The sequence below is a fragment of the Bubalus kerabau genome, chromosome 13 (assembly GCF_029407905.1).
Source record: "Bubalus kerabau isolate K-KA32 ecotype Philippines breed swamp buffalo chromosome 13, PCC_UOA_SB_1v2, whole genome shotgun sequence".
Classification (NCBI taxonomy): Eukaryota; Metazoa; Chordata; class Mammalia; order Artiodactyla; family Bovidae; genus Bubalus; species Bubalus kerabau.
The window spans coordinates 82,462,938-82,607,116 of record NC_073636.1 but is presented as its reverse complement, the minus strand read 5'-3'; the positions used below and the strand labels follow the sequence as shown (position 1 = coordinate 82,607,116).

At 45.1% G+C, this 144,179-nt stretch overlaps 2 long non-coding RNA genes across 3 annotated transcripts; one reads left to right on the top strand and one right to left on the bottom strand.

Moving 5' to 3' along the window:
- Nucleotides 1–5,450: 5,450 nt before the first annotated feature.
- LOC129626133 (uncharacterized) lies at nt 5,451–6,565 on the top strand. The gene is made up of 3 exons (XR_008701782.1): nt 5,451–5,567; nt 5,681–5,801; nt 6,359–6,565. It is a non-coding gene; the product is annotated as an uncharacterized LOC129626133 (long non-coding RNA).
- A 17,486-nt stretch (nt 6,566–24,051) lies between these two features.
- LOC129626132 (uncharacterized) lies at nt 24,052–91,497 on the bottom strand. Of its 2 annotated transcripts, XR_008701781.1 has the most exons (6): nt 90,663–91,497; nt 73,722–73,821; nt 64,344–64,462; nt 55,930–56,038; nt 26,685–26,798; nt 24,052–25,037 (listed from the first exon to the last, which is right to left on the bottom strand). It is a non-coding gene; the product is annotated as an uncharacterized LOC129626132 (long non-coding RNA). The 2 variants fall into 2 exon arrangements; XR_008701780.1 differs by lacking the exons at nt 24,052–25,037; nt 26,685–26,798; nt 55,930–56,038 and adding an exon at nt 60,839–60,990 and having other exon boundaries at nt 90,663–91,280.
- Between the last annotated feature and the right edge of the window lie 52,682 nt (nt 91,498–144,179).

Genomic DNA, 144,179 nt, shown 5'->3' with positions numbered 1-144,179 from the left:
ACAGGGAAGCCTGGCGTGCTGCGGTCCATGGGGTCGCAAAGAGTTGGATACGACTAATTGACTGAAGAACAACTCCAGTGCCTGGTTCCTGACACTTAACACTCAGCCTCCGTAATAGTTTTTGACAAAATGCTAACCAGTGAATGCCATCATCCTGGGATTGGCCAAATCTGGGTTTCTAGCTAATACAGCTCAGAGGGTAAGTATGCATATTTTTTACCTTTTGAATGGTTGGAGAAAAAAAATCAAAAGAAAAACGTGACACATGTAAATTATATAAAACTGAAATTTCAGTAACTGTCAATAAAGCTTTATTGGAACGCATGCCCATTCATTTACTCATTGTCCATCGCTGCTTTTGCAAGGCCGCCACAGACTGCAGAACTTTTGACAGAGAGCATCTGGCCAGCGACGCGTCAGATATTTACTCTCTGGCTCTTACAAAGTGTGCCGACTCCTGCTCTCATCCGAGCTGTGGGGGACAGTAAGCCTCCGTGGACTGCTTATAACAAACAGAACGTTGTGAAATAAAATGTCAGAAATGATGAAAAAACAACACGGGTTGGGGGGTGGGGGAGGAGAGAGCGGGACAAACGGGAAGAGGAGCACTGCGGTAAAGACGCCGCCGTGTGCGAAACAGGGAGCCCGTGGGGAGCTGCTGAGTGACAGGAGCTCAGCTCCTGCTCCGGGATGACCTGGAGGGGTGGGAGGGGAGGGCGGGAGAGGCTCGAGCGGAGGCGTCCGTGTGTACACAGCGGACTCACACTGTTGTACAGCGGAGGCGCACACGGCATCGTAACGCAGTAACAGTTCAATACATGACTAATAAATACAAATAAAAGACCCCATGTTTTCTCCTTTTTAGACTCAAACATCGTAACAGCTTTTGATGCCTTTGGTTTGAGGCAGAGCTGGGGTTGTCATTTTCTCACTTTTGGTTTAAAAATAGCCCTCGCTTCTGTTCAGAGCCAAGACAAACAGCAAGGCTGCTCTTCCCGGCTCCTCCTCTCCGAGGTCTGCCGGCGAGGAGACGCTGTGTTCACGTATCGCTACTGAATCTCAGTCCAGCCAAGCGATTAGGAAGGGAAAACTTAATGAGCAGATACGGTCATGAGACACTGACTCATTCTAGCTACAGCAGCCGAAACGATGAATGCAGCTGCTGAGCGCGGTATTGATCATTTCCTATTTATGAGCATAAAAATAGATCTTAAAGACGGATCTTCAGTCCAGAATTGCAGTTTTCCTTTTTTTCATCTTGTGTTTCCACGGGAAAAATTGCTTAACAAATAATAAAGGCTTAATCTATTAAGACAGCTATCCCTTTGAGAGACTGAGATAAAAGTTAACACACTCCTCCCTACACTCTGTACTTCTGATCTTTTGTTAACATCATGCCTATTAACAAACTTGCCAGAGTGTGTCTCATTGCCCAGGACTTGGCCCAGTGAATTAACCACTGATAAGTCAAGCAGATTGGAGCTCGGGTACTAATGAATAGGAGTTGGTGGGTGATCTTTTCCAGGTAAGTATTCTTTATGCTGAATTTGCCTTACTTCAGTAACGATTACTCTCTTTTCTTCCTGTTTTATTTTAGGTCCCTCTGAAAAGTTTTGTTTTAAAAATGTTTGTTTTTTTTAAACCTGCATTTAAAAAAATGTATTCCCGCATGTGTATGTATAGCTGAGTCCCTTCACTGCTGACCAGAAACAATCATAACATTGTTTATTAATCGACTATAACCTAATACAAAATAAAAAGTTAAAAAAAATAAAATAAAACAAACAAAAAATGAATCATCAGGTGTATATATATATGTATATGTATATAAATTTATTGCTGTGAATGGAATCTTATGGCATCATATTTTCTAACTGATGATCTTTTTCTTAGCATGTGGAAAAGCAAAACAATATGTTAGCTTTGCTTAATAAAGTTATCAATATATTAGTTCTATAAAAAAAGATGTGACATTTATGGAAGATTAAAATGGTGCTATTGAGGTGACAACATTCAGAATACTAAGATCATGGCATCTGGTCCCATCACTTCATGGCAAATACATGAGGAAACAATGGAAACAGTGACAGACTTTATTTTCTTGGGCTCCAAAATCACTGCAGATGATGACTGCAGCCATGAAATTAAAAGACCCTTGCTCCTTGGAAGAAAAGCTATGACCAACCTAGACAGCATATTAAAAAGCAGAGACATTACTTTGCCAACAAAGGTCCATCTAGTCAAGGCTATGGTTTTCCCAGTAGTCATGTACGGATGTGAGAGTTGGACCATAAAGAAAGCTGAGCACCAAAGAATTGATGCTTTTGAACTGTAGTGTTGGAGAAGACTCTTGAGAGCCCCTTGGACTGCAAGGAGATCCAACCAGTCCATCCTAAAGGAGATCAGTCCTGGGTGTTCATTGGAAGGACTGATGTTGAAGCTGAAACTTCAATACTTTGGCCACCTCATGCCAAGAGTTAACTCATTGGAAAAGACCCTGATGCTGGGAAAGATTGAGGGCAGGAGGAGAAGGGGACGACAGAGGATGAGATGGTTGGATGGCATCACTGACTCAATGGACATGAGTTTGAGTAAACTCCGGGAGTCGGTGATGAACAAGGAGGCCTGGCGTGCTACAGTCCACGGGATCGCAAAGAGTCAGAAAGGACTGAGTAACTGAACTGAACTGAGGTGACATCATTTAAATGGTGACATAGGTCATTTCTGACTTCAGTCCCTCTCCTAAGAAGACCAACTAGAACGCTTCATAGACAGGACACCTTTGTGGAAATTCCAGATCCCCGGGAGGAGGTTTAGCTACCTGTTGGACCAAGAGACAGACAAGAGCCCAAACAGGGGCATTCACCCCATGTCCCCACCCCGGGCTGGCATAGTATCGCGCCCCCTAGAGGGCCCCCCGGAGCTACCCCCTCTCTGGTAGGAGGAGTGAGACCAACGTGGACTTCCGGCAACCCCGCGGCTGCAGGCCATCCCCGCGGGGGCCTCCTATGGCCTGCCCCTGCAGGGACCCTGCTTGATCCTGCAGCACAGCCGCAGCCCTATCCAACAAGGGAGCTGGGCCAGCCATGCCGCCTACTGGGGAAAGCCTCCTCGAGCCCCGCCCAATCGCAGTTCACAGCCGGAGCCCCTTTTCACTGAAAGCCCAGCAAACTTGCCCAGCAGATCACCGCCAGCCTCTCACTGAGCTGTGAAGCCCAGCTTGTAGTCTTCCTAAGTCTGCAGCCCAGCTGTGAGCCCCTGATCGCAGGCACGGCTGGGCCTGTGCAACCACGGACTCTCTTTCCTGCCTGAGCCTGGAGCCCAGTCCGCAGCACCGTCCAGGTGGGAATAGCCAGAGAGGCCATCCGACCAGCAGAAAACGTGGAGCTAGCTGCTTTGGCTTTTCCAAGTTCTTTGTATTTCCACATAAATTTCCTAATCAAACCATCAATTTCTACCAAAAAAAAAAAAAAAATCTGCTTGGATTTTGATTGGGATTGCATTTACTTCATACATAAATTTTGGAGAACGGTCCATGAATGTGGCATACCTAGTTCTTATTTAGATGCTCTTCAAGTTTCTCTCAGCACTGCTTTGTGTACAAGTCTTGCATACCTTCCAGACACGAAGGGTACCTAGTGTATGATTCTCAATATAAAGTTCTAGAACAAGCAAGACTCATCTATGGTGATGGGAGTCAGACAGTGGATGCTCTTGGCAGATAAAAGCGGAAGGGGGGTGACTGACTGGCAAGGGACACAGAGAAACTTTCGGGGGTGATAGAAATAGTCCATATTTTTATAAATTAATAGGTTTGTGGGTTATATGAATGTATGTATTGAACTTTACACTTAAAGATCTGTGCATTTTATAATATAGTCCATTAAAATATAACACATGTGGTTGCATCAACGTAACATATTACTTCCTAGGAGTTGGCTACTATTGTTAATTATGGTGCAGCAGCTTGCTAATAAACACATATATATTAATAGATACATGGGATATATATCATATGCATTATTTATAATATTCATATACTACATTGATAAACCTAACAGTGTATTAAAAAGAAGATACATCACTTTGCTGACAAAGGTCTATATAATCAAAGCTATGTTTTTCCCAGTAGTCATGTATGAACTTGAGAGCTGGACCCTTAAAGAAGGCTAAGCACCGAAAAATTGATGCTTTTGAATTGTGATGCTAGAGAAGACTCTTGAGAGTCCCTTGACAAAAAGGAGATCAGACTAGTCCATCTTAAAGAAAATCAACTCTGAATACCCATCGGGAGGACTGATGCTGAAGCTCCAATACTTTGGCCACCTGATGCAAAGAGCCAATTCATTGGAAAAGACCCTAATGCTGGGAAAGGTTGAAGACAAAAGGAGAAGGGAGCAACAGAGGATGAGATGGTTAGATAGCATCATTGACTCAATGGATATATGTGAATTTGAGCAAACTCCAGGAGATAGCAGAGGACAGAGGAGCCTAACGTGCTACAGTCTATGGGGTCTCAAAGAGTTGGACACAACTCAGCAACCGAACAATAAGAAATATACTATGTTAAGTTAATCTCATTTAGCCCTTTGAAATGGAGAAGGCAACGGCAACCCACCCAGTACTCTCACCTGGAAAATCCCATGGACGGAGGAGCCTGGTGGGCTGCAGTCCATGGGGTCACTGAGAGTCAGACATGACTGAGCGACTTCACTTTCACTTTTCACTTTCATGCATTGGAGAGGGAAATGGCAACCCACTCCAGTGTTCTTGCCTGGAGAATCCCAGGGACGGGGGAGCCTGGTAGGCTGCCATCTACGGAGTTGCACAGAGTCGGACACAACTGAAGCGACTTAGCAGCAGCAGCAGCAACAGCCCTTTAAAATACATGAATTGTTTCTTTATGTTACTAACATTGCCTAAGTTCACCTGCAGCCTGCATAGTTTTGATCAGTGTTATAAACACTGAGGAAGTAGCTAATATCATATAAAAGACATATCAATTGAAATGCAATCCATGCAATACAGTTTTGCATAAGATCAACAGAATTCTGTTTATCTAGCCCTGAACTGAATATTTTCTGTGAAATCTTATCGATTAATTTAATGGCAGAAACATGTTATTCGGTATTTTAGCATCAGTGTGGCCCAGGTTTTAGTAGTGGCTTGGATGCTGAAGTCAGATGGAAGCCCCAGAGGAAGGAGCCCCGTCATCAGTTAAAGATCTTCCACCAGCACCTGTTCAGGGCCGGGGCCTGCAGTGTGCCTGAAGGGACCAGTTGCCATCCTGCACTTCAATAGTTAAAACTGATGAACTAACTCAAATACACGTGCAAAATACTAAACATATATTACTCAGCAGAATGTAATCTATCTTTGATGATAGAAAAGAAATGTAAAAATGCTGTAAGACAACAGGCTCATCATTATGAAAATCTGCTGTTGATGCAGGGATAAGGCAGTTCTGACTCCATGTTGGAGCTGTTTCTTTGACTTGCTTTTCGTTGCTTCTGTTATTACAGCCATACATAGCGGCCTGTCTCAGAGGCCTGCCCCTCTGCCCGACGGTAAGTGCCTTCGCTTAGCTTACAGGGAGATAATCTGACCCTGCCCACGTGTGCTGTGCTTGTGTGCTGAGTTGCTCAGTTGTGTCTCTTTTGTGACCCCGTGGATTTACCAGGCTTGTCTGTCCATGGGATTCTCCAAGCAAGAATATTCGAGTGGGCTGCTATGCCTTCCTCCAGGGGATCTTCCCGACCCAAGGATTGAACCCGAGTTTCTTATGTCTCCTGCATTGGCAGGTGGGTTCTTTACTATTTGGGCCACTTGAGTAACAGGCTAACTAAAAATTTTTTATTTGGTTGAGTTCTGGGTAAACAAACATTTACTGTATATCAAATGGCTGTGTGTTTAAATAAAAGTACCTTTAATTGAGAACACATATACAGAGGGAAACATCACCCCTATTTTAGACAGCATCTCATGCTCTTTGATGAGATTTCAGTAGCATGAGGCAAGACTTTCACAAGACAATAGCTATTCTCACAGTCGAACTGAATCCCTGGATATCACTCTAAGCCTTAATGAGCATGACTTTATCTGCCGGGAACAGCAGGATAATAGCTTTCTTGCTCCCTGCATTTGCAGCAGTTTGAATTCCAGATGTTGGGGGCTGCTTAGCAGGATTTTGGCAGCTCCACACACTTTTTAACAGATAGTTTTGCTTTCACTGTCTGGGAAAAAAAAATGAGTTGGCAAATTTGCAATGCCATCTTTCCAAAAGCAATAAGAAAGAAAAAATGACCTGCATATTTACTAAGCTGTTGGTTACAATTTCCATCATCTTTGCTGTTTTCAGGACCATGCATCACTGGAGAGAGGAAGTAGGAGGGGGGCTGAGTCCACAAAGCCCCAATGAAAACCTTGCCTTTGGCTTCCTGACTTCAAGCCAGCAGATGCAGAACGGTACTGCTGTATGGCTCCTCAGAGAGGAATCGGGGCTCAGCTGTTTACCTGGAGGAGCCACACATCTACCATAATAAAGACACATGCCTGCTTTCTCAGAGCGCTATTTCCGTTTTCTTTTCAGAAATTCATCCCCATACAGACAGGGGCTTAGTGCATTCATAAGCCCCACCTCCTCACTCTCTGTTGCTACCTGGCTCACTATTTGGGAATAAAATTACAGATAGAAAATCTTCTTTTCTTTCTAGTGCAGCTTTGTGCAGCATTAAGAAGCTTCTGGGGGAAAAGTGATCAAATGTTGCTGTGCCTAACATCCCTGGATGTGAAGGAGCAAACAGTGGACCTTCTCCATGGGGCGATGGGGGAGGAAACACACAAACTGGCAAGACGAGCCAGCTGACCACAGACTTGGTTCTGACACCGATGCAATGAACAAAGATACTCACAGGTTCACATTCGGGCTCTGGGACCAAGAGACCTGGGGTAACAGCCCAGCTCTGTCACGCCAGCTGCGCGAGCAAATGCACAGTTTCTTCCTCCATGAATTAGGAATATGCTGTGTCTACTTCAAAGGATTTTTCACAAGGATTAAAGATCACGCCCAGGGAGTGCTCCCACAGTGCCTGGCCCAGAGTAAAGTGAGTAAATGTTATCCACTATTTCCAGAAATTAAGTGACTTCTCCTGTCAGGACTTCCGTGTGTGTGTGTGTGTGTGCACGCGCGCGTGTGTGTTCGCATGTGAATATACACAAACGTCAATATTCTTTTCCAAATGTGTCTTGAAGATGTCTAGGGACCTTGTTAAACTTCTTGATAACTAGCAAGGTTTAGGGTATGGTACATGGAGATGCGAAACTCCCAAGAGGAAGGGGTAATTCAGATCGAGAGAATTTGGGACAAATCCACAGTGGAGGTAATGCTACAACTGCCCGTTATTAATAATAATACACAAAACAGTCATGAAGGTTTACTGCTGTGGCAGACACTGAGCTCGGTGCTTTACAGGAATTATCTTGTTTGGTCTTCTGAGAATTTACCCATTAACCTCAATGGAAGGGTGAAGGAAAGGGAGCAGCATCACTCTAAGTGGTGGAGCCAAGGCTTAGCAGAGTCCCTGGCTCAGAGGCTGGATCATAGACACTCAGGTACACAGTCTCCCTTGGCCTCCCTGGTGGCTCAGCGGGTAAAGAATCTGCCTGCAATGCGGGAGACCTGGGTTTGATCCCTGGGTTGGGAAGATCCCCTGGAGAAGGGAGTGGCTACCTACTCCACTATTCTGGCCTGGAGAATTCCATAGACAGAGGAGCCTGGCAGACCACAGTCCATGGAGTTGCAGAGTCGGACACAACTGAGTGACTTTCACTTAAGGCAGCCTGACTTGGATGGGTAAAGACCGGATTTCATTGTTCCAAATGCGCATTCTCGTTCACATTTTCTGTCTCAGAAACTGGGATGCATCTTACACACAACAGCTTGCCTTGGACTTCTTGGCAGCGTTTTTTTCTTTCCTAATGGCACAAATAATGGTACATCATAGATATCAAAGGCATTTCAGATTTGATGAAATGGAAAGATATTTTGATAGGAAGCTAGGGAAGTGAAACACCCCAGACAGAGGGACTGGTACATATGGAGGTACAGAGGTGGCTTCCCTGGAGGTCCGGTGGTGAAGAGTCTGCCTGCCAGAGCAGGTCCAGTGGAACACAGGCCAGTCCCTTGTCTGGGGAGATTGCACATGCTGCAACTGCTGGGGCGTGCACGGCAGAGCCGGCGTCTGTGACAACGAGAAGCTGCGGCCCTCAACCAGAGAGGAGCCCCTGCCTGCCGCACCAGAGAAGGCCTGCAAGCAGCAGTGAAGGCCCCGCTCAGCCAGAAGCAATAATTAAAGCAAAGCAGCACAGAGGCGTGACTCGACATGCCACTCTCAAGGAGCAGGGATGGATTTAGGGAACTGGGGGACCATGGTAAGAGCTGAAGCTACAAACATGGACTTGCCCTACAGTGGGGCTTCCTGCCCAGAGCTGGTGCTTTCCCAGAGGAAACTGTGGAAATATATGAGGCAGGAGGCCATTCCTCAGAGGGCACAGCCTTCAGGTAATGCAGGCTCCATAAGCATTTAGTGAGGACAGGAGGCGGCTGGCAATGCACAGGACAGTCCTGCCCAAGGAGGAACTGTCTGACCTTCGGCCCTTTTTTTTTTTTGGCCTAACTTTCAAATACCATTTACAAGTGAACCTAAAATTAATCTGCATAGGAACACAATGTATTTTTGTAGAATTCCAATATTTAGTGACTTTCCCAAATATAAAACTACTGTGTCAATCAAGACAAGCCTGTACTCTGTTTTGTTGGAAATTTACTAAATTTTCCTCTTTTGCAAAATCCTATCTACCCCCAGTAATCATTCAGATCATGGTACCTGAGTTACTGTCCCCCCATCTGAGTCGGCCTGTACTGGAAGCTGCCAAGTCCACGCTGCTTCCATCTGCGACAAACGTCAGGAGATTTCACTGTGACCTCCAGGGTCATCAAGTTCAAGCGTTTATATTTTAAAAGGCATGTTATTTTCATCAAGATTTATTTTACTTTTATTTCTCTCTCATTATAGTTACAGCATTGTGTTTATCTTGCATGTACAGTTATGTTACTGACAAACTTCACTTCATGCTATGTAAGAGGATTTTACAAACATTTACTGTGAGAAGGTGGGAAGGAGTGTGGGTCTGCATGGTTGAGATCAAGGTCTGGACATCTGACAAAGATTCAGATCTGAGAGGTGATGAGAAGAAATCAAAGAAATTTCAACAGATTTTGGAAATCTTGAAAAAAAACACAATTTAGGAATAAAAATAGAATCACAATAAGTTAATCATCCTGAAATACATACTGCTAAAATCTTTGTCCCTCTTTTCCTACCTACATATGTTTTCTTTTTAAAAAAAAGCCGGGATTCTATGGTTTGGGGAATTATAAAGCCGGGATTCTATGGTTTGGGGAATTATTTTCCTGTATATGATTCATGTCATTCAGTTCAGTTCAGTTGCTCAGTCGTGTCCGACTCTTTGCAACCCTATAAACCACAGCAAGCCAGGCCTCCCTGTCCATCACCAACTCCCGGAGTCTACCCAAACCCATGTCCATTGTGTCAGTGATGCCATCCAACCATCTCATCCTCTGTCCTCCCCTTCTCCTCCTGCCCCCAATCTTTCCCAGCATCAGGGTCTTTTCCAGTGAGTCAGCTCTTTGCATCAGACGGCCAAAGTATTGGCGTTTCAGCTTCAACATCAGTCCTTCCAATGAACACCCAGGACTGATCTCCTTTAGGATGGGCTGGCTGGATCTCCTTGCAGTCCAAGGGATTCTCAAGAGTTCTCCACACCACAGTTCAAAAGCATCAATTCTTCAGCACTCAGCTTTCTTTATAGTCCAACTCTCACATCCATATATGACCACCGGAAAAACCATAGCCTTGACTAGACGAAGCTTTGTTGGCAAAGTAATGTTTCTGCTTTTTAATATGCTGTCTAGATTGGTCATAACTTTCCTTCCAAGGAGTAAGCGTCTTTTAATTTCACGGCTGCAAGCACCATCTGCAGTGATTTTGGAGCCCAGAAAAAATAAAGTCAGCCACTGTTTCCACTGTTTCCCCATCTATTTGCCATGAAGTGATGGGACCAGATGCCATGATCTTCCTTTTCTGAATGTTGAGCTTTATGCCAACTTTTTCACTCTCCTCTTTCACTTTCATCAAGAGGCTCTTTAGTTCTTCTTCACTTTCTGCCATAAGGGTGGCATCATCTGCATATCTGAGGTTTTTGATATTTCTCCCGGCAATCTTGATTCCAGCTTGTGCTTCTTCCAGCCCAGCGTTTCTCATGATGTACTCTGCATACAAGTTAAATAATCAGGGTGACAATATACAGCCTTGACATACTTCTTTTCCTATTTGGAACCAGTCTGTTGTTCCATGTCCAGTTCTAACTGTTGCTTCCTGACCTGCATACAGGTTTCTCAAGAGGCAGGTCAGGTGGTCTGATATTCCCATCTCTTTCAGAATTTTCCAGAGTTTGTTGTGATCCACACAGTCAAAGGCTTTGGCATAGTCAATAAAGCAGATATTCATGTTATTAGTTACTCTTTAAAAACCCCTATTTTAGTGACTGCATAACATCTCATCAAAAAGAATTCCATCTATTGACATTTATTTTTGAATGCATTCAGAAGAGCTGGTTAATCTCCCATACATTCTGTAAATTGTATATAAAAGGGCTTTAGAATTTGCCAGATTTATCTCCATATAAAACAGATGAGAAAATGGAGCAGAGAGAACAAGTCACAGAATGACCTGCTGCACAAAAAGAATGAGAATTCTGGTCCCTTTATTCTCAGACGAATACGTTCTTTGTAGTATCTCAAGCTGTCTTTCCACATGCCCCCGTTTAATGATCTGACCCTTGGCTGGCAGTGCCACGCTGTATTTAATCACTTGTTCTAACTATTGACTTGGCTTTCCACCCAAATAAAAGCTGGATGTTCTCAGGGTGTGCAGCTCAAATGCAAGGCTTGCCGCTCTGGGAGCAGAACACATAAACAAGTAACCCTCACCCTCTGCACCCAGCCGGCCACAGCAGGAATGCCTCATGGTAGACTGAAGTATTATATGATTCCAAGAAAGCTTTATTACCAGGCACATGGAAGGTGGATGAATTTAATGCCAGATCATTTTGAGCTATAATAAAGAAGATAACAGCTTGACTTCAGACATGATATGTAAACATATGGCTCTGCAAATTACCGTGGGCTTACATGTTCAGTGTAATGAATCCCAACGTGCGCATGCATTACGCAGGTTCAAAACCAGCAGTAGGCTGTGTGCTTACAGTCTACTTGACAGGAGCCAAAGAGGACCTGGTCTGGAAATGGTCGAAGGGGGCTCTCGGTGAGGGATAAATATACAACCCTAGTCAAATGTTTGTAATTGATTTGCAGGGGGAAAGAGGCAGGAAGTAAGGCCAAAGGAGAAGGGCAATCAGTGTTATCCCAGGCAGAGGTGAGAATGACGTTCCCAGGGCTTCCCAGGTAGTCCAGTGGTTAAGAATCCACCTTCCAACGCAGGAGGCTTGATCCCCAGTCAGGAAACTAGATCCCGCAGGCCACAACTAAGAGCTTGCATGCCACAGCTGAAAACCCCGCACACCACCGTGAAGGATTAGAGCGCCAAAGAACGGATGCTTCTGAACCCTGGTGCTGGAGAAGATGCCTGAGAGTCCCTTGGGCTGCAGGGAGATCCAACCAGTCCATCCTAAAGGAATTCAACACTGAACATTCACTGGAAGGACTGATGCTGAAGCTGAAGCTCCAACACTTTGGACACCTGATGGGAAGAGCTGACTCACTGGAAAAGACCCTGATGCTGGGAGAGATTGAAGGCAGGAGGAGAAGGGATGACAGAGGATGCGATGGTTGGATGGCATCACCGACACAACGGACATGAGTTTGAGGAAGCTCCAGGAGGTGGTGATGGACAAGGAGGCCTGGTGTGCTGCAGTCCATGGGGTCGCAAAGAGTCGGGCACAACTGAGCGACTGAACTGAGCTGAACTGAACTGAAGCCACAGCGAAGAGGCCATGTGCAACTGAGACCTGGTGCAGCGAAATAAATAAATGTTTTTTTAAAGATATAAATCAACTCTTATATAAAGTCATAGAAAGTCTTGATGAAAAAAATAGTCACATCTCAACAGAAAAGCTGAGTTTATTTTTCAATTTACATTTTGTTCTGTAAGAAGTTAAATGCATTATGTACAATCTGAGGAGCTGAATCCAGTTACTGCATCTCCCCAAACACATCATTCGCCTTGGTGATCTTGTATGTGCTCATTCAAAGTCTCTTTGAAATGCAACTTGAAGGATAAGTGACTTTTCTTTGACTGTTTCATTAAATGCCTTCCCCTCTAGGAATTCAAAAGCGAATCCAAAGATGCAGGTCTGTGAGATACTTTACTTAATTATTGATGGGTGCAGTTGAGGCCAGGATCTAACAAGTTAGCTCAGCTCTGCTGAGGGAGGAAATAGCTCACTGAAATGCAAAACAGAACCTTCTCTACATGTGGCTTGGCCTTCAGCATCCCTGGGGTGATCTCAACTATAGTGAAAAATGTTGTATTTAGAGATGCTCATGATTAGGGTACTTCCCCTCTGACTCAGCGGGTAAAGAATCCACCTGCCAAGGCAGGAGACACAGGAGAGGAGGGCCAATCCCTGGGTCAGGAAGATTCCCTAGAGGAGGAGATGGCAACCCACTCCAGTACTCTTGCCTGAAAAACCCTATGGACAGAGGAGCCTGTCAGGCTTCAGTCCAGAGGGTTGGAAAGAGTCAGACTCGACTGCCCACGAGCAGGAGCCTGTCAGAATAGGGTTAGGGTGGAGCTGCTGAGAAATGGGTCAGGCTGGCATCGGCCAGGACCAAACGGCAGAGTTAAAGATGATGACAGTTTCAGTTTAGGAAGAAGAGATTTAATAATCATGGAATCACACGAATGAGAGTTTGGCATCTAAGTAAGAGAAACGTCATGTTGAAAAGAAACAGTCTGTGAATATGGAATCTGATCCAGAACAGAAGTGGAGGGTACAGTGGTGTCAGCAAAGATTTCCTCAAGGAAGTGATGCTTGAGCTGAGATGCTGGAGCGATGCTGAAGGGTCAGGAGGGGAGAGCGTTCTGATGCGTGTTGCACAGCGTGTGCTTGTTGCATAGTTTCTACCTGACAGTTTGTGCCTCTTACTCCCCTACCCCTGTCTCGCTCTCCTCCCCTCCGTCTCCCTGCTGGTAACCGCTAATTCGTTCTCTATGAGTCTGCTTTTTTTTTTTTTTTTTTAATATTTACTAGTTTGTTGCATTTTTTTAGATTCCTCATATAAGTGATATCATACAGTATATCTTTCTCCATCTGACTTATTTCACCAAACACAATGCTCTCCAAGGCCATCCACGCTGTTGCAAATGACAAAATTTCTTTCTTTTTTGTTTTATGGCTGAGTAAGTAGTATTCCAGGTGCCTGGCAGGCTACAGTCCATGGGGTTGCAAAGAGTCGAACATGACTGAGCGACTAAGGACAGCACAGCACAAGTAGTAACCCGGTGTGTGTGCATGTGTGTACGTGTGCACGTGTGTGCATGCGTGCATGTGTGTGTGTGTGTGCATGTGTGTGCGTGTGCACGTGTGTGCACATGTGCATATGTGCGTGTGTGTGCATGTGCATGTGCGTGCGTGTGTGCGTGCACATGTGTGTGTGTGTGCCCATGTGCTGCTCAGTGTGTCCACCTCTTCGTGACCCCACGGACTGCAGCCCGCCAGGCTTCTCTGTCCATGGGATTTCCCAGGCAAGAATAGTGGAGTGGGTTGCCATTTCCTCCTCCAGGGGATCTTCCCGAACCAGGGATCGAACCCTCATCTGCTGTATCTCCTGCGCTGGCAGGCCACGGAGCTGCCTGGGGAGCCAGTAAAGAGTGTATACATGTGTGCGCCCTGGCTTCTGTGTCCCTTCATCAGCTGATGGACACTCAGGTTGTCTCTGTATCTTGGAAACTGTGACTGATGCTCTGTGGACACTGGGGTGCATGCAACTGTTTGAATTAGTGTTTGGGGATTTGGGGGGGATAGATACCCAGGAGTGCTGCTGGGTCATACAGTAGTTCTATTTTTAGGTTTTTGAAAAATTCCCATATTGTTCTCTATTGTGGCCATACCAATTTACATGCTTTTAAATTCATGCTTTTAAATGGGATGGTTTTTAAGGTCTTAGTGAGAAGGCATTATCTGAGTAAAGGCCTGAAGCAATTAAGGAGAAGAGCCATGTAGATATTTGGAGGGGGGAAAAAAGACATTTTTGAGGAGAAAATGGAAGACGGGAAGTCCTCGGATGGTATCTGTGGTGAAGATGAGTTCTGGACATCTTGGATGGCTGCTGGAGAGGCTGACAGGCAGAGAATTCACATCTGTGTGTGCTGGCCGTGGGATGTAGAGGTTACAGGGCTGGCCAGAGATGACGTGGCCTTAGGAGAGGCAGTATAGTCCAGGGGTTATTGGCAGGGGCTCAGGAAACAGACTCAAGTCTGAGTTGCGACTCTGCCACCCGTGTGCAGGTCACACCAACGCCCAGCCTTGGTTTGCTTGTCTGTAAAATGGAGGCAGTATGACGGACCTCACAGTCGTTGGCAAGATTAAGGAGATGATGTGGGGAAGGCCAGAGCAGATGCTGCCCAAAGCCCACTCACATCATCCCGGCTACTCTGCAGGCCAGCAAAGCCTGCGGCGTCCACACCTACAGCTGACTGCCTTTTCTTGGCCTGGTGGGCGTCTCCTGCCTGGGCACGTGCTTGGCACGCACCTGAGAAAGAGCCAGACTGGGGAAGATCTCCCCAGAAATGACCCTGAAACACAGCCACCGCTTCCTGGCCTCTTGGGGGACAGCCCTGGCTTGTTATGCATACTCCCCGCCCCCCGCCCCAGGTCCCAAAGGAATTGGGCCCCAGTGGCCCATAGGGCGGAGAAGGCAATGGCACCCCACTCCAGTGTTCTTGCCTGGAGAATCCCAGGGGCGGGGGAGCCTGGTGGGCTGCCATCTACGGGGTCGCACAGAGTCTGACACGACTGAAGCGACTTAGCAGCAGGCCCATAGGGGCACCTGCCCTTCAATGCACAGGTTACACCCCCTCCTGCCTTCCTGCTCCAGTCCCCGGTGCCTTGCAGAGCTTCCGGGGAGAGCATCACGCCCCTGCCTCCTGCAGGAGGGAACACGACTGTGCCTGTGCAGAGAGCCTGCTGCAGCGAGCACTCAAGAAAGGAGGGTGTTTACAGCTACAGTGATAGAGGGCTCGGAGTTGGGGGCGCCGCACTCAGAATCCTGAGGCCAGAGAAAGAGGAGCCCCATTCAGGGCAGGTTCTAGAATTTAGAGACCATCCAGGCTCTTTATCAGGGAACTCCGCCTACACCGGGCTTGAGCCAACAGAAATGATCTAACACTGGGGATGGAAACTGATCTGAGAAGGGGGACGGGAAGCCACCAGAAAGACAGAATCTATAAGGATCATTGGGAAGACAAATTCAGTACCAAAGACAGTCTTCATCATTTAACTCCTCTATGAAGAAAACCATCTACCAACCCTCTCACCTCCATATCCCCAGGGAACTGGCTCCAGGACCCACCACAGACCCTAAAACCTACAGGTGCTCACGTTCCTTATATAAAATAGCTTAGGAGAATTGCCCTCCAATTCAACCATACGGAACCTACAGCTCAACCAGCCAAGGATCAGAAACAGGTGAATGTGAATTCACCTGGGTGAATGTGCGTGCACAGCTCGTGGATGCAGTGAGCCGACCGTGAATTTCACAGCGTGGAGCAGCCTTATCAGCGAGAAAGGGAGCTTATCTCTTACTCTGCACGTGTCTTTTATTTCTCTCTTCAAAAGCAATGGCCTTTGGTTGTGTTTTTAATATCATCGTGTTTGCATTTAATTCCAAATCAAAGCTGACAGAAGGTTCCCGATTCGTTGAAACTGCATTCCTGCATTCACCTGGCTTTCTCCCGGCCCCTTCTTGATTCTGGACTTTGTATTGAAAATTGGGAGAACTGTTACAAACACGGATGATCTATAACTGAGTGACTGCAGTCTGAAAACCGAATTTACCGCAGAGCTATAAAAATGGTGCTATTAGGGCAGGCTGTCGAGAAATGATTAATAAGCGGAACCGGCCATCATTTCTTTCCATGTTCCTGCTGCGGTCGGCCATCAATCTGAAATTGCCACCTACCCCCACCACACGTCACCCCCGCACTTCTCCATAGGGAGCAAGATGTCTTCTTCACAAAGGAGAAAACGGATGAGATTAAGCTTTGCCTTCCTATACAGATGATTCTGTGTGTGTGTGTGTGTGTGACGGTCCTTGGATGAGCACGGGGCCATTTCTGGGCAATTCAGTGATGTAACATTTCATTAGTGCACTGATGTGGCAAATGATTCATATTTCTGTTCCACTGGACCGTGAATTGAAAAATGCCCATAAAAGCTGAGCCTGGGGTCACAAACATTATTTTAAAATTCACTGTGAGTTAAGGGGAAAAATCAGTTTATCTAGATATGTATGCTAACTTCCATTAAGAACTTTATTAGTAAGGACTTATATGAAAAACTTAACCCAAATACGAAAGTAAGGAAAGCAAGGACTGCTCTCTCATCCTCTCACATTCCTAAGTTTTGCAGTGTGACTGCTGCTCTTTCAGGGGTTATGGCTAAAGAACTATCACCAGCACACTATTTTGATGTCTCAGAAGCATAATCCCCACAGCAGGCACTGTACGGAGGAATAAATTGGCGAGGATGGGTATGCCCCAGAAGAAATGTCAAACTTACAATATTTCTAATCCAAAGTTAAGAAAATTCATAAAGAAAAAAATGTCTAAGGTGAATCCATTTCCTTATTAAAATATGTTAAAAATAATAGCAACAATTACTTAGGAGAATTAGGTTCCATGTTTGTTTCTACCACTGTGAAATTTGACTTTTAAAAATGTTGAGTATTTGAATGGCATTTCAGTCATGTAGAGAGGAGTGATTAGGTGACCCAGCACATTCACTGAAAAGAATCACATCTTAATCAACTCTGCCAACAGAGCGGGAAGAGTCGGCTGAGTCTCGGCTCTGGCCTGACAAGCACACGTTGGACTGAAGTTCAAGAAGGCAGGATGGGGACATCCCGGTAGTGCAGTGGTTGAGACTCCACACCCAGTGCAGGGGCCCAGGTTCCATCCCCGCCAGGGAACTAAGTCCCACCTGCCACACCGCCTGTCACACTAAGCCCTGGCACAGCCAAATCAATAAATATTTAAAAAAAAAAAAAAAGAGGCTGCAAAGAGCATGGTGATCTCACTGCGGTGAGAAGGTGAAGACTGAGGCTCAGGAAGGCAGAGCCTGCTGGAGGACACACAGTGGAGCTCCAGGAAAGAGGCAGCTACGGAGAAAGAGCGCCAGACGCGCACGGAGGGCCCCTGCATCTGCTCAGAATGATAAGCCACGTAGGCGTAGAGAAAAACTCCACAAGGCTGAGCCAAGAATGGCCAGGAACTGTAAGATGAACTGTGCTCAAAACCAATTAAGAGGCCCCAGCACCGCTGCTCTTTCCAGGGGTACTGCCTCCATGGGCTTCCCAGCTGGCGCAGCGGTAAACAGCCCACCTGCCAGTGAAGGAGATGCAAGAGACGCAGGTTCAGTGCCTAGGTCTGGAAGACCCCCTGGAGGAGGAAATGGCAACCCACTCCAGTATTCTTGTCTGGGAAATCCCATGGACAGAGGAGCCTGCTGGGCTACAGTCCTTGGGGTCGCAAAGATTCAGACACGACTGAGCAACTAAGTGCACACACACACACACACACACACACACACACACACTGCCTCCAGCATGGGAACAGGCCTGGGTCAGACCAACAGCAGATGAGAGATGACATTGAGGAGAGTCCAACTATTCTGGTCAATGCCATCTGGACCAGCCAACTAAGCCCTATACAACTGAGTCCTTCTAACCATCAGAGCCACTGACTTGTTCTGTAGATGACACAGCAATAAGTTCAGCTGAAATCAACCAAATTCTACAAGGATCAAAATTACCCATCTGATCCATAGCCTCATTCAGCTCAGTTCAGTTCATTCAGTTGTGTTCAACTCTTTGTGACCCCATGGACTGCAGCATGCCAGGCTTCCCACCAACTCCCGGAGTTTACTCAAACTTGTGTCCATTGAGTTGGTGATGCCATCCAACCTTCTCATCCTCTGTTGTCCCCTTCTCCTCTTGTCTTCAATCTTTCCCACCATCAGGGTCTTTTCCAATGAGTCAGCTCTTTGCATCAGTTGGCCAAAGTGTTGGAGTTTCAGCTTCAGCATCAGTCCTTCCAATGAATATTCAGGACTGATTTCCTTTAGGATGGACTGGTTGGATCTCCTTGCAGTCCAAGGGACTCTTAAGAGTCTTCTCCAACACCACAGTTCAAAGGCATCAATTCTTCGGCACTCAGCTTTCTTTATAGTCCAACTCTCACATCCATACATGACTACTGGAAAAACCATAGCTTTGACTAGACAGACCTTTTTTGGCAAAGTAATGTCTCTGCTTTTTAATATGCTGTCTAGGTTGGTCATAACTTTTCTTCCAAGGAGCAAGAGTCTTTTAATTTCATGGCTGCAGTCACCATCTGTAGTGATTTTAGAGCCCCCCAATATAAAGTCTCTCACTATTTCCATTGCTTCCCCATCTATTTGCCATGAAGTGATCAGACTGGATGCCATGATCTTAGTTTTCCAAATGTTGAGCTTTAAGCCAACTTTTTCATTCCCCTCTTTCACTTTCATCAAGAGGCTCTTTAGTTTTTCTTCAATTTCTGCCATAAGAGTGGTGTCATCTGCATATCTGAGGTTATTGATATTTCTCCCAGAAATCTTGATTCCAGCTTGTGCTTCCTCCAGCCCAGCGTTTCTCATGATGTACTCTGCATATAAGATAAATAAGCAGGGTGATGATATATAGCCTTGACGTACTCCTTTTCCTATTTGGAGCCAGTCTGTTGTTCCATGTCCAGTTCTAACTGTTGCTTCTTGACCTGCATACAGATTTCTCAGGAAGCAGGTAAGGTGGTCTAGTATTCCCATCTCGTGAAGAATTTTCCACAGTTTGTTGTGAGCCACACAGTCAAAGGCTTTGGCGTAGTTAATAAAGCAGAAGTAGATGTTTTTCTGAAACTCTCTTGCTTTTTTGATGATCCAGTGGATGTTGGCAATTTGATCTCTGGTTCCTCTAGCCTCATAATCAATAACAAACATTCACTGAGTCACTGTGTTTGGGGGAGGAGAGTTGTTACACAACAACAGCTAACTAAGAAGATCATATAACTGATATTTAACGAATTCTAATCACATGATTTTAATATGACATATTTACTTACATTTTAAAAAATTTCTTAATTACCCAAAAGTAATGAGGGGAGATATGACTGTTAGGGCAAATCTTTCCAATTATTTTCTTTGCTATGACCTTTAATAACATTAACAAATGATGCTGGAAAATTACCTTGTGTTTTTCTCCTTCCTGGCTATTTGCATAACATTATGAGCAATCTTCCCTCTCTGTGCCTGGGGAGTGGGATGACTGACATGGTATAAACGCTTCAAAATCTTCCAAGCTTGGGCCTGAAGACTTGGCATCTTGCATCACAAGCAACACTTTCTTAGACCAAGAGGTTTTCTTTCTGAATAGCAACTCTGAGAAATGCTTTCTTACTTGGGTGGCGTTACTACGACAGTCCCACATGGCTCTTTAGCTCAAGTTCCTTCTTTCAATTAGCAGGCTGAGATTCCTCCTCCTCCCCAACCTCTTCCCTGAAGAAACTTCCCAAACATCCCTGGCTCTTCTCCTTCCTTTGGGTGTCTGAATGATGCCACGAGGAATTTGCTAATTAGAATATCTTAGTGTTTGGTGATGGCTTTTGTAATGTTGAAAAAGCTTTTGTAGAGTAGGTTTTTCCTAAGAGATATTTTTCCCCCAAAGGGACAATCCTGTGGTGTATATCTGTACAACTCTCATTTCTTCAAAGAGGGAACTAGGAGTAGGTCTCTGACAGGGTTAGGGTTGCATGTCGGACGGGGTTAAGAACATAGAATAACACTGAATTGGAATGCTTCCTTAATTCTGCGTGACCTTTGGTAACTCATCTAACGCTTTTCTGAGAACGTTCAGGTACTAGCCTTATTGTTGTTAGCCGCTAAGTCATGTCCGACTCTTTGTGACCCCATGAACTGTATGTAGTCCGCCCGGCTCTGTCCATGGGATTTCCAGGAAAGAATATTGGAATGGGTTGCCACTTCCTCTTCCAGGGGATCTTCCTGACCCAGGGATCGAACCTGGATCTCCTGTATTGGCAGGTGGATTCTTTACCAATGAGCCATCTGAGAAGCCTATTCCAGTATGTCACCAGATAGAATGATGATGAATTATGAGGAGCTCTGACGAGACCAAGATGCACAAGGTCCCCTCTTCATGCAGCTTAAGCTGTAAAGTTAGATCGCGATACGGTCCAGGAAGATGGTATAGAGATTTCCTTTTTCTGGCCTCTGGCATGGCTGTAATCTCACTGTATCCGCCTGGATTGCTGACCCTGTCCACGACGCCAGTACTCTGCTGCCCACACTGTCCGCTGAACCCGCGGGAGGCAAGGCACGACCTAAGAGGCTAGAAGAAAACTCGAAGCGTCCTAGGACCTGCAGACACATTTATTCCCTCCTGCCTGGCAAGCAGCCATAGCAGCAGACACAACATAACACAGCTCCCTAGCGATTTTCCAGGCGAAGCTTATGTAACAAAAGCAGCCCGAGTCCGCGGTACCTGGGACGCGCATGCGCAGTGCTATAAGCGCGCTCAGCCGTTACGTAATCATTATTTACAAGATGCGGGGCGAGAGCGAGAGCGCCCTGGGGCGAAAGAGCCTGACCACGCCGTCTTGGCTAATTTGCTCCTTCCCTACACCATCGTTCTGCATTATGTGAGGTTTAGTGAGGAAATGCAGGTAAATGTCAGCTGGGATTGCCTTCAGCGATGAGTACAGAGAGCCTGACTTGAAGTCTAGGGTTCTTAGGTAACAAGAAGAATGGAACTAGACAGTTACTGGTCTTATTCCAGGGGCTCTACGTGGGACAGTCTCTTGGCTTTTCCCTCAGACTCAAAATGCAGCTGCTGCGGTTCAGCTATTAGCACTGTAGACTGAGCTACCAGTGTTCTTCATAAAGCAGCAGCAGTCCAGAACGCATCCAAATGACTTCAGGTATGACCGCCTGCATCACGGCCACGGCTGGGTGGAGGGGAAGCTGGAACGTGGTTACGCAGGCTCCCAAAGACGAGTGGGTGCAGATCGGTGCTGGATCCATCAGTCCTGAGTGCTGACCACAAACACCCAACTCGAGTATGGAGTCGAGTGAGGACTCAGCACCGAGTAGTTATCTGTCTGTTTGTGTTCTGAAGTTCTAGACACAAAAAGTTTCTCTAGATGAAGTGGGCTGATGTAGACAGCCAGGAAATTGAATTTGCTTTGATCCAATCAATTTAGAGTCAACCAGCATTTCCCTGGGACTGAGAATAACTGTTCAGAGAATTTTAAATAAAAAGGCAACTATATCCAAGTCTCATTGGAAAATGTAATTTATAAAAGAAGGAGCAGGACTTCCCTGGTTGCACAGTGGGTGAGAATCCGCCTGCCAATGGAGGGGACATGGATTCAGTCCTGGGCCCAGAAAGATTCCACATACTGAGGTGCAACCAAGCCCACACACCCCAACTACTCAGCCCCTCCTCTGGAGCCCAAGAGCCACACCTAATAAATCCTGTGAGCCCCCCAGAGCCCGTGCTCCACAACAAGGGAAACCACCACAATCAGAAGCCCATGCTCCACACCCAGAGGGTAGCCCCCGCTCTCCACAACTGGAGAAGGCAACCAGACCTGTGCAGCCAAAAATAAGTGTCACAAATAAATAAAAGAGCAGTACTCTATAGAAAGAATTGTTGTTCAGTCGCTAAGTCGTGTCCAACTCTTTGCAACCCCATGGACTGCAGCACACCGAGCTTCTCTGTCCTTCACTATCTCCCTGAGTTTGCTCAAACTCAAGTCCATTGAGTCGGTGATGCCATCCAACCATCTCATTCTCTGTGGCCCCCTTCTCCTCTTGCCCTCAGTCTTTCCCAGCATCAGGGCCTTTTCCAAAGATTGAGCTCTTTGCAAAGAGGCCAAAGTATTGGACCTTCAGTTTCAATATCAGTCCTTCCAATGAACATTCAGGACTGATTTCCTTTAAGATTGACTGGTTTGGTCTCTTTGTAGTCCAAGGGACTCCCAAGAGCTTTCTCCAGCACCTCAGCTCAAAAGAATAAATTCTTCAAGCCTTCTTTCTGGTCCAACTCTCACTTCCATACATGACTACTGGAAAAACCACAGCTTTGACTATACGGACCTTTGTTGGCAAAGAGATGCCTCTGCTTTTTAATATGCTATCTAGGTTGGTCATAGTTTTTCTTCCAAGGAGCAGGTGTCTTAATTTTGTGGCACAGTTGCCGTCCGTGTTGATTTTGGAACCCAAGAAAATGAAACCTGCCACTGTTTCCCCTTCTGTCTGCCATGAAGTAATGGGACCGGATCCCATGATCTTAGTTTTCTGAATGTGAAGTTTTCAGTCAGCTTTTTTTCACTCTCCTCTTTCACCTTCATTGAGAGGCTCTTCAGTTCCTGTTTACTTTCTGCTGTTAAAGTGGTGTCATCTACGTATCTGAGGTTGTTGATATTTCTCTCAGGAATCTTGATTCCAGTTTGTGATTCATTCAGTTTGGATAGAAGAAATAATAGTTTACAAACTGCAGACTGAGGAACTCTCAGGAAACCTTTAGAATACACTGGAATGCTGAGAATGATCCCACGAGATCTTTTAAATTTCATGCTTTCAGTTAAATAATAATAAAACTCCCTCCAAATTAACATCAGGGCATTCTGGATTACGTGGATGATTTCTGCATTAGTCAAGTGAGATTAAGTTATGTTGCTATAACAAAAACCTTCTAAACCTCAGTGATGAAGACAATCAGAGGCTACTTCTCACTGCAGGGCCATGGGTGAGCTGAGTGATGGAGGCTGCTTCAGATGGACGGAAATATCAAAACGTGTCCCCAGTGGCTGAGCTGGAACAAGCACACAGGATACTGTTCGTTGGTTCTTACTGCTTTTCCTTGACCAAGTCACGCCCATCCCTACACTTAGCTTCATGCAGAGGGGAACATGCAATCTTCCCGTATGTTTCAGAAAGGGGGCATAAACTCAGAGTGCAGCAGTAACATCTGTACTCAGCAGCATACATCTGAGGATTGCCAGTCCTTCTCAGTATAAAATTATGTGTGTATGATTGAGTTGAGGTTGTTTATACCACTATAATTTAATCTCTCCTTTTACAAAGAGAAGAATAGAAGCGAACTTGGCAGGTAAACAGTTCACTCATAACAATAGATGGAATAAAAAGCCATAGTCCATCAAACAAATGAGCCGCTCAAACAGATTAAAAATGGTGGGAGAATGGAGTAATCACCTGGCATGAACTATTATAAACACACTTGGCCTGGTTGTTGTTTCGTCGCTAAGTCATGCCCAACTCTTTGTGACCCCATGGATTGTAGCCAGTAAGACTCCATAAAATTTCCCAGGCAAGAACACTGGAAAGGGTTGCCATTTCCTTCTCCAGGGGATCTTCCCAGCCCAGGGATCGAATCGGAGTCTCCTGCCTTGGCAGGTGGGTCCTTTAGCATATTAAACTTAGGAAAACCTTGGTTCTAGCTGTTACAACATTTTCACTTTGCCAGCAGAAGTTTGGATTCGGCAAACATAACGACATCTATTATGTTGATATTTTCCAGTTCGGTTTTACTGGTTTTAGAGTTTCATTTGAAATTAATTTGTAAATCTGTTGTGGTTTTATAGTTGTATATGAGAAATAAAAGTAAGAAGACTGTCATAGTTTGGCTTGTTTATTAAATAACATTATAATAGAAGCAATTTAAGCCAACACAGGGGTTCTGCAAGAATGTTTTTCCTTCAAATGGTTCCTGAACTTTATAAAAGTTGGAGACATATGGTGCAAATTGTTTGAAAATTGCTCAAAATCACCCAACCAAAATCTCCTGGGTTATAGTGAAATCCCTAACTGGTTGTACAATATAAGGTCACAGGCGGTATAGTGTAGTGTGTACCAAGCTCTGAGGTTAAAACCTGTGTTTAAATGCTGGCAACACCATTTATGAACTATAGAAACTATGGAAAATTTTACACCTCGTCTGAGCACAAATTGTCTCACTCCTAAAAATGAAGTATCAGCATAGTAACTTCCTCAGGCTGGGGCAAAGTTTAAGAGAGATGACATACATAATCGCTGCCGTACTGTGAGTGTTGTGTCAGTGGCCACAGTTTTTATGATTATTGCTGTTGTTGCTTTTGTTACAAGTCTCAGGGAGAGATAAAGCCTCTCAATGAGCTTTTCCTCAAATGAACCGAAACAGCAGAATCCCAAACCCTCAGCCCCCAGAAACACATCACCTGGTTTTACCCAAGTAGATGAATTTGGCCTGAAGTGAATTGGGAATCTGGCGGTTTTTTGAGGCCCTTAATTAAAGGAGTGAATCATGTCAGATAATTAACATGCAACCTTCATAAGCAGTAATCATTACAGGAGTGGAAATATTAGCCCCGGGAGTTACATGGAAAGCATAACAGCCACTTGGATGTTTCTGAACGTTGGTTCTCAAGTCAGATCTTCACGACGCTGCGCACGATACATTACTGAGCAAAACTGTGGTCGCTGAGCTTCCCTGACGGTTCAGTGGTAAAGAATCCATCTGCAGCTCACGGGACTCCAGACCCCCGGAGGAGGGCGTGGCAGCCCACTCCAGCATTCTCGCCTGGGAAATCCCAAGGACAGAGAAGCCTGGCGGGCTATAGTCTCTGGGGTTGCAAAAGAGTCAGACACGAATTAGCAACTAAACAAAAGAAACAGCATCAGGAGTTGAAGACTCTCATTTCACTGCTACCTTCGCATTTACTTTGTCTACTTTCCCTTACGGGGTTTTCTGGAGCAAGGAAAATGCTACAAAGCAAAACCTGATTTCGAAGGACTGAATCACGAGCGTGGCTTTCTGGTTGTTGGTGGTGGTTTTGTCTTGAGTTTGCTGGAAACATTCTTCTTTTCTGTATATCTACCTTACAGAGCCACTAAAAGACATATTTCCACTTGGGTATATAAATATTTATAATCCAATATGCAGAACATGGCAACAATAAAATGTAAGCACATTTTTTAAAACATCGATGACTTTAATTTGGTGTTGGCAATTAGAATTTCCAAAACACAGAGGCTATGAATATATGAGTACCTAAATTGATCTCCAATGAACCATCTTTCATAAACATATGCATCTTTTATGCTCTGTAAACACCAAAGGCCTTGAAAAGCTATTGCTCAACAAATAATTTTTTAATGCCACTTTCTTATTACAACAGCCCAAAGTCATAAGGTAAATTGTCAACTAATGAATTTCTTCCGCAGGTTAGAATTTGAAATGAAACATCCCAGGAATTCTGCTCATGACATTGAAATTCAAAGGGTGTTATGCATAAGTACAGGCTTCAAAAAGTAATTGGTAATAAATGGAGCAAATGTCTCACATTATTCCCAACCTAATTTTCAAATTTGATCTTCTGAGTGTAAAACTCAAGGCAAAACAATAACCAATCATGCAGCTAATTGCTGTGAAATACAAAGGCATCTTCCCACCAATTTATTTTGTAATATAGTTTTGTTTTATTTACCTCTGATGCACTCAAAACATTACGATTTGTTTATCCTTATGAAAATTAACAGTAAACAGAGTCTTAATTTGGGAAATGGGAACTGGAGAGTAAGACTTCTTGGGATTATTTACAAAATGATTTGTCTTTCTGTCTTCCTTTTCCAAGCAGGAAATAAAATGCTTATTCACAGGCTGAAAAAAGGTAGTGACCTCTAAGGTAAGGAGATCTGTTCTTTCCAATGGAGACAGGTAGTCAAGTTTCAATCACAATTGATCTTTAAGAAAAAGGGCAAGATGGATTTGACTTAGGTTTCATATTTCCCTCAAAACTGATGAAAGTTTACCTGCTAGATGTTCTAACTATATTGTGTCTAAATATTTCTGTTTTGCTTGGTCACATTCAAACTCCACATTTCTTTTTCTTTTAATTGGAGTTTTGTTTTGTTTTATAATTAACCTGGAAAAATCCATTGCTAACACTGAAACACTCATTTCTGCCAGGCTTCCTAAATGCAGACAAGAAAAAAATTTTTGTCAATGTTTCCATCCAAAGTCATTTTTAAGTAGCAAATTCTTAATGAGCTCTGTTGAGAGACTGCCAGTCAAGTCACTCCTTAGCATTTCCCAGTTATCAAGGCCATGTTCACGTCCAGAGGCACACGGGATTTTAAAAGGTTATAAATCTACCAATCAAGAACATGCTTCTATAAACTCACTCATTTCTACCCAAAGGTTGGAAAGTCAGCCTTTAACCAGGGTCACTTATGCTGTCAGGTAACAGTGGGTTTGTCATTGCACTTACCCCGACTGTGTGCTGGTTGGGGGTGGTATTCCTCAACAGTTCATGAACTCTTCAGAGAAAGGCTCTTCTTTATGAATCTTGGTCCCCTGGCTCCTCACCAGCATCTGGCATAGACTGGGTAGCAAATTGATTTATTGAATGAATGAGTCAAGAGGCATTTAGGGAATACCTGTTAGGTGTTAGGCATCATTCTAGGTACTGGAGCTATGGTAGGCAACGCACTTGGAGGAGGAAATGGCAGCCCATTCCAGTATTCTGCCTGGACAATCCCATGGACACAGGAGCCTGGAGAGCTACAGTCCCTGGGGTCACAAAGAGTCACTGAGCACGCATGCAACGTGTCAGAGCCGCAGTTCTCAAAGAAATCTCCAGGTCAGTAACAGCAGCACCAGGGAACTTCTTCACATGCTGCTTCTTGGGCCTCATGCCAAAGTGCCTGAATCAGAAATGCCGGGCCTGGCGGAGGCTTTAAAAATGTCTCCAGCTGATGGTGACACGTGCCCAGGTGCGAGCGCCAGGGCAGCTCCTCTAGAGAGACTTGAAAAGATGTGTGTGTGTGTGTGTGTGTGTGGTGTGCACTGAGCCACTTCAGTCGTGTCCAACTCTGCGACCCTATGGATGTAGCCCACCAGTCTCCTCTGTCCATTAGATCCTCCAGGCAAGAATACTGAGTGGGTTGCCATGCCCTCCTCCAGGGGATCTTCCTGACACAGGGATCGAACCTGTGTCTCTTACATCTCCTGAATTGCTAGGCAGGTTCTTTACCATTGGCCCAACCTGGGAAGACTGATGATCTCTTTGCTGCTGCGTCACTTCAGTCGTGTCCGACTCTGTGTGACCCCAGAGATGGCAGCCCACCAGGCTCCCCCGTCCCTGGGATTCTCCAGGCAAGAACGCTGGAGTGGGTTGCCATTGCCTTCTCCAATGCATGAAAGTGAAAAGTGAAAGTGAAGTCGCTCAGTCGTGTCTGACTCTTTGCAGTGTACCAGGCTCCTCCGTCCATGGGATTTTCCAGGCAAGAGTACTGGAGTGGGGTGCCATTGCCTTCTCCAACGATCTCTCTAGTGGGTGGTACTTCAGGTGAGAACTGTTTTTTCTATTTTTTTGGCCTGCACCACAGTTTATGGGATCTTAATTCTCCTACCAAGAATCTTCACATTTGTCAACCCTGAAATGGAAGTGTGGAGTCCTAACCACTGGCAGCCAGGGAATTACTAAGAACTAGATTTACAGAAGACTCACTCCAGTATTCTGGCCTGGAAAATCCCATGGACAGAGGAGTCTGGTGGGCTACAGTCCATGGGGTCATAAAGAGTCACACACACCTGCACATATTTTGCATATATACAGCATGCAGATAGCATGCAGATAGCATAACAGTTTTTTCAATGTTCATATATACATTACATATTATACATTATATATATAATTTACAGATAAATTCTTAAGCATGTTTTGACCAAGTAAGCATTTTGTTTTTCCAAGGAAAAAAATTGATTTATTAGTTTGAGATAACCAGGTTGGAAATGATTTGGGGGTACAATGCTCCCTGCCATGAGCAGTTAACCTGCTCTGGAGTAAGGGATTTTCAGTGAAAATTCTTCCTGGGTCAGGTGTTTATTCCTTAGCTGTTGCAGACTTTCATAAACACTGCCTGCCAAATGCTTTTACCTAAACTGACAGCGGAATGTAAAGTTGTCAGAGGATAAGAAGGAAAGAATGAGGCCAAGCTGGGGAAGAATGAAAATGAGGAATCTTTCAGCTCCCCCAACGTGACACTGTCTGGTCGCCATAACAAATGCTGGCTCTTGGCTTTCGGGTGGGTGGGTGGGTAGACAGGGACACAGGGGTGGGTATAGTCCATTAATGACACAAAACACACCTCTGATTAACAAATATCAAAACCACCAGTTCATCACCACTGCACTAGGGAAACTTCTAAAAATCCAGTTAAATCAGTAGGCCTGGCCTTCTATGAATGTCAAAATAATTAAATGTGTATCTTAGTTGTTCACCAAGCACAGATTTATAGCATTCAATGCCCCAACGGCCCGATGCCATCTGTAATCATTTGTCTTTAAAGTAGTCGCTCTTCTGCAAAAACATGGCATCTCTCACACTACAGAAGACAGAAGCGTGGACAATCTATGAATCTATATATTCTAAATTTATTCTGAGAGTTCTGTTAATGAAGAATTTACATGCAAATGCTATTTGGGTGAATTAATAATTCTTCTCATGTGGCAAGATTACTAAATAGTAATTTAGTAACTATTACTAAAATAGGTCACTCCTAAGCATACTGGCCCATTTCTTTGCAGTTCTAACCAGAAGTGGGTTTGAGAAACTATTGATCTGTGTCTCTTGTCTAGGTCGGCTATCCATTAAAGATACATTCCTGCTTACATTGTTTTTCCCCTCCACATATTTGCATGTAAATGAGAGCTCTCTTTTGGTAGTAGATTTCTTTCTTTTTATTCTAATTTACTGGCCTGTTAATAGGTTTCTGCATATTTGTTTTCTGATTCAAAGCTCCACTCATTAAAAATAAAATCCTTTGACTGTTATTTGGTTAGAGATAACGTGAGAGAAATTTGTAGAAACAGGTTTTGAAGTTTTTAAAAGATCATTTACTTTGATTGGAAGAAGCACATGGCCGAATTTCAGAGCATCCTAGCTTTTTTTAAGTAAAAATTCAAGAGTGAAAATGAACACTCACCTAGTGGCATGCAAGGGATTCCGTTATCGCTGTCATCTACTTTCTCGTGAGGACTCCACTAACTCCCTTAGTATTTCATAATGTCTCATAGAGTAATCCTAGAAAGCATTCAGTGCATTAAGACCCATCCATTTATCAATCCTTATTTGATAATGAATTACCTTAGATATGCAGGTGATGCCACTCTCATGGCAGAAATTGAAGAGGAACCAAAGAGCCTCTTGATGAGGATGAGAGAGGAGAGTGAAAAAGCAGGCTTAGAACTCAGCATTCAGAAAACTAAGATCATGACATCTGGTCCCATTACTTCATAGCAAATAGTTGGGGAAACAGTTGGAACAGTGACAGATTTTATTTTCTGGGACTCCAAAATCACTGTGGATGGTGCCTGCAGCCATGAAATTAAAAGATGCTTGCTCCTTGGAAGAAAAGCTACGATACACCTAGACAGCATATTAAAAACCAGAGACATCACTTTCCCGACAAAAGTCCATACAGTCAGAGCTATGGTATTCCACTAGTCATGTATGGACGTGAGACCATAAAGAAGGCTGAGCACCAAAGAACTGATACTTTTGAACTGTGGTGCTGGAGAAGACTCTTGAGAGCCCCTTGGACTGCAAGGAGATCAAACCAGTGAATCGTAAAGGAAATCAATCCTGAATATTCATTGGACAGCCTGATGCTGAAGTTGAAGTTCCAGTGCTTTGGCCACCTGATTCGACTTTCCAAAGCTGACTCATTGGAAAAGACCCTGAAGCTGGGAAAGATTGAAGGCAGGAGGAGAAGGGGGAGACACAGGATGAGATGGTTGGATGGCATCACTGACTCAATGGACATGAGTTTGAGCAAACTTCAGGAGATGGTGAAGGACAGAGAAGCCTGGTGTGCAGCAGTCCATGGGCGTCACCAAAAGTCAGACATGACTTAGCGACTGAACAACAACAAATGATTTTTTGATTACCTACCACAGCAAAATAACAACAATAATCCCTGACTCTGAGTTGTTTATAATCAATTTAGGAGGATGAACATTTCATGCAAAGATAGGCTCAATAAAGGACAGAAATGGTATGGACCTAACAGAAGCAGAAGATATTAAGAAGAGGTGGCAAGAATACACAGAAGAATATACAAAAAAGAGTTACATGACCCAGATAATCACGATGGTATGATCACTCACCTAGAGCCAGACATCCTGGAATGTGAAGTCAAGTGGGCCTTAGAAAGCATCACTACAAACACAGTGGAGGTGATGGAATTCCAGTTGAGCTATTCCAAATCCTGAAAGATGATGCTGTGAAAGTGCTGCACTCAATATGCCAGCAAATTTGGAAAACTCAGCAGTGGCCACAGGACTGGAAAAGGTCAGTTTTCATTCCAATCCCAAAGAATGGCAATGCCAAAGAATGCTCAAACTACTGCACAATTGCACTCATCTCACAAGCTAGTAAACTAATGCTCAAAATTCTCCAAGCCAGGCTTCAGCAATACGTGAACCATGAACTTCCAAATGTTCAAGCTGGTTTTAGAAAAGGCAGAGGAACCAGAGATCAAATTGGCAAAATCTGCTCGATCATGGAAAAAGCAAGAGAGTTCCAGAAAAACATCTATTTCTGCTTTATTGACTATGCCAAAGCCTTTGACTATGGATCACAATAAACTGTGGCCAATTCTGAAAGAGATGGGAATACCAGACCACCTGACCTGCCTCTTGAGATACCCATATGAAGGTCAGGAAGCAACAGTTAGAACTGGACATGGAACAACAGACTGGTTCCAAACAGGAAAAGAAGTATGTCAAGGCTGTATATTGTTACCCTGCTTATTTAACTTATATGCAGAGTACATCATGAGAAACACTGGGCTGGAAGAAACACAAGCTGGAATCAAGATTGCTGGGAGAAATATCAATAACCTCAGATATGCTGATGACACCACCTTTATGGCAGAAAGTGGAGAGGAACTAAAAAACCTCTTGATGAAAGTGAAAGAGGAGAGTGAAAAAGTTGGCTTAAAGCTCAACATTCAGAAAACGAAGATCATGTTATCTGGTCCCATCACTTCATGGGAAATAGATGGAAACAGTGGAAACAGTGTCAGACTTTATTTTTTTGGGCTCCAAAATCACTGCAGATGGTGATTGAAGCCATGAAATTAAAAGATGCTTATCCTTGGAAGGAAAGTTATGACCAATCTAGATAGCATATTCGGAGAAGGCAATGGCACCCCACTCCAGTACTCTTGCTTGGAAAATCCCATGGACGGAGGAGCCTGTTAGGCTGCAATCCATGGGGTCGCTAAGAGTCGGACACGACTGAGCGACTTCACTTTCACTTTTCACTTTCATGCATTGGAGAAGGAAATGGCAACCCACTCCAGTGTTCTTGCCTGGAGAATCCCAGGGATGGGGGAGCCTGGTGGGCTGCCGTCTATGGGGTCGCACAGAGTCGGCCACAACTGAAGTGACTTAGCATAGCATGGCATAGATAGCATATTAAAAAGCAGAGACATTACTTTGCCAACAAAGGTCTGTCTAGTCAAGGCTATGGTTTTTCCAGTGGTCATGTATGGATATGAGAGTTGGACTGTGAAGAAAGCTGAGCACCGAAGAATTGATGGTTTTGAATTGTGGTGTTGAAGAAGACTCTTGAGAGTCCCTTGGACTGCAAGGAGAAATATACCATGTTCATGGATTGGAAGAATCAATATAGTGAAAATGAGTACACTACCCAAAGCAATTTATAGATTCAATGCAATCCCTATCAAGCTACCAACGGTATTCTTCACAGAGCTAGAACAAATAATTTCACAATTTGTATGGAAATACAAAAAACCTCGAATAGCCAAAGCGATCTTGATAAAGAAGAATGGAACTGGAGGAATCAACCTACCTGACTTCAGGCTCTACTACAAAGCCACAGTCATCAAGACAGTATGGTACTGGCACAAAGACAGAAATATAGATCAATGGAACAAAATAGAAAGCCCAGAGATAAATCCATGCACCTATGGACACCTCATCTTTGACAAAGGAGGCAAGAATATTCAATGGATTAAAGACAATCTCTTTAACAAGTGGTGCTGGGAAAACTGGTCAACCACTTGTAAAAGAATGAAACTAGAACACTTTCTAACACCATACACAAAAATAAACTCAAAATGGATTAAAGATCTAAACGTAAGACCAGAAACTATAAAACTCCTAGAGGAGAACATAGGCAAAACACTCTCCGACATACATCACAGCAGGATCCTCTATGACCCACCTCCCAGAATATTGGAAATAAAAGCAAAAATAAACAAATGGGACCTAATTAAACTTCAAAGCTTCTGCACAACAAAGGAAACTATAAGCAAGGTGAAAAGACAGCCTTCAGAATGGGAGAAAATAATAGCAAATGAAGCAACTGACAAACAGCTAATTTCAAAAATATACAAGCAACTCCTGCAGCTCAATTCCAGAAAAATAAATGACCCAATCAAAAAATGGGCCAAAGAACTAAATAGACATTTCTCCAAAGAAGACATATAGATAGCTAACAAACACATGAAAAGATGCTCAACATCACTCATTATCAGAGAAATGCAAATCAAAACCACTATGAGGTACCATTTCACGCTAGTCAGAATGGCTGCGATCCAAAAGTCTACAAGCAATAAATGCTGGAGAGGGTGTGGAGAAAAGGGAACCCTCTTACACTGTTGGTGGGAATGCAAACTAGTACAGCCACTATGGAGAACAGTGTGGAGATTCCTTAAAAGATTGGAAATAGAACTGCCTTATGATCCAGCAATCCCACTGCTGGGCATACACACTGAGGAAACCAGAATTGAAAGAGACACGTGTACCCCAATGTTCATCGCAGCACTGTTTATAATAGCCAGGACATGGAAGCAACCTAGATGTCCATCAGCAGATGAATGGATAAGAAAGCTGTGGTACATATACACAATGGAGTATTACTCAGCCATTAAAAAGAATACATTTGAATCAGTTCTAATGAGGTGGATGAAACTGGAGCCTATTATACAGAGTGAAGTAAGCCAGAAAGAAAAACACCAATACAGTATACTAACACATATATATGGAATTTAGAAAGATGGTAACAATAACCCTGTATACAAGACAGCAAAAAAGACACTGATGTATAGAACAGTCTTTTGGACTCTGTGGGAGAGGGAGAGGGTGGGAAGATTTGGGAGAATGGCATTGAAATACGTATAATATCATATATGAAACGAGTCGCCAGTCCAGGTTCGATGCACGATACTGGATGCTTGGGGCTGGTGCGCTGGGACGACCCAGAGGGATGGTATGGGGAGGGAGGAGGGAGGAGGGTTCAGGATGGGGAACACATGTATACCTGTGGCGGATTCATTTTGATATTTGGCAAAACCAATACAATATTGTAAAGTTTAAAAATAAAATAAAATTTAAAAAATTAAAAAAAATTATCATGTTTACATATCAAAAAAAATGAAAATTAAAGGAGTAAAAAAAAATAAAAATAAAGGAGATCAGTCCTGGGTGTTCATTGGAAGAACTGATGCTAAAGCTGAAACTCCAATACTTTGGCCACCTCACGCAAAGAGTCGACTCATTGGAAAAGACTCTGATGCTGGGAGGGATTGGGGGCAGGAGGAGAAGGGGACGACAGAGGATGAGATGGCTGGATAGCATCACTGACTCAATGGACGTGAGTTTGGGTGAACTTCAGAAGTTGGTGATGGACAGGGAGGCCTGGCGTGCTGCATTTCATGGGGTTGCAAAGACTCAGACACGACTGAGTGACTGAACTGACTAACTAGGAGGATGAGGTAATTACTAAAAAGAAAATGAACCCCACCAGGGAGCCTGGGCTAAATATCCAGTAAGCAAGATCTCTGGATGTTTCTGATTTTCTGAGCACAACTGTCCATTGGAATTAACTGGAGAGCTTTTAGACATACAGATTCCCAAGCAATGCCCAATGACTCCGTTCTCTGAACCCACTAAATCAGACTCTAGGGGAAAACCCTGGGAAACGTGTTTTTAAAAAACTACGACTCATCATGAGACATCCAGACCTGCCCCCTCCATGGGCCACTGCTCTGGAATTTCTAAGGAGGAAGAATGTCACCTCCATGAGAAACAGTCAAGCAGGTCCCTGCAGGTGAGGCGGGATCAAGGAGGGCCCTGGGAAATACAGCAAGGCGAAGTCCAGTGAGGGAGACAGTCCAGGGGACTGTGCCCTGCCTGAGAAAGGCCAGGATGGCCGTGGGCACACAGGAGAAGGGCAGAACCTGGCAGTGTGGCAGCCCTCAGTTGTCTCGGGCTGTGATGAAAGGGGCAAGCCAGCACGGGACTGAATATTGCCTGGAGTTTGTGAACCCTTCAAGGGCAGATAGTGTGTGAGAGGCTAGAAAATATTTAAAAATACTAAACTCTGTTTCTCTACCCTACTGGAATTTTCATTTTATACCCTGACTCTCCTCCAAATGTAAATACTACATCACTGGTTGCCAAGCCCAACTCACGTTAAATAAGCAATCCATGCACGTCTCTCAGTTAAAACATTTTGAGCCATGTTTTAATACATGCATAATTATTTATAATGTATTACATACATGCGACACTACTATATCATACATGGATGTTCTATTACCTGGATTAAACTTAGAACTTGGAAGTGGTTTGATAAAGACTGAAGTAGCAAATATCTTACTAGCTGTAAATTAAATTTCATAGAGTCGTGACAACATGCCTTTTTTGTTCCAACAAAAAAATATTATTAATCCTTTGTAGGAAACAATATGACTGAATAGGCTTTATTATATTTTAAATGCAAGTTCAACTAGTGAGTCAAAAGCTTGGGGAAATAAATGATGAGTAAAAGCACTGCTTTCTAATGCATTAGAGTAGAAAATGTTTCTTTAGATTAGAAAAAGAGAGAAGTTGAAGTAGAATCAGGTACTTCCCAGGTGGCTCAGTGGGTAAAGAATCCGCCTGCAACACAAGAGATGCAGGTTTGATCCCTGGGTCGGGAAGATCCCCTGGAGGAGGGCACGGCAACCCACTCCAGTATTCTTGCCTGGAGAATCCCATGGACAGAGGAGCCTGGCGGGCTACAGTCCATGGGGTTGCAAAGAGTCGGACACGACTGAAGCGACCGAGCATCCACACACAAAGTGGAATCAACAAGAGACAGGACTTCCGGGTCCCTGAGCGAACGCTCCATACCCTGCTGGACAGGTAGGTTTACGTGATCTTGGACAAAACATGATTTTCACCTCAGGTGTAGACTTCAGAACAAACAGCCCACTGAGATGTAAATCTCAGATGCAAATACATCTCAATAACTGAACATTTAAGAAAATTCATGAAACCTTTTAAAAAGATGAGCTGGAATTTAATGCTTAATCTTTTCCTATACACCACACCACATTTCAGGATTTGCAAAGTATGCACTTCAAGAGGTGGTCAAGACATACTTGTTAAATGGTCACCAATGAAACCATGCCTAATTTGAGTCATTTAACCCCTCTAACAGTCCAGTAGTCAGAAAATCTGTATCATGGAAAACCCATAATAAAAATAATCTGTGCACAAAAGATGAAGCATTGAACAAAAAGGACTACCAATTTACACTGGCTTGGGTTTTATTGTTTTAATTTACAATGTAAATGGAAGGTCATCTGTGTTAGACTGAGGTCTTTGGACATTTTTGCTACAAAATAAAAATGGTTACTCTAGTTCAGTCCATGAAATGTGTGAACATGTGATGCACCTTCAGTAAACTTTGACTTAAAAAAAACAACCTCGGAAGTGCTCTTCACCTCGCAATGTGATGATTTCTTTTTACCGATCTGGCCTATGTAGCGCAGTGTAACTGTCTGTGGACATGTCTGAATCACATCCTGTCCCTTGCAGGGTCAGCTACTCAAACACAGGAGGATGTGGTTACAAAACTGAAAACATCCAGCCCAAGAAAAACGAGAGGATGGATACAAACATGAACTCCTTTGGACAAACGTATTCTATATCGACAGGGTAAGTTGTGAGACAGACATTTTTTAAATATCTTGCCTCTTTGTTAGAAGCTAATTGGAATGACCTAGTTGCAAAGATGTTTTGTAATTGTTGCTACTGAGAAGCGTCTACAAGGTCCAATAATACCCTCTTAAAGCACATCAGAGAGAGAAGATAAACGCCATCTGGCCTGTTTTCCAGAACAGGTGGTCGTCACAGTAGATGTTAATTCTAACACTCGTTTCTTTTGAAATGAGGTGGAGGCTGTATTCAGTGGTTCCTAAAGACGCGCTTAAACTCCAGCACCTAACTCAAAAAAATGTCCTTTTCTGTTGCTGCTAAAGTTTGTTGTTTAAATACAGTAATGACTTTATTGTTTCTCTAACACAAAGTACTTCATGATGCTCATTAAAAAAAAAATCAGATAACAAAGGAAAGTAGAAAGAAGTGAGTAAAAATTACCCAGAATCTCAACACTCAGAAAAAAAAGGACTATTCTTAGTCTGTTTTATATGTATCTCTACAGGATATGTTTCAACTTCTAATTTAAATACAAATAAAATTATATTTGCTCTTTTTGACTCATCTTTGCTTACTAAATATTATGGATTTTTTTCATGTCAATAAAATAACTATTTCAGAAATTGTTATGGCTTTATAATGAGAGAGTATGAATGGACCAGGAGGTATTAACCAATTCATACTAATGAACATTAGATTATTTTTAATATTTTGCTACATCAGGCACTCTTTTCTTTAAAAAATAAAAAATCAGCTCTCTTAAGATATAAATTACATTTGATAACATCTACTAGTTTTAAGCAGACTTCCTGGTGTCTCAGTGGTAAGGAATCTGCCTGCAATGCAGGAGACCCCATTCTCAGGGTTGGGAAGTCTCTGGAGAAAGGAATGGCAACCCACTCCAGTATTCTTGCCTGGGAAAATTCCATGGACAGAGGAGCCTGGTGGGCCACAGTCCATGGGGTCGCAAGAGTCGAAAACAACTCAGCGACTAACCTGTGACCGCTGCCACGCTAGTCTTAAGTGCAGAATTTAAGGCATTTTAGAAGTGCAAGTGAGCATTCTTATATATCAGTTTGTGCACTTGGAAAATTATCTCCTGAGCTTAAATTCCTAGAAATGGAATCCTGGGCCTAAAAGTAGGCAAGTGTTTCAGATTTTTTAATGCGAATTGCTAAAATGCTGTCTAGGAATATTGTACTAGGAAATACTTCTTTCTGATTCATGTGTTACTCAAAAAAAAAGGTTTTTATTTTTAAAGAAATAGTTGTTCCGGCAACTTTGGAAAGATATTCAACAAATGATGAATGAACATTCAAACGAATTGCCAAGTTCCCTCCTAAGGAGGCCCTGCCTGCTTCCCTAGCCCAATCCTGCGCCTGCCCCTCATACAGGGTGCTTCTCAAATGTGCAAGTTACTTCCCCACTCGGGGGTTTGCCGGACTCTATGCTCCGCTGGGCCGTCCTTTTTGCACAGTTGCACTTCAGCAACAAGCATGGCAGACCCTGCATCCTTCAAGTTCAGCAAGTCCTGAAATGAACCCGCCTGCACTGCTCACTCTTCACGCACCATGACCGTGTCCCTCAGGGCGCTGCACAGCCTACAAAGCTCCCTGGTTGTCTTCTCTTTTTGTCTCATCCTTTTGTCAGGATAAAGGAAACAGCGTGTCTTTTCCCACCTCTGCAACGCCAGGCACCTACTACACAACCTGTGTGAGGAATGCCCTGTATCACTTGCATTTAAAAATTAAATAATAAATGAACACATGGAAGATATTTACTAGTATGGTTCCCATATATATGAAATCAGCTGAAAAAAATTTCTGATTCATATAAGTGAAACCATATGGGTTGTGTTCGTTCTTATTTAATTATGTATTAGTGTCTCAAATCCGTAAGTGTCAAACATGAGTGCTATCAGAAAGTCTAGGGTACCAGCGGGTGCCTTCTGATGCTGCCCGCCTGGGTTCCTCATCTGAGACTCCACAGAGCCTGTTTCGTGACGCTCACTGCTGATCCCAACGCTGCTGAGGTCCCTGGACCTTCCCCGTCCTCCGGTGGTGACTGAGGCAGTGTACTCACTCCATCCTTCCTAAACCTCTGCATTTCTCCACTTCTGTTTTCTTGCTGCCTCTCTGGTGCTTCTTCTTCTACTCCACCTCCAGATATGGCAGTGCCCCAGGAATTCATCATCAACCCTCTTCTTTGTTTTCTAGCCAGAAACAGCTCATCCAGGGCATACCCTTAAATACTGCCTGTAAGAAAGGACTTTCAGATTTGTCCCTCCTGCCCGAGTCAGAGCTCTGCACCCCAAATATACCCACATCCAACTGCTTCCTTGACCCCAGCTGTCATCTGACACTTGGTGTAGCGAAGGCAGAGCTCCTGTTTCCAGTCCTCACTGCATCCCGCATGATACATACTCTCAAGGGGGATTCCTCCCCGGACTTTATCCTCTAATTAAATGAAACTTCCATTCACAAACCAGCTCCAGCTCCACATTGAATCGTTCTCGATTCCTTCCTGCCACTGACCTTGATGATCTAAATATGTGTCCTTCTCCTTCTTTATCTCTGCTGACCTCTCATTCAAACCAGCATCTTCTCTTACGTGGCTTAGAGTGATAACCTTCGAATTCTCAGTGCTGGCCCACATACAGTGCACCTTTCCACAGGGACATCAGAGGCACCTTTGAAAAACACAGCTGGATCACCCCATTCCACTGCTAAGGAGTATGTTGTTACTGCTATTCAACTGCTAAGTCGTGTCTTACCCTTTGTGATCCCATGGACTGTAGCCTGCCACACTCCTCTGTCCATGGGATTTCCCAGGCTAGAATACTGGAGTGGGTTGCCATTTCCTTCTCCAGGGGATTTTCCCGACCCAGGGATCATCTCCTGAATTTCAGGCAGATTCTTTACCACTCTGCCACCCAGGGAGCCTGCTTAGCAGCATCCATAGTCTCTATTATATTCCAGTAAGACCCCTCCCCAAATTATGACAAGCAAAAATGTCTCTACACATTGCCATGTGCCTCCAGGTGGGGAAAATTGTGCTAGACTGAGAACCACTAATCTAGTTTCTTCTGTGTTCTGGTACCACATACATGAGAATGTCAGTGCGGCTAACGTTTCCTTGGCACTAACTCAGAAGAGCAGTCACCATTTCAATGGAAGGTGCGACTGGAGAACAATGCTCTTTACAATTCAATTTTCTCCAGTCTGAGGCAGCAGATCCACAGGCGGCCCTAGCCTTGCTGATGGCAGACTTCCAAACTCAAAACCCATATGTGGCACTGTGGCCTGTCACTAGCGCCCTCAAGCAAAAGAAAATTTAGGCTTGGTGGCATTTTGTGACAGCCTTTAGAATGTCTGATTTCATATGTTTTAAAAAATGATTTGGTCATGGCGGACTCAAAGTTAGCAAAAAATTTTATGGTTTCTATTGCTACTCCTGAGAAACATGACAGCTTCCATTATACAGATTATCTTTGACTATTTTAGAACTACCCATAATAGAGATTGTAGCTATTTCTGTCAATTGCACATTCAGAAAAAGTCAAATATAGAGACAAGATTTGAATTTGGACATCACAGATTTCCCTAAAATCATAAAACTCTCTTTATTAGCAAATGCCTATCTTCTTGACTGGGCTTCCCAGGTGGCGCTGGAGGCAAAGCAGCCGCCAACTTCTGCAGGAGACACAGGAGCTGCAGGTTTGATCCCTGGGTCAGGAAGGTCCCCTGGAGCAGGAAATGGCAACCCACTCCAGTATTCTTGCCTGGAGAATTCTGTGGACAGAGGAGCCTGGTGGGCTACAGTCCATGGGGCTGCAAAGAGTAGGACACAGCCAGTCACCAAGATTTTACAGATCTGCCCGGATGAGGTGAGGTTAGGCTTCAACACCACGGCCTCTATTCTTAGTTACATCTCATTAACCGACTGGCGGTGTTATGAGGACCTCCCAATCCTTGAAAGACGGAATGTATAAACATGAAGACTTAAATAGACCTGAACAACTGCAGTCTCATTCCACAGGGTCTCCAGTTCACACTACAAGAGCAGTTTCTGAATCGAAGGCCAGTGCCAAGTCCCCGACAGTATTTCCATCTCCACTCTGATGGCTGGCAGCTGAAGCTGTTAGGACTTGCTCCCCTGAAGTCCTAGATTCTGATTGCAAACCAACAATGCCCGATTTTGTTCTCAGTCACCACACAGAAGAGGAGAATCTTGAGTCAGACATAGAAATAAAATATTCTGTTTCCCTCAAACACTTTACAATTAGCCACAGTGAAAAAACAGTGAACCAAACCTTGGTAACTACCTTTCTGAAAATACATACCTGCTTTATGGGACATGGGGTTTGTTATGGTCTTTATAAAAATCTCTTTATAATAACCCTTGGAAGGTGAATATATTCCCCTTATCCTTTTATTAAAAAAAAAAAAAAAAAAAAAACAGTGAAAAGCAATGAACACTGCTTACAAACAGGGGCTTCCTAGGTGGTTCTAGTGGTAAAAAAAAAAAAAAAACCTGCCTGCCAATGCAGGAGATGTGGGTTTGATCCCTGGGTTTGGAAGATCTCCTGGAGGAGGGCATGGCAAGTCACTTCAGTATTCTTGCATAGAAAATCCGTTGGACAGAGGAGCTTGGTGGGCTACAGTTCATGGGACTGCAAAGAGTTGGACATGCCTGAAGCAACTTAGCATGTACAAACAAACAAAAAAACCTGCAAAAACTAATCAAGATAACATTCGAAATTTCCCTTTCACAACCCAGTTTCAGGTATCCAACTTGGAAGAAACCACTGTAAAAGTTTGCTGTTTTCAGATTTTTAAAAAATGGAAATAGCATATTTGTGCACATATATGCATTTTTATAACCTAGGAAATTTACTATCCCATTGCTGTTCACCTTGACGCTTTCATGCAACTATAAAACATAGAAATACTCTTACAGCTCTAATCTCATTATTTTATTGAATGTGTATGCTGTAACTTTTTAAGAATTCCTCTCCTGATAGACATATAGGTACTTTATAAATCCTGTGCTCTCTCCCTGCAGGCGTATCCCGCTCTGGCCATCTCTCCCCGCCTCCCCGTCTTCTGTCCTAGCCCAGGCTGCCCTTCTGTCTCTGTGGGGGGTTCACAATGGCCCCTCAGCGCTCTTGGCTTTGGCCCTTGTCTCCTCCATGCAGCCCAGTCGCGGCTCAGCAGCCAGTATGGTTTGATTAAAACACAAGACAGGACTTCCCCGGTGGCACAGTGGGCAGGAATCCACCTGCCAGTGCAGGGGACACGGCTTCCACCCCTGGTCGGGGGAGATCCCAGCTGCCTTGGAGCCACGAAGCCCGTGCGCGGCAACTACTGAGGCCGCCCCGCAGCTACGGAGCCCGCACGCCCAGAGTGCACGCTCCGCTACGAGAGGCCCCTGCGCCTAGATGCCGGGCCCGCAGCGAAGAGGAGCTCCCACTCTCCGCACCTGGAGAGACCTGCGCATGGCAAGGAAGACCCCGTGCGGCCAAGAATAAAAAATAAATAAAAATGAAACACCCACGACACAAGACAGATCCCGTCATACTCCTGCTCAGAACCGCCCCTTCCCTCCCGTGTCCCTCAAGTAAAAGCAGCACAGCAGCACCTCGTCCCGGCGCTCCCGGCACCGCGACACCCCCATCGGCGTCTCTCACCTCCCTCTTCTCCATTCCAGCCCCTCAGTACCTCCGCCGTCCCTTGAACATGCCAGGCTCTGTCCTACCCCAGGGACTTTGCACGTGCGGTTTCCTCCGCCTCAACCTCTCTTCCCCAGCTGTGCACCTGAGCCCGCTCCTCAAGTCCTCCTGGTCTTTACTCGGATGTCAACACTCAGGACGGCGTTTCCGGCAGCCACGCTGAAAATCACACGAACACCCCGGGCACACGTCGCACTTCCTTCCCGTCAAGGAATATGATCTATTTTAGTGATGTGTTCTGTTTACCATCTTTCCTAACAAGAACATAAGCTCCATGAGGAAAAGAGAAACAAATTTAAATATCCATTTACAGCTGGTTCCCAAAGTCTTGAAGGTAATAAATACTCAAAAAATATCTGCGGGACTTCCCAGATGGCTCATTGGTAAAGAATACACCAGCAATGCAGGAGGCATGAGTTCGATCCCTGGTCCAGGAAGACCCCTCATGCTGCAGAACCGCTAAGCCCAGGCACCACAACTGCTGAGCCTGTGCTCCCGAGCCGGGGCCACCGCTACCGAGCCCACGTGCCGCAGCTACGGAAGCCGTGAGCGCTGGAGCCGTGCTTCCCAAGAGAAGCCACCGCGGTGAGAAGCCCGCACACCGCAACCAGAGAGGAGACCCTGTTCTCCACAACTAGAGAAAGCTCGCACAGCAACGGAGACCCAGCACAGCCCAACAAAAAAAAGATAGAGAAATAAAAATAAAAAATATGTATGGAATGAACAAATGAGTTACAAATAATGGTGAGGTTGATGTCCTTATGGTCTACCCTACTGTATTTGGGGAGAAATTTTGTAGAATAGGTTTTTAGAAAAGGAATTACTATTTCAAAGGATAGAGAGAGGTATGTGTATGGAATATGAAGTCTCCGAGGAATCATCATCAGAGAGATCTAAAATATTTAAACACAGAGTGAACGGGGGAAACATCTTTGGCTTTGGGAGATGTCGAGAACAGGAAAGGACCCACGCTGCCCCCCATGCCAGGCAGTCACGTCAGATGATGCAGGAGGATCCTTGCCATGGTGTGGACATCACTAGGTTAACAACCAGAGTCATTTCTGGTGTCCAGCTTCCCTGGATTCCCCCATCATCACATGTCTGGGCCAAAAAATAAACCAGAAAATCAAATGGTAAAACAGGGGTAGCAATGAAGGAAACAAAGCTCTGTGTGGTCCTGAGTCCAGGGCTCCCCAGCCCGTGGAGCAGACCCTGATCAGTGACCCTGAAGCACCCTGAGAGGTTCCCCAGGATGTCCCCTTGGCTGCGAGGGAGGCGGCACTCCTCAGATACTGTCTACATCCCAGGCCTGTTGAGTCAGCGAAAAGCACCCTGCAGATCACCCATTGAGACTTGACTTGGGGGCAGCTCCAGGGCCAAGCAATTATCAACTCTAAGGCGACTCCAACACCAGGCTCACCAAATGCTACTAAACCTGACAGGGTAATTACACGGCAAAGGTAGCTCCTGGTCTGTGACCAGAACACACACACACAGGTGCATTTGCACACACCCACAGAAGGACACACACATGCCATCACACACAGATACACACACTTGCAGAGCAAACACCCACAGGGGACATACACACAGGCATGTGAATGCATGCACAGGCCCACAGGGGACACACACATACCTGCACACACACGCACACAGGGGACACACACACACCTGCACACAGACACACACAGGGACACACACATACCTGCACACACAGGAACACAGGGGACACGCACATACCTGCACACACAGGAACACAAGGGACACGCACATACCTGCGCACACGCACACAGGGGACACACACATACCTGCACACACAGGAACACAGGGGACACACACACACCAGCACACAGACGCACAGGGGACACACACATACCTGCACACATGCACACAGGGGACACACACATACCTGCACACACAGGAACACAGGGGACACGCACATACCTGCACACACGCACACAGGGGACACACACATACCTGCACGCACAGGAACACAGGGGACACGCACATACCTGCGCACACGCACACAGGGGACACACACATACCTGCACACAGACACACACAGGGACACACACATACCTGCACACACACAGACAGGGGACACACACATACCTGCACACACACACACACAGGAGACACACACATACCTGCACACACAGGAACACAGGGGACATGCACATACCTGCACACACGCACACAGGGGACACACACATACCTGCACACACAGGAACACAGGGGACACACACATACCTGCACACACAGGAACACAGGGGATACGCACATACCTGCACACACGCACACAGGGGACACACACATACCTGCACACACACACAGGAGACACACACATACCTGCACACACAGGAACACAGGGGACACGCACATACCTGCACACACGCACACAGGGGACACACACATACCTGCACACACACACACAGAGGGACACACAGAGGGACACACACATACCTGCACACACACACACAGGGGACACACACATACCTGCACACACAGGAACACAGAGGACATGCACATACCTGCACACACGCACACAGGGGACACACACATACCTGCACACACAGGAACACAGGGGACACACACATACCTGCACACACAGGAACACAGGGGACACACACATACCTGCACACACGCACACAGGGGACACACACATACCTGCACACACACACAGGAGACACACACATACCTGCACACACAGGAACACAGGGGACACGCACATACCTGCACACACGCACACAGGGGACACACACATACCTGCACACACACACACAGAGGGACACACAGAGGGACACACACATACCTGCACACACACACACAGGGGACACACACATACCTGCACACACAGGAACACAGAGGACATGCACATACCTGCACACACGCACACAGGGGACACACACATACCTGCACACACAGGAACACAGGGGACACACACACACCTGCACACAGACGCACAGGGGACACACACATACCTGCACACACACACACAGAGGGACACACACAGGGACACACACATACCTGCACACACACACACAGGGGACACGCACATACCTGCACACACACACACAGTGGACACACACATACCTGCACACACAGGAACACAGGGGACACACACATACCTGCACACACAGGAACACAGGGGACACACACACACCTGCACACAGACGCACAGGGGACACACACATACCTGCACACACACACACACAGGGGACACACACATACCTGCACGCACACTCACACAGGGGACACACACATACCTGCGCACACACACACACAGGGGACACACACACACCTGCACACAGACGCACAGGGGACACACACATATCTGCACACACACACACACAGTGGACACACACATACCTGCACGCACACTCACACAGGGGACACACACATACCTGTGCACACACACACACAGGGGACACACACACACCTGCACACAGACACACAGGGGACACACACATACCTGCACACACACACACACAGGGGACACACACATACCTGCACGCACACACACACAGGGGACACACACATACCTGCACACACACGCACAGGGGACACACACATACCTGCACGCACACGCACACAGGGGACACACACATACTGGCACACACACACACAGGGGACACACACATACCTGCACACAGACACACAGGGACACACACATACCTGCACACACACGCACACAGGCACACACAACGCGCTTCTTCCAGTTTCCGGAGGCAGCCTTTAGATCTGTCTCTCTCGCAAGGCCTCTGGCAGGGAATACCTGGAAGAAGCTACAATAATAACATCCCAGCGATGCGATTAGAGCATGATGACCTGTCTTCTGCAAGAATTAGTCCCTGGTGAAAACACTGATACACTTTTTGTTATGCTTCCCTGGGCAATTTTCCCAACGTGACATGAGCAATTTATGTTATTTGAATAATCGAATGCACCCACTGGTGACCTGAGAACCCACTCTTGCGCCGTAAGCCAAGAAATGCAGTGTGTGCCTGAGTGAGTGCTCAATCGTGTCTGACTCTGTGCAACCTCATGGACTGTGGCCCACCAGGATCCTCTGTCCATGGGATTTCCCAGGCAAGAATACTGGAGTGGGCTGCCATTTCCTACTCTAGGGATCTTCCCGACCCAGGGATCAAACTCAGGTCTCCTGCATCTCCTGCACTGGCAGGTGGATTCTTTACCCAGATTAACTTTGTCGGCTTACCTCACAGGGCTGCTTTACCATCTAATGAAAAAATTCTGCGTCACTGCAAAGAGCTCTCTTTATTTTTAATGAAATCTGGGTTAATTAGGATCTTGTCACCAGTGAGTGCATTTGAATTTTTGAAAAGGCCTCATTGACGACATTCCAAAGCAGGGGATCATTCGTTCGAGGCATGTTCATCAGACTGCAGTCTCGTCCTGACCGCACAGCCTGGCAGCCGTGCTCCAGGAAGAGGAACAGGAGTGGGGTTCCCCGAGATGCTCGCCTCACCACAGTTCTCACAGCCAGACTGGCCGCTTCACTTAACCCTTCTTCAAACTCTCAAAATAATTTTATAAATTCTTTATCTTTGAAAACGGTTGACTCTGACAAGGGGTCTGGAAACAGTCACATGTTTTTCAAACCACAAATCCAGAGCAGGCTTTCTCAGTTTGGGCTTTGTGGCCCATTCTTCCTTGGGCACTGCCCTGTGCACTGAGCTGTGTTTACCAGCATCCCGACCTCCAGCCCCTAAACGTCAGGAGCACACTCAGCTGCCCCACTCCTGCAGCCATGACAACCAAAAATGACTGCAGAAAATAGCTGAATGTCCGCGGGTGGGGAGGGCTGGGGGACACAGGTATCGCCTCAAACCAGTTAGAATGGCCATTATCAAAAAACCTAAAAATAATAAATGCTGGAGAGGATGTGGCGAAAAGGGAATCCTTTTGCGCCATTGGTGGGAATGTAGATTGATATGGCTACTATAGAGAACAGTATGGAGACTGCTTTAAAAACTAGGAATAAAACTACCATACGACCCAACAACTCCACCACTGGGCCTATCCCCTGAGAAAAGCACAAAACGACACGTGTATCCCAGTGTTCCCTGCAGCGCTGTTTGCAACAGCCGGGACACGGAAGCAATTGATGTCCATCGACAAATGAGTGGGTACAGACGTTGTGGCACGTACACACAATGGTGTAACACTCAGCCACAAAAAGGAGCACATTTGGGTCAGTTTTAGTGAGATGGATGCGCTTACAGCCTGTTATACACAGTGAAGTCAGAAGGAGAAAACACGAATATTGTACATTGATGCGTATGAATATGGAATCTAGAAAAATAGTACCGATGAACTTATTTGCAGGGCAGGAATAGAGATGCTGACATAGAGAACGGACTTGTAGGCACAGCAGGGGAACGAGAGGGTGGGACGAACTGAGAGAAGTCTTGACACGCATACACCACCGGGCGTGCAATAAATAACTAGTGGGAAGCTGCTGCGTGACACAGGGAGCCCAGCCGGTAAGGAGCTAGAAGGTGGATGCGCGGGTGGAAGGGACGCACGGGAGGGAGAGGATCTAGGTACAGTTAACAACGACTCAAGCGGCTGTACGGCTGAGACACCAACACGACACTGTAAACCCATTATCCTCCAATTTAAAAAATTTAAAAAAAAGAACCACTGCTCCAGAGCAGCATCTTGAAATAACTATTTATAAAGCGTTCTATGAGATGCGTTATGAACTATCGCCATGGTTGTAGGGGTGGGGAAGGCTTGGGGCGGTGACTTGACAGTGTAATACAGCGCCGCGTATTTGGACTCAATGCCTGTACTTACAATTTTCATACACAGTTTACCTTCCAGAGCATCCTGCGACCTACTGTGCTGCTGGGGACTGATCCAATTTGAACCCACTTGATACAGTTTATAGTCATAATATTAATATTTATTGAATGCTTATAGTGGAAGTGAGAAATAGATTTAAGGGCCTAGATCTGATAGATAGAGTGCCCGATGAACTATGGACGGACGTTCGTGACATTGTACAGGAGACAGGGAGCAAGGCCAGCCTCAAGAAAAAGAAATGCAAAAAAGCAAAATGCCTGAGGAGGCCTTACAAATAGCTGTGAAGAGAAGCAAAAAGCAAAGGAGAAAAGGAAAGATATAAGCATCTGAATGCAGAGTTCCAAAGAATAGCAAGGAGAGATAAGAAAGCCGTCTTCAGCGATCAATGCAAAGAAATAGAGGAAAATAACAGAATGGGAAAGACTAGAGATCTCTTCAAGAAAATTAGAGATACCAAGGGAATATTTCATGCAAAGATGGGCTCGATAAAGGACAGAAATGGTATGGACCTAACAGAAGCAGAAGATATTAAGAAGAGGTGGCAAAAATACACGGAAGAACTGTACAAAAAAGACCTTCACAACCCAGATAATCACAATGGTGTGATCACTGACCTAGAGCCAGACATCCTGGAATGTGAAGTCAAGTGGGCCTTAGAAAGCATCACTATGAACAAAGCGAGTGCAGGTGATGGCATTCCAGTTGAGCTATCTCAAATCCTGAACGATGATGCTGTGAAAATGCTGCACTCAATATGCCAGCAAATTTGGAAAACTCAGCAGTGGCCACAGGACTGGAAAAGGTCAGTTTTCATTCCAATCCCAAAGAAAGGCAATGCCAAAGAATGCTCAAACTACTGCACAATTGCACTCATCTCACACGCTAGTAAAGTAATGCTCAAAATTCTTCAAGCCAGGCTTCAGCAATACGTGAACCATGAACTTCCAGATGTTCAAGCTGGTTTTAGAAAAGGCAGAGGAACCAGAGATCAAATTGCCAACATCTGCTGGATCATGGAAAAAGCAAGAGAGTTCCAGAAAAACATCTATTTCTGCTTTACTGACTATGCCAAAGCCTTTGACTGTGTGGATCACAATAAACTGTGGACAATTCTGAAAGAGATGGGAATACCTGACCACCTGACCTGCCTCTTGAGAATCCTATATGCAGGTCAGGAAGCAACAGTTAGAACTGGACATGGAACAACAGACTGGTTCCAAATAGGAAAAGGAGTACGTCAAGGCTGTATATTGTCACCCTGCTTATTTAACTTATATGCAGAGTACATCATGAGAAACACTGGACTGGAGGAAGCACAAGCTGGGGTCAAGATTTCTGGGAGAAATATCAATAACCTCAGATATGCAGATGACACCAACCTTATGGCAGAAAGTGAAGAGGAAGTAAAGAGCCTCTTGACCAAAGTGAAAGAAGAGAGTGAAAAAGTTGGCTTAAAGCTCAACATTCAGAAAAGGAAGATCATGGCATCTGGTCCCATCACTTCATGCAAATAGATGGCGAAACAGTGGAAACAGTGTCAGACTTTATTTTTCTGGGCTCCAAAATCACTGCAGATGGTGATTGAAGCCATGAAATTAAAAGATGCTTACTCCTTGGAAGAAAAGTTATGACCAACCTAGATGGCATATTGAAAAGCAGAGACATTACTTTGCCAACAAAGGTCCGTCTAGTCAAGGCTATGGTTTTTCCAGTAGTCATGTATGGATGTGAGAGTTGGACTGTGAAGGAAGCTGAGCGCCGAAGAATTGATGCTTTTGAACTGTAGTGTTGGAGAAGACTCTTGAGAGTCCCTTGGACTGCAAGGAGATCCAACCAGTCCATTCTGAAGGAGATTAGCCCTGGGATTTCTTTGGAAGGAATGATGCTAAAGCTGAAACTCCAGTACTTTGGCCACCTCATGCGAAGAGTTGACTCTTTGGAAAAGACTCTGATGCTGGGAGGGACTGGGGGCAGGAGGAGAAGGGGATGACAGAGGATGAGATGGCTGGATGGCATCACTGACTCGATGGACGTGAGTCTGAGTGAACTCTGGGAGTTGGTGATGGACAGGGAGGCCTGGCGTGCTACGGTCACAGGGTTGCAAAGAGTCGGACACAACTGAGCGACTGAACTGAACTGAATGCTTACTACATGCCAGGTACTATGTAAAGGTGTTTCACACACTCTGTCCTCATCAATCATTTCATGAAACCTCTTGAAGCTCTCACTCTCCCCACTGCGGAGATGAGACAAGTCAGGCTTAGAAAAACTCGGTAACTTACATGAAACCATATAGATGAGACAGAGCTGGCCCTGGGCTTACCTCTCATGGCTCTCTGGCTGGTGTTAGCAATCACACTGCATCACTTAGTCATGGCATAACTGAGCCATGACATGCAACTCCATACATAAATACTCGGGTCAAGTGTTCACAGCTGAAGCAACCTCTTTGAAGGCATCTATTTGATCCTTAAACACACAGTAACTGAGCACTTACTACATGCCACCCATTCTCCTCGGCTTTAGAAGTACACAGGTGGGCAACCCAGGGGAGATTTAACACCAGCATGCAGAATTTGCTTTTTCCCATTATCCACCTTATCTATATTGCACCCCAACCTGGTCTCAATTTTGTGAAGCTCAAATTATTTCCATAAGTGCAAAGACAAGACTATATCCTACTATAATACCCATTGCCAAGAGGATCCTGAAAATATACATATTATCACTTAATACAACGAGTGGACAAGACACTAAAGAAAGTCTTGCCCAAGTCACATGAAGCAAACCTTAGAAAATGGTGCTCTTTGATCTGAAGTGCAAGCTTTGAGCAATCTGTTTGACTATTCCCCAAGATTTTTTCTTTCCTGTTCTATCTCCAACGTCAGCTTTGGATGGAAGCATCATTGTACTTCTAAGGACTCAGGGATATCTGAAATGTTTTTTGTCTTTTGCTTAACATTCACTTGGGTACAGAAATCTGGAGAAAACTAGAACACTTCATACATTTAAAAAAAAATAGGACTTCAATATTGTGCAAGCAAAACTCCTTGGAGGTCAATGGTAGGCTAGGAACAAAGGATTAAACTGGGATGACAGATGTCAACAGCATAGACTGAGACTGACTCAGTTCTGGACTTGGTGTGCCGGTGATTGTATGAGATTCAATGTGTCCATTCAGTGGCAAGACTTCCAAGAAATAAGGCATGGGGAAGAGGAGAGAAAGATGGAACAGGCAAAGAAGGATGGAGGGAGTATGGGAGGGGAAAGAGAAAGAAGTAAAGAAAGAGACAGAGACAGAAGAAGGAGGAGAAGGGGGGAGGAGGGGAGCGCACACTTGCTCTCCACACAGGTTCCCTGGGAATACAGCTAACAGATTGCTAGTGCACAAAAGAAAAAGTCAGCGGGACGGCTGGAAAAAGCTTTGTCAACAGATTCAAACCTGCTTAGGGCCTCTGAGGTGGTGAAAGAGGGGAAATGATGCCTAGCCATATTTGGAGAAAATGAGTATTTGCATATTTATTGCTGCAGGAATTAAAATTTCCTTTTTATGGCATTTCCTAACATTTACAGACTGAGCAGAAGTGTGAACAGTGGGGAGGCAATTTGTTTCTCCCTCATAGGCTGCAATTCAATTTGGGGGAAGAAAAAAAAAAGTCCAGCTTTCAAGAGCAACTAGATTAAATTCACAATTCACAGTGGCTGCTCTGGGCAAGCTGGATCCTGTGTTATGACCACACTGTGTGCCTCTTGACAAGTGGGTGGTAAAAGAGCTGTGCCATCACGGTGCTTTTCTGAATAGTCCTGATCCCATGATAATGTGTTTATTGGTCAAAAATAGACCAGTATTAGAAAACTCTGCCTATGTGATTTGTCTCTGGAAACTCAACATACATGCTTGTCTGCTAAAGGCTCTGAAAAGTCCTGTAATAAAGACAGTATATGAAATTTGATTGATCAAAAATTTCCCAATCCTCTATGAACACAAAACATTTTCCTAATGACTCATTTTATTACATCTATGGCAGGGGTATGCTCCAGAAACATTCTAGGAAATTGTGGGTTACACAGTTTGCTGGGGTTTCAGATCAGAGGCATTGTATTCATATGAACCAAATCCTCTAGACAGATTAAAGAAACAAATCATTAAGCTGCTTTAAATGTATTATAGAGTATTTGCTGTCAATAGTAGAAATGAGTCAGTCAAGTAAATATGTGAGTTGCCAATAATAGTTAGTTTATTGAGTACTCAGCATGTGCAGAGCACAGGCACAGCAAGCATCTCATTGGATCTTAACATCACAATCACAGTCAAAAATTCATTGTTTTTGGTTTGGTTTTCTGAATGAAGGTGCTAAAGCTCTGGGAAGTTAAGTCACGTGCCAGTAGCCTCGTAGCGAGCATGGGGTGGATTCCAGGTGTGAATTCAAGTCTCAGCCTAAGTCCTTCGCTCACAACTATCTCACCTCTGTCTCCTCTACCTGGCACAGTCATGCAAAAAGAAGACAGGGATGGAAGGGAACTATGTTTGTTGAAAGCTTGACACATGTTCTCAACCGGAAGGTCTACACACACCCTTTCTCATTTGATGCATCTTCCACGCCTGGAATGACAATGGATTTTACACGGAATACATAGGTCTGCAGGACTCCAGGAGCTCAGATTCTCTCTACAGAATTATCAAATCTCAACCCAAGTCACTTTTGAGAAACATGATTAAAATATAGATCCAAATTTCAATACTTTGAATTTCTATTTTCATTAGCTAAAAATGAAATAGCAATTTTATAACCACGGCCTACATCAATGTACTTTACCCTCAGAGATAATGAAATAGCTATGTGTACCTTTGAACAACTTAATTTTAAACTTTAAGAACAGTGTTTCTAAAATCTGTCTTATACTAACTGGGTCTGTAAATGCATCAATGAAAGGAAAAGATTCTAAGCCTACCTTTTTTTCCACTGATGAGGGTGTTAGATAGGTTTTTAAATTACTTGAGGAATAAAGTAAGATTTGGCCAATGCAGCAAGGACTGCAATGAAAAAGAAAACCAATTTTTCAGTAAAAAGCAAAACCAAGAGAAGGGACCCATACAAGTGAAAGGAAAGCTATCCAGGCAAAATGGAACTAAATTTATTTTGCATTTTGACTCTAGGCACCTATTAGTCATTTACCATCATGGATGCCATATAAGAGAGCTATCCATCTGCCCCCCGGAGATGATACTATCTGAAAGATCTTCCTAGAGAATACCGCCAGTGGTCAAATAACTTTTACAGTGTGGAATAAACAAATCAATTATCATCCAAGAGAAATCTCATGCTGCTTTTGCTACTTAGGATTCCCTCTGGCAAAAGCACACTGAGTCTGCTTTGCAGTGAGCACCTTCTCTGCTGGAGAGAATATGAGAAAAAGAGCAATATTCTGCCCTCCCTGAGTAAGGATGGGCCTATGACCCAACTTAAGCTTATTAGAAACTTTTTCCTTTGAGCATGGAATCTTAAAGGAAATGATTCATTAAAAAAAAGAGCTGGTTTTCATCACTGGTGACATCCTAAAGGGGTTGCAAAGAGTCAGGCACAATTAGTTAAGGAACAGCACACCAGTTCTGACCACGGCTCCCCTCACCCTGTAAGCCCTCCCTACTTCTGGTCCTTTTCAAAACCTGATTCTACAGCTTTCTCCTGGAATCGGTTAGATCCTTGTTTTCTTTGGATGAATTATTTTTCTGCTAATGACCATACAGTGCACTTTCTCTTGTTTGTAACAGACGACCTGTACATCTATCATTCCAGATGAGGAACTTCATAAAAGTGTAATAATGGAAAGGACATAAGGATAGAGACAGGAATAAAGCAAAGATGACCCTGTAGTTGTCTAATAAACACCAGAGTCTTCCCACAATTAAACAAGAAGGCCAGGAAGTCAACATTCAGATCAAACAGGGAAGAGCTAGGCCATGAGTTTGCTCTCCCTTCCTAAGCTCTGGAGCTCTCAGGGTAGCTCTCATCCCGATCAGATCCCTTCACATGGTGCAAGATTTCAGAGGAGGAAAGTGCTGAAAGAAAGAAGAGGGATACCGGAAGATAAGGGGGGACTCTGAGACCTCATTGTTAGCCTTTCCACTTTTTGATGTTTAAACAGAAGGATACATAATAAAGGGGTTTCCCTGAAGACTCAAGCAAGTAAAGAATTCGCCTGCAGTACAGGAGACGCAGGAGACACAGGTTCAAGCCCTGGATAGGGAAGATCCCCGGGAACAGGAAATGGCAACCCACTCCAGTATTCTTGCTGGAACAATCCCATGGACAGAGGAGCCTGGCAGGCTACAGTCCAAAGGGTTGCAAAGAGCAGGACACAACCGAGCAACTAAACACACACATACACCACACGTAACATAATTAAAAATTTTAGAAGAGAAACCTTTCAAATGACAGGTAACAATAGCGGGCATATACCCTGAGAAAACCATAACTGAAAAAGACCTTAACCCTACCCCTACCCCAGTGATCATCGAAGCACTGTTTACGACAGCCAGGACATAGAAGCGACCTAGATGTCCACCAGCAGATGAATGGATAAAGAAGCTGTGATACATTTATACAATGGAATATTACTTAGCCAGAAAAACAAATGCATTTGAGTCAGTCCTAATGAAGTGGATGAACCTAGAGCATGTTATACAGAGTGAAATAAGTCAGAAAAACAAATATCATATGTTAGCACATATATATGGAATGTAGAAAAATGGTGCTGATGACCCTATCTGCAGGGTGGGAGCAGAGATGCGGACAGAGGAGTAGAGACCTGACCTGTGGGGAAGGAGAGGGTGGGCCAACTGAGACAGCAGCACCGGCAGATACACGCTGCCGCGCGGGAAAGAGACAGCCAGTGGGGCGCTGCTGCGTGGCACAGGGGGCTCAGCTGGCGCTCCGTGACCACCTGGGAGGGTGGGGCAGGGCGGGAGGCCGAGGGAGCTGACATCTGTATCCTCATGGCATGAGGTGTACGGCAGAAGCCAACACAACATCGTAAACAATTATCAAATGATGGGTAGGAGTCTGCCTCTCTGGTCAATGACCCCCTGTATTTTGCTGCTGCTGCCTTGACAAAGCATCACGGACTAGGAGGCTTCAGCCTCGGTTATTTGTTTTCTCGTGGCTCTAGAGGAACCGGAAGTCTGAGATGCAGCTCGGTCTCTTCTGAGGGGTGTGAGCAGAGGCTCTGTTCCCGGCCTCCGTCCTGTTTACAGGCAGTCTGCTTCCTGCCGTCACCCGGCCTTCTCTCTGCATGATTCTTTGAACATTCCTCTTCCTACAAGGACATCAGTCATACTGGATTAGGGGCCCCTTAAATGACCTCATTTTAATTTAATTGCCTCTGCAAAGACACCATTCCCCCCCCACCATCTCCAAACACAGCTGCATTCTCAGATGCGGGTAGGGGACGGTTAGGGCGCCACTATGTGAATCTGGGGAAGGTACACAATTGAACCCATAGCACGCTGGTTGCCCATCGCCTGCCTGTGTCCTCTAAAGGTCGCCACGGTTCAGCAAGTTGGTTTCTCTCCAGTTGGAAGGTGTATGTGAAAGTGAAAGTGTTAGTCACTCAGTCATGTCCAACTCTTTGTGACCCCATGGACTGTAGCCGCCAGGCTCCTCTGTCCATGGAATTCTCCAGGCAAGAATACTGGAGTGGGCTGCCATTTACGTCTCCAGGGGATCTTCCTGATCCATGGATCGAACCTGGGTCTCCTGCATTGCAGGCAGATTCTTTACCATCTGAACCACCGGGGAAGGACCCCAGAAGTTGTATATACATGCCCACAAATATATATACATGTGTGATTTTGAAAAGATGTACAGATATTCTATGCACTTCCTTCTTTTCCCTCAAAGCTCTATGTTGGAGATTTTTGTCCACTCACCACATGCAGACCTGCGTTACTCCTTTCAAAGGTGTAGTCTCCTTTTTGACTCCGCCCTTAAGAGTAGAACTGTGAAAAGGTCTTGATCTAGCCCAAATCCTCTTTTTTTCTGTTGGAAAAGGAACATAGCAGCGACAATCCTTTGAATGCAAGTCATCAGAGATCACTCTAGCTACCTAAGCAAAAGGGACTGTATTAGAAGCTGTTGGACGCACACTGACTCAGTCCTCTCAGGAGTTGGACACCTTGGAGAGGACTTTGCAACAGCTGAGGAAGTGCTGAAGGATCAGGAAGCAGAACCTGCTGTTATGACCCCTGTGGAAGGTACCATTTGATCAGGGGCTGCCGAGGAAATGAATGAATTCAGGTCTGCTCTCTTCAATACAACAGGACTGCCACACACGGTGACCGCACACTGAAATGAGGCTTGTCTGAAAAGAGCTGTGCTCTCACTGTGCCAAGAGCCTCCCAGGTGGCCCCAGTGTAAAGAATCCACCTGCCAGTGCAGGAGACCGAGACATAGGCTCAATTCCTGGGTCAGGAAGATCCCCTGGAGCAGGAAATGGCAACCCGCTCCAGTATTTTTGCCTGAGAAATGCCATGGACAGAGGAGCCTGGTGGGCTACAGTCCAGGGGGTCACAAAGAGTCGGTCATTTCTGAAGGGATGAGCACACAGGCTCTGTAAGCATATCATACACCCCAGAACTCAAAGAGTTTGTGCCAGAATAATTTTTATAAAAATTACATGTTGAAATGATGCTATTTGGGACACAGTGAGTCAAATAAAATATATAATTAAGATGAATTACATCACCATATGTAAAATAGATAGCCAATGGGAATTTGCTGCGTGGCTTAGGGAACTCAAGCAACAGGGGCCCTGTATCAACCTAGAGGGCAGAATGGGGTGGGAGATGGGAGGGGGGTTCAAGAGGGAGGGGACACGTGTCCACCTATGGCTGAGTCATGGTAAGGTCTGACAGGAAACAGCAAAATTCTGTAAAGCAATTATCCTGCTATTAAAAAATAAATAAGTTTTTAAAAATGATTTCTTTGGCCTGTTTTTTAAGTCACTATTGGAAATTTTTTAATTGTATAGGTAGTTTGTATTTGTGACCTGAATTGTATTCCATTGGCCCATGGGCAGTAAATATTTCATCTCTGCTGGCTGAAAGCCAGAACCTTGGTATACAGAGTTCAGCTGGCCAAGCTTAGGTCACACACTTGGTGTCTTGGAAGCACCAAGGTGGACCTGGCTTCCAGGTTTACTCTCCCAGTAGGACTGCACATCCCGGGAGAAGCAATGCCTGCAGGGAAATCGTGGGGGGTCAGAGAAAAGGAACTGATGCTGGGGGAGAGACACACTAAACTCCCCACAGAAGCGGTTCGTGCCCGGCGCAGACTAAGCAGCTAAAATGCCCCTGCTGGACGCCTAAGGGGCTGACAACACACCCGTCCCAGTGTGGCATCTCTCGTCCCACTGTGACCTCCTTCATCCGGCCCCGCCTCCGTCCTGCACCCAGCGACACGGCTTCAGGTTACACACAGCTCCATCTTGCTGCCTTCCTGAGTGGCACATGTGGCTCTTGATCTCAGTCACTTTGTGCAGGAGTGCACTAACTGCCATCACGGCTCATTTCTTTTGTTACCAACTCAGCTTTTCTCCAGCTAGTCACAGAGTCTGTTCCGAGACTTCTTAATCTACACTCCCATCGTTAGTGATCTCATCCAGTCTCATAGCTTTAAATACCACATATCATACGGTATTTAGATTTAAATGCCATATATATCAATAACTTCCAAATTTCCATGTGAGTCCAGCACTCTCTCTCAAATTTTAGACTCTGCCAAATACCCAGCTGCCTACTCGGCACCTCCACTCAAGTGACTAAAGACATCTCAAACTCAACTTGTCCAAAGTGGAAATGAAACCACTCCCTCCTGCAGGCTTCCTCACCTCGGGAGATGGTCGCTTCATCTTTCCATTGCTCAAGCCAAAACCTTGCAGCCATCCCCGACTTGTTTCTTTCACAGTCCACACATAATCTGCAAGAACCCTGTCAGCTCTGTGTTCAAACATACCTAAAGTCTGCCCACCTCTCACCATCTCCAATGTCCACCTTGACCCAAGCACCCTCATTTCCCCAGGATTGTTGTGAGAGCTCCCTAGTTGGTCTTTCTGCTTCAGCCTTTATCTACTAACAATGTATTTTAAGCTTCAAGAGGATTCCTTTTTTTTTTTTTTCCAAGTTTTTGTTGTTCAGTCACTCGTCATGTCCAACTCTTTGTGACCTGATGGACTTCAGCATACCAGGCCTCCCTGTCCTTCACCATCTCCCAGAGTTTGCTCAAACTCATGTCCATTGAGTCAGTGATGCCATCCAAGCACCTCATCCTCTGTCATCCCCTTCTCCTCCTGCCTTCAATCTTTCCCAGCAACAGGGTCTTTTCTAAGGGTCAGTTCTTTGCTTCAGGTGGTCAAAGTATTAGAGCTTCAGCTTCAGCATCATTCCTTCCATAAATACTCAGGATTGATTTCCCTTAGGATTAACTTGTTTGATCTCCTTGCAGTCCAAGGGACTCTCAAGAGTCTTCTCCAATACCACAGTTCAAAAGCATCAATTCTTTCGTGCTCAGCCTTCTTTATGGTCCAACTCTCCCATCCACACATAACCACTGGAAAAACCATAGCCTTGACTAGACAGACCTTTGTTGGCAAAGTAATGTCTCTGCTTTTTAATATGCTGTCTAGGTTGGTCACTTAGAGGAGCAAGTGTCTTTTAATTTCATGGCTTCAGTCACCATCTGCAGTGATTTTGGAGCCCAAGAAAATAAAGTCTCTCACTGTTTCCATTGTTTCCCCATCTATTTGCCATGAAGTGATGGGACTGGATGCCATGATCTTAGCTTTTTGAATGTTGAGATTTAAGCCAACTTTTTCACTGTCCTCTTTCAGGCTCTTGTTTCTCTTCGCTTCCTGCCATAAGGGTGGTGTCATCTGCATATCTGAGGTTATTGATATTCCTCCCGGCAATCTGATTCCAGCTTGTGCTTCTTCCAGGTTGGCATTCTGCATGATGTGCATTGCGTATAAGTTAAATAAGCAGGGTGACAACATACAGCCTCGACGTCCTCCTTTCCCAGTTTTGAATTTCCAGCTTTATTGAGATGTGATTGGCACGTAGCAGTGCGTTGTTTCAGGTGCACACGCAATGACTTGGCAGCTGCACACACTGGAGCGTGATTAGCACCAGGTTAGTTAACATCCATTATCTCACACAGTTACCAAGGCCATGGCGATGGCCTTCTGTGTCCTCAGTGACCTAGGACCACCTACCCATTTGCTCTCTGTCCCCTCTCCTTCTCTTCTGCTTGCTCTTGCCTCTACAACCATCCTGGCCTCCTTGCACGCGTGCATGCTAAATCCCTTCAGTCGTGTCCAACTCTTTGCAACCCTATGGACTGTTGTCCGCTAGGCTCCTCTGTCCATGTGATTCTCAAGGCAAGAGTACTGGAGTGGGTTGTCATGCCCTCCTCCAAGGGATCTTCCCAACCCAGGAATCAAACCGATGTCTCTTATGTCTCCTGTACTGGCAGCAGAATCTTTACGACTAGCACCACTTGGGAAACCCCTGGCCTCCTTATTCCCCCTCAACCATGCCAGGCATGTGCCCATGTCCATGGCTTTGCATTTCCTTCCTGGAATTGTTCTCCCTGGAATTCTCTTTATCTAGGTCAGTCGGTCTATTGTGCATCATCTGCAAGTCATTGCTCTAATACCTCCTTTTCCAGGAGGACCTCCTTCACTGCCATGTCCATTTCTCTACATTCTAGAGAAATAGTCATTGACATGGAGCATTTTCATGAGTGCTGAAAGGAAGTGATAATGCTGCGTATTTATCAAGAATCTATCATTGTTTAAAACTGTGAAATGGAGATCCACAAAATACATACTAAATAATAGGGATTATTTTGAGGGGACCTCACTCCTTACCTCAGCTCTCTTCCAGTTACATTTAACCTGCTTTACTTTGCTTTTTTCCTATTGCACTTTTCACTTTCAAATATATTATTCTACTTAACACACTGATTTGCTTATCTGTTTTATTGTTTTTGCCTGGCTTATCCTACTCCTGTGTAAATTCCATAAAGAAAGATTTCTAAGTATTCTAAGTGTCTAGAGAAATGCCCGGCACACAGCAAGTATTCACTGATTGTTTGCTGGATGCGTGAATGAATGAATGACTCTGAAAGACCAAGAATCTGCCTTCAAAGAATTGCAGTCTAAATATATGTCTTCTTAGAACTGATCCTCTGATGAACATTGTTGTTGGTGTTTAGTCACTAAGTCGTGACTGACTCTTTTGTAACCCCATGGACTGTAGCCCGCCAGGCTCCTCTGTCCATGGGATTACCCAGGCAGGAATACTAGAGTGGGTTGCCATTTCCTTCTCCAAGGGATCTTCTCATCTCAGGGATCAAACATGATCTCCTGCATTGGTAGGTGGATTCTTTACCCTTGAGCCACCAGGAAAGCTCCTTATGACCATTACCTTTTGCTAATCATGAATTCCTATTCTTATCTCAGGTGAAGTGTAACTTACCCACCATAAGAAAGAAAGTGTTCAAGGTCATTTGAAGGAGAGAATAAGAAATATATGTTTATTTTACTAACAGGCGATCTGGCGGTTCTCAACCCTTCTCTTTCTACAAGTGCCAAGTGAAGCACCTGCTCCTGGTAGAAAGTGGGTAATGCCCTAGAGCGTTATCCCAACTGCACAGCTCCATCTCTAACGTGGAGAAAAGGCGTTTTGCCTTTTATAATGCTGAATACTCACCCATTTCATGACCTTACCATCTGTTTCCATCTGTGAAATATTTCAAACGACCAAATAACATTAAAATCACCTAAAAGAGTTTCTTTATTAGTGATAAACTTTTACAATTCAATTTAAAGAGTTTATAGCCCTGAACGCTGCGAGGACTGCCATTTTCCAAAGCGCCAGCCTGCTCTTCATCACTGGGTTCTGACAGCAGTCTGACCTTTTCTAACATCTTCACTGAAAGGAGAAGATGTGAAAAACAGATAATAAATGACCATGGCTTTATGGACATTATAATCTGTAACAGTTAAAACAGGTTATGGTTATTAGACCATGGAAAACGATGCCTTATTACATAATTATCTGTTCCATCGTAGGCTGGTTTCTCTTACTGACAAAACATCTTTTATGAGTTTTAAAACTTGCAAAGCCAATAAAACTCTGCAGGAACAAGCTGGATTGCATTCTGCTCAACATATCACCACCATCATCAGAACTGCCAGCCCAGTTCAAAGGCTAGACCCCACAGAGCTGCAGAAGGGCACTGCTGGGTGCTGCAGTTCCTGGGGTACTTCTGGGGGCAGGGCTCCCTCCCAGGGGAGAAACATCTAGGATGCAAAATAGGTTCATCTCCTACAGAGAGGGAGAAAGGGAAGACAAGCCTCGGGATCTGCCCAAGGCACGTCTTCTGATTCAAAACCAAGAATCATAACTAATGAGGGAAATAGACGGTCTTTCACGTACTCCTCCCAAGTCATAGCAAACCTCATTGGTATCAAGACCAACCCGCACCACTGACAAGTTTAGGCTCTTCTTATACTTCTGGGAACTAAAGCCAAGGATATAGGAAAAGGTTAACAGGTAGCTCAACTATGCACTGCCTCTAAATATTTCCTGCTCTAAACATTCTCTCTAATCTTCATACATCTCTTTCTATTCCTTACAGTACCTAAGATAGGACTCAGACAAAAGAACTATTTTGGAAAGTTTGTTAGAAAGCAGAGACATCACTTTTCTGACAAAGATCCATCTAGTCAAGGCTATGGTTTTTCCAGTAGTTCATGTATGGATATGAGAGTTGGACTATAAAGAAAGCTGAGTGCTGAAGAATTGATGCTTTTGAACTGTAGTGTTGGAGAAGACTCTTGAGAGTCCCTTGGACTGCAAGGAGATCCAACCAATCCATCCTAAAGGAAATTAACCATAAATATGCATTGGAAGGACTGATGCTGAAGCTGAAACTCCAATACTTTGGCCACCTGATGTGAAGAACTGACTCATTGGAAAAGACTCTGATGCTGGGAAAGATTGAATGCAGGAGGAGAAGGAGACGACAAAGGATGAGATGATTGGATGGCATCACTGACTCTATGGACATGAGTTTGAGCAAACTCCAAGAGGTAGTGAAAGACAGAGAAGCCTGGCATGCTGCAGACCATGGGGTAACAATGAGTTGGACACGACTGAGTGACTGAATCAACAATAATTTAATTACTACACCTCATAATAACTATTGATACTAGGTAAGGGAAATGCTTCATTCTTGTTTTGATCTTTCTCCAATTGTTTTGAATCATTTTTTTCATTTTTCCAAATGAATTCTATGATACATGCTTTAAGTTCACTGAAAAATCCTGTTCAGTGCAATTCCAATTAAAATGCCAATTAATAGATTCATCTAGGGGAGTCAATACCCATACAACATTGAGTTTTCTTATGCACAAGCATGGCCTCCCACCACTGAATTCAGGTGAATACAGCTATAAAATAGCTCACTATATCTGACAACTAAATTCTGTTATCACAAATCATAACACATAGTACAGTAAGTCCCCTACGCACAAGCCTTCAAGTTGCAGATATGTATTTACATGTCCAAGGTAAGTTAGTTCACATGTGTGGTGTACACTGTCACGGGCATGCACGCTCGACAAGTAGCTGTGCTTCTGTGTGTGTTATTCGATAGCCCTGCACAGACTATAGTAGGACCATAGCTTCGTTTCAAGCCCAGGGTGTCCAGAAGCAAGCGTAAAAGCCGCAATGGTGTAGCTGGTACCGCTGTACTTTCCAAGCACTGCATTGTAAGATTAACTGCATTGTGAGATTAACTGCATTGTGAGATTAAAAATGTTTTCTTTATTCTGTGTTTGTCTTTCATGCATCACTGTGTGACAGTGTTGTGCACCTATGACAGTACGGTGCCACGCAGCCCATGGTGTTAGTTGGGTGTCTAGGCTAACTTTGTGGGACTTAATGAACAAACTGGAGTTATGAACGCACTCTCAGACTGGAACTCATTCATATGCAGGGGACTTACTATATTCAGAAAGATGTACTATACAATACATTAATAAAGTCAACACAAGAATCATCAAAGGAAGTTTTCTACAGGTAGATCTTACTACAGTGATAAGTTTCAGAATGGGATGAGGGCTCTGAGTTGCAATAACTTAACTCCACCTTAAACAAAAGGTTATTGGATAAGATGTCTACACTTCTTCAACAGTAAAGACACATATAAATATAAGTATAGTGTTTGTCAACTACTACTTTAAAATACAAGAAAACTGTGGCTACAGGATGATGGTTTTATTGTATTTATTTGAAAATGACTCTACATTCCATGGGGTCGCTAAGAGTCGGACACGACTGAACGACTTCACTTTCACTTTTCACTTTCCTGCATTGGAGAAAGAAATGGCAACCCACTCCAGTGTTCTTGCCTGGAGAATCCCAGGGATGGGGGAGCCTGGTGGGCTGCTGTCTATGGGGTTGCACAGAGTTGGACACGACTGAAGCGACTTAGCAGCAGCAGCAGCTACATTCTACAAAGGGTAAGATTACATGTGGTGATGCAAAGATATTCTTATTATTTTTCTGAGAGGATAACTGTAAATTCATTTGTTAATCTTATTTAACAAATAAGAGAACATACTTTTTTTTTTTAATCAGTCTGTTTATTTCTTGGAGCACTGAATGTTTTGAATCTGTGGTGAAGAGAAATTTACATATGGCATCTCCAGAAAAAGCTTATTGGAGCAAATAATCTCTGAAATAGACCTCCAATTCCAGCGTCTCGTCGGAGTTTGGACTTACACCTGAAGTTCAGTAAGCAATGGCACTTTCACGTTATCTGTTTGTTAGTCTTGTTCATTGAAAAGAGTAAAACGTGAAATTTAATATTAGGCTGATCTAAATGTTTTTAATAAAAAAATCTAAATTAATAATATCACCAAATATAAAAGTGCAAGATAAAGCAACGTCTGAACAAATTTACAGATATACATGTACTTGTATTTTTAAATCATTATGTAACATCATAAAAATCAGTAACACAAATACTCTGGTTTGAAAACTAAATTTCCTTGTGTTTTTCTGAATTTCACAAAAACAATGCTAGACATGGTATTCAGAGAAGGCAATGGCACCCCACTCCAGTACTCTTGCCTGGAAAATCCCATGGATGGAGGAGCCTGGTAGGCTGCAGTCCATGGGGTCACTAAGAGTCGGACACGACTGAGAGACTTCACTTTCACTTTTCACTTTCATGCATTGAAGAAGGAAATGGCAACCCACTCCAGTGTTCTTACCTGGAGAATCCCAGGGACGGGGGAGCCTGTTGGGCTGCCGTCTATGGGGTCACACAGAGTCAGACAGGACTGAAGCGACTTAGCAGTAGCAGCAGCAGACGTGGTATTACAAATGATGACTGGAAAATTATAGACAAAAGATGCATAAATATACAGAAAGAGAGGAAAATGAGAGAGGAGACAGAAAAAGAATGATTGACAAGGTTTGGGAAATACCTTACTAAAAATTGTTTGGAGTAGTGGATCTATATCTTTAAAAAAAGACTGCTGACTCCGTGGTAAAGAATCCTCCTGCCAAAATGGAAGGCGTGGGTTTGATCTCTGGTCAGGGAAGATCCCACATGCCACGGAGCTACTAAGCCTGCGGGCCACAAGTACCGAAGCCTACACTCTAGACTCCATGTTCTGCAACAAGACAAAACCACTGCCATGAGAAGCCCTCACACCCCAACTAGGGAGAAGCCCCCGCCCCCCACAACCAGAGGAAAACCTGAGCAGAGACGAAGACCCTGCACAGCCAAAAGTGAATAAATATTTTTTAAAACAGATGCTAAAGCCTAATGGTTATTGAAGCTATTTATACAAAATAAATAAAAACGCTGACAGTTATAGAAACTGAATAAAATCAGGTCCCGCCGGCCTCTAGAGAAGAAAGAGTCAAGTGTAGATACCAGGGAACAGGGGACAAAAGACCCATTGTTTATAGAAAGACCTCTGTGAGCACAGACGCTTCCCCCAGAATACAGACTGGTCGTGCGCTGTCCTGGGCCTGGCCTTTGCCATACCTTCAAGCCTGGGCCTGGCCTTTGCCATACCTTCAAGAACAGTGACTTCTGCTGATTTCTGGGTTGTACATCGTTGTGTTTACATGTTTGGAATACATTAATCTTTTGTCCCTTGGACTGCAAGGAGATCCAACCAGTCCATTCTGAAGGAGATCAGCCCTGGGATTTCTTTGGAAGGAATGATGCTAAAGCTGAAACTCTAGTACTTTGGCCACCTCATATGAAGAGTTGACTCATCGGAAAAGACTCTGATGCTGGGAGGGATTGGGGGCAGGAGGAGAAGGGGACGACAGAGGATGAGATGGCTGGATGGCATCACTGACTCGATGGACGTGAGTCTGAGTGGACTCCAGGAGTTGGTGATGGACAGAGAGGCCTGGCGTGCTGCGATTCATGGGGTGGCAAAGAGTCGGACACGACTGAGCAACTGAACTGAACTGAATCTTTTGTGTCCTTTCATCCCCCTCCTAAATTATGCATAATGGTGCTGAAAGGCCGGGGTTCTTAAAGAGTTTTTCTCCATCCAATCTGTACACCCCACACCCTGGAGGAAGTTATCGCATCAGCCCCATCCCAGGAAAGGATTTATGAGGGACTTTTTCACCCATGAAGCCAACATTGGTATTTGAAATCCTGGCATTAATAAATACTTTATTCCCCTCTTTCCAGATTACTCCTTTATAGACACTTGTTTCCTCAATTACATTGCCAGCTCCTTTGAATGTGGCAATTACAGGTTCATTTTTTATCTCCTCCCTCAGCATGGCCCCGTGTAATTTAGGGACCCAAGGGGCATTCATTAAATCAATCCCTTCTATGAATGAGCATATTTTGCTGCCGATATTCAACCTACAATTAGAAATGAGATGTACCTAAATTTTCCAAACTTGTTTCCACTATAAGATCTTCACTCTGGCTACCTGTTCTGAGAAGAACTGTTTCTCCAGGTAATCCAGTGGGTCTTCCCATCACACATGAGGTCTCTACTCCAAAGTCATCTCCTTAAAGAGGTCTTCCCTCACCCCCCACCTAGTATCCAGAGGCATGCAGCCGAGGCTGGCCCCAGGTCCACTCTATCCCTTTTAAGCTGCTTTATTTCCCTCCCTCTGACTCATCACTGCCTGACTTCTGTCATTTATTAACTTGCACACTTGTTTCCTTGTCCTCCCCCACCTCTGTAAATCTGCTTCCCTGGCGGCTCAGTGGTAAAGAACCTGCCTGCAATGCAGGAGACACAGGTTCAGTCCCTGGGTTGGGAAGATCCCCTGGAGAAGGAAATGGTAACCCACTCCAGTATGCTTGCTGGGAAATCCCAAGGGCTACAGTCCATGGGGTCGCAAAAGAATCAGAATTAGCGACTAAAACAACAAACAGAACCACTGCGAGGAAAGCTCTAGAGGAGCAGGGATCTCCTCTGCTCACTCACCTGGGCCCAGGACTGAACAATGGCTGCAGGAGGCTGGGTGCTCACCTCCCCGCAGGCTCACTCGGCTAGCCTCTCTCAGCAGGTTGTGAGTCTGAGAACAATACCACGCGCTGTGTCCCTTCCCTGTCAGCCACAAACCTGGGGGCTTTACACGCTTTCCTGTGTATTTTCAACCTTAACAGCAACCCCATGACAGAAAAATTGTTGGTCACATGTCATAGATGAGGAAAGAGACCAACAGGAACCAGACAGCTCGTTAGAAACAACGTCGGAATTAGGAGCCCAACCTCACTAGCCCTGTATCTGCCTTCTTCACACTAACAATTCTACTTTCCCTGCAAAGCTCCCTCACTCCCGCAAGAGCAATTCCCTAGGAGAAATACCAAAATAATTCTGAACAAATTCCTGGTGGTCCAGGGTTTAAGAATCCACCTTTCGATGCAGAGGACACAGGTTCAGCCCCTGGTCAGGGAACTAAGATCCCAGATGCCGCAGGGCAACTAAGACCCAACGGACCCAAATAAATGAATCATTTTTTTTAAAGAATTGCTAAGTTGGACGTCATTAAAATTAAAAACTTCTACTCTGCGAAAGACAATGTCAAGAGAACAAGAAGACAAGTTACAGTCTTAGGGAAAATATTTGCAAAAGACACACCTGATAAAGACTGTTAATCCGAAATATACAAAGAACTCTTAAAACTCAACATTAAGGGCTTCCCTGGTGGCTCAGTGGTAAAGAATCTGCCTGCCAAGGCAGGACACGTGGGTTGGATCTCTGGCCTAGGAAGCTCCCACATGCAGTGGAGCAACTAATTCCATGTGCCACAACTCCTGAGCCTGTGTGCCGTAGAGCCCGTGCTCTGCAACAAAAGAAGCCCCTGCAACGAGAAGCCCCTGCAGCGAGGAGCCCCCCGCAGCGAGGAGCCTGAGCACCATTATAGGGAGCGGCCCCCACAAGTACAGCTAGAGAAAAGCCTACTTGCAGTGAAGCAGGAAGACTCAGCACAGCCAAAAATAACTAACTAAATAAATACATAAAAAAAATTTTTTAAGTAACTAAAACTGAATAAAAAACAAAACAAAACAACTAAGCGAGTGCCCCTTACAGCACCTGCTCTGCGTCCCCCGTTAGCACCGTGTCTGTGTGGGTGAAACCTAGCAGCGGGCTCTGACGTAGCCTTCTCACGGTAACCTGCTGCTGCTGCTGCTGCTGCTGCTAAGTCGCTTCAGTCGTGTCCGACTCTGTGCGACCCCACAGACGGCAGCCCACCAGGCTCCCATGTCCCTGGGATCCTCCAGGCAAGAACACTGGAGTGGGTTGCCATTGCCTTCTCCAATGCATGAAAGTGAAAAGTGAAAGTGAAGTCACTCAGTCATGTCTGACTCTTAGCGACCTATGGACTGCAGCCCACCAGGCTCCTCCGTCCACAGGATTTTCCAGGCAAGAGTACTGGAGTGGGGTGCCATTGCCTTCTCCGCTCACGGTAATCAGGCGCCTTCAAATTCCATCTCCAGTTCATAAGAGGAAGCAGGAGGCTTGGATTTGGGCTCCTTCTCCCGAACCAGGAGGTAAAGCCCCACCGACAGGCCGACCCTGGCGCACGCTCACGCTCGCGGCTGTGGGAACGGCGCGCCCCGAGGACGCCAGCTGCGGCTCGAGGCGCGGGGACGGGGACTCCTCGCGTGGGGGAGCCCCGTGGCGTGCCATCCTCTGCCCGCTTCCTGGCGTTTTCCGCCCCGGCCTTGGGCAGCAGCTCGGACGCTTCATCTGCCATCTAGAGGCCCTGGGCGCCCGCAGCCCCACTCAAACTCCACCGCTAAGTTCCCAGCATCTCTGCCTGGGTGGCCCTCAGGGCCCCAGCTCCCTCCTGACCTCAGTAAACAACAGGTTCTGCAGAGAAGTCTGTGCGATAGAACCCTCACCCCAAATGCCCACCCCCGCTGATGTCTCCACTCATTCATCCAACATCCTGGGTTGGCCAAAAAGTTTGTTGGCATTTTTCCATACGATTTCATGGAAAAATCCGAATGAGCTTTTTGGTCAGCCCAATACATGTGTCAGATTTCTATGTGGAATTGTAGTGGTTGAACAGGGTTCCCCTTCTACTTAAAGGCGTGCCCTGAAAACCTGTAAGTGGGACCCTATTTGGGGAAAGGGTCTTGGTGGATGTAATTAAAGATCTCAAGATGAGATCGTCCTGGACCAGGGTGAGTATCAAAAAATAAATAAATAAATAAAAAGAAAATGATACACAGACATACAGGGATGAAGGTCACAAGAGGACAGAGGCAGAGACTGGACTGATATGGCCACAAGCCATGAGTGTCTGCCAAGAGCCACCAGAAGCTGGAAGGTCCCAGGGAAGATGCTCTGGAGTCTTAGGACAGACCACGGCCCTGTGGGCATCTTAACGTCAGACTTCTGGCCTCCAGAACTGTGAGGGAATAAGATTCTACTGTTTTCAACCCCCCTGTTTGCAGTAACGTGTTGTGACAACCTTATGAAGCAAATACAGTCATGTTCTCTCAGGATGACGGCAATAATAAATTAAATAAGCAGATACATATGTTATATAATGTCTGGTTGTATGAAGAGTTGTGAGGAGGATTGTTAAAATTCAGGGCCCCAGTTAAATGGCTTTATGTCAGATAAATAATACATAATTCTATAGTCAGCATGCATGCGTGCAAAGTCGCTCAATCATGTCCAACACTTTGCGACCCTTTGGACTGTACCCACCAGGCTCCTCAGTCCATGGGAGTCTCCATGGCAAGAACACTGGAGTGGGTTGCCATGCCCTCCTCCAGGGGATTTTCCTGATCCAGGGATCAGACCCAGGCATCTGACCCATGTCTCCTCATTGCAGGCAGATTCTTTACCCACTAAGCCATCAGGGAATGCCCCAAATACGATGGGACATACTTTGACTAAAAAATGAATTTTTTCTTTATCTGAAATGGAAAGTTTTTAGGCATCCTGTATTTCCATCTGCTAAACCTATCAAACCTATTTATAAAGATATGACGGGGACCAGGCTCTGGGCAGGCCTGAGTGGGTGGTTCTGGAAGGCTCTCTGATGAGGGATATTCGAGCAGAGACCTGGATGAAATTAAAGGCTGAGTCATGCAGCCATCAGGGCAACGGTGCTTCCGGCCCAGGAAACAGGAAGGGCAAAAGGAGGAGGTGGGATATGACAGCAAGATAGCAAACCTCATTCTCTCCTGCAATCCAAAATGTTCCTAAATGAAAAACACGAAACCTGTGTCAAAGTTTTCAGCAAGCTATTGATCTCAGCTTTTAATGAGCTGGACTTAGATTATTTAGATGTCAAGCAGGTCTGGTATCCAAGTTTTATGAGCCTCTTAAATAACCATAGGCAATCCAGCAAGTAATAAAATAAACCAAGGCAGCCCAGAGTTGCCATAGGAAGAAACGTCGACATATAATTAAAGCAGAGCCCAATATTTATGTGCCTTTCTCTGCAACAGATTCATTAACAATAGCTTAAGCTATTTCACTGACTTTCAAATTGCTGGTGCTCCTGGAATCCATTCAGAAAGGGAGGTTTTATTTAATTGTTAAAGTTTTTCTTTCTTCCAAATTACAAAAATGCTCACACAGACACTTGCATGAAGATGCTCACAGCAGCATTTATTCATGGGGGCCAAGAAGTGGAAACTTCAAATGTAAAGCTGCTCCATTTAGTCAATAAAAACACAAGATGTTGGGTTACATTCACATTTCAGATAAACAATGACACATTTTTTTTCTAGCGTAAGTATATCCCACATTATTTGGAAGAAATTAAATTGGGCATTCTGTGTTTAATCTGGCAACCCTGCCCAAATGTCCATTAACTAGTGAATGGACAAACAAAATGTACCAGGATTCAGACAATGGAATGCTCTTTGGCCATAGCAAGGCATGAAGAACTGATATGTGGTTCATCAATGTGGATAAACCTCAAAAACATGCTAAGTGACAGAAGCCAGACACAAAAGACCACATATTGTATGATTTCACTCATAAGAAATATCCAGAAAAGGCAAATCTGTAGAGACAGAAATTAGATGAGTGGTTGCTTGGGGCTGAGGGTAAGGAATGAGGAGTAATTGTAATTGAACCCAGTGCTTTTTGCTGAATGATGAAATGGCTTAGAAATGCTTTATAAAGACAGTGGCACAGTTTGGGAAATATACTAAATATTGTTTCATTGTAAACTTCGATGGTTGAGTTTTAGGGTAAATTACATCTCAGTAAGTTTGGCTGCAACAAATCAAAAAGCAGAGACATGTAAAAATACTAAATGCATCCACCTGTCTCCTTCCTCTTTGAGGTAACCAACGTTATTACACAGTTTGGTGTCTTTTTTTCCACACATTTTTTCAGCTTCTACAAGTAATAGCAAATATTTTTGCACATCTTATACATTTGTTGTTGTTCAGTTGCTAAGTTGTGTCTGACTCTCTGCAGTCCCATGGACTGCAGCGCGCCAGGCTTCCCTGTCCTTCACTATCTCCCGGAATTCACTCAAATTCAAGTCCTTTGAGTCAGTGATGCTATCTAACCGTTTCACCCTCTGCTGCCCTCTTCTCCTTTGGCCTTCAATCTTTCCCGGCATATTACTCTGCAATTTACACTCATATTTTACTATATCATGGACACACCTTCAGGTGAAACTACAGAGATGTATTAAGACATAATTCTTTTAAATCTTCGCCAAATCCATATAAAGCTATCTTACAGTTTATTCAGAGATCTTTTCATTTACTAATGAAGATTCAAACTTTTTCCTCTCTTCCCTTCTCCTCTTTCCTTTCTTCCTTCCCCCTTTTGCCCTTTCAAACTCTGCTTCAACAAACATTTGTGAACATATATCAAAGAGTCACTTAAAATTAGCACAAGGTAAGAATGTCAAGATACCGAAGCATCATTAAAGGTCAAACATTTCACCTCATGTTGAAACTGTGCTCTTAGATTAATTTAGACTTCATATCAAATGATGAAAAGGTTAAATTATGCATCCACTATCACAAACATTGGTTCTTTATTTTAAACACACAAATATGCATTTGTGGCCTAGGTATTAGGCAAGGCATATTTCTCAAATACAGCAGGCAGTACTGAGACGAGATTCAAGCTCTAAAATGCAATGTCAGTGGGCTGTGGGACTCTAGTTCTTTTTATCAAGATCTAGATACAGAGATAAGTAGGAAATATAAAAGTAGAGACCTGTTTATCATATCTCTGAGCATACATGTAAGCACCTGGGGAAAGCTAATGAATTATGAATAATGACAGAATTTATTGTCAACAAGGCAATTTATGAGCATCATTGTATCATTTAAATACATACACGGTACATACCACCGTGGCATCCATTTTCCCAATAATGGAACTGAGTCCTGTGATGTCTTGTTCAATATTGCATAAACAATGGACTCAGGTTTGGACCACAGCCTCCAAATAGCAAGTTCTCAGCACTATTCGCCGGGGCTTTCCAGGTGGCCCATTGGTAAAGGATTCACCTGCCAGTGCAGGAGTCCCAAGAGATGCAAGTTCGATCCCTGGGTCTGGAAGATCCCCTTGAGTAGGAAATGGCACTCCACTCCAGTGTTCTTGCCTGGAGAATCCCATGGACAGAGGAGCCTGATGGGCTACAGTCCATGGGGCCGCAAGAGTTGGACACGACCGAGCCCACAGCACACGCTGTGCTGTTCACTACTGCTCATAGAAGGAATGTTTTGGCTAAACAGTTCTCATAATCTGCTCTGTCCACAGATGTAAGGGGAATCTTGGGACACCAAGTTAAAATAGAACATCATTCCTATCTCCATGGAGAGGGGCCAGTGAGAGACACAGGCACGCAAGCAGAAAGCCACAGCCAGCGCGGCGAGGAAAAGCGGGGTACAGGGCACTCGGGGCACCCTAGCCCCCCGTGAAAGGCTCTCAAGGTGACTCTCGAGTTTTCTTTTTTAAAACTTAGAGTATAACTGCTTATAATGTTGTGTTAGTGTCTGCTGTACAACAGTATGGATCAGCCATAAGTACACATATATCCCCTGCGACTGGGGCCTCCCTCTCACCTCTCAGCCCATCACACCTCTGCAGGTCACCACAGAGCACTGAGCTGAGCTCCCCGTGCTATACTGCAGCTTCCTACGCGTGCTACACACGTGTGTGTCACTGCTTCTCTCTCAGTTCATCCCATCCTCTCCTTCCGCCACCCCCACCATCCACACGTCCCTTCTTACGTCTGTGTCTCTGCACATAGGCTCGTCAGCACCACGTCCCCAGATCCCATATAGATGCTTAGTACACAGTATTTGCCACTTTTCGACTTCCCTCACTCTGGATGAACTCAGTCTGTCATACAGAGTTCCGTTTCCAAAGAGCCTCGTCAGGAGGAAGGAGAGTGGCCCCCCAGAAAGAGGGAGCCATGTGAGTAAGGCTCAGAATTCAGAAACAAGCTGCAGAGCCAAAGGAAGAGCAGCCAGACGGGCTCTTGGAAAGTATACCAGCAAGAAGAGATGGGAGATGAGTGAATCAGGGGGATGCTTTTGGCTGCAAGAGAAAAATCCTGTGGTCATGTATGGATGTGAGAGTTGGACTGTGAAGAAAGCTGAGCGCCCAAGAATTGATGCTTTTGAACTGTGGTGTTGGAGAAGACTCTTGAGAGTCCCTTGGACTACAAGGAGATCCAACCAGTCCATTCTGAAGAAGATCAGCCCTGGGATTTCTTTGGAAGGAATGATGCTGAAGCTGAAACTCCAGTACTTTGGCCACCTCATGCGAAGAGTTGACTCATTGGAAAAGACTGATGCTGGGAGGGATTGGGGGCAGGAGGAGAAGGGGACGACAGAGGATGAGATGGCTGGATGGCATCACTGACTCCATGGACGTGAGTCTGAGTGAACTCCGGGAGTTGGTGATGGACAGGGAGGCCTGGCGTGCTGCGGTTCATGGGGTGGCAAAGAGTCAGACACGACTGAGTGACTGAACTGAACTGAAGAGAAAAATCTAACTATTTAATACATAAGGGGCAGACTCAGTAAGGAATTTATTACTTCACTGAACAAGAAGTCTGCAGGGAGGGCAGCTACAGGGATGGTTACAGGGATGGTTTTGTGAGTTCCAAAACTGTCTTTAGAGACTGTCTCTTACCATATTTCAGTATTACCACCCTCAGGATATTGGTCCTCAGACTTTAGAGTTCCAGGTCTTGCGATGTCTGCACAGTTTATGGCATTTCTTCCTTTCATACCTATATATGGAGGAAAATGAGAGAACTCCTCTAAATTGACAAGAATCATCCAAGTAGACTAACTCTTGTGTCTGTTGGCTAGAATGCAGTCATGTGTGTGCATACTCAGTCACTCTGTTTTGTCCACCTCTTTGCAACCCCATGGACTGTAGCTAGCCAGGCCCTTCTGTCCATGGAATTTCTCATGCAAGAATACTGAAGTGGGTTGCCCATCTCCTCCTCCAGGGGATCTTCCCAACTCAGGATCAAACCCACGTCTCCTATGTCTTCTGTGTTGGCAAGTACATTCTTTACCCCTGAGCCGCTTGGAAAGCCTGAATGGGGTTACATGCTACTGGAGGGAGGTGGGCGGGGAGTGACATGCTAAACCGAGTCACTCAGCAAAAGAAGTGAGATCATCCCATTATAATGGGTTTGGACCAACCAAACTTCACTCCCCAGCTTCCCCTAATGGGCTTGGATATTTGGTGGAGGGAAAACGGGTGCTATTACCAAGGAAGAAGGTGGAGGGCAGCTTGCCCACAGTGAAGTTAGGGATACGACCAAGGGCTAGAAATAAAGGATCTGCACTTTATCGTACAGCTCGGTTTTCCCAAACGTCAGTCCCATGAACACTGTCTTCACAGCTTTTTGCTCTATTCATACATCTTCCCTATATTTGTATTTATCTCTATTGCAACTTTTGTCAAATTTCTAAACTGCCTGTACCATTGTGCATTTGATATTTCTTTTTAAATTACCACCTTTTATGCATAGTAGGTATGAAAATTTTACATCATTTCCAAAGGAAAGATAATATATAACCTGTCATAAATCTAAGGCAAACATATATACTTTTATTTATACTATAAATAATTTATAATAATTAAATACTGACTTGGGCTTTCTTGGTGATCCAGGGAGTAAAGAATCTACCTGCAATGCAGGAGACCCAGGTTTGATCCCTGGGTCAGGTAGATCCCCTGGAGGAGAATGGCTACCCACTACAGGATTCTTGCCTGGAGAACTCCATGGACAGAGGAGCCTGGTGGGCTACGGTCCATGGGGTCACAAAGAGTCAGACATGACTGAGCAACTAATGTACACATACACAAATATTAATTTTTATTGATATTTATATAAGAATGTTCATTATCCATCAACTATATTAATATATTAAGATAAAGACCACATTGAGTGGCATCACCTACTCGATGGACATGAGTCCGAGCAAACTCAGGGAGTCGGTGATAGACAGGGAAGCCTGGCGTGCTGCAGTCCTTGGGGTCCCAAAGAGTCGGACATGACTGAATAAACTGAACTGACTGAAGATGAATACCTAATACAATGCCTATAATGTAAATATATTTTAACACATGATATAACACAAAATGTGATATATATTATACATATATAAACTGTGGTACTCTCTAAGAAAACAGCAGAGCCTATAAATGTACATAGCCAATCTATTACAGCTTTGAAGGCTTTATTTCTTCTGTGCAAATGCCTCTAAAACAATGGTTTCTGCTTTATCCCCAGGGCATAAAAAAATATTAATCACTGGCATAGAGGCCAAGGCATAAAATATGCATCATCTTCATTCCCCTTTTATATTGGATTTTAATTTCAATCAAGGAAGTAAAAGGATTCTTTGGTTGTTGACGTGGTTCTTTCAGACAAAAGGAAAACGTAGTAAATGGTTTAATTCCTCAGCAGCTTCAGCCCTATATTTATCTACAGCACAAAGTGGAGAATTAATGTAATATCACTAGCCTTGAGCTTTCTGAAGATTCTGACCCCTACAGCCACCATCATCTTGCAATATACTTTGACCTATGTATTTTCTGATACCTGACGCTCAGTGGGTTCAAAACCAAATGAAGAGTTATCCTTGCAAAAATAGCCCTTCATTTCCTGCTAATACGACTTCTCACTCAATAACAACAATTACGACACAACTAGACTGTTTTTAACAATAAAATGCAATTACCTATTCTGTGAAAGATTCTGTAATAAATGTTTGACAGTCATTGTCTCCATCAACCATAACAGACTCACTGAGAAACGTACCATCCCACAGAACACTGCACTGAAAGAAACCTACAGAGGGAGGGGACATCCGCGTGCCTACGGCTGATTCATGCAGAATTTTGTAAAGCAATTTATCCTCCAATTAAAAACAGAAGAGAAACTCTCATTCTGCCAAGACCACATACACTAAGGAGCAAAATATCTGACTCAAAACTGGAATCTATTGGAATTTGTCTTTTTTTTTTTCCACTTTCATTTCTCTGGGGAATATTTCTACCTTATGATTCAGAGCTTTCTTTTCATTATAATAGAAACTGAAAACGCTGGATACTTTCTTTCCTCAATGCTACTGCAACTAAGACATCGCAGAACACATGTTCTAAGCTCTGACTTAGACACATCGACTCCAGAATTAGGAGGTATACGGAAGGAGCTAGTAACAGAAGGAAGGCCAGTAAGCTAAAGAGTCTTAGTAACATCCATTCTCTGGGAGCCAGCAGACAGTGGTTCTAGCAGCAGCAACTCTTGAGAGTCCCTGGGATTGCAAGAAGATCAGTCCATCCTAAAAGAAGATCAGTCAATCTTAAAAGAAACCAACCCTGAACATCCATTGGAAGGACTGATGCTGAAGCTGAAGCTCCACTACTTTTGCCACCTGATGTGAAGAGTCAACTCACTGGAAAAGATCCTGACACTGGGAAAGACTGAGGGCAAGAGGAGAAGGAGAAGACAGAGGATGAGATGGTTGGATAATATCGCTGACTCGACATGAGTTTGAGCGAGCTCCAGGAGACAGTGAAGGACAAGAAGTCTGGGTGCTGCAGTATGGGGTCACAAAGGGTTGGACAAGGCTTAGCAACTGAACAGCAACAGCCACCCGGGGGTACAGCGGTGACTTTGGTGGTATAAACCATGTATCCCTGCCCAAGGGCTTCCCAGGTGGCTCAGTGGTAAAAAACCTGCCTGCCAACACAGGAGACACAGGAAATGTGGGTTTGATGCCCAGATCGGGAAAATCCCCTGGAGAAGGAAATGGCAACCCACTTCAGTATTCTTGACTGGAAAATTTCATGGCAAAGGAGGCTGTGGGGCTACAGCCTTAAGGTCAAAGAGAGTCGGACGCTTTTGAAGCGGCTGAGCACACACACATCTCTCCCCAAACAGCTATGAGAGCTATGTCTCCAAAGGACTAATTTGGGGCATTGTTTGTGGCTGCATAATCTCCAAGCTTGTCTTTTGCCCCTTCCAGGGAAACTGTGAGCTACCCAGAATCTTCTAGTAAGTCCTTCCCTGCTAAAACAAAAAAGTGAAGATTTCTGTTGCTTGCAACTAAAACCCCTCAGTGATAAAAGCTTTTAAGGCTTGTTCCAGATCATTTTAGGGTACCTCTATTAACCACTCCCTAACTTCTAACATCTATTTAAAATGTATTTTTGTGGGACTTCCCTGGTGGTCTAGTGGAGGGACTCAGCGCTATCACTGCCAGGGAACTAAGATTCCTCAAGCCGAGCGGCATGGCCAAATGGAAAAATAAAATAAAACGTGTTCTTGAAGAAAAAGAAACAGAAACAGCAATATGGTCTGCTATGACTATTCTTTCCCTCTCAAGCTCTTTAAATCATGTTTGAATGATGAAATCAAAAATTATAACACGGATAGGGTTTTCAGTATGTGAATTCTATGCATAAAGCAACTAGGACATAAAATGCGCAGGGTACAGGGACCCATGTGGCGTCTATATTTCATGTGAAGGGGTAAGAATTGATTCTGAGTATATTGCTAAATGGTATATACACACATGTGTACGTGTGTGTGCATGCTAAGTTGTTTCAGTAGTGTCCTATTGACCACAGCTCGCCAGGCTCCTCTGTCCAAGGGATTCTCCAGGCAAGAACACTGGAGTGGGTTGCCATGCCTGCCTCCAGGGGATCTTCCCGACCCAGGGATGGAACTCCTGTCTTTTATCTCCTGCATCGGCAGGTGGGCTCTTTGCCACAAGTGCCGCCTGAAAGGCATATATATATATATACACAGTCATAGATGAAGCACTAAAAATTTATACAATAATTTTGTCTAGACTTGGGCTTTGCTGATTGAGTTTTATTTTTTTAATCTGATAATTTATTATATATATACACATACACATCTATCTATATAGGCATATCTGTATGTGCACTTAAAGACTTTGTTGTTGTATGTGTTACAAGGGGAAACAATTTTATGCTCCTTATCATTCAAATATTTCTTTTCTCAGCAGCTGGTTGAAAGAATTAAGCCATCTGCTATTTTGGGAAAAAAGAATGAAAATAGTTTTCAATAGTTGGTGACGAATTCATCCTTATTACTACACATTTCCTTGCCTTTCTGACTAATATTTCTGATAACGTACGGAAGTATTCATTGAATCATGATCCATAATTATCACTTCTAAAGTATAAGTATGACTCAAATCAAAAGAAGTGCCAAATTGTTGAATAATCTCTATCTCCTGGGCCTACATTCTAAATGTGGGCTAATTGGACAGTATGAGGTATGGTTTGTGCCAGAGGAGAAAATACAAAATTTTAAAAATTGATGGCATCAATTTTTTAGGATAGCCTAAAATAACTAAATCAAGAAGTTTGTATATGAAACTACTTCCGGACTCATAAGTAATGATTGCATATGAAAAGAATTTAGGGTAGAACAAATCTAATCGCTAGAGTTAGACTGCATCAGTTCACCCAGGAAAAACATTATTCCTTTAGTTTGACACTTGAAAAATTATCTGATATACAGTTTGGCAATATATTCCCAAAGCTGTAAAAATGAAGAAAGCCTTTCAATTTTATTTTGCCCAGCAGGTCTAAACAAATGGGCAATTTTCTTATTATGTGTCTAGAACTATTTGATGGATAGTGGCAGGGAACAAGACAGACAAGGTCCCTGCCTACTTAGTTCTTATGAGAATCTAACACCTAAGACTTTATTCAAAGGAAAATATATGAATATTTAAATCAAATATTTAGCCATGAGAAGATACATGAGCACAATATATTTAATAATGAAAATCTTGGGAAAACCTAGTAGTTCAAAGCCATAATAGGAGACTAATAAATAAAATAGTGTACACCCATAAAAGAAATGAAATAAAAAATAACACTACAGAAGAATATTGAATAACATACAAATATGATTCAAATATTTCAATTAAAATAAATAAGCTACAAAACAGTGTGTGCGTATGTGGACGCACACGCTAAGTCACATCCGACTCTTGGACCCCGTGGACTGTATCTCGCCAGGCTCCTCTGTCCATGGCACTTCCCAGGCAAGAATACTGGAGTGGGTTGCCATTTCCTCCTCCAGAGGATCTTCCCGACCCAGGGATCAAATCCGCATCTCCTGCTGCTCCTGCATGGGCAGGCAGATTCTTTACCGCTCTGCCCCTTGGGAAGCCCTATACAGTATAATCTCCTTCTCATTTTTAAAGCCTATATGTAAGGATAATTTCCCGTCATTTCCCGTAGCCGCCATAACGCGCGCGTGCTCAGTTGCCTTAGCCGTATCTGACTCTCTGCGACCCCATGGACTGCAGCCCGCCAGGCCCCTCTGTCCATGGGATTCTCCAGGCAAGAACACTGGAGTGGGTTTCCATGCCCTCCTCCAGGGGATCTCCCTGACCAGGGACTGAATCAGGGTCTCCTGCTTTGCAGGCAGATTTTTACCACTGAGCCCCCAGGGAAGCCCGACTGCCATAATAAATTACTGCAAACTGGGGGCTTTAAAACAACAGAAATATATCGGCTCAAATTTCTGGAAGCCAGAATTATGAAGCCGGGTGTCAGCAGGGCTGGTTTCTTCTGGAAGCCCTGAGGAAGAGTCTGTTGCTTCTGTCCTGGCTTCCGGTGGTTGCCTTGGCAACCGTTGCTGGTCCTCAGTCTGAAGGTGCTCCAGTCCAGTCTCTGCCTCCGTGTTCACACAGCATTCTCTCTGTGTGCCTTCTCCTAACCTTCTAAGGACATCATTCATGGAACCTGGGGCTGATTTCATCAAAAGTGACCTCATCTTAAGTAATGACGTTCTTTGCAAAGCCTATGACCAAGTAAGATCACACTCAGATGTGAGTTACTCAGATGTAACTCACCTCAGATCACCTCAGAGTGAGGTTCCAGTGGCCGCGAATCTGGTGGCGGACACTATTCAACACGTTACTGATGAATGGATGATAGAAAAAAACAATTGGCCAGGCACACCCTAAAATGCTCAGTCTGATTGCTCTGTGAAGGTGGAAATATGAGTAATTTTTATTTTTTCTTCTGCTTTTCTTCATTTCCTAGTTTTCTAAATAAGCGACATATTCATGTGCAACAAAGACAATAGCATTTTAGAAATTATTCTCATGATAATATTGCAGGATGGAAGGTCTGGGTTCACTGGAGAAACAGAATCAACAGGAGATCCATCTTACCTCTCTATCCTAAGGAATTTTATACATAATATCTACATTATAAGGAAGTGACTCACACAGTTACAAAGGCTGAGAAGCCCACAAGCTGGAGGCCCCAGGTAGCTGATGGCACGGTTCCGGCTCAAGTCCTAAGGCCTTATTTGGAACCATGGAAGCTGAGGGTGTGCTCTGCAGTCTGAGTCCAAAGGCAAGAGAAGGCTGGTGCACCAGCTCTAGAGAGTCAGACAGTGAGAGAGAATTCTCTTTTGCTTTTTTGTTCTATCCAGGCCTCCGACAGATTGATGGGGTCCACCCATGTTGCCGAGGGCCATCTATCTGCTTTACTCAGTACATCAATTCAAATGTTACTCTCCAGCCAAAACACCCTCACAGACACACCAGAATAGCGTTTGACCAAATATCTGGGCACCCCATGGCCCAATTAACGTGACCCATAAAATTCACCATCACAGACCATCACGAGCCATTTGAAGTAACTACTGGTTTATTTGTGAGAGAAGTTTTGAATCACCACTATGAAAGGAAAACAAAAGTCACATCCTAAGAGAAGGTTTTTTAAAAAACTGAAATGAAATAGTTAATGAAAATAAATGTCTGTTGTTCAAGCCACCAGTTTGCAGTACTTTATTATGGCAGCCTCATTAACTAAGATACTCGGAGTACAAACCATTCTGAGGAACATCAAGATTTAGAAACGCATTTACCAGCAGGACGCTGACGCAGGGGTGAAAAGGTGGGGGGGGGGGGAGGTGTCAAAAAGAAGTCTGAATTTAAGGACGTCTGCCTCTGACAGGGCCTTCCGACTAAACACAGGAGCGATGAGGGATTTTAGAATCACCAGCTGCTTTTCTTTGTGATTACTCCTAATTTCTAATCCCTGCTGGGCCAGAAATTATTTTTATGGCTGATGTAAAACTCAGTAGCTTACAGAGTATTCTTTCATGCTATGACTGCAATTATTATCAAGCTGGTGAGTAAACTGTTCACTTATCTGAAGTTCTGAAATGATGGTCACTGTCAGTCTCCCAATATTCACAAAATTCTCTTGCAAATTTCTGCCCTTTCCTAAAGTTTTAATTATAATCATGTTAAGCATTCAGAAAATAATTTTGCAACACTACACATACTGCCAAGATTTAATCATAGTTAACAGACTTTTACATTTTGTTTAACTCTTTTTATCTTTCTCTTTTAAAGAAAATAAATTGCAAATTTGACTTAAGCCTTTTTTGTTATACCTTCCCTCTACTTCTTTCCTGAAATAATTACTATATATATATTTTTAGACTTTTACATATATATATACACGTAACACACACATATACACGTAACATATATATACATGTAACATATATACATGTAACATATATATACACGTAACATATATACATGTAACATATATACATACACGTAACATATATACACACGTAACATATATATACACACGTAACATATATATATACACGTAACATATATATACACATGTAACATATATATACACACGTAACATATATACACATGTAACATATATATACACATGTAACATGTATATACACGTAACATATATATATACACGTAACATATATATACACACATAACATATATACACGTAACTATATATATACACGTAACATATATATACACACATAACATATATATACATGTAACATATATATATATACACGTAACATATATATACACACACACATGGGGCTTCCCTGGCAGTGCAGCAGTAAAGAATCTTTCTGCAATACAGGAGACTCAGGAGACACAGGTTCAATCCCTGGGTCAGGAAGATCCCTGGAGGAGGAAATGGCAACCCGCTCCAGTATTCTTGCCTGAAAATTCCATGGACAAAGGAGCTTGGCAAGCTGCAGTCCATAAGGTTGCAAAGAGTAGGACATGAATGAGCAACTGAGCACACACATACACATTTATATACTCACTGCTACTGCTAAGTCACTTCAGTTGTGTCCGACTCTGTGCGACCCCATAGATGGCAGCCCACCAGGCTCCCCTGTCCCTGGGATTCTCCAGGCAAGAACACTGGAGTGGGTTGCCATTTCCTTCTCCAATGCAGGAAAGTGAAAAGTGAAAGTGAAGTCGCTCAGTTGTGTCCGACTCATAGTGACCCCATGGACTGCAGCCCACCAGGCTCCTCGGTCCATGGGATTTTCCAGGCAAGAGTACTGGAGTGGGGTGCCATTGCCTTTTCCAAATACATGTATACATGCACACAATATCCATATATGTCCTTATAATGTATTCTGAAGTGGTATATAATATGGTTTCCTGTTCTTTAAAAATGTAGGTAAATGGTAGACTTTTTTTTGGCTCAATACTATGTCATCGAAATTTATCCTCATTATAAATGTAGACCTCATGCAGACCTGCTGAGGCATAATCCCCTGCATGAATAAACTGCAGTTTATTTCTCAGTCCCCCTGTTGATGGAAAATGAGCTTGTTTCCCTTTTCCAGCTCTGATAAATGCCAGCAATGAACATCGCTGCATTAATCCCCTTATGCACAAGCACGTTCTTCCCTCTCCTCAGCTCAGTTCACAAGTCTCCCCTCTGTCCTCAGCTGGAGGTACCTCAGCCTTCCCCTCCCCCCTGCCCAGAGGCAGTGTCAACTCTTCAATGAGTTTGCTGATAAGGGCTAAATAGAGACAATTAAATCCACTTGCATTTGTAACTCGGGCTTGGGTTTGAATCCAAGTCTCCAGATGTCGGGCGACATGCATCATTTAGTGGGAAATCATATTAAAAGGATGGTACTGTGTCCTCAGTGAATGGATTGATAATATGAGAAGGCAGTTAAACATTCCATTCATCATCGCATTGCTTGAGGGAGAAAATATTAAACGTTGCTGCCTTCAGATCAGATCAGTCGCTCAGTCGTGTCCGACTCTTTGCCACCCCATGAATCGCAGCACGCCAGGCCTCCCTGTCCATCACCAACTCCCGGAGTTCACTCAGACTCACGTCCATCGAGTCAGTGATGCCATCCAGCCATCTCATCCTCTGTTGTCCCCTTCTCCTCTTGCCCCCAATCCCTCCCTGCATCAGAGTCTTTTCCAATGAGTCAACTCTTCCCATGAGGTGGCCAAAGTACTGGAGTTTCAGCTTTAGCATCATTCCTTCCAAAGAAATCCCAGGGCTGATCTCCTTCAGAATGGACTGGTTGGATCTCCTTGCAGTCCAAGGGACTCTCGAGAGTCTTCTCCAACACCACAGTTCAAAAGCATCAATTCTTCAGCGCTCAGCCTTCTTCACAGTCCAACTCTCACATCCATACATGACCACAGGAAAAACCATAGCCTTAACTAGACGAACCTTTGTTGGCAAAGTAATGTCTCTGCTTTTGAATATGCTATCTAGGTTGGTCATAACTTTCCTTCCAAGAAGCAAGTGTCTTTTAATTTCATGGCTGCACTTTGCTGCCTTACCTAGTCTCAAAGGGAACCACGAATCCTGATTTCATTAGTGAAGGAAAGCTTGTTCTAAGGAGTGAATTTGGTTGGGGAAGTACCCTGAGATTTCCCATCTAACCCTCCTAAACAGCAATCAGCTTCTATTAAAGAAGTTGATTTATGGGGATAAGAGTTAATGCCTTGATAGTATAACTTTATTATAACCTTTTATGTTGTTTTTTTTTAAGCTTTGTGTTAAAATTCAGGACTTTCCACTTTGAAAGCACCCATGCCAGGGCAGCTGTTTCCTTCCTGCCTCCAGGGAAGTGGTGCCGTGACAGTGTGTGGTTGACGTGACCAGGTGTTCGCTGAAACGCAGACTGAACACTGATTATATAGCTGTCTATTATTTTGAGTGCTTGTGATATGAGGCAATGACACTCACTTTATACACATTGACTTAGTACTGAAAGCCATCTGACAAGACAGAAGTCACTGGGACTTCTTTGGTGGTCCAGTGGCTAAGACTCTGCACGCCCAATGCAGGGGGCCGGGATTCGATCCCTGGTCAGGGAACGTGATCCCATATGCCACAGCAACTAAGATCCAATGCAGTTAAATAAATAAGTACATATTAAAAAAAAAGAGAGAGAGAGAGAGAGAAATAGGAATTGTTATCCGCATTGCAGAGACAAGACAGTGAAGCACAGAGAAGTTCATCAAATCACCAAAGTTCACACGGCAGAGAACTAGACTGGAATCCAGGTCTGTCTGCCTCAGGACCCTGTGCCTCTTTTGGGGGGCTACACTGCATGCTCTAGTGAGAAAAGATGAATGTGGCATGGACTCTCCCCTTAGTAGGCTCACAATCCAGCGACAAGGAGAGGATGGGCTTCATGAGGAAAGGGGTCAAGGCTCCCCGATCTGCCAGAGTCTTCAACTCCTTCCAGGTCATGGAACGTAGCAGGAGCTTCTGAATGAGTAAGGAAGGGATGACCCCACTGATCAATGCAAGCTTGGTGGAGGCGTCACTAAAGAGGTGAAGCACAAGTCAGCGTTTACAAAAAGAAGATGATGTGTCGGGGAAAATCATTCTTGGTGGGGAAACAGCAGGAGCAAAGGCAGGGCTGACGGAAGGTACAGGCTGACGGGAGCCGTGAGAAGTGGCAGGGACGAGGGAGGGAGGGGCTGGTGAAAGAATGGGGCTCAGACGGAGCAGGCTCTTCAGAGACCTGCTAAGACATCTGAAAACAGAAGGGGTCCCGTGAGTCTGGAGCAGAAATGAGAGGGGACACCTGTGTTTTCCCGCCTGCCCAGCACTGTCCCCTCTTCGGCCGTTGACACCCCGATTTGTCCTGAGGAATCAGCTCTCCCGCACTCCCCCTGAGGGATTCAAGAGGTGTCTGCGTCCCGCCTCCCATGCAGGACAAGGGCCCAGGCCCTGGTCCCCCCGTGCATTATTCCACTCTCCTGAACATGTGGATCGGTTAAAGACTGAGTGCATGGCCTAAGCAAGGATCTCAGAGCTGATCCCAGAATGCCTGTTTGAACCGCTGAGAAAGGGAAATTCTATTTCTGAGCTACTGAGCTCAGATAACACAAACCTGGAGCTGTCTCTCGAAGAAGACTTCTTGAGAATGCAGCCAAAGCATATGGATAAAACGGTGACGCTCCAGTCACATTCTTTGAGCCCTGAATCCAGCCACGCCTGAAGCCAGGGCTATCCTTGCCCTATCCAGATATATGCTTCAACAAATTCTGTTTTGAAACAGTATTTGGAGCCCGTATAGCAGAGCAGTTCAAAGTCCAACCTCTGCAGTCAGGTGGTTAATTTCAAATCCCGTCTCTGCCATTACTAACTGCGAGACCTTGGGATAAGGTGACACATACAAGGGCCATGTAACTAACCTCAGTGTACATTAACCATTATTCTGAAGGCGGTTTTATTAGTTGTCTTGTAACCCACAACCAAAATATCCATGGTGTTTAGCTTTATGTGTCAATTTGGCCATACGATAGTTTCCAGTTATTCAATGAAAGATTAACCTAACTGTTGCTTGAAGGTATTCTGTAGATGTGATTGACATTTCTAATCAGCTGGCTTCCAGTAAAGAACATTATCTTTGATAATTTGGGTGACCTCACCCAGTTGAAAAGTTAAGAGCAAGCTGAAGTTTCTCTGCAGAAGAAATTCTGCCTCAGGGCTCAAGACATCAGCCTAGAATTTCCAGTTTGCTGGCCTGCTGTACAGATTTCAGACTTGACAGGCTTCATAATCCTGAAAGCCAGTTTCTTAAAATGAGTCCCTACCTGTCTATCTATGATGTATCCATACATCTTGAGAGTCCCTTAGACTGCAAGGAGATGAAACCAATCAATCCTAAAGGAAATCAACCCTGAATATTCATTGGAAGGACTGATGCTGAAACTCCAATACTTTGGCCACCTGATGCAAAGAGCCAACTCCCTGGAAAAGACCTTGATGCTGGGAAAGACTGAGGGCTGGAGGAGAAGGGGTCGACAGAGGATGAGATGGCATCTCCAGCTCAATGGACGTGAGTTTGAGCAAACTCCCAGAGACAGTGAAGGACAGGAAGGCCTGGCGTGCTGCAGTCCACGGGTTGCAAAGAGACGGACACAACTGAGCAACTGAACAACAACAACCCATGTATCTATCCATCCACCTATCAGATCTCTATAATTTCCCCCACGGGTTCTATTTCTCTGGCAAGTGCTCACCAATTACAATACCTTAGTAATGCCATTTTCTAAATATTTTTAAAGTATTTTAAAAATCACTTTATTTTTCTCGTTGCTATTTTATTTACTTTTAGTTTTGGCCGTTCCCCCTAGCACGTGGGGCCCTAGTTCTTGAGCACAGATTGAATTCATGCCGCCATGCACTGGGAGCATGGAGTCTCAACCGGGGGCCGCCAGGGGAGACCCATCGTCCAAAGCTGGAAAAGAGGGACGCCCCTGGCGGCCCCCAGTTAAGACTCCACAGGTCCACTGCAGGGGGTGTGAGTCTCCGATCCCTGTCTGGGAACTGAGATCCCATAGGCCACGTGGTGTGGCTGAAAAATAAATAAAGTAAAATTCCCACTTCCATTCATTAAATCGTTTTTTTAAAGCTAGAAAAGAGAAACTAAATAATTAACATGGAGCTCAAATGATCTACCCTGATAAGCTGGGGCACTCCACATAAAGACCGGTAGCAAGCTATTAATGTCTTGATTAAGACTCCCACTTCTTTCCCTTAAATTTAGCAAGAAACGCTGCAGACGGTGAGAGGCGGGGAAGGCAAATCTGCTCTGAAATAAGGCAGTGTGGGGTTGAGCTAACACGCTGTGTGGCAGCAGGGGCTGGATGGCGCAGAGCGTGTTCTGGGCCCTTGAGAGCTTCCTTGGAGCCAGAAAACTCTTCCTGTTTTTGAAACACTGCAAAGTGTCTCCCTTTTCCCTTCAGCGCATGGGAACCGTCATCACATAAATGATCTAACTACATATAACTATACCAGAGAGATGGGGTCTACATTCATGAAGAACCCACAGATATAACTCACGAGCAAGGCTGACATAAGTGAGTAATCAAAGGGCCTCAGGGGACCATACATCAATTCTAAATCTTCGATATATTTAGTGCATCATTGAGTTATTCAGCTCTTCATCTTGGAAATTGTCATCAAGGAGATTGCACTCTGGGCCTGTAACTGCTCGACTATAGGGGTTTCATTTTACGGACATGCATGTGTCTGTGTTTTGTTATAATCAAAGACTATGTTTTGCTAATAATTCTGCAGTGACCTCAGTGCTTGGGGCTTCATGCTGATTTATGGGCATTCCAGAGTTCAGGAGGAAACTTTCTAATCCCAGAAGAATCGGGCTGAATGGACACATAATTTTTGCCATTAATATGAGTGAGCATAAATCTCCTGTCTCTTGCAGGAAAGCTTATTAGGGTACTATTAAGCTAGTTACTTCCCCCATAGATTCAGTATTGCCAGGTATTCTGAGAGAAGAAAAACAGGTGAGTAATTCATGTTTATATCCCTGAGACGACGAGGCCCTCGGTCTCATCACTCTGCAGAATGCCATTGAACTAGCGAAGGATGAAAGCCACATCTAGGCATAAATAAAGAATAACTTCAAGTAATAGCTTCTTTATTACTAAATTATTCAACGAATCCCCCCAGACTTGCGACTTTGAGGACACACCCCTCCCCCCTCCCCATTCCTTCCACCACCCCTACCTACTTTGTTCCCCACCCCCTGGGGACCTAGTAAGATACCCACCATAATAGTTTATGTAGGTCTTCAATGCCTTCCTTAATTAAAAGTCAACCAGTGAAAAGTACTATAAACTTCAACAAGCACACACAGGAGGAGACTACCACTGCTCAGGTCTAATTATCCAACCATTAAGCAGTAATTGAGAATTGCTTTCTGATTATTCAATAAAATGAGCAAGAAGTGTGCTTGGTTACTGGAGGAGATCACTGGCTGGACAGTTCCAAATTAGTTTTTGAAAAGAAGCTGGTGAGAGAGTTCTAAATTAGTTTTTGAAAATAAGATCGACATTTAATATGTATGCTAATTGATGTTAGACATTTCACAGGCATTACTTCCTGCAATAACGTCCAAAAAAGACTTTCCACTAAGATCCTTCCTAGAGGGTGTATGTTTGGAGCTAAGAGGGTTAGAGGGCTATTTTAAAATCATCTTTTGGAATATCTGGATGCCATATGTCAGATCCGCCCTCTCTGTGAAGACTCATGTAACCCAAGCAGTGAATCACTGTGGCCACGCTCATAATGTACGAGCCCGACCTCAGGGCAACAGCCGACTCGTCCCAGAGTAGACCCCACATCAAGGCTGCACTGACCAGATTCTCCCTCTTGAGACTCTCTAATGTGGCACTGGAATGTTGCTCAGTGTCAAAGAAAGAACCAGAAATGATGTCACTCCACGGCAGGGGCAGCCATCTCTCTTGGTGTGAAAAGAAGCAGAGAAAGCGAAAGAAGGAAACGAAGCCAAAATGCGCAGCCATCAGACACTGAAGGATAGGAGAATAAGACTAATAAGAATAAGCATTGTTTCTACTTCCTGACAGTTTTCTGGTTCCTGATGCTTGTTCCTCAGGACACATGGCTTTAGCTTTTCCCTGCAAGTCTGAGACAGCTGGGTGTTCTTTGTTGACCTGAAGCAAACAAACTGCCAGATATTCCTCCAGGAAATATGGGTTTATTCACGATCCAAAGCGACTTGCCATTCAGGGTCTCCAACCATGATGAGCCATGTGCAAGTTCCTGGAGGGCAAGGAAGGAGGATGCTTCTAACGGGGGGAGAGGAAGTGGCAGGGCTGTAAACAGAGCCCACAGTTTCCACTGGCTGAGCCCTCATCAAGGAAGAACAGGGGGACTTCCCTGGTGGTCCAGTGGTGAAGAACCCGCCTTCCAACGCAGGTGCGATCCCTGGGTTGGGAAGATCCCCTGGAGAAGGGAAGGGCTACCCACTCCAGTATTCTGGCCTGGAGAATCCCATGGACTGTATAGTCCATGGGGTCGCAAAGAGTCAGACACGACTGAGCGACTTTCACTTTGACTGTCCACGTGGGGGACCAGAGTTCGATCCCTGGTTGTGGACCTAAGATCCCATGTCCCATAGGGCAATGAACTCTACATACCACAAGTAGAGAAGCCTGCTCGCCAGAACGAAGAGCCAGTATAGCCCCCCATCTTTTTATTTCAATGTAAATTTAAAGTGGTGGAGGGGGAAGAAGAGGAGCCGTTCTTCTTCCTGCTGGGTTCTGCTATCGTCACAGGGGTGGGAACGGCCCTCAAGCCCCCATCTACTTAATACAAATGTCTGCTTGCTGATTTTTTACAACCTATCATGAGTACATTTTTTCCTTAAACTAATTTTAAAAGGTTTGTTACTTTCAAATGCACAAAACCAAATCAAAACCGAGAGGGATAAGGAATGATTTTTATGCCAAAGAAATCACTGATCACACAAAGAAAAAAAATCATTCTTTTTTTTAAAAGTCAGCAAAGAGATGAGGACACCAAGAACTCTAGAAGTAAAATATCCAGAGGTATAAGCTCTTCCTAGAGGAGCAAGGATGTTTTCACTTCAGAACGGCTAGTATTTTGGAAGTCTACCAGCTTCAGGGTGTAGAGTTCAAGTGGTGCTTGGACTGTGCTCAGCTCAATGCACACTTAGTCGCTCAATCATGTCTGACTCTACAACCCCATGAACTACAGCCAACCAGGCTCCTCTGTCCATAGGATTTTTCAGGCAATACTTACAAGGGAGTGGCTTAAACGCAGATTCAAAACATCTGAACCCTGAGGTGACCTGAGTTTAACTGAACTCAGCTTACGATAAGATCATAGATGTCAACACTCGGGCTTCCCAGGCATTTGGGTGCCGTGCTCAAAAGCAAAGGAGTCACCTCACACCTATGAATATGGCTACTATCAAGAAAACAGCAAATGTTAGCAAGGATGTGGGGAAGCTAAGACACTTGTGCATTGATGGGAATGTAAAATGGAGCAGCCACAGTGGAAAGCATTATGGTAGTTCCTCCAAAAATTAAAAATAAAATTTCCATATGCTCCATGACTTCCCTTCTAGGTATATATCCAAAAGAGCGGAAAGCAGGAACTTAACGAGATATTTGTGCTCCCACATTCAGAGCAGCATTGTTTACAGAAGCCTGAAAGTGGGAAAAACACAGCGTCCACTGCCGGGGTCCAGCCCCGGCGGATCCAGGGAGTTCGAAGCGGGGACGGCGTCAGCGAGGGTCAGGATACAATAGCTTCAATTAGATATTAATTAGAGATGTAAAGAGTAATAGAGTGAGGATAGCTCAGTAGGAAAATTCAGTGGAGAAAAGAGGCTGAGTAGCTTGGTTTATGCGGGAGACCAATAAAACTTCAAGACAAGAAGTTTGCACCACTTACGTAGGCCGCAGGCGTCCTTCCGTTCTCCCGAAGGAGAGGAGACACTGAGGCCTCCCCAGTCGGATCTTAGAAGCCCAGGCATAATTAGCAAGCATGGCGGGTTCCACGCTCCAGATGGAGACTCAGCCAGAATTTGAGAGAGAAAGCGACATGGGGAGACCAAGTTTCGGTGAACAAGGCCCGCACTTTATTTTCCAAAGTAGTTTTTATACCTAAAGTTGTGCATAGAGGATAATGAGGGAAGGGGTGGAGTCATGCAAGGACAGCAGTTCCTGGTCCTAATTGAAGCCAGGCTTTCAAACTTATCATATGCAAAAGTTCAGGTGAATTACATCATCTTCTGGCCAGGAGGCCTGTTAACATTTTAAGAAACTTATCTTTCTCTAAAGGTGATTATTCCAAAGTCAGGCACCAGCCTCCAAAAAAGCACTGGACAAAGCTGCATTCCTATAGGGCAAAGGTGAGGTGGGCTCAATCAAGAAAAGAATTAACTCAAGGGTCCAAGGTTACAAACATTGAGGCTACTACTTACATTTCTATACACCCATTATATCAATCAATACACTGCCAAGGACACAGTAGGTAAGGAGTATGGAGACTTGGCAGCAAACATTGGCCCAATAAGTGAAAAACCCTTCACCAATACAATTTCTAATCAATCTTTTAACTACTCAAAGGAATCTGTGTTTAGGCAGTTTAGAACATCTCCTGCCTCTCACAGTTGGGAGGCTCTGAACAATCACATGTGGCCAGAAAAACCTATTCAGGCAGGCTAGAGGATTTCCAAAGGAGTTTGTAGGTTAAACACTGTCACACCCAGGAATTATTAACTGGAGCTGTAAGCTAACTCTTTTTTCAGAGAGAGGTAGTGGGGGACAGCCCCCGTAAAGTCAGAGGTGTAGGTGAGAGCACAAAGCAGAAAGTAGGAAGACTCTGGTTTGGGGGTAGATGCTCGAGAATTTCCAGGGGGACTCCTGAGGCTCGATCCCGCCTTTGCATATGCCGAGCCTCCTTCCTCATGACCTTTGCCATGGGCAGAGCTCCTGCTCCCGGCAGTGATAGAATTCCAGTTGAGCTATTCCAGATCCTGAAAGATGATGCTGTGGAAAGTGCTGCACTCAATATGCAATATGCAATATGCACTCAATATGCAATATGCCGGCTTCTGGCAGTCCACCAACAGATGAACAGACGAGCAAAATGGGGTACTATGTACAAGGAGTATGTGTTTTGTTCGCTCGTAGTCGCTAAGTCATGTCCGACTCTTTGTGACCCCATGACTGTAGGCTATGCCTGCCAGGCTCCTCTCTGGAATTCTCCAGGCAAGAATGCTGGAGTGGGTAGCCATTCCCTTCTCCAAGGGATCTTCCCAACCCAGGGATTGAACCAGGGTCTCCTGCATTATAGGCAGATTCTTTACCATCTGGGCCACCAGGGAAGCCCTACAATGGAATATTATTCAGCCTTAAAAAGGAAGGAAATTATAACACATGCTATAACATAGATAAGCTTTGAGGACATTATGCTAAGTGAAATAAGCCAGTCACCAAAAAAGAGACAAATACTGTATGATTCTATACAGAACAGTCAAATTCTTAGAGACACAGAGTAGAATGATTATTAGAGGCTGGGGGTGGTGTGGGGGAACTGGGGAGTTACTGGTTAATGGGTAGAGTTTCAGTTTTGCAAGATAAAAAGAGTTATGGAGATTGGTTGCACAGCAGTGTGGATGTCCTTAACACTACCAAACTGCACGCGTAAAACGGTTAAACCAGTAAAATTTATGTTATTTGTATTCTATCATATTTTTGTGAAACACCAAAGGTACTCTGATTCCAGGTCTTTGACATCTAAGATGTTGTTAGATGATTAAAGTCAGAAACCTCCAAATCTGTTCAGCGTCTTATCCGATCAAACTGATGAAACACTTCACATCAACGGATGAAGACAGGCAAGGGCATTGAAGCCTCCCCTGGTCTCCTGGGCTCAGGGTCCCAAACACAGTTAAGAAAATTATCAGACATGCCAAGAAGTGAGAGGGGGGCCCTCGTCAAGAGAAAAGTCAGTCAACAGAAAGAGCCCACAACTCTCAGCCAGAAGCAGGCACCTGGAGGTGCCAGGGCCCTCACTTCTTAGGGGTGATGACATCTGTGTCTACGAGAAACTGACCTAACAGTTCTATTGCTTGCTGTTTGTGTTTGTCTTCTGATCAGAATTACCTAGATTTACAAACTACAGTGGGCTTCCTAGGTGGCCCAGTGGTGAAGAATCTGCCTGCCAATACAGGAGACACAGGTTCGATCCCTGAATCAGGAAGATCCCCTGGAGAAGGAAATGGTGACCCACTCCAGTGTTCTTGCCTGGGAAATCCCAAGGACAGAGGAGCCTGGAGGGCTACAGTCCACGGGGTCGCAAAGAGTCGGACACGACTGAGCACACACGTAGACACAGAGTAACATGCTGAATGCAAAGAAGCCACAGATGGCCCAGGGCAGACTGCTCTTATCTCTAAGCTTTGTCAATCCAACTTATTTCATTGGACACTCGTTATACCTCAGAATGCCAACAGCTAGAGGTGGAGAGAGTTGACAACATCTGGAATTAGCTCTTGGGAAGCATGCGTGAGCTTCTCATAGATTTTATAATTCTAATTGGCACCATTTCTTCCACTCATTCTGACAATTATTAGAAAGATACTGAGAGATATCAACTTTCAGTACGTATTACATGTCAACTTCCAGGGTCACATTCCACCCCCACATCAGTGGAATGAAGGTAGGTGTTAACAGTATTACTCCTTTTTACAGATAAAGAAACTGAGGTTTAAGGAGGGTAAACAACTCTGGCAAAGGTCATTTACGTAGGAATTGAAAGACTTTTGATCCAAACCCTGGTTGGCAAGTACACTAAATTATGGTCTTCAAGTGCTTCCGTTCCCAACCTTCTACACATTTTTGAAAATCTCTAACTACCTTGACATATTAAGTTGACACCTACATCTTTTCATCTTAAATTGAAAAGGACATACTTTCTGTAAGACTGAAAGTACTGACTCTTAAAAACTTAGATCACTCTTTTATATTTATTTGAAAAAATATAAATATCATTTCGACTTGACATCTACAGCCATCCATTTCAAATATACAAGAACAAGAGTGTTCCTTCAGCAGTCAGAACTTTTAAATGCCTTGTATTTTCCCTTGAAATTGTTTTGCTATTCTATATCCCCTAGAGAATTTTATTCTAAAATATTTTTATGCTTAAAAATATAAAAACATTAACCTACTTCTCTGCAACAAAGATATGTAAGGCAAACTAAAATGTTAAAATTTTGTTTATATTTCCTATAACCCTTGGCATTACAATGTTTCACTCAGTTGGTTTGTAACTATGAGTGTTATTAACTCAGGACCAAGCAAAACAGTATGCATGCCAGGCAAATCCCAGAGGGAAGTTTATTACGAGTGCTTCTCTTTAACGAGATGGATGCCTGGGCGCAGGACACGGGTGCTTTGCCCTGAACGGTCAACAGCTGCCTCCTTCACACCCAGTTTCTCACTTTGCCTTTATCTTTTCTGTTCATTTGCTTTTTGAGAAATGCAGAAATGCAGTCTTTAGCGCAATACACAAGAGTAAGTTTCTAGTTGAGGGAGACCTTTCTTCGGTAAAGTGGAAAGAAGGCAATTTTTAAAAAGACAAGAAAGGAGAATGAACACGATGCTTTAATCAAGGCATTTTCTCAGTTGTAGGAAAGAAGACAAATGAACATGGAGGTTCTGAAAAGTCTCCTTCAGAGCCCGCCGTGCATGCAGATCCCTCGTGGCGCCCCTATGGGGCTATTCCTTTAAATGATCTCACCCTTTCACAAGGCTTCTCAGCACTGTCCACCCAAATAAACCACAAGGAGAAATTAAAGTCCTCCTGTCTGGCTTCCGTGAGCACCAAAGACCATAATTAATGTGTCAGGAGTAAGGCCCAACTGCTGGTATTGTAAAATACTTCCCAGATGAATGTAATATAAATCCAGAAAAGCACTGCCTAAGGCCTTCTGTCCTATGAAACTGAGGTTGGAGCCCAAAGTCTTCAGATAAACTCTCCAAAATGTACCCAGTTGCCACAGAGGGCTACAGAGCCATTGATCAGTGGCCAGGTCAACCTGAGAGATGCTGTAAATGTAAAATACAAATGATTCTAAAGTATTTAGTATGGAAAAAAAAACACATAAACTATTGCAATAATTTTTGTATTGATTGCCTGTTGAAATTAAGTTACACTGAATATATTGACTTAGACAAAATAAAAGAAAATTATTTCTATTTTAGTATGTTTAGTTTAAATATTAATATTTAGCATTAACTTTATAAATAATATAGTAAAACAGATCATTAAAATTAATTTCACCTGATTATTTTTATTGTTTTTTATTGTCTACTAAAAATGTAAAATTATATAAATCATTTACATTATATTTGTTTTGGATAGAGTAATCTGGAATAAAATAAAATAACCTTAAATTACTCCTTAAATCACGCATAAGATACAACATTCTTCCTTATATAGTAATTTCTATCCTTTAAGAACAAGAGGAAATGTTACAGATTTCTGGGTATTTACACCATTCTGCTTTTTTTAAACCTATTTGTCAAGCATTACGTTTGATATATATTCATTTATCCTTAAACCAGTTTTGGAAAGCCATGTACTCCCATCTGCTATTGACAGGTTTAGATTAGGTAAGATATACAAAATGATCACTGTGGTCTTGTGGACAGAGGAAGGACTCACAACTATCAAGCAAGACAGCGGTCTGCTCATCCACCAGTCTGCACGTTTGGTTTAATATCCAGCTTGCTACTGCTACTGCTAAGTTGCTTCAGTCGTGTCCGACCCTGTGCGACCCCATAGACGGCAGCCCACCAGGCTCCCCCGCCCCTGGGATTCTCCAGGCAAGAACACTGGAGTGGGTTGCCATTTCCTTCTCCAATGCATGAAAGTGAAAAGTGAAAGTGAAGTCGCTCAGTCGTGTCTGACTCTTAGTGACCCCATGGACTGCAGCCTACTAGGCTCCTCCATCCATGGGATTTTCCAGGCAAGAGTACTGGAGTGGGGTGCCATTGCCTTCTCCAATATCCAGCTTAATACATATGAATAGTTGATGAAACTCTTTTGGAAAGACTAGATGAGTACTAGGAGGGGGTTGGGGCAGCAGCCAAATTCACAAGCACGTCAGACAGTTTGGCGTTTTTCACTGCTCTGCTAGGCACAGGGGATTCTAGTTCCCCAGCCAGGGGTCCAACCTGCACCCCCTGCAGCGGAAACATGGTCGTAACCACTGGGCCCCCAGGGAAGCCCCTGAGCTGGCTTCCCTTCACAGCACAGAGCTCCGGTACATTCCGGAGTAGCTGATTTTATGTACTGATCTTGACAAATCAGGTGGACAAGTGGGCGCTCTCACCAAAAGGCGCCCAGACTGCAAGCATTTCTCCCCAACAGCAACCTCCACAGGCTGTCACCATCGTCTGTCCCCTGGGCTAGTGCAGGAGTATATTCTTCCATCTACTGACCTGCTCAATTCATCCCTCCTTGATCCTCTATTACACATTTTTCACCCAAAGTCCACGGTGATCCTTTTGAAACCAAGGACAGATGATGTCGCTTCTCTGCTCAGAATCCTCCAGTGGCTTTTCCTATCATTCATACTAAAATTCAAAAATCCTTATGGTGAAAAAGCACACAAAGCCCATGACCTTGCCTCTGGCTTCCTTTTCTCGTGCCTCTTCCATTGGTCACTCAGTTCAGGTCTCACTGCAGTTCTCCAGCTCCCCAAACATAAGATGGCACCTCCAGGCCCTCTGCCTTAAACACACTTGTCTCTGCCCACTTCCACGTCCTCCTTCCTTCAGATCTGCTCGCAACAGGGCAGCACTCCCTAACTTCTGACCTGAAATGACACATCTGAGCCCCTACTGGTCTTTTCTCAGAGCACTTATCATCTGCCATGTGGTATGTCTATACATTTATGTGTCCCCCACTAAAATGTAAAGGTCGTGAGAGAAGGGAACCTTGTCTCTCTCAGTCAACCTCTGCATCCCCACTTTCTAGAACAGTAGGAGCCACGCAGGCATCAATAGAGGGCTTCCCAGGTGGCTCAGTGGTAAAGAATCCACCTGCCGAGGCAGGAGACATGGATTCAGTTCCTGGGCTGGGAGGATCTCTGGAGAAGGAAATGGCAACCCACTGCAGTATACTTGCTTGGAAAATCCCATGGGCAAAGGAGCCTGGTGGGCTATAGTCTATGGGGTCACAAAGAGTCAGACACAGCTTAGCGAATAAACAGCAGCAGCAGCAGGCATGCTAAGTCTCGATCCCATGGACTGTAGCCTGCCAGGCTCCTCTGTTCATGGGATTCTCCAGGCAAGAACACTGGAGTGGGTTGCCTGGCCCTCCTCCAGGGGATCTTCCCCACCCAGGGCTTGGACCCAGGTCTCTTGCATCTCCTGCACTGGCAGGCGGGTTTTTTTAATCACTAGCACCACCCGGGAAGCCCAGCAGCAGCAGGCATCAATAAATGTTTGTGAATGAACATCATATACAAGAAAGTAGAGGCTTGGAAATGTTTGAATGATTTGTCCAAGATCTTTTAATTTGAAACAGAGTCATATGATTCTGAAAATTCCATGGACAGAACAGCCTGGTGGGCTACAGTCCGTGGGGTTGCAAAGAGTCAACACAGCTTGAGCACACACACTTATGATTTAATTAATCTAATCTAAGGTACTAGAGGATTTATTACAGTAGCAAATGAAAAGATGCATGGCCCACGAATAACTGCATCTTTTGATCATATCCACACCTATTGGTTCCATGTACAGGTTGCACAAATTACAGATAATTCAACAAATTTCACATTTGATGCTTCAGAAAATGTATTGTCAAATATTAAATGAAGGAAAATTTTGAGATAGTCCAATAGCAAACAATAGCAATGATCTACCATCTCTCTAGAAAATCAAAGAGCTTCTTAGATATGTGCCAATTGAGAATGCAGAAAAATATACAATTGCCAGCGTATTCCAGAGAAAATAAGAGTGATTGTTTTCTGTCTTATTCTCCCTGCCAGAATTACATACTTGAGTTTCTGAGCTAGCACATTATTTATTTATAACTAGTAATGGCTTCTACTCAAGAGTCTTCTCCAGCATCACAGTTTGAAAGCATCAATTCTTTGGTGCTCAGCCTTCTATATGGTTCAACTCTCACATCTGAAGACTCTTGAGAGTCCCTTGAACAGAGAGGAGATCAAACAAGTCAATCCTAAATGAAATCAACCCTGAATATTCATTGGAAGGACTGATGCTGATGCTCCAATACTTTGGCCACCTGATGCAAAGAGGTGACTCATTGGAAAAGACCCTGAGGCTGGGAAAGATTGAGGGCAGGAGGAGAAGGGGACGACAGGTTGAATGGCATCACTGACTCAATAGATATGAGTTTGAGCAAACTCTGGTAGATGGTGAGGGACAGGGAAGCCTGGTATGCTGCAGTCCATGGGGTCCCAAAGAGTCAGATGCAACTGAGCAACTGAACAACAATGGTTTCTACTAGGTTGAGGGTTGGAGCATTTCAAGGATGATTAAAAGCTATTTGATAGTAACAAGTTTGCTCTTAGATACCTAAACACCGTATTTCTTCTTGATTCTATTTATTTCAAATTTAAGGATCTCAAAATTGTAATATGCCATACAATTCACTTCACAAGAAACGTGTGGAAGCCAGCCTCCAAGCTGGTCTTCGGTGATTCCCACCCTCTAGAATAGCATCTCCTCTGTCACTGGCTAGGGTGAACCATGATACTGCAGGAAAGACAGAGTGTGACTTCCAAAGTGTGGTCGTAAGAAACATTATGGCTACTATTCTGCTGTCTTGAATCACTGGATCTAGAGGAAGTTGGCTGTGACATGACAATACTTAAGCAGCTTGCAGAAGGTCCTTGCATTGAGGAACTGAGTCCTCGTGCCAACAACAAGCACCACATAAATGAACCTTCTTGGGAATGGACCTTCCAGCTCCGGTCAAGCCTTCAGATAATGCAATCCCAGCTGGCATCATGAGTACAACTTCAGGAGAGACTCCCAACCAGAACCACCAGCTAAGCTGCTCCAGAATTCCTGACTCAAGAGACCAAGTGAGATAAGAAATGTTCATTTTCAGCCATGTTGGGGTAATCTGTTGAAAGTGAAAGTGTTAGTCCCTCAGTCATGTCCAACTCTTTGCAACCCCATGGACTGTAGCCACCAGGCTCCTCTCTCCATGGTATTCTCAAGGCAAGAATACTGGAGTGGGGTGCCATTTCCTTCTCCAGGGGATCTTCCCAACTCAAGGATCGAACCCAGGTCTCCTTCATTACAGGCAGATTCTTTACCATCTGAGCCCCCAGGGAAGCCCAGCATTAAGTAACTAACATACTGTAAGCATCGTAGAAGAGAGACACATGCCTTCAGTGTGATATGGGCCACATTCTGGTTGCTCACTACAGCATAGCCACAATCTCAAAAATTTAAGAATATTGTTTTTCAAGCACTTCAAGATAGTCAAACGAAAAACTATAGCCTTGATTGATACTGAAAAGTTAGGCTTGGCTGCCACGGTGCTTCCCAAGCATGGTGTGGATAAAGTAAATCATTCTCTAGGCTGATTTATTTAATAATCTATAAAAACCCAGGAGCCAAAAGTCAATATTTCACTAAGCCGAAGTATTAACCCACAGCCCACTTTTCATTTATACACATGAATTAGCCCTCTCCTTCCTAGATAATTTTGACCTTCATGGCACGTTCTATTACTGGCTTCTGAAAGGAATCGTTTGCTTTGGTGTGATTTCTTTTTTAAGTCTTCAAATTGCAAGACATTAAAATTATACTTTATTGGAAGTACAAGTGTGGTTAATACCTGATTACATTTTCCTACTGTGAGCTGTGAACAAAGGATAAATGCAAATTTGTCACAGTAGATCCACACTGAGTGGATATATGCATTTTCTCTTGGAGGAAAAAAATGTCCCACAGAACTAGAAAATTAATTGGATTAATATGTTCCTCTTGACAAAATTCTTTACTTATATAGTTCTAAACAGATGCTAAGAAAAAGAAGCAAAAGAAGTGACTCCATTATGTCATCATTTCTTCTGTCTATAAAAGCAACTTTATGAAAGTTAAAATGAATATTTGCATCCTATCAGATTCAGTTATCATTATGCAGTCGAGTACTTACAAATTGGAAAGAGAATACAATTTAGATATTTTAAGTCCAAAAGTTTACCTTTATCTGAATTATTTTCAAAACTTTATATTTGATTTTGGCTTTTAAAGTCAAGAACCCTAATCCAATCTCTTTCTGCTTTATAATTCCCTGCTATCCTTCCTTTTCCAATCCTTTGTTTAGCCTTGGCCTAAAAATATTATTTCCAAATTTAAATTGCAATTCTTTGTCTCATATCCTCCTTGAGTTCTGTCAACAAAGTGTAACCCCTCTAAAATACCTTATGCTAACAACCAGGGTGGCCAGCAGCCACAGTCAGGCCAGGGAGCCCTTTGTGTCTCTAGGCTCCGGGGCAGTGGACAGCCTCATGGCAGCCAGTGGCCACAGACAGGCCAGGAGGCCGTCCACTCCTGGGCATCCTTCAGCACCCATCGGCATCAGCCAACAACTCCAGCAGGACCTCTGCCCAGGCCCCTGGGTGGCACACCAACTGATACCCAGCACCTGGTGAGGGTTCACACACTCAAGAGGACCAGCAGTGGACACCAGGGTGCCGGGCATGTCCTGCAGCCACGTGGAGCAGCTGAAGGCCTGCTTCTGCTAGGCGGGGCCTGAGCAGACGTGCTCCACTGGAGAAGGGAATGGCAAACCACTTCAGTATTCTTGTCCTGAGAACCCCATGAACAGTATGAAAAGGCAAAAAGATAGGACACTGAAAGATGAGCCGCCCAGGTAGGTAGGTTTCCATTATGTTATTGGAGAAGAATGGAGAAATAGCTCCACAAAGAGCTATTTCTGGAGAGATGAAGCCAAAGCCAAAATGACACCCCACTGTGGACATGTCTGGTGGTGAAAGTAAAGGCCAATGCCCTAAAGAACGATATGGCATGAGAACCTGGAATGTTAGGTCCATGAATCAAGGCAAATTGGAAGTGGTCAAACAGGAGATGGCAAGAGTGAACATCCACATTTTAGGAATCAGTGAACTAAAATGGACTGGGATGGGTGAATTTAACTCAGATGACCATTATATCTACTACTGTGGGCAGGAATCCCTTAGAAGAAATGGAGTAGCCCTCATAGTCAACAAAAGACTCTGAAATGCAGAACTCAGGTCAATCTCAAAATGAAAGAATGATATCAGTTCATTTCCAAGGCAAACCATTCAATATCACAGTAATCCAAGTCTATCCCCCCACCACTAAGGTCAAAGAAGCTGAAGTACAATGATTCTATGAAGACCTACAAGATCTTCTAGAACTAACACCTAAAAAAGATGTCCTTTTCATCATAGGGGACTGGAATGCAAAAGTAGAAAGTCAAGAGATGCCTGGGGTAACCGGCAAGTTTGGCCTTGGAGTACTAAACAAAACAAGGCAAAGGCTGACAGAGTTCTGCCAACAGAACACACTGGTCATAGCAAACACCTTCTTACAGCAAGAGACAGCTCTACAACATGGACATCACCAGATGGTCAATACCAAACTCACACAGATTATACTCTTTGTGGCCAAAGAGGGAGAAGCTCTATACAGTCAGCAAAAATAAGACCGGGAGCTGACTGTGGCTCAGACCATCAGCCCCTTATTGCAAAATTAGGCTCAAATTGAAGAAAGTAAAGAAAACCACTATGCCATTCAGGTATGACCTAAATCCAATCCCCTGTGATTATACAGTGGAGGTGATGAATAGATTCAAGGGATTAATCTGGTAGACACAAAGCCTGAAGAACTATGGACAGAGGTTCATAAGACTGTACAGGAGGTGGTGATCAAACCCATCCTAAGCGAAAGAAACGCAAGAAGGCAAAGTGGTTGTCTGAGGAGGCCTTACAAATTGCTGAGAAAATAAGAGAAACAAAAGGCAAAGGAGAAAGGGATAGATACATCCAACTGAATGCAGAGTTCAGAGAACAGCAAGAAGAGATAAGAAAGCCTTCTTAAGTGAACAATGCAAAGAAGTAGAAAAAAAAAAGAATAGGAAAGACTAGAAACCTCTTCAAGAAAATTGGAGATTCCAAGGGAATATTTCATGCAAAACGGGCTCAATAAAGGACAGAAATGGCAAGGACCTTAGAAGAAGCAGAAGAGATTAAGAAGAGGGGGCAGGAATACACAGAACTGTACAAAAAAGTTCTAAATGACCCAGATAACCAAAATGTGGTTACTCACCTAGAGCCAGACATCATAAAGTGTGAACTCAGTGGGCCTTAAGAAGAATTACTACAAACAAAGCTACTGGAGGTGATGGAATTCCAGCTGAACTATTTTAAATCCTGAAAGGTGATGCTGTGAAAGTGCTACACTCAATATGCCAGCAAATTTGGAAAACTCAGCAGTGGCCACAGAACTGGAAAAGGTCAGTTTTCATTCCAGTCCCAAAGAAGGGCAATTCCAAAGAATGTTCAAACTATTGCACGATTGCACTCATTTCACATGCTAGCAAGGTAATGCTTAAAATCCTTCAAGCTAGGCTTCAACAGTATGTGAACCAAGAACTTCCAGATGTACAAGCTGGATTTAGGAAAGGCAGAGGAACCAAAGATCAAATTGCCAGCATCTGTTGGGTCATAGAAAAAGCTACAGAATTCCAGAAGAACATCTATTTCTGCTTTATTGACTATGCTAAAACCTTTGACTGTGTGGATCACAACAAACTGTGGACACTTCTGAAAGAGATGGGAATACCAGACCACCTGACCTGCCTCCTGAGAAACCTGTATGCAGGTCAAGAAGCAACAGTTAGATCCAGACATGGAACAACAGACTGGTTCCAAATTGGGAAAGGAGTACATCAAGGCTGTATATTGTCACCCTGTTTATTTAACTTACATGCAGAGTACATCATGTGAAATGTCAGGCTGGAAGAAGCACAAGCTGGAATAAAGATTGCCAGGAGAAATATCAATAATCTCAGATATGCAGATGACACCACCCTTAAGGCAGAAAGCGAAGAGGAACTGAAGAGTCTCTTAATGAAGCTGAGAGAGGAGAGTGAAGCTGAGAGAGGAGAGTGGCTTAAAACTCAACATTCAAAAAACTAAGATCATGACATCTGGTCCCATCACTTCATGGCAAGTAGATGGGGGGGAAAAGGAAATAGTGACAGACTTTATTTTCTTGGGCTCCAAAATCACTGCAGATGGTGACTGTAGCCATGAAATTTAAAAATGCTTGCTCCTTAGGAAAAAAGCTATAACCAACATAGACAGCATATTAAAAAGCAGAGACATCACTTTGCTGACAAAGGTCCATCTAGTCAAAGCTATGGTTTTTCCAGTAGTCATGTACAGATGTGAGAGTTGGACCATAAAGAAGCCTGAGCACCAAAAAACTGCTTTCAAACTATGGTGCTGGAGAAAACTCTTGAGAGTCCCCTGGATAACAAGGAGATCAAACCAGTAAATCTTAAAGGAAATCAGCCCTAAATATTCATTGGAAGGACTGATGCTGAAGCTTCACTACTGTGGCCACCTGATGCAAAGAGCCACTCACTGGAAAAGACCCCGATGCCGGGAAAGACTGAGGGCAGGAGGAGGAGGGGACGACAGAGGATGAGATGGCTGGATGGCATCACCCACTCAATGCATATGAGTTTGCGCAAACTCAAGGAGACAGTGAAGGACAGGAAACCCTGGAGTGCTGCAGTCCATGGGGTCGCAAAGAGTCAACACAACTGAGCGGCTAGACAACAACAACAATACTCAAAATTGCTGGTATTCCAAAAAAGTCATCTATTTACAGATGTGTCCCTGCCCCCCAGTACAATGCCTGGCACAGTCAGTCAAGAAAAAGAAATAAAAGGCATACAAATTGGAAAGAAAGGAATAAAATGGACTCTGTGTGCAGACAATATAATGTTACATACAGAAAATGCTGAAAACTCCACCAAAAAACTTATTGGAACAAATTCAGTAAAGTTGCAAGATTCAAAATGAACATGCAGAAGTCAACTGTATTTCTATTCACTAAAAAGAAAATATCTGAAAAAGAAATTTAAAATTCCCTTTGTGGCAGCATGAGAAACTTAGAAATAAACTTAACTTAGGAATAAACTTAACCAAGTAGGTAAAAGAGCTGTACACTGAAAACTGTAAGAATTTGATGAAAGAAGTTAAAGAAAACAAATGGAGAGATGCCCCATGTTCATAGATCTGAATTGATATTGTTAAAAGATTTACAATACCCAAAGCTATCTATTGATTCAATGCAATTTCCATCAATATTCCAATGGCATGTTCTCACAGAAATAGAAAAGTCATCCTAAAATTCCTATGAAACCAGAAAAGACCCCAAAGAGCCAAAGCAATTCTGATAAAGAACAAACCTAGAGGCATCATAATTCCCCATTTCAAAGTACACTACAAAACTATGACAGACCAATGAAACAGAATTGAGAGCTCAGAAACACATCCATGCATATACAGGCAATTTATATTTGACACAGGAGCCAAGAATATTCACTGAGGCAAGACTAGTGTCTTCAATGAGTGAGAAAACAGGATAATCACATAGAGAAGAAAAGAGACTGGACTATTTTACACCACTCACAAAAATTAGCTCAAAATGGATTAAGAGTTAAATATAAGACTTAAAACTGCGAAACATCTACAAAAAAGATAAGGAGCAATCTTGCTGTTGGTTTTGGCAACACCTTTTTTGGATATCTCACTGAAAGCGCAAACGACCAAGCAAAAATAAACAAGCGGGATACGACAAACTAAAAGGCTTCTGCAAAAAAGCAGCCAAAAAAAAGGCAGCATGCAGTGGGAGAACACGTGTGCAAGCCATCAATGGGATAAGCAGTGGGAGAACGCGTGCAAGCCATCAATGGGATAAGCAGTGGGAGAACGCGTGTGCAAGCCATCAATGGGATAAGCAGTGGGAGAACGCGTGTGCAAGCCATCAATGGGATAAGCAGTGGGAGAACGCGTGTGCAAGCCATCAATGGGATAAGCAGTGGGAGAACGCGTGTGCAAGCCATCAATGGGATAAGCAGTGGGAGAACGCGTGCAAGCCATCAATGGGATAAGCAGTGGGAGAACACGTGTGCAAGCCATCAATGGGATAAGCAGTGGGAGAACGCGTGTGCAAGCCATCAATGGGATAAGCAGTGGGAGAACGCGTGTGCAAGCCATCAATGGGATAAGCAGTGGGAGAACGCGTGTGCAAGCCATCAATGGGATAAGCAGTGGGAGAACGCGTGTGCAAGCCATCAATGGGATAAGCAGTGGGAGAATGCGTGTGCAAGCCATCAATGGGATAAGCAGTGGGAGAATGCGTGTGCAAGCCATCAATGGGATAAGCAGTGGGAGAACGCGTGTGCAAGCCATCAATGGGATAAGCAGTTAATATGCAAAATACATAAGGAACTCATACAACTAAATACTATAGCATAGCAAAACAACAGCAACAGCAACAAAGGGGCAGTGGAACCCCACCCAATTAAAAGATGGGCAGAGCCCCTGAACAGACATTTTCCCAAAGAAGACATACAAATAGTAACAAATACATGAAAAAAAAATGCTCAACAGCACGAATCATCAGGAAAATGTCAATCAAAACCACAGTGAGATATCACCTCACACCTGTTAGAATGGCTGCTACCAAAAAGAGGAGATAACAAGTGCGGGAGAGCGTATGGAGAGAAGGGAACCTCTGTGCACTCTTGGGGGGATGTCAATTTGTACAGCCACTATGGAAAACAGTCTAGACCTAGGTATACAGCCTCCCTCTGCACCAAGAACCTGTGGATACAGAGGGCTAACTGTAAGGATCTTAAGCAGCTTCAGATGTTGGTACCCTTGAGGGTTCTGGAACCAATCCCCATGGATACCAGTGACTAAACCCACAGGAAACACAGTCAGTGTCTCAGAGAGGTCTCTGCACTCCCTTGTTCACAGCAGAATTAATCGCAACAGAGATAGGGAAACCGCTAAGTATCCATTAGCAGATAATGGATAATATGTTGCCGTTGTTGTTCATTTGCTAAGTTGTGTCCAACTCTGCAACCCCCTGGGCTGCAGCACAGGGGCTTCCCTGTCCTTCAGAATCTCCCAGAGATTGCTCAAGTTCATGTCCATCGAGTCGGTGATGCCATCCAACCATCTCATCCTCTGCTGTCCCCTTCGCCTCCTGCCTTCAATCTTTCCCAGCATCACGGTCTCTTCCAATGAGTCGGCTCTTTGCATCAGGTGGCCAAAGTATTGGAACTTCAGCATCAGTTCTTCCAATGAATATTCAGGGTTGATTTCCTTTAGGATTGATTGGTCTGATCTTCTTGCAGTCCAAGGGACTCTCAAGAGTGTATATTTATAGAGAGAGAGATGAATATTATTCAGCCATGAGAAAGGAAATTCTTCCATTTGCAACAACATGGATGGAACTTGATAGCTTTATGCTGAGTGAAATAAGTGAGACAGAGAAAGAAAAATACTGTGTGATACCACTTATATGTGGAATCTTAAAAAAAAAAAAAAAAAAAAAAAAAACACCAACACATAGAGTAGAATGCTGGTTGTCGGGGGTTGGAGGCTGGGACAACGGGGAGACGCTGGTCAGAGAGCAGAAACTTGCAGTTAGGAGGGTCCTGTAGAAAGTTGTTTACAAACAACCAAGCTTCCTTTCCTCAGCTTTCAGAGAAGGAAAGAAAGGACGCATAGCATGTGCTTAGTGCATTTCGATAACTAGTTCACCTCTCCACTGTGCTGTTACCTGGCCGCGTCTCTTTGCTCATGGCCTCTCTAAATAACATCGGCAACGTGTAAATTAGCCTGCTGAGGCTGGAGTATCTTCAAGTTTTAACCTTTTGAGAGATGACTTTGGAAGCACCTAGACATGCAGCAGATGTTGATCTAGCCTCCAGGGACATTAAAATCCCCATGAGAACTTTTTAATGGGTTTTAAAACTACAGGATCTGCTAGAACTTGGGAAGACAGGTTACCCAAAGAGTTTAAGTATAGTCAAGGCTTTGAGGAAGTGTGGATTACAGCCTGCTACAAACTTATTTATTAAAAGGTGCCATTTTGTATAAAGGTGGCTCAGACAGTAAAGAATCTGCCTGCAGTGCAGGAGACCCGGGTTAGATCTCTGGGTCGGGAAGATCCCCTGGAGGAGGAAATGGACCACACTCCAGTATTCTTGCCTGGGAAATCCCATGGACAGAGGGGTCTGGTGGGTTACAGTCCATGGGGTCACAAAGGAAGCATGGGTTACAAACTTATTAAAAAGGTGCCAAGATAATAATATTCAGCAAAGACACGCTTGAATCCCAGTTTGTCCACCGGTTCTTCAAGGTATTTTCAAGAGGTCAGCAGAAGGGGGGCTGTGGGACCGCATCAGTTCCATTAAGAGAATACAGAAAATCTCACTTAAATACCTGTGTGTGCTGAGCTGGATTTATGATACCACCTTCTCATCTTCTTGAGAAACACAGCATTTAAGTGAAATTTTTTGCATCCTCTACTAGAAAAAGATATATAAAAATTCCTGGACACACTGAATAATTTTTAAACGAAGGTCAGTAATTTGTTTCTGTTTTCTCATTGCCTGCTGGAAGCTCAGAGCCCAACTTGTGCCTCAACTACAAATTTTTGTAAGGGTATAGATCAATAATAATAGTTGAGTAAGAATATAGATCAGTATGTTCTAGGGCTTTTTTTGCATTTCTTCTGGCTTCATCTTACCACAGGCTTTTAGGTTTTGCTATTTTTCTTCACCCTTGTATCTTAAATGTTTGCTGTAATATGACAGTGTCTTAGGAAAACAGGTAGGGAGAGAAACAGCTAAACTAGTAAGTAAATGGACAAATTCAGCAGCTGTATTAATAATCTTGGTTCTGCTTGCATTACATAATGCTGAAAGCATACAGCATTATTTTAATTATTAATGAAAGATACGTGTATTATTTAAAATAAACTCCAGATGGACCTTTTAAGTAATGGAAGGACACATAAGCAACATCTTTTTTTCCCCTGGAAATTTCACTTTTTAGACTGAATTAGATAACTTCAGTGTGAAAAATGACAGAAGCAGGTTATGTGTTGGGGAAATACATTAATAAGAGCTCTTGATAGCAAGTAACAGAAATCTGGCTCAAAATTGTCTAAGAAAAAACTGGAATATATTGGCTCATGTGGTGAGAAATAGTCAGCTTTAGGTATAGCTGTATTCAGAGGCTTAAATTATGTGAGCAAGTACTCTCAATCTGCAGGTTCTGCTTTGCTAGGATTGGCTTCATTCTCAAGAAGGCTTTTTCTGTCTAAAAATAATGTTTGCTGGCAAATTCAGGTTTGTTACTTATCCATTAGTGTAACAACCCCACTTTCAAACACCGAATTACTAGCATTAGAACACATTTACAGAATCCTCATAAATTAAAATAACTCTATTAGAGAAAGCAATGGTCTTACTGTCATTAAACACCATTCTATGATTGTTAAATGAAGATTTAGCAGATCACCAGGTGAAAAAGCATCCATAATACATTTCCAAAATAGAAGTCTCGGTGGAAAAGAAGCTACTTTTAAAACGCAAATTATGTCTGCAGAAGTTCTACACAGATGAGGTCTGACTTCTTTCTTCTTTAGTCAGTTTCACTTAAGCTCTGGGCATCTGGCCACCTCTACACAATCAGCGCTTTTGTTTCTCTTGTGCCTTCAGTTTCAAGTCACTGAGCCAAAGCCCATGATGAATGACTAGTCCATGACTTCCTGGCTTCAATTTGGGGGAGATAAACAATAGTAGAATTTATGGCTAGTATATTTAAGATATTATAGGAAAGCACAACAGTGTAAGGAGGGCCAATGAGTCTGGCAGGAAGAGACGAAGGAATTTGGCGAGCTCGTGGGATCCTGACTAGGAACCATTTGGCTCTGAGCAGGAATCATACCTGCCAGGCTAAATCAAGACAATCGTAGTGATGCATTTATAACAGCAAGATTAGTTTCAATTCCCAGAACAAAAGCGGGGATAATACGCACTGCCCTTAACACCACCATGCTATAATTTTCACTTTTCCTGGGTGTCTTTGGAGGAAAAAGAAAGATTTGCTTGTGTGCATGTATACACTCATATACATATATTACACCTATACCTATACTGTATATATAATCCATATTTATTTCCATTTCCTTTTGGCATTGAAGTAAAAAAATAGTAGATTGGAGAGGGGGTGAAAAAGGATCTACAACCATTTATTCTCTGAATTTTATGTGCCCCAGGCTAGGTGGCTTAGATGATAGAGAATCTGCCTGCAAGGCAGGACACCTGGGTTTGATCCCTGGGTCGAGAAGATCCTCTGGAGAAGGGCATGGCAACCCACTCCAGTATTCTTGCCTGCAGAATTCCATGGGCAGAGGAGCCTGGTGGGCTGCAGTCCACAGGGTTGCAAAGACTCAGACACGACTTAGCAACTAACATTTTCACTTACTCACTTAGGTTATAAGATCTCTGCTCTCGGCCCTGGGATGGGGTGCAAGAAAACAGTGATTGTGCTGACAGGGAAAACCGTGCATAACGGACGATGCACAGAAGCCTGAGCAAACCCCAGGAGGCGGCGGAGGACAGGAAGGCCTGCGTGCTGCAGCCCATGGGGTCGCAGAGAGTTAGACACAGCTGAGCGACTGAACAACTAGACAATGTCCCAAGTACTTTTGACCCAAATATTAACTCGTGGAAAATTTTTAACTAATTATTCCTGATGACACATTCTGCTCATCACAAAACTCCTGATTAAACTTAGGCCTGTCCACTCTACTTACTGTTTATGTCTCGTCAGCATCTGAAGAACTTCGTCCAGTATACCACTGAAGGTCACTGAAGGCCAGAGTCTGACGTTACCCCAGTGGATACTCTTCTCTGTTGTGGTTTTGGCAAGAGATCTTCAGAGTTAAGGGGCCAGACTACAAGAGCATCCCTCAGAATGCCTTTGTTCCCTTGGCACATTTCAAAGATACAGGCAATCTGATCTATGAGAAGCATCACCTCCCTTTCCCTGAGTTCACAGAGAACAGCTTTCTTTTCATGAAGGTAAAAGAAAGACATCACTTTGCCAACAAAGGTCCGCATTGTCAAAGCTATGGTTTTTCCAGTAGTTATATACAGATGTGAGAGTTGGGCCATAAAGAAGGCTGAGTGCCAAAGAGCTGTTGCTTTTGAATCATAGTACTGGAGAAGACTCTTGAGAGTTCCTTGGACTGCAAGATCAAACCAGTCAATCCTAAAGGAAATCAACCCTGAATATTCTTTGGAAGGACTGATGCTGAAGTCCCAATAATTTGACTGCCTGATTGGAAGAGCCAACTCATTGGAAAACACTCGGATGCTGGGAAATATTGAAGGCAAAAGGAGAAGGGGCTGGCAGAGGATGAAATGGTTAGCATCACCAACTGATGGACGTGAATTGGTGAAAGCTCCAGGAGATAGTGGAGGACAGAGGAGCCGGCATGCTGTAGTCCATGGGGTCACAAAGAGCTGGACAGGACATAGCAACCAAACAACAACAAATTACTTTCCACACACAAAACCAAACACAGTGCAGAGGAGTCAGGCATTTTTAGAGCACTGATCTCCCAAGATTGGAACAAAAAGATCCAGGAGGGGCTCAACCTTCCCAGACATGGCTGAGTAATATTTCCCATTAAGGATCCCATGGCTGGACACAGTCGTTAGATTCTGTAATGGGTATTTTAAAATGCCTAACTAGGTGACAAATTACCTAGCTCAAACACTGTTCATTTACAACCTCATTATCTACTTAGTCACAAACAGATGTCACACAGCTCGATGGAGTCCGCTAACTATTGCCCCTCCCTCCAGGATGTTAGGTGATACCTGTATGGTCCAACTGTAATGAATTAACTTCAATATTGACATTGAAAGTGAGAAATGTCCGCCAACCCAAATGCCAGTTTACACTGTCCTGGAATTTACAAGCTATAACAATCGAGCCACTAAAACAGAGGACAAAACTTCGTGCTTGTAAGACACGAGTGAAGGGAAATATCGCACGATGCTAGCCCAGGCTAAGGAAACGCAATCACAGGCTAACAGAGATCTTCTAATTTAGCCATTGTTTTGATGCATATATTCTTTCCATATAGCAGGTTCCTAGATGGGTGCTTGAGAGGCTGGGTGTAGGAAGTTGTGTAAGAAGTATGGGTGTGTGAATTGGGAGGTGTGAAAGAAAATGTTGCTGATGTTTAGTTGCTAGGTCATGCCCGACTCTTTGCGACCTCACAGACTACAGCACACCAGGCTCCTCTGTCCTTCACTATTTCCCAGAGTTTGCTCCAATTCATGTCCATTGAGTTGATGAGGCCATCCAACCATCTCATCCTCCACTGCCCCCTTCTCCTCCTGCCTTCCGTCTTTCCCAGCATTAGAGTCTTTTCCAGTGAGTCAGTTCTTCGTATCAGGTGGCCAAGTATTGGAGTTTCAGCTTCAACATCAGTCCTTCCAATGAATATTCAGGGCTGATTTCCTTTAGGATGGACTGGTTGGATCTCCTTGCAGTCCACGGGACTCTCGGGAGCGAAGGAGAAAACCCTGTACTTCAGTTGCGGAGGCTCCATGTGCTTAGTGATACAGTTACACAGATTCTCTACTGCCCAGCTCCCCAGAGCCTTGAAAATGTGAACAGATTGTGCAAATTTCAAAGAATGACCAGGGGATCAAGTATCTCCCAGATAAGACTGGTCATCTGTTGGAACCAATTATGACCTTTTTTCTGGAGTGAGCATCCTTTGGCATACATTTTGGAAAATGACTCCTCACTATGCCCAATTAGAGAAAATTGAGAAAGACTGTTAAAATATGGTAGATGGCTAGAGGTCACAGAAATCTCCAGAGTGCTCTCCAAAATACAGCTGTCAATTTATAGTCCCACTGCCAGGGTATGTACGAGTATCTGTATCCCAAGCCCTTCTCAACATGAGGGCTGTGTATCTTCCAAGACAGTAAATTGTGGGCCATGAGAACTCAACCCCCCATTTTCACATCACCTTCATTTTTCTCAGCTCCTCAGGCAAATCTATTTTTCACTGGAATAAACATGACAATCAAAAATTAACCTGGCCACCTGGTGAGCTGCTGCTCGTGTGTCTTTCTGACAAGAACAGACTAGCAGAACTCATCAGGGAAGAGGGAGGATGTAGTTTATTAGAAATGATAAGTGGTGCTTAGCTGGCTATGAAGAGGATGGAGAATTTATTCCTTGTTTCATGATGGTGGTGTCTAAGAGAACTCTAACTTGGCTTTCAGACAAATATAACTAAATCAAAGTGTGATCAAAACATCATAAAATTTAGCTTCTATTTTATACATAGCTCCTACCAAAATGTTATTAGCTAACAGAATAAAATAGACTATTAGTTGATTAAAAACAGCCACACTTTTTTTACTTTAATATAAAAAGTACTTTACTGGAGTATAACTGCTTTACAACGTTGCATTAGTTCTTTGCTGTACAGCAAAGTGAATCAGTCACATGCATATGTATATCCACTGTTTTTTAGATTTCCATCCCATACAGGTCACAACAGTGTACTGCGTAGAATTCCCTGTGTTAATCGGTAGGTCCTCATTAACTGTCTATTTTATACATAATAGTGAATATATGTCAGTAACAATTTCCCATTCACATCCCTCTGTGGAACCATAAGCTTGTTCTCTATGACTGTGAGCCTATTTCTGCTTTGCAAATAAGTTCATCTCCACCGTTTTTCTAGATTCCACATAAAAGCGATATTATATGGTATTTGTTTTCTCTTTCTGACTTGCTTCACTTTGTGTGACAGTCTCAAGGTCCATCCACGTCTCTGCAAATGGCACTACTTCCTTCCTTTTATGGCTAAGTAGTATTCCACCATGGGCTTCCCAGGTGGCTCAGTGGTAAAGAATCTCTGCCAATGAGTGGGTTTGATCCCTGGGTCGGGAAGATCCCCTAGAGAAGAAAACGGCAGCCCACTCCAGTATTCTTGCCTGGGAAATCCCACGGACAGAGGAGCCTGGTGGGCTCCAGTCCAAGAGGTCACAAAGGAGTCAGACACAACTCAGCAACTAAACAAACAGAAAAACTACATTCCATGGTATGTACACACCGCAGCTCCGTTATGGGTTCCTTTGTCGATAGGCATTTAGGCTGTTTCCATGCTTTGCCTGTTGTAAATAGTACTGCAGTACACATCGGGGTTCATGCAGCCTTTCAAATCATGGCTCTCTGCGGATAGATGCCCGGGAGTGGGATAAAACAGCCGCACTTTCTTTGCAGGTCCTCTCATTCAGACATGGAGCCTACGGCCCCACAGCCTTGTCTCTGCCCAGCCTTGTGACTTGCTTCAAACAATAGAAAACAGTTGACATATAACATGTGAGCAAGTGCTAGATGGCTGTTGGTGAGGCAACGTGCAGGAGAGTGGGGAGCCCCAGCCCCCCACCAGAATGTGAATGAAGCCATCTGGGCACAGGCCACCCCAGGTTCCCTGCAAACTAAACGTATGTGCTCGAAACCAACTCCACATGGAGCAAAGAGCATTTCCACTGAACCCTGGCTGCCAGTCCACAGGAGAGGAAGAGAGTCCACTCCTGCAGCAGCAGATCTGCCAGCTGCAACTGAGGCCTGAGCCAGCCAAATACATAAAGATAAATATTTTTAAAATATTAATAGTTGATAAAAAGTAGATTTTAAGGAAATGTCAATGTAATCCCACTAAGGGTTCTCATACCTGAAGTTTCAAATACTTAGTCTATTAGGAAAGAAATGTTTCCAAATTTCTAGTTGATCACTCAACTCACAGCTGTGACTTTTGACTTTGCAACAGATTCTTCTCAATTACTTACAAATGAGAGAAATGCTCATTTCAGTAAAAACGTAAGTCAGAAAACACAGGCAGTGCACCATGTCACACAAGTCACAGCAAGATCCTCTGTGACCCACCTCCCAGAACAACAGCAATGGAAACAAAAATAAACAAGTGGGACCTAACTAAGGTTAAAAGCTTCTGCACAGACAAGGTGAAAAGACAACCCTCAGAATGAGAGAAAATAAGAGCAAGCGAAGCAACTGACAAGGGATTTATTACCAAAATACATAAGCAGCTCATACAACTCAATACCAGAGAAACAGACAACCCAATAAAAAGGTGGGCAAAAGACCTGAACAGACGTTTCTCCAAAGAGGATGTATGGATGGCTAGTAAACACAGGAAGAGGCGCTCAACACCACTCAGAGAAATGCACATCAGTACTACAATGAGAAATCACCTCACAGCAGACAGCGTGGCCATCATCAAAAAAAATCCACAAACAACAAGAGCTGGAAAGGATGTGGAGAAAAGGGAACCTTCTTCCACTGCTGGTGGGAATGTAAATTGACACAGCCACTATGGAAGACAGTTTGGAGATTCTGAAAGAATCCAGCGATCCCACTCCTAGGCATATGCCCTGAGGAAACCAAAACTGGAAGAGACACGTGTACCCCAGTGCTCATCGCAGCACTGCTTACAACCGCTCAGACATGGAAGCAACCTGGGTGTCCATCGACAGGTGAGTGGATACAGAAGCTGCGGTACATACACGCAGTGGAATATTACTCAGCCATAGAAAGGAGTGCATTTGAGTCAGTTCTGATGAGGTGGGTGAACCTGGAGCCTGTTATACGGAGTGAAGTACGTCAGAAAGAGAAAAACAAGTATCATATTTTAATGCACAGATATGGAACCCAGAAAGATGGTACTGATGCAGCTACCTGCAGGGCAGCCTTGGAGGCACAGACAGAGGCCAGACGGGGAGGGGTGAGACGCAGAGAGCAGCAGGGACGACAGGGACAGCCAGAGGGAGGCTGCTGCGCGGCTCGGGGAAGCCAACCCGGAGCTGTGGGGTGTGGGGGGCGGGGGGGCGTGCGGGGCGTGGGGGAGGCGCGGGGCGGGGGGGCGCGGGGCGTGGGGGAGGCGCGGGGCGGGGGCGCGCGGGGCGTGGGGGAGGCGCGGGGCGGGGGGGCGCGGGGGGCGTGGGGGAGGCGCGGGGGGCGGGGGCGCGCGGGGCGTGGGGGAGGCGCGGGGCGTGGGGGGGGGGCGGGGGGCGGGGGGGGCGCGCGGGGCGTGGGGGAGGCGCGCGGGGCGGGGCGCGCGCGGGGAGCGGGGGGGCGTGCGGGGCGTGGGGGAGGCGCGGGGGGTGGGGGCGCGGGGCGTGGGGGGGGCGCGGGGGGCGGGGGGGCGCGCGAGGCGTGGGGGAGGCGCGCGGGGCGGGGCGCGCGCGGGGGGGCGTGGGGGCGCGCGGGGCGTGGGGGAGGCGCAGGGGGTGGGGGCGCGCGGGGCGGGGGCGCGCGGGGGGCGTGGGGGAGGCGCGGGGCGGGGGGGCGCGGGGGGCGTGGGGGAGGCGCGGGGGGCGGGGGCGCGCGGGGCGTGGGGGAGGCGCGGGGCGTGGGGGGGGCGCGGGGGGCGGGGGGGGCGCGCGGGGCGTGGGGGAGGCGCGCGGGGCGGGGCGCGCGCGGGGGGCGGGGGGGCGTGCGGGGCGTGGGGGAGGCGCGGGGGGTGGGGGCGCGCGGGGCGTGGGGGAGGCGCGGGGCGTGGGGGGGGGCGCGGGGGGCGGGGGGGCGCGCGGGGCGTGGGGGAGGCGCGCGGGGCGGGGCGCGCGCGGGGGGGCGTGGGGGCGCGCGGGGCGTGGGGGAGGCGCAGGGGGTGGGGGCGCGCGGGGCGGGGGCGCGCGGGGGGCGTGGGGGAGGCGCGGGGGGCGGGGGCGCGCGGGGCGTGGGGGAGGCGCGGGGCGTGGGGGGGGCGCAGGGGGTGGGGGCGCGCGGGGCGTGGGGGAGGCGCAGGGGGTGGGGGCGCGCGGGGCGGGGGCGCGCGGGGGGCGTGGGGGAGGCGCGGGGCGGGGGGGCGCGGGGGGCGTGGGGGAGGCGCGGGGGGCGGCGGCGCGCGGGGCGTGGGGGAGGCGCGGGGCGTGGGGGGGGCGCGGGGGGCGGGGGGGGCGCGCGGGGCGTGGGGGAGGCGCGCGGGGCGGGGCGCGCGCGGGGGGCGGGGGGGCGTGCGGGGCGTGGGGGAGGCGCGGGGGGTGGGGGCGCGCGGGGCGTGGGGGAGGCGCGGGGCGTGGGGGGGGCGCGGGGGGCGGGGGGGAGGCGCGCGGGGCGGGGCGCGCGCGGGGGGGCGTGGGGGCGCGCGGGGCGTGGGGGAGGCGCGGGGGGTGGGGGCGCGCGGGGCGGGGGCGCGCGGGGCGGGGGGGCGCGGGGGGCGTGGGGGAGGCGCGGGGGGCGGGGGCGCGCGGGGCGTGGGGGAGGCGCGGGGCGTGGGGGGGGCGCGGGGGGCGGGGGGGCGCGCGGGGCGTGGGGGAGGCGCGCGGGGCGGGGCGCGCGCGGGGGGCGGGGGGGCGTGCGGGGCGTGGGGGAGGCGCGGGGGGCGGGGGCGCGCGGGGCGTGGGGGAGGCGCGGGGCGTGGGGGGGGGCGGGGGGCGGGGGGGCGCGCGGGGCGTGGGGGAGGCGCGCGGGGCGGGGCGCGCGCGGGGCGTGGGGGAGGCGCGGGGGGTGGGGGCGCGCGGGGCGGGGGCGCGCGGGGGGCGTGGGGGAGGCGCGGGGGGCGGGGGCGCGCGGGGCGTGGGGGAGGCGCGGGGCGTGGGGGGGGCGCGGGGGGCGGGGGGGCGCGCGGGGCGTGGGGGAGGCGCGCGGGGCGCGCGCGGGGGGCGGGGGGGCGTGCGGGGCGTGGGGGAGGCGCGGGGGGTGGGGGCGCGCGGGGCGTGGGGGAGGCGCGGGGCGTGGGGGGGGGCGCGGGAGGCGGGGGGGCGCGCGGGGCGTGGGGGAGGCGCGCGGGGCGGGGCGCGCGCGGGGGGGCGTGGGGGCGCGCGGGGCGTGGGGGAGGCGCGGGGGGCAGGGGCGCGCGGGGGGCGTGGGGGAGGCACGGGGGGCGGGGGGGCGCGCGGGGAGTGGGGGAGGCGCGGGGGGCAGGGGCGCCCGAGGGGCGTGGGGGAGGCGCGGGGGGCGGGGGCGCGCGGGGGGGCGTGGGGGCGCGCGGGGCGTGGGGGAGGCGCGCGGGGCCCCAGAGGGCGGGGACACAGGTATGCCTGTGGCGGATTCATGGTGAGGTACGGCCGAGATCACACCAATATTGCAAAGCAACCATCAATCAATTAAAAATAAATAAATAGAATTATACATAAACAACTCAGTCACTGAGTCATGTCCAGGTTGATGACAAACAAAATTCTCCCCGCCCCTAAGCTTCAGCCGGGCTATCCACAGAGAAACCTCATTAAATTCCAGCAGCACTAAGGTTTCATTTCTTTTAGGGGGTTTTGTCTGTTCTCTCAGCTGCTGTAACCCCAGCACCTTTGCCTGGTACAAGGTAAGCACTCAGTAAATCTTTACTGAATACATGTGGCAGGTGCTAATGTATTTGAATAACGGACATGACATTACCATTTTCCCAGCAAATCCAGTCAATTTATTTTTTGTCTCTGAAGTAAATGATAAAACGATATTCAGTCTGTTCAAACAAAATAATTCGTTTCATGTGAGAGTGATTATAAGTTCTTCCACAGGTAAGTTATCCTACGTGTAATTAAGCTATATCACTCTGGGGAGCAAAGCTAATACCTTTTTCTATCTCTGCCTTTATGTCCTATTCATTAAAACCCTACAGTTCATGAGCCCATTAATAATCATGGAATGTATAGAAACAGTGATGTATGGATGGATCAGCGTTCCATATCACGTTCCTGGAGAAAGCATTTAGTCATGAAAGGGACACGAGACATAGCAACTGCAAGAGCAGAAAAAAGCAAGTCAAAAAGTAGGTTTAAGCCTTCAAATTAGCGACAATCAGCTGGACTCCCCAAAGGACTATAGACAGAAGGGTGCTCCGATCAGCAAAGGGTTGAGGCCCGCCTCCGGAGGAGCCACGCAGTCAAACGCTACCTAACACGTGGGACCCGCTGCGAAATGAGGATGGGGGCCTTTGGGCCAAAGTGCCAGGGAAACAGTGCCATTAAAAGCACCTAAACCTTTTCCCTCCCGTGATCTCTCTCACAGTTTGTTACAGGTTTTTTTCTGTTTGCTATTTAATGCTGTTCTAGGAAAAAATAAAATTTTAAATTATTACCATTTTTTAAAAAGTTGTCTTAACGTTAGTGATTGCCAGTTTGCTATTGTACTCAGGAAAATCTCGTATATACTCCCTTGAGCGGTCGCTCAATTGTGTCTGACTCTTTGAGCCCATGGACTGTAGCCCGCCAGGCTCTTCTTTCCAGGCACAAATCCTGGAGTGAGTTGCCACTTCCCGACCATGGATTCGAACGCGTGCCTCCTGCGGGTCCTGCAGTAACACGTGGATTCTTTGCCACTGAGCCCCTGGGCAGCACTCAGGAAAACACTAACACATGACTAAGAGATGTGACCGAGAACCAAAAAATCACAGTTTCCTTATTTGTTGTTATTATAATAAACACAAAGCTATATAATAAATGCTATAGGATACATACATTTTTGTATTTGGGGGGGATATTTTAAAGGATATTCCAGGAAATACAAATTCTGAACATTCTTACTAATAGTTTTAACAGCTAATGCCAACTGCCATCCCCTGAAGGATGTGTTAACCTGCACTCTGCACTGCAGAATATCACACAACCACTAAACAGGTCCAGTGAGACCCACAGTTTGTACAAACGCATGCTATCAAGTGAAAAAGGAAACTAGATGGCATTATGAGCAGTATGTTACAATTATTATAAAAAAATTTTAAAGTTAAAGATGAAATGTTAGTCACTCAATCACATCTGACTCTTCCCAACCCCAAGGACTAGCCCATCCGTCTCCTCCGTCCATGGGATTCTCCAGGCAAGAATACTAGATTGGGGTGCCATTCCCTTCTCCAGGGGATCTTCCTGACCCAGGGATCAAACCTGGGTCTCCCACACTGCAGGCGGATTCTTTACCATCCGAGCCACCAGGTAAGCTGGTCATAATAAGAGGATAAAAAGGCACATCTCCCAAACTATTGATGATGATTTTCCTCGGAAGTTACTCATAGAAAACTGACATATTCTGCATAATAAATCTTAACAACATTTGCATTTTGTGTTCCACATACGTATTTTTTGCTTCACTAGCTGTACTTTCTCAATATTTTTCACCTTTAAAAATATCTGCATCTTCTTATTTAATAGTCCACTTTTTTTAGTTTTGGTGCTTCTGCCCAATAGCAAATACCCAACCAATGGTTTCTTAGATAAGAAAGAAGCCATTTTAGCTTTGGGTGTCAGATAAATGTCCAACTTTCCATTCCTCCTCTCATCAGTTTAAATAACAAGGAGTTTGCAGTGAAGTAGACCCAGGGCTTGTGAAGTCAGAGAGAGAAACACAAATATTGCATATTAATGCACATATATGGAATCTAGAAAAATGCTGAAGATGAACCCACGTGCAGGGCAGGAATGGAGAGACATAGAGAATGATCTCGTGGACACAGCAGGGGAGGAGGGGGTGGCACGAGCTGGGAGAGGGGCAGTGATGCACATACACCACCCTGTGCAAAACACACAGCAGAGGGGAGCTGCCCCGGAGCACAGGGCGCCAGGGTGAGAGGGGAGCTGCCCCAGAGCACAGGGCGCCAGGGTGAGAGGGGAGCTGCCCCAGAGCACAGGGCGCCAGGGTGAGAGGGGAGCTGCCCCGGAGCACAGGGGGCCAGGGTGAGAGGGGAGCTGCCCCGGAGCACAGGGGGCCAGGGTGAGAGGGGAGCTGCCCCGGAGCACAGGGGGCCAGGGTGAGAGGGGAGCTGCCCCGGAGCACAGGGGGCCAGGGTGAGAGGGGAGCTGCCCCGGAGCACAGGGGGCCAGGGTGAGAGGGGAGCTGCCCCGGAGCACAGGGGGCCAGGGTGAGAGGGAGGCTGCCCCGGAGCACAGGGCGCCAGCGGAGCTCTGTGATGACCTAGGGGGTGGGATGGGAAGGGTGAAAGAGAGGCTCAGGAGGGAGGCAATACATGTACACACACAGCTGATTCCCCGGCGGTTCAGCGGTACAGAAGCCACCTATAATGCAGGCGATGAAGGTTCAATCCGTGGGTCAGGAAGACCCCCTGGAGAAGGAAACAGCAACCCACTCCAGCATCCTTGCCTGGAGAATCCCATGGACAGAGGAGCCTGGCAGGATGCAATCCACGGGGTCCAGAAAGAGTCGGACGTGACTTAGCTACTAAACAACATCCCACAGCTGATCAGATTGTTGTGAAACCAACAGCAGAAACCAACACAGCACCCTAACGCCATTCTCTCCAATTAAATTTTAAAAAATAGTAATCAGCCCTCTGCTTACTTTTGGTGTGTTATGTCCTGGAAGTTTATGACCCAGATGGCTCCCTATTTGTGAAACAAAGACTCTCTGAAAGCTAAGGGGTGGTTTTTCACATTCTAGCCATCTGAAATCTCAGCCTTGACATTTCCCATGAAATGTACCATAGCACAACTCCATTTCCTCTGTCTTTATAGAGAAAAACAACAGTCCTTGTTTGCCAGAGGCAATTAGGTGGCTGGCAATACCAATCAGGTCTTCCTGGTAGATTTTAGTAAACGCTTCACTGTTTAATCCACCTGGTGTCATTCTTCAGCTCTGGCTTTCATCGGCAAGCCACCCATTTGCTCTTTCTGAAGCGATTTCTTCAAACCTTCTGTATGGCTGTAATAGGAACAGCCGTCTATACTAACCCATTTTCTGTCCATTGGTCCAGGGGTGGGCTCCTGGTCCAGACTGCACCAGGAGGGACCGCCTGGGGAAACCGAGAACCATAAGAAAGAGAAGTCACACACAAGTTCTAGACTGGAAGCTCTAAAGCCCGGAGAAGCACCTTCAACCAGGTGGAAAAGGCCAAGGTTGCCAGTAAAGGGGAGGCCAAGAGACTAAAGCCGATAAACCAGATGTACAAAGGAAAGCAGGACAGAAGGAAAAACCATGTCCATGGTGTAGGCGGCTTCCCTGGTGGCTCAGTGGTAAAGAATCTGCCTGCCAGTGCAGGAGATGCAGGTTCGATCCCTGGGTCGGGAAGACCCCCTGGAGGAGGCATGGCTACCCACTCCAGTGTTCTTGCCTGGAGAATCCCATGGACAGAGAAGCCTGGCAGGCTACAGTCCATGGGGTTCTCAGAGTCAGACACAGCTTAGCGACCAACCAACCACTAGGTAAGAGTCTCTGACTACAGAAGCGCCTGAGACAGAGCCACATGCTGTCCTGGGACTGTGGGAGAAACGCCCGCAGAGTCTTCACAACACAGTCCTCTTTTTTGCTCAAGCTCAGTTGTGGTAGCTTTCTGTCATTCACAACCCAAAGAGACACCCAGGCTGTTGGAAAGCTCAGCCCCATTATTTCCCATTAAATACATCTGTACATCAGTGGCGTTCCATTTCTCTTTACAGAGAAACAGCAGCACCATCTGCTAGAGGTGATATATTTTAGGCAGGACTTCAGAACTTCATAGCAATACAAATTAATTCTTCTTGGTAAATATATTTAGCATGAGAGGTATCTTGGTATCATCACAAAAATCAACACCCACAGAAGCCTTTTACTTTCCAAGTCACACACTGGGGTTTGGAATGGCTGGATTTAGTACATGAAAAATTGGAAGACACATAATATGTCTATGTGTGTGTGTGAGTGCATGCATGTGTGCATGTGTATTAGAGGTTGAGGGGGAGTGGTGAGTTCAATGCAAGGCTCATTGATTATGTAGATGATGGTACCAAGGTCAAACATAAAACAACCCTAAGGAAGATCAAGAGCAAACAGAGGTAGAAAAGTCTAATTTCCCTCATTCACTCAGCACACACTCATTGCACGTCGTTCCCGTCACAGGCACCATACTGTATCTTGTTGCTGTTGTTCTTTAGCAGCTAAGTTGGGTCCCACTCTTTTGTAACCCCATGAACTGTCGCCCACCAGAGTCCTCTGTTCCTGGGATTTCCCAGGAAAGAATATTGGAATGGTTTGCCCTTTCCTTCTCCAGGGGATCTCCCCCACCCGGGGATCCACCCGGAATCTCCTGCATTGCCAGGGGGATTCTTTACAACCGAGCCACCCGGAATCTCCTGCATTGCCAGGGGGATTCTTTACGACCGAGCCACCAGGGAAGTCTGTGCGCTATATCTTAAGCACATCCATATCCTCTTTTTCAACAAATGATGTTGACCTCTTTGCTTGTGTAAGATGACCATGGAAGTCACTTTGGAAAATAAGAGCTTTAGAAGGTAGAACCTCAAGGATTTCATGAGGAGGAGGAAGAAAAGAAGGAAAAGATTGTGAAGAATGATAACTAGACTGGCCATATACTGAGCAATAAGGAGCTCTCCCTCCTTATTGAAAAACTGTAGCAAAGAAACAAACAGTCCCATACAGGAAGTCCCCACCAGGGTCTCTCCGTCACTTTGGTAGAAGGCAGGGTAGCATAACAAGCTAATCACATGGGCTGTTAGTTACCATATCTTACAGTTTACAGTTACGGCCCCTTCTTGGCTCTCTGCAGTCGGACCAGTTACTGGCTCTTCTGTGCCTCAGGCTCTTCATCTGCAAAATGGAGACGTGTGTGTGTGTTCAGTCGTGTCTGACTCTTCTGTGACCCTGTGGACTGCAGCCCATCAGGCTCCTCTGTCCAAGGGATTTCCCAGGCAAGAACACTGGAGTGATTCATTTCCTTCTCCAGGGGATCTTCCTGACCCAGGGATCCAGACTGTGTCTCCTGTATCTTCAGGCAGATTCTCTACCACTAGCACCACCTGGGAAGCAAAATGGAAATAAAAAGCAATAAAGTTGACCTTTTGGGTAATTGTGAAAATTAAAGGAGTTCCTCCGCATAAAGCAATTAAAACGTTGCCTACGGCTTCCCTGGTGGTCCAGTGATTAAGAATCCACCTTGCAATGCAAGGGACACGGGTTCCATCCCTGGTCCAGGAAGATCCCATGTGCCACAGGGCAACTAAGCCCATGCACCACAACTACTGAAGCCCTCCCACCGAGAGCCTGTGCTCCGCAACAGGAGACGCCACTGCACAGAGACGCCGGCACCCCGCAGCTAGGGAGCGGCCCCCAGTCGCTACTAGGGAGCAGCCCCCGACTGCCACAACTAGAGAAAGTCCATGCGAACAAACAAAGACTCAGAGCGGCAAAAAAGATTAATAAATGAATGTGTTTTAACAGTTGCCTGGAATATTGCTGGCCCCTACATCACACATACTAATTATCTTAGCTGTCGTTACTATGACAAATGCGCAGTCAGGGACAGTGCCAGTGACTTCACGTACACCATTGCATTTACTCGTAACAATCCGGGGAAGGGGAGGGGCACTGGCCCTTCTCAGAGACACTGACCTGCCCGGCAACACACAGCTGCCAACTGCAGAGCAGAGACACCAACCCAGATCATCCTGACCCCAAAGAACACAGGCGTCTCTGTGCAAACACAGGAGCCACAGAGACAACCAGCGTTACCAGACAACAGACAAGAAGCCCATTCACCCGAGAGTCCACGCGGACATCTGAATCACCTACAACACCTGACCTAGGAGTTCCTAATTCTGAGCCAAACACCTGATTTTGCACACCATATTGCGTGAGCCGCAGAAATGTGTGATTTTAAGGAGCATGCTGGGACTCTTGTTGAAGGCTGTCTATAGTCGGATTGATCCAGATTCAGATGTGAGTTTTCAGGTTGGCTTGGCCCTAGGGTTTTTTGGAGGTTGTTGCTGTTGTTCAGGAGCTAAGCCATGCCCAACTCTTTGTGTCCCCAGGGACTGAAGCCCACTCAGCTCCTCTGTCCATGGGATTTCCCAGGCAAAAATACTGGAGTGGGTTGCCATTTCCTTCTCCAGGGGATCTTCCTGACCCAGCAATTGAACCCCTGTCTCCTGCACTGGCAGGAGGATTCTTTACCACTGAGCCACGTGGGAAACTCTTTTTGGAGGTGTGCTGTGTGCTAAGTCGCTTCAGTCGTGTCCGAGGCTTCGCGACCCCATGGACTGTAGCCCGCCAGGCTCCTCTGTCCACGGGATTCTCCAGCCAAGAACACGAGTGGATTGCCTTGCCCTCCTCCAAGGGATCCTCCCAACCCAGGTTTGGAACCTGGTCTCTTACGTCTCCTGCACCGCCTGTGGATTCTTCACCACTAGCGCCACCTGGAGGTAGCAGTGCCCAACTCCACCCTGAAGCGGGGACGGACGCAGATCATGGAGAATGTGGAACATTTCAGGCAGAAGCCATACCCTGAGCAGAGGTGAGAAACACAAATGCATGAGGCCACCAAGCAGTCTGAATGACCTTCATCCACTGCAGTGATGAGAAGTCACAGGAAATCAAGCTGGGGGAAAAGGTAGGGGTCATACAGTGTGGGAGCCTCAGGCCATCATGCGGTTTATCCAGGGTGAAGATCACGCCCAGTTTCCAGGCAGCCGCCTCCACACTCAGGGCCCCATCCTCAACCACAGTGATGAGGTGTTAGCTTCCAGGGGCTTCCCAGGGGGCGCAAGTGGTAAAGAATCTGCCTTCCCACTCAGGAGACGTAAGAGACATGGGTTCAATCCCTGGGTTGGGAAGATCCCCTGGAGGAGGGCACAGCAGCCCCTCCAGTGTTCTTGTCTGGAGAATCCCATGGACAGAAGAGCCTGGCAGGCTACAGTCCATGGTTCACAAAGAGTCAGACACGACTAAAGTGACTCAGCACTCATCAGCTTCCTAAATGGTCCAACCGCTTTACCCCAATGTCTCTCCCCCAAACAGTAGCGCCAAAGACAATAGCAACCATCTAAAGCAGACCATAGCCCTCTGCTGTGATGGCCTCCGCTGCCCTCGGAACAAAAGCCAAGCCTGCAGCCCGGGCTTCACGCCCAGACGCCTTATCATCCAGGCCCCTCCCCTCAGAGCCCGCGGGCCAGCAGGCTCCCGTCCTCCTCCTCCCCACGCCTGCCTGCTTCCCCCTGCATTCCTGCATCACTGGGGGCTCGGTGTACAACCCCCCTCCTCAGAGAGTGGGTATGCAGCCTTCCAGTCTAAAGAGGATGATTTAATCATGACGGTTTAAGAAAATGATTGCTTATTCACATCCTCCCGGGCGCCTTCATAACGTTTATCACCCCCCACAATTATCTGGTTTATCAATTTCACTGTATTTTTAGTATTTATCAATTTTTGTTTATTTGGCTGTGCTGCGTCACGCAGGATGTTTTGATGTGTCCAGTGGGCTCAGGAATTGCGGGGCACAGGCTCAGTTGCTCCGCAGCGGGTGTGATCTTGGTTCCCTAACCAGGGATCGAACCCACATCCCCTGCATTGCGAGGCGGAGTCTTACCAGGGAAGTCCCATTTATCCGTTTTATATTCCGCCCCCCGCACCGCGATGGAAGTGTCGCGTGAGAAGGGGCCTTGACCGCTTCACTCGCTGTTCTACCCCAACACCAAGAACAGTGCCTAAACCCAACACCTGCTTCATAAGTATTTGCTGGGGAACAAGCGATGTCAGCGACTGCAAACGCACCGGAGAAGTGAGGAGGCTGTGGATTAAAAAGAGGCGCTGCCTCACTTCCAGCCGCTATAGCAACCGCCGTGATTCTCCCGGTTAGGATCCTTTTTCAAACAGAAGATGCAAACTCTGTTTTGTTATGTTAATGGAATTTAATTAAACTAATGGTGTCTGACTTCCAACTATCTCAGGCCAGTCTACTAACCTTTTCCCGGCAGTTAAAACAGCTCTAAAATATGAGAACACATTTAAGATGATTCTAGCAAAAAGAGTTAATTAACTGCATACTTAATCACACTTTTTGAGCTCTAATATATCAGTGTTGGATGTCATTTTCATTAATAGGCTTCAATATTTATATTTCTTTAGACGGCAAGCATGTTGCTAACGGGGAAGAGAGGAAGAGATCCTTTTCTTGCTGAACAACGTCCATATGATTAAGTACTCAGACTGCGGTAAAAAATGAATGCAGCAACCTTTAAGTCCTCTCCATGTGGAAAAATGAATGTATTTTTCACAATAATGTTGCTGCAACTCAAGGCAGCCCAGTGGATCACAGAGATTTCGCCTGTGAATGGAAGATTTACAGGGCCAGGCCTAGGCAAGGAGAGGCTGGGAGGGGGTGTGGGGGGAATGGATACATGTGCACCTGTGGCTGAGGCCCCTCACCGTCCACCTGACACTGTCGCAACGCTGTTTGTAAACGTCATCTTATAGTTAACTGGCTGTATCCCAATACAAAATAAAACGTGAAAAAAAAGAAAGGAGAGATGCTATGATACACTGATAAACAAGCTAAAATAATATCATTTGTGCGGCTTCCTGTGGACCCTGAAAGCCTACAGACCGGTCTAAAAATTAGCCCCGGGAAGTCCGTTATAAGCCTGAAAGGAGGTGCTGTCAGTACACTGAGCTCTGGTTTCACCTGATTTGGGTTGGCAGCATGGAACCACGTTCTCCAGGCTCAACAGTGGAAGAGGAAAACCCCATTTCTGACTCCAGTGGGCAGCGCTGACTGTGAAGCCTGGCACCAGCGTCTCAGCTTCATTGAGTTGCGAATCTTCCTGTATTTTACTAAAGTCTTAACTGCATGTGTAATCCTAGGAACTAATCCTAAATCAAATCCCTAATGACTATACAGTGAAAGTGAGAAATAGATTTAAGGGACTAGATCTGATAGACAGAGTGCCTGATGAACTATGGACGGAGGTTCGTGACATTGTACAGGAGACAGGGATCAAGACCATCCCCATGGAACAGAAATGAAAAAAAGCAAAATGGCTGTCTGAGGAGGCCTTACAAATAGCTGTGAAGAGAAGAGAAGCAAAAAGCAAAGGAGAAAAGGAAAGATATACCCATTTGAATGCAGAGTTCCAAAGAACAGCGAGGAGATAGACAGATATATATATATATATATAGATATAGATATAGATATATAGCTGAGTCTTCCTCAGCAATCAATGCTTGGAAATATAGAAAAACAACAGAATGGGAAAAACTAGAGATCTCTTCAAGAAAATTAGAGATACCAAGGGGACATTTGATGCAAAGATGGGCTCAACAAAGGACAGAAATGGTATAGTCCTAACAGAAGCAGAAGATATTAAGAAGAGGTGGCAAGAATACACAGAAGATCTATATAAAAAATATCTTCATGACCCAGATAATTACGATGGTATGATCACTCACCTAGAACCAGATCCTGGAATGCGAAGTCAAGTGAGCCTTAGGAAGCATCACTACGAACAAAGCTAGTGGAGGTGATGGAATTCCAGCTGAGCTACTTCAAATCCTAAAAGATGATGCTGTGAAAGTGCTTCACTCAATCTGCCAGCAAATTTGGAAAACTCAGCAGTGGCCACAGGACTGGAAAAGGTCAGTTTTCATTCCAATCCCAAAGAAAGGCAATGCCAAAGAATGCTCAAACTACCGCACAATTGCACTCATCTCACACACTAGTAAAGTAATGCTCAAAATTCTCCAAACCAGGCTTCAACGATACGTGAACCATGAACTTCCAGATGTTCAAGCTGGTTTTAGAAAAGGCAGAGGAACCAGAGATCAAATTGCCAACATCTGCTGGATCATCGAAAAAGCAAGAGAATTCCAGAAAAACATCTATTTCTGCTTTATTGACTATGCCAAAGCCTTTGACTGTGTGGATCACAATAAACTGTGGAAAATTCTGGAAGAGATGGGAATACCAGACCACCTGACCTGACTCTTGAGAAACCTGTATGCAGGTCAGGAAGCAACAGTTAGAACTGGACATGGAACAACAGACTGGTTCCAAATAGGGAAAAGAATACATCAAGGCTGTATATTGTCACCCTGCTTATTTAACTTATATGCAGAGTACATCATGAGAAATGCTGGGCTGCAAGAAGCACAAGCTGGAATCAAGATTTCCGAGAGAAATATCAATAACCTCAGATATGCAGATGACACCACCCTTATGGCAGAAAGTGAAAAGGAACTAAAAAGCCTCTTGATGAAAGTGAAAGAGGAGAGTAAAAAACAAAGATCATGGCATGCAGTCCCATCACTTCATGGGAAATAGATGGATAAACAGTGGAAACAGTGTCAGACTTTATTTTTTTGGGCTCCAAAATCACTGCAGATGGTGACTCCAGCCATGAAATTAAAAGACACTTACTCCTTGGAAGAAAAGTTATGACCAACCTAGACAGCATATTAAAAAGCAGAGACATTACTTTGCCAACAAAGATCGATCTAGTCAAGGCTATGGTTTTTCCAGTGGTCATGTATGGATGTGAGAGTTGGACTATAAAGAAAGCTGAGCACCAAAGAATTGATGTTTTTGAACCGTGGTGGAGAGTCTTTCTTGAAAGTCCCTTGGACTGCTAGGAGATCCAACCAGTCCATCCTAAAGGAAATCAGTCCTGAATATTCATTGGAAGGACTGATGCTGAAGCTGAAACTCCAATACTTTGGCCACCTCATGCAAAGAGCTGACTCATTTGAAAAGACCCTGATGCTGGGAAAGATTGATGGCAGGAGGAGAAGGAGACGACAGAGGATGAGATGGCTGGATGGCATCACCGACTCAATGGACATGGGTTTGAATAAACTCTGGGAGTTGGTGATGGACAGGGAGGCCTTATGTGCTGCAGGCTGTGGGGTTGCAAAGAGTAGGACATGGCTGAGTGACTGAACTGAACTGTACTGAATCCTAGGAATTGCAAACTACACATGTCAGGGTGGACGGGACAATTGGAGCACACTCAGTGTGTCTAAGAGGGAGAAAGAAAAATTCAGCGTCTCTTTGGAAAGGCAGACAAGATGAAAAGCTGGAATCAATAAGGAAAAAAGAGAAAGACCGAAGCCTTGGGTGCCCCCCACCCCCCATACACACATATAGCCCACTGTGATTGCGACCATTTCTTCAGCTTTGCTTCTTATCAAAAGAATCCTAAACCAACTTCATACTGAAGCTATGCGCAAATGAAATTAAACTCAAGTGAAAGTCATTTAAACAGAAGGCCATTTGTTTCATCCCTCTTTCCCCAGCAGGCAAATTTACCAAAATTTATAACCACCTAGAAAAAAGAATCAGATTTTTAATGACATTTAAAAAAAATTCCCTCAAACAGCGGGAATCTTATCTCTTAGCTCTCTGAACCTAAATTTCTAAAATGTTCCAAGTCTAGGGTAAATCTGATTTGGGACCAAAACTAAATGAAACAAAGCCAAAAACCTGAATATGAAACTCTTCTCTAAACCATAATTAAGCAAGACAATTGCATGCCTCTTGTATTTATTTACTCTTTCAATAGACATTCACTGAGTCCTTCTTTACCAGGCACTGAAGCTATAATACTTAACAACACAAATCAAAACCTCGATCCTTGTGAAACTTACCTTTTAGAAGGAGAGAGATAGAGAATAAACACAAGTAATGAACAAATGAATGCCAAGGGCTATAGAACAAGAAAGAAAGGGAGAGAGAGAAAGAGATGGTAACAAAAGAGAGCAGAGAGGCTAGGAATGTCAAAGGCCAAAGCAGGGTTTGCAATGGCTAGTAAAGTATCTATCACCGTGTAACCCCCAAGCTCAGCAACTTGAAACAGCAAGCACATATTGCTCTGCACAGTCTCTGAGAGTTAAGAAAACACACAGCTTTGTTGGATGGTTTTGGCTCAGGAACTCATATCATATCACTAACATGATACACTTTATGTGTTATATATTAATAATTATTAATTACACATATACATCAAATCAGCAAAGATTCAAAGAGATGAAACAAGAGACCAAAATATCTGGGGATGTGACAAGTCCTGCAGCAAGGACTTCTGACTGAAAAGGCTCAAGCTGAGAGGACACCGAGCTTGTTCTGTGAACGAGGAGATGAACCTCACAGCCTTTGCAAAGAACACTTCCTGGTTGACAAGCACAATTTAAAGGATCTTATCAATGATAAATTGTTCTTGTTGACAATTAAACCTGCCTTTCTGAACAGTTGGCTGGGACCCGGTACCCGCAGTAGGTACCTGATTCAGTTGTGAAATGTATCTGTGTTCAACGCAGCAAGAGGGGAAATCAAATGGACCCAGCTATGGAGACATCCGATTTCTATTCTTTGATACCTCTTCATAAATCACACATCACTCTGCTCAGTTGCACCTTTCCTGACTCATGAGAGAATCAATAGCACGTGGAGATAAATCATTTCTTAGCACAGCTCACTGAACATCCAATGTTTATGCCACGACAGCTGCAGATAAATAGCCAGGTGTAGTTCCTGAGGCAACTTTTCCTGTAAATCATTTCTTTAGTAGTTACCAGTCAAAGATATAATGTAAGGAAGTGCAGGGATAACAGAAAGCCTTGAACTCACCAGGACGGCAGTGCTGGGAATCACGCCACGCTCGTGTTGGTCATCAGACCACTTGGAACTCTCTAGATCTCAATTATATAACATGCCCTAGACCTGACCCTGGGCTTCCCAGGTGGCACCAGTGGTAAAGAATCGGACTCCCCATGCAGGAGACTCAAGAGACATGGGTTCAGTTCCTAGGTCGGTAAGACCACTTGAAGTAGGAAATGGCAGCCCACTCCAGTATCTTGCCCGGGAAATGCCATGGCAGAGGAGCCTGGCAGGCTGCAGTCCACGGGGTCACAGAGTCAGACATGACTGAGCACACACACACACACACACACACGCTCACACCTGATCCTACAAGAAACACCGAGAAGTGGGTCAGCTCGAGTTGGCACCATGAAAAGAGGGCAAGTTTGGTCATCTGAAAGAGCTGGCTTCCAGTCTGGTCCAGCCATGAGCTGGCTGAGTGCAGCTTTATTAAATGACCATACTTCCTTTGGTTTCTTCATATGTAAAGCAGTATTAATACAAACTGCTTTAGAGGATATTGTAGAAAAAGAGAAAAAGACAAACAGAGCCTGACCCAGAGCTTATGATCCGTAGAGGCGATCACTCAGAGCCTTCGTCACACATCCCTGCACCCACGTGTGCAGGTGCATGGGATACTCGGGGCCAGGCAACAAGCTAGAGATTAGAGAGAGAATCAGGCGAATGACTTCTCATGTTCTAGGTGGGATGCAGCTTACACTCCAGCAAGGCAGCTTTGACTTCCACAAACAGAGATGTCAACTGCGTCCCTTGCCCTCAGCAACCTGACATGGGAGAGCTACTTTTTCTCTAAATCAAGAGAATAATAAGCAAAAAATTCAGAAGGGTAAATAAACTAAGCAGAGGAGACGAGATCAAAGAGAGACATAAAAAAAAAATGAAAGTGAAGTGTTAGTTCTCAGTCATATTCAACTCTTTGTGACCCCATGGACTGTAGCCCACCAGGCTCCTCTGCAGATGGGATTCTCCAGGCAAGAATATTGGAGTGATCAGCCATTCCTTCTAGCAGATCTTCCCAACCAGGGATCGAACCCGGGTTTGCTGCATTGCAGGTAGATTCTTTACCATCTGGGCCACTACGGAAGCCCAAAGAGGGACATACAAGAACTCTGATGATAAAGGTGATACTTGACTTCTTAAGGTGGGTGGTAAGGTCCGGTTGTCTATTTCATTATCATGCTTCAGAACGCAAATATATTTTACATATATGTTATTTTGTGTATTTGTATTAAAGCAACAACCGACAGCCAATAAATGATACCGCTGTTGTTGAGCGGTAACTGATCTTGACATATATACAGCAATTCACACCGTATGGTGGAGTCAGCTCTTTAAGGTGGGTGTAGACAGGAAACCATTTTCCCACAACCACTCCTTTTCTCTAAGTAGTTGAAACCCTCTTTCTAAATCTCTTAACAGCTTTGTGCAGATTCAAAAACTCTTGGCCACTTTGGCTGCTAAGACTTTATCCTGTACCATTTAAAGTCTCAATCTCATACCAATTCCAAGTTCACCTCCCCTAGCACGTGCTGGACTTGTGGATGGAGCCACCGGGAGTGGGGAGAAGGGTGCATGGCCCTGTCTGCTCTCCCTAGCTGTCACTCTCTGGGTTTGGGCTGGGACGCATCTCACTACTGAGCTGGGCTCCTCCCTCTATCGGGGGTGATGCTGCCTCTCTGATGTCTTACTGGCCTTCAATGCCTTCTGCATGGCGCCATCTAAATGCCACTTCCCATGGGTCACAGGGAGTTTCCCAGAGTTCAGTGGGGTCTGTCCATGACATGCATTCTATCTATCACTTCCCACAGCTGCTTTGTCCAGCTGGCGGCTGTTGGGGAGAAACACCAGTGAGAAAGAGCCAACCGGGCTTCCTTCCTGCCCAAAGGGCTTAAGAGAAACTCCCACATCTTTACAGCATCACACAAGAGTGCAGGACCATGCCCGGCTTACTCTGTGAGTTTTCTCCACATCCTTCATGACCCTATTTGGGTGGAGACACAAAACTAAATGTTTACTGCCTGCACAGCTTCCAAACAGGAAATAAAACAAAGGATTATCCTTCATATCATGATTTCCTTGAAGAACTCACTTGTTTGGGTTGAGGAAAGACTAGGAGGGCATATGGCAACTCTAATTCTCACTTAGACATGTTTGCAGGGAAACAGAAAATGAAGGCTTTCTTTGTAAACTGGGAGACAATAAAGTCGCCTCCCTCGTGGAAGAGCTCTAAGTAGCAAAAGAGAAACAGTCTAGGAAATCTCTCATGTATGCTGAACTAGGGATGATGAGGAGAAGGAAGAGAAGGGGATTTGTCCAAAAGCCTAAATTCAACTCTGTTCTCTTAAGTAGCTGCAGATCACAGCTCGAAGCGGAGGTGAGGGAAGTACTAGTTTTCATTCCATTCGCTACGATAACTATAAATCCTAACAGTGCTTCCCCGCCACTTCTTCCCCTCCCATATAATCTCACTGACTACATATCAGCGTTCACTTTAAACTTGGAAATTGCAAGTTGAGTTAGATCAATGGAAAAGGAGATCAATGATGAAAAAAGAAGGTCGAGAAAAGCGGAGGGGAAATACCAGAAGGAGCTGTGTCCAGGCTCTCAGGCTTGTCTGACTCTTGCAACCCCATGGACTGCAGCACACGAGGCTTCCCTGTCCTTCACCATCCCCTAGAGCTTGCTCAGACTCGTCCATGGAGTCGGTGATGTCATCCAACCACCTCCTCTGTCGTCCCCTTTTCTGCCTGCCTTCGGTAGAAGAGAAAGCTTTGTTGACAGGATCTTGCCCTTTATTGGGTTGAGGGGCTTCCCTGGTGGCTCGGTGGTAAAGAATTCTGCCTGCCAATGCAGGAGACGTGGGTTTGATCCCTGGGTCAGAAATATCCCCTGGAGGAGGAAATGGCAAGTCACTTCAGTGTCCTTGCCTGGGAAATCCCATGGACAGAGGAGCCTGACAGGATACAGTCCATGGGATTGCAAAGAGTCAGACAGGACTCAGTAAATTCACAACAAGAAATACCTCAGCTTTAACGATGCCCAAATGATGTGAACCACACGAGACTGGTAAATACTATGTCCAACTGATGGAAAACGAAGAGAGAAAACACTCTTGATGAACCTGTATTTAAGATGCCCACATGCAGGGATCTCTCAGCAATGGGCTGCTGGTTTGGACTAAATAAATGAAATGAGGCGAAATAAAAACATGCATGTCACTTTTTATCCTAAGAGCAATCTTTCCCTTTTTGCATAACAGCATATTCAATTATCTCATTTGATAAATAAAAATGATTTCCACCCAAAAATAAATATTTGCTTCCAAGGATCCTATTACTGAAAATCAAATTACAAGCTTGTTTTTATTATTAACAGGAATAAGTTCTAAAGCCCTTTATGCATTGCACCTGTCAGTCCCCATATCCTGCAATCAAATCTCCCTTTAAGTCTCATCAGATAACTCCCAAAGTCATTGGAGAGGCAATGAGCGAGGTTATGACTCAGTGCTCGCAGAGAGTGAAATGTCTCTCATGTGTCTTTAAGTGGTTATTAATCTTGGAATTAGTTTAGAATGCATTAACCTTCAAGGTAAATTAGATCAATCAGGAGAATGACTCAGAGCCACAGGACTGTCTTTTTTGGTGGCATCGTCTCTCCATCCAGCTTATGCGCCAAAATGAAGCCGTGGCCCTGGTGCTCTTGATGCTGTTCACTCTCTACGCTGTGTCTGACTCCACGACCCCATGGACTGCAGCCTGCCAGGCTCCTCTGTCCTCCACTACCTCTCAGAGTTTGCTCAAGTGCATGGCCATTGTGTCGGGGATGCTGTCTAACCATCCCGTTCTCTGCTGCCCCCATCTCCTTTTTCTTTCCGTCTTTCCCAGCATCAGGGTCTTTTCCAATGAGTTGGCTCTTCACATCAAGTGGCCAAAGTATTGGAGCTTCAGCATCAATCCTTGCAGGGAGTATTCAGGGTTGATTTCCTTTCAGATTGATTGGTCCAATTAACCACCATAAACTGTCAAGACTCCCAGACACAGCACAGAGAAGTGGTGTTGCTGTTTGGGGTCTATTCCTTCCTGGGAGACTGGTCACTTGCCCAGGGAGACAGGATGTGAGCATGCAAACAGGATATCATCGCTTTAGTATAAGCAAGATGCTTTTGACTATTGCTGTGGGAGACTGCTCATCTAGTCCCCTATATCCTTGTTAGGAGCCATTTTACAGTTCTCTGCTCAATAATGGAACAAAGCAAGAAGTAATACCTTTTTAAAAATCAAAATAATGGCCCTTTTATTCCATTCTATTTTTTAAAATTAAAGTATAGCTAATTTTTCCAGTAGTCATATACAGATGTGAGAACTGGACCACAAAGAAGGCTAAGTGCCAAAGAACTGATGTTTTCAAATTATGGTGCTGGAGAAGACTCTTGAGAGTCCCTTGGACTGCAAGGAGATCAAATCAGTCCATCCTAAAGGAAATAAACCCTAAATATTCACTGAAAGGACTGAAGCTGAAGCTGAGGCTCCAATATTTTGGCCACCTGATGGAAGGGTTGACTCATTGGAAAAGACCCTGATGCTGGGAAAGACTGAAGATGGGAAAAGAAGGGGATGCCAGAGGATGGATGATTAGAAAGCATCCCCGACTCAATGGACATGAATTTGAACAAACTCCAGGAGACAGTGAAGGACACAGAAGCCCGGCATGCTGCAGTCCATCGGGTCACAAAGAGTCAGACACAACTTCGCAACTGAATAACAATAACTAATAAATTCTTACTAATTATATCATTCATTTATTAAAAATAAATTAACAATAATTAGCAACATTGTGCCAGTCTCAGCTGTACAATAACCTGAATGCCCACCGACAGACAAATGGATGAAGATGCAGGATACATCTGCAGTGGGACGTTACCCAGTCACAGATGGATGAAGATGCAGGATACATCTGCAGTGGGACGTTACCCAGTCACAGAAAAGAAGGAAATGATGCCATCTGCAACCACACGCATGCAACTAGAGACTGTCCTACTCCGTGGAGTCGGTCAAAAAGACGAGCATCATATGATATCACTTATACGTGGAATCTAACATAGCACAAATGAGTCTATCTACAAAATACTGACTGCTCTTTAAAAGTCCTAAAGAAAGGGAATCTGACATCTTCAAACTTTTCTTTTGAGAGAGCAAGACAGAGGAAAAGAGAGAGAACCATCTCAAGAAAGTCATTAGAACTGTAGCAAAACAGGAATATCTGCCTGTTACTTTTCAGCACAGTAGGAACCTAATGAGGATGAAAATCATTCTAACAGTCATTTGGTCTCCAGTCGACATGGTTGGTTCTCAGGCTTATCATAACTGTGGGTTCTCTGTTACATTGTTCAATGAACAAAAAGACACAGAAGCGAAACTGAGGCTTGGTGAGGGCACCCTCCAAGCTCTTAACCACTTAAGTGATGCATTTTGAACAGACAAGGAGCCCCGAGTGTCTGCCTGACATCTTGTTTGTGGTTTGCACTGCTTGGAGTCCTGTAGGCACACACCAGCTTCAGAGCAGATGTAAGTCTAGCAGATATTACTGTCAGGGGCCAGGTATTGCATCAGCACCAACCATTTTGAAAATAAAATTACAATGTATCCCTCCAAAGATTTTTCTTCTCTCTTCCCTAAACTTCCATAGAGAGAAATAAAATATCAAGGAGACAAAAACTGCTGGAAGTTCTTGGAATTTGTGGATGGTTTTTAGGACAGAAAAAAAAAAGTTCTTAAATGATCACATGAGGTTATCAATTAATCCTTCAAAAACATACAAGATGTTGGTAGAATAAGCTTGAGGCTTTTTAAAGTTTCCTGAATTCTGGAAATCTAACTTTTGGAAAGATGACTGTGTCAATATGCATGATAGATCGTCAAATAAAAATGACTACTGAGATTAATTTAGAGCCATTAAAAGAAAGAAACTTTTAAAAGAAAAAGAAAACCATAGTTAGATGAATAAAGTTCAAAAGATATTTGAGAGAACTGGCGCTTCTTACACGCTACAGTGATCAGCCTGAAAGAATCATATAATCACAATATTTAACACAAAAAAAGGCGTGGAGGTAAGTCTTAAGTGTAGAGACAGGGGAGTGGGCTTTCTGTTCATCTCTTCAGGAAACTTGTTCTTTCTTTTATAAAAATAAAGCAGCAGTTCACAGAAGTGAGAGAGCAATTCAAATAGTCATATTCCAGATGAAGCTCCACTTTTCAGAAATAAAATATCCCATTATTTTCTTTCCTTGCAGCTCCTCTCAAATTGGAAGAAACTGTGGGGCCTGGCCTTATTTAACAATGTATAAGACAAATAAGGGCGGAGAAGGCAATGGCACCCCACTCCAGTGTTCTTGCCTGGAGAATCCTAGGGACGGGGGAGCCTGATGGGCTGCCATCTATGGGGTCGCACAGAGTTGGACACGACTGAAGCGACTTAGCAGCAGCAAGACAAATAAGGGGGGCTTCCCTGGTGGCTCAGACAGTAAAGAATCTTCCTGCAATGAGGGAGACCTGGGTTTGATCCCTGGATTGGGAAGAGCCCCTGGAGAAGGGAACGGCTACCCACTCCAGGATTCTGGCCTGGGAAATCCCATGGTCAGAGGAGCCTGGCAGGTTACAGTCCATGGGATGGAAAAGAGTTGGACACGACTGAGTAATGCTTCAACTTCAAAGACAAATAATCTTTTTAATAATTTTGTTTTCAACATGAATACACTGACGGATACAGCAAACTGTAATTAAAAACAAATAGGACATTTATTTGAAATAAATCATATTTTAATTGGCATTTTAATTGAAGGGACATTAAATAAAAGGATAGGATGTTACCCCAGATTGTACTCTACAGGCAAAATGTCATGCTGTTTAACATTTGAACCAAAGAGAATGTTTTAAAATTTGTTTTTATTCAAAATTTGCAGTATGACACAGGGAGCTCACACCTGGGGCTCTGTGACAAGCTAGAAGGGTGGGGGGGGAGGGAGGGGGAAGGAGGGGAGGGAGGGGGAGGGAGGCTCAGGAGGGAGGGGGAGGGAGGGGGAGGGAGGCTCAGGAGGGAGGGGGAGGGAGGGGGAGGGAGGCTCAGGAGGGAGGGGGAGGGAGGGGGAGGGAGGCTCAGGAGGGAGGGGGTGGGAGGGGGTGGAGGGGTAGAACCCAAGTCTCCTGTGTCTCCAGCTTTGCAAGCATTCTTTACCCACTGAGCCACTGGGGAAGCCCAGACACTTTTGCTAGCAGCCCCCTACACAAGATTGGGGTTCCCTAAGCTTGGGGTTCCTGAGCTACAGTGGAACCCTCCTGAGACAGGGGGGCATCTACCTGGCGGGCTTCCCATCGCTCCTGTAGAACTTGGGGAAGCAGACTTGATGGGAGCGTGACGCCCCTGCTTCTGCGGTGCTGCAATGAAAGCTCTTGGCCTCTCACCCAGCAGTCTCCTATGTTGTGCCAGCATCTAAGAAGCTGGGGCAGACTAAGTGGTTGGCTTGCAAGCAGAATAAAATCCCAAACTTTGCAGAGTTCTTGAAAGAAATGAGAGACTTCTGCAGAAAATAAAAGGATAAATAAAAAGGAACACATTGTTGGCTAACCTGAAAAAGTTACTATATCAAAGGTCCAATCTTGGGCATGAGCAGCTAAATCTCCTCAAGGCAGGCAAAAGTTATAGGATCCAATATAATTGTGTTTCTATTTCTTTCTCTGACACCTGCAGAGCAGAAAATCTAACTCAGCCGTCTCCAGCTGTCAACAGGACTATACACTAAGGCAAAAAGGGCAGCTCTTGGGAGAGGAAACTCTCAACACCCTCAAATGGATGGGCACTATTTCCTGTTCAGAAACATGCCGGCCAAGATCAAGATGCCCATCCATCACACACCAGTTCTCCGGTCCTACCCTGAAAATCAGCTTGGATGACATCAGTAGCTGAGATTGCAAGCTTGAGGGAGGAAGCTGGAAAGAAGGGGAGGTGTGAATGAACTGATGGCCTGCTAACACACCTCCTGCAGTTGTGGATAAACACGGGGGAGACGCAGGGCGTGGTCTCCCACTCAGGGAAGGAGACCCCGTGGGCTGCAAGTCGTGCGTATTTATCTGCGCACCGGATGCTCACTGAGGCCGCTGCCCAGATTCACGGGCCTCAAGGTCAGGGATCCTAAAGCCTCAAGGTCAGGGACCCTAAACCAGGAGCCAGCCCTGAGTGAGTGTCCGCCCACGCAAGACTCCACCTTTTTTCCAAAAGTGATACACTGTAAGTTCTACAGAAGATCAAGGGAAATTCACACAGGGAGAGACAGGGTGTTTCTCTTTGCAAGCCTTGACCAAGTTACAGAAACAAGTTTCACCCCTGGCATTGGACTTTGGTTTATACATTGATGTACTGAAGTATAGTTGATTCACAATATTTCTTTAGTTTCTGCTGTACAGCAAAGTGATTCAGTTATATTTATGCTATGCTATGCTATGCTAAGTCATTTCAGTCGTGTCCGACTCGGTGTGACCCCATAGATGGCAACCCACCAGGCTTCCCCGTCCCTGGGATTCTCCAGGCAAGAACACTGGAGTGGGTTGCCATTTCCTTCTCCAATGCATGAAAGCGAAAAGGGATTAGTGAAGTCGCTCAGTTGTGTCCGACTCTTAGAGACCCCATGGACTGCAGCCCACCAGGCTCCTCCGTCCATGGGATTTTCCAGGCAAGAGTACTGGAGTGGGGTGCCATTGCCTCTCCAGTTATATTTATATATGTACATATACATGTATGTACATATATGTTACATATGTATTCTTTTATATATAAATTATATATATTCTTTTTCATATATATTACTATAAGATACTGTAATAATAGCCTATAATGGAAAAGAATATGAAAAAGAATACATATAACTGAATATAAATATAACTGCTATTTATATTATATAAGTATACCTGCTATTTATAGAAAGAATAGAAATATAACTGAATCATTTCCCAGGTGGCTCAGTAAAGAATCTGCCTGCAAAGCGGGAGACCTGGGTTCAATCCCTGGTTTGGGAAGATCCCCTGGAGAAGGGGATGGCAACCCACTCCAGTATTCTTGCCTGGAGAATCCCATGGACAGAGGGTCCTGGCGGGCTGCGGTCCACGGGGTCACAGAGAATCCCATGGACGGAGGAGCCTGGTGGGCTGCAGTCCACGGGGTCACGAGAGTGACTGCGAGGCACACAGGATGCTGGCTATCGTCCCCTGTGCTGCACAGTAGAGCCTCGCTGCTACCGTTTCAGATGTAACAGTGCGTATCATCCGATGCCAGGCTCCTGCTCTATCCTTCCCTCCCTGCCCCCCAATCGCCTTTGGTAACCACAAGTTTGTCTTCTGTGTCTGTGAGTCTGTTTCTGGTTTGTAAATAAGTTCATTTTTATATTTTAGATTCCACATGTAAGTGATGTCATATGGTCTTTGTCTTTCTCTGACTCACTTCACTTAGTGTGATCATCTCTAGGTCCATCCATGTTGCTACAAATGGCACGACTTAATCTTTTTATGGTTGAGTAGCCTTCCGTGATGTATTACATATACTACATCTTCTTCATCCATTTAGGTTCCTCCCAGGTCTTGGCTATTGTAAATAGTGCTGCTGTGAATGCTTGGGTGCATGTATGTTTTTCAATTACAGTTTTGTCCAGATATATACCCAGGAGTGGGATTGCTGGATCATATGGCAAATCTATTTTTAGGGTTTTTTTTAATTAATTAATTTAATGGAAGCTAATTACCTCACAGTATTGTGGCGGTTTCTGCAGTACATGGACATGAATCAGCCACGGGTGTACACGTGTCCCCCATCCTAAACCCCCCCACATCCCTCCCCACCCCGTCCCTCTGGGTTGTCAGAGCGCCGGCTTTGAATGCCCTGCTTTGTGCATCGAACTTAAGTTTTTTAAGGACCCTCCATACTGTTTCCACCGGGGCTGTCCCAGTTTATGGGTTGGCCCAAAAGTTCATTTGGGTTTTTCTGTAAAATGTTACGGAAAAGCCAATCAAACTTTTGCGGCAACCCGTAAATTCCCACTGACAGGTCAGCAGGTTACCCTTTTATCCATATCCTCTCCACATCCTTTCTTGGCACGGATATTTTTAAGCCACTTGTTCACCATTTAAAGTTAAAATAGGAGTTTTGATACCTAAATCCACTTAAATAGCTCATATAAAGACTTTGATCTGCTTTGTTCCCTGATAGATCTCCTGGTTCTAAACCAGCCAGGAAAATAATAGGGATTGAATAAACATGTGTTAAATACAAGGTTCAAAATGATATTTTGACTTCTGTACAGAGAATGGATTTCAATGGAGGAGGAATACAAATACAGAGACTTGCTAGTGGGCAGAGCCATTGTTCTGGCAAGAAACGATGGGATTCGGACTGGACAGTAAGGATGGATAAAAACAGAAGATCTCAAGCCATGATTTAAAAGATGAGCTAGCAGAATGAGGTGGCACAGACACTGGGGAATAAGAAAGAGGGTGGTGTCAAAGAGGGCTATGAGATTGGGGCTTGAGTAACTGGTTTACAGTGGGCGCATCTGCTGAGATTTGCAGGAGCGAAGGGCGCCAGGAGAACGCACACATAATCAATACAAACTCCCAACGGCTCTCTGTCTTAAAACTCACCCCAAACCCATTTGTCTGTCACCATATCTCTGGATACCAGTCTAGTTGAAAGCATCACTGTATTTCATCTGAATTTTTACTGCAGGCTGCTAATGATTAGTCTTTCTACTTTCACTCTCCTTCCTCTATAACCCGTGCAGCATTGAGAGGGAGCATTTCTGTTATTTATTTTAATTGGAGGATAACTGCTTTATAATACTGTGTTGGTTTCCGCCGTGCATCAGCATGAATCACCCACAAGTACACACATGTCCCCTCCCTCTTAAACACCCCCACCTCCCGCCCATCCCGCCCCTCCAGGTTGTCACAGAGCCCGGGTGTGAGCTCCCTGCGTCATACAGCAGATTTCCACTGGCGCTCTAATTTTACATCTGCTAATGTGTATGTTTCCACGCTGCTCTCTCAATTCGGCTCACCCTCTGCCTCCCCCATCTGTGTCCACGTTCTCTCGTCTATGTCTGCATCTTACACGGAGTGTTTTTAAAGTCAGACTCACTGAACTCCAGTTTACACACAGTAAAATTGACCATTTTCAGGTGTTCGTTTCCATGAGGTTTGACAAACACATACAGTCCCGTAACTAGCAGAGCAATCATGGTTCAGGACACTACCGTCACACCTAAAAGTACTGCATGGAGCATTTAAAAACATCCATCAGGGACTGCCCTGTTGGGCCAGTGATTAAGAACCCACCTAGCAATGCCAGGGTCATGGGTTCAATCCCTGGTGGGAGAACTAAGATCCCACAGGCCACTGAGCAAATAAGTCCATACAGCACAGCTACTGAGCTAGCGTGCCACGACTAGTCGGTGGAAGCATTGCAGGGGAGCTCCTTCTGACACAACAAAGCCCACGCTGCAGCAAAGCCCTACACAGCCCAATAAATGAATTACAAAATAAAAACATAAACCAGATAAAGCCACTAAGCACTCAGAACCCTCTACGGGCTTCTTATCCTTCTAGGAATAAAATCTACTTCCTTTGAGGCCCAGAGGACATAGTCTTGTTGCAAGCTACCCCTCTGCTCTAGACTGACAGCTTTCCTTCTTGAAAACTCTGCTTTAGTCCAACTGGCCTCTCTGTTACTCTTGAACGTCTCAAGCCCATTCTACCTCAGGACCTTCGCCCCGTCCCACAGGTCTTCCCCCAGGAAACCTCAAACTTTTCTCCCTGATTTCATTCTGGTTTCTGTTGAAATATCGCACGCGCACACACACACAATCTCCATCAGGCTTTATCCCTTTAGCAGGCTTTTTCTTCCTTCTTACCCTTTGGTTGTTGTTGTTTACTTGCTCAGTCACATCCCACTCTTCATGAGCCCATGGACTGTAGCCCATTCATGGGCTTTTCCAGGCAAGGATACTGGAGTGGGTTGCCATTTCCTCTTCCAAGGGATCTTCACGACCCACGGACTGATCCCTCATCTTTTGTGTCTCCTGCATTGGCAGGCAGATTGTTTACCACTATGCCGCCTGGGAAGCCTTTTTAATATTAGATGACCTGGACTTTGCACCTCCAAAAACAAACAGGCCTCCTTCCCCTAAACTGCCGTGATGAGGCTCATTTTACTGAATATTTCAGAAACAGCCTCCACAGCAGTCCTCTTAATTAGGTCATGTGGTACAGTTTACATTTAGCATTTCACAGATTATGCCTTTTTATTTTCCCCATAATTATTCTTGTGGCGCTTTTAAGAAAGACATTCTGTTGGCAAAGGGCCGTTTGCTAACCATAAGTGCCAAACTTCCCTACTGAGTGCCCCTCTGAGTGATGTATTCAGTTCTACCGTCATTATTATTATTGGCCAGGTTTATTATTTCAAGTCAGAAGTGTGAAGTTAGGGGGATTTATTATTTGCATGAACTGTCCAATGCTCAATTATGTCAAGGCAGGGAAAATAAGTGTTTTCAACAAAATGTAATATGACACCTTGGAAAGAAGAAAAGAGGAAAAATCTTTCCACAGTGTGAATGGGAGACAAGCGTGTTGTTTATCCCTCGTCTACCGAGCACAGACATTGTCCTGGGGGAAAGGCAAGGAGAAAAGAAGACAGCTGGGGTTGAGGGGGCGTCAGTTTGAGCCTTGACTTACGTGTCGCCATTCCAATCATCTAACCCTGAGGCTAGGGCTCTGAGCTCAGCTTGGGGAGGTTATATCTCAGATGTTATAGAAACAGAAAGCTGTCACTTTCCCAAGACTCTTCAAACCTCTGTGCTCCAGAAGGAAATTGGAAATGTTCTCATTTCCCCCATGATGACTGAACACATATGGAGAAGCCAACAGCCTGAATCCAGTTCCCAGCTGACATCATTACTACATTCAGATAATTAAGGCAATGTCTCTAAAAAATCTACTGATGTATTTGGCATTTTTAATTGGAATAGGATTGTTGGGTTTTTGACTTTCATACTGAAATATGAAAGAGAAGAAGTTGAGAGGAAAAACAATGATCTGTCATTTTGAAATATCATGTTAGTCATGGCCAGAGCATCCTTTAAAATAGCCTTTAAAGGACTTGCGTGGTGGTCCAGTGGCTAAGACTACAGGCTCCTGATGCAGAGGTTCAATCCCTGGTTGGGGAACTAGATCCCACATACCACAGCTAAGACCTGGGGCAGCCTAATAAAAAACAAATAGCATTTAAAATATATATATATATATATATATATATATATATTTCCTTTAAAAATTGCTCTGCCACTCTTACATTGTTGCTACATGTTTAAATTTATAAGTTGATTTCATTTCTATAGGTGAGGGTAGAGGTGAACATCTAGCAAAACTGTAAAGGCACACACTGTTGAATGAATACATTTGCTGCTAAGAATTTATCCTTCAGATACACTTATATAAATTCTCAAAGATAACCTACCATGCATATATTCAAAGACGCCATTGTAAAATTGTTTGTAATGGCAGACCACTGTAAGCAATTTAAACGTCCATCCATAGGAGACCAGAGAAGTATATTCTGGTACATTAAACAATATAGCTGGAAAATAGAATGAGATAATCTCTAAGTGCTAATGTGAAAGGACATCCAAGATATATTATTAAGTAAAATCAAGCAAGTTGCAGTGTAGGCTGTGAGATATAAGTGCCACTAACTTCAAGTTCTGCAGCAAGACTGGCTTCAAAGCCCAGCTCGCCACTTACTCCCACAGGACTTTGGGCAAGAGGCTTAATCTCTTTATGAATCAGTTTCA